Below are 126,269 nucleotides of genomic sequence, written 5' to 3'. Positions count from 1 at the left end.
AAACAGATAGGAAATATAGATAGCCCATCTTTCTTTCTTTCTTTCTTCCTTCCTAACATAGCCATGAATTTATGGGGACACAATTTGTTTCAGCAAAGGAAAACACAGATTAAAATTTCTCTAATCTCAGAAACAAACCATAAAATACAGAATGCTTTATAAAAAACTACTAAAAGGTATTATTAATAACCTTCACAGACTATTTAGGCTGTACAACAGCTGTACAAGACAACAGCTGTTGGTCTTTCAAAGGTACCAACTACCCTACTTTTAAAATGGTTAACTAACACAACTGTGTGGGTAGAACAATGGCTTTGACATCAGAAAAATTACAGCCACTAGAACAGCTGATACAGGACTAGCTTAATGCTCAACATATTGAAGAATTGACCTGTCCTTGGAATTCTCCTATTTTTGTCATTAAAAAGAAATCTAGAAAAGTGAGAATGTTAACAGATTTAAGAGCCATAAATGAGGTAATTCAGCCATAGGCTATTTACAGCCTGGAATTCCCTTGCCTTCTTTATAACCTAAGTGATGGTCTATTATAGTGATTGATTTAAAAGTCTGCTCTTTTACTATACCTTTATAAGAACAGGATTATGAAAAATTTGTCTTCACAATATCTACTCATAATAATGTTCAACTTGTTAAAAGGTATCACTGGAAATTTATTCCAAATTCTAAACAGTCTTATCTTTCTTATGTCAATATTTTTTTCACTATAGTCATTAGAAATAATTTGTAAACATTTCCTCAATATAAAATATATCATTATATGGATATCTTACTGGCTAATTCAAATGCAGATATGATAGAAAAAGTGTTTGGTGAAGTAAAGAAAATTTTGCCTTGCTATGGATTACATATTGCTCCTTAAAAAATTTAAGATGAGATTCTATAAATTATCTAGGCTGCAAGATATGTTTACAGAAAATCAACCAAAGAAAGTCCAAATCAGGAGAGATCATTTACAAACACTTAGTGATTTTCAAATTTTGCTGGGAGATATTAACTGGCTATATCTCACAACTGGTTTAACACTCAAGAGCTAAGTAATTTATTTCAAACCTACAAGGTGAAAAGGACTTGAATAGTTCAAGAAAATTATCAGCTAAGGCTGAGAGAGAATTGGATCTGGTAGAAAATAAATTAAAGGATGCAGATGTCGATCACATGGAAACAGAGCTTGATTAATTTTACTTACTTTACCTTCTACTACTCCTCCTACAGGAATTCTTATGCAGAGAGAAAATAACACCTTATAATGGATATTTTTACCATAAAAACAGAGTAAAAAAATTAAAGTCCAGTGTAGAAGTTTTCTGAATGGACTCTTAAAGGAATAATAAGACTTTGTCAATTCACAGGAATAGACCTAGAAGAAATTTTGATATCTTTTACCAATGCTGAAAATGCCTCTTTATGGACAGAAAATGAACACACTGGTAAGGAGCTTCCAGTAGTTTTGGGGGAGCAATTAATAAATATTCCAAAAGCAAGAGACTTCAGTTTATGAAAAGACTAATTGGATTCTTCCTCATATACTAAAAGGGACACCAATTTCTGGAGCCTCTACATCCTATACTGATGCTAAAAAATCAGGAAAGGTAGGATATAAGTCAAGAAAAATAATAAATTGGCTCAAAGCCCTATGACTCCATTCAAAAATCAGAGCTGTATGCCATTTTTATGGTATAATTAGATTTTCATGAATCTCTTAATATGATTACTGACTCTCAGTATGCAGAAAGTGTTGTTTTGTATATTGAAACCACTGAACTTATTCCAGATATTTCAGAATTAGCTTTGTTATTTATTCAACTACAACAAGTAACCAGAAATAGAAATCATCCTTTGTATATAACACATAGCAGAACCCATAATGGTCTACCAGCCCCTTTAGTACAGGTAATGATGAAATTGATGATCTATTAGTAGTACATATGATAAATGCCTCAGAATTCTGTAAGCAATACTATTTTCATTGTAAAGGTTTGAAGAAAGATTTTTTTCTATCTCTTGGCAAAAAGCCAAGAAAATGTCCTACTTGTCTTTTGTATAACCAAACTCCATTGTCTGCAGGAAGTAACCCAAAAGGTATATAAATAAATGAAATTTGGCAAATGGGTGTGTTTCATTTTGCAGAGTTTGGAAAATTAAAGTATATGCAACATACCATAGATACATATTCAGGATTTCAATGTGAAACTACTTTAAGTTTTGGAAAGGCTGATTCTGTAATAACACATATATTAGAAGTTATGGCTACTATGGAGATACATGTACAAATTAAGACTGAGAATGCTACAGCATATGTCACTAGTAAAATGATACAGACTTTTTTGCACATTACAAGGTATGGCATATTACAGGTAAACCACACAATCCTACAGGACAAGCAGTTATAGAAAAATCTCCTCTTTCAAAGATGTGCTTAATAAACAAAAAGGGTAATAAAGACTCCTAGAGATAGATTACACAATGCTTTATTAGATTAGATTGAAACAGGAGAGACATCCTAAAAAAGGAGAGGTGATAGTTCATCAAATTGCTTGGTCATTAGTTCAAACTAACTTATAAAGATTAGCAAATGCCTTTCATTTAATTAGACATGAAAAATTAAAAATAAAATAATATTTTTGAATAATAATTTACCAAAGGCACACTTGGCTTTCTGGCATGAAATGAAAAGTAGGTTTCCTTAAACCACATGTCTAATTCTATGTTAGAATGTTAGAGTATAGATTGCCACATAGCACACACCATCATCAACATCAGCTTTTTAGTTTTCTTAAATAAAAGGGCCATTTTGTTGTTTGGTATAAAAAACATAGTTAAGGTATTTAAAATGTTTTAAGTAAAGTCAAAGGTTTACTACAGTTCAAACTTGTTTTCTAAATTTGTAGAGTTGGAGTGATTTGCAGCTAATATAAAATATTTGAGCACGGTGGTGATAGCCCATACGTTTAATCCCAGGAGAGTCAGACAGATCTCTGTAAATTAGTTGTTTTCTAAATTCTAGAGGTACAGTGAATAAACTGATGGTGGGACAGGCCTTAAATCCCACCACCCAGGGACAAAACTCAGATACAGCTCCTAATTGTTATGTTTGCACACTAGAGAAATCACATATCATATCTACAGACTTTTTTTTTTAATAAAAATCCTCTACAGGGTTACTAAAAAGGCAGCTAATTTCCAATGAGGAGAGGAACAAAGAGCAGCTTTTTGGACTGCCAGCAAGCTCTTTTCTGTACATGCAATCCTGATCAATATTGAACCAGACAATACCCATATTATGGATATCATATTTGTTGGTAAATTGGCCACTGGGGACTCCTTATAAAACAAAAAGGAGTCCACCGACATTTGCCTGTTGGCTTCTATTGCAAATGCTTTTCATATACAGAGAATGAATATCTTCCTTTTGAGAAACAAATCTGGATATTTTCCAAGGCATGAAGAACTTTATACTCAGTCATTTCAAACCACACTGTGGTAAAAAGGGAATCCTTAGTATAAAGTATTGAATCTATTAAAAGGCAGAGTCCTTCACAGGCTTAGCTATGGAAGAAAAGATAGTATAGTGGAATAGGTACTTATTTGAAATCTTTGTGACTAGGATGTGGTAGCAAAGGGGTCTGTGCCTTCCTACACTGAAGAGATAGCTCACTTTCCTATAATCCCCATCCCTAAACCGTTCATACCTCCCTCAAAAGAGTTACCTATTGGACTGTGGGGACCAAACATTTCACTAATGCAAGGTTTACTGATGGTTCATCAACCACTGATGGAAAGAAAATTAATGGAAAGGAACAGCTTACAGACCAGGGGATGGAATGGCCAATACTGAGGAAGGAACCACAAAACCAGTGTAGCATGAGTGGCTATAAAACAAATAGCATAGCAAACAAAAAATCTCTATCCTCTCCAATTCATGGTGCATCTGTTCACCAAAATGTAAAATCACTAACTAGCAGATAAATGACAAAGATATGTGGCCATGGGAGGCGTGAATGGAAATGGCAAAACAAAACAAAACTTAGCAAAAACATCAAATTTTATTTAGCTCATATAGGCAAGACATACAAAACATCTAAAAATAATGAAATGGTGGACAAATTGGCATCATTTTTAATTAAGACTAGAATATTAAAACTTCTCAGGGAACAAATGCAGAATAAATCACCAAGAACGTTAGATTACACCTTTGAAAAACTTAAAAGTTTCCCCATAACACTAAAAAATAAGGGGAAATGGAGAACCAAATTAAACCAGGACAGCCCTATGTGAATAACTATTATAAGGAATCCATAGCCAGTTTGTGGTTCACAACTTTAATCTCAGTACTTGGGAGGCACACACCTTTAATGACAATACTTAGGAGGCAGAGGCAGGCACATAAGAATTACAATGAGTTAAATTTATAAGCCACTTGCAAAAGGCAGGCTGAAATTCAAAGTGAATGTCCTTCACGTTCTAAAAATAAATATACTTAGACCTTGAATTTATTTATAAAGAGAAAGGGGAAAAAAAAAGAAAAAAAAAACAAGAGAAAGGGGAATATAGGTACATTTATCCAAACATACTAAGATATATTTAGTTTCAAAATTTCAGAATAATTTTAATTGAAAGATAATTCTTGCCAAAATCATTTTGCCCCAGGAAAGTTATAACCTGCCAAGAAAAGAACCCTCACACCCCTAGAACTAAGATGGGACATTTGCTTTAATCTCTCTAGGATAATAAAAGCATTCAATTAAGGGATCCCAAGACCTGACAAGTGAAACATCTGAAAAGAAAAAAAAAGGGGGGGGGGACAAATTATCAAGAGAAAATGTCCCAAGAAAAAAGTAAACAGGCCAAGTGGTACCTCCCACCTCCAACTGACATCTCAGAAATCTTATCATATGAGACCGAAACAAACATTTTACAAAAATTTGAACTAAAAATACTTAATCATAAGATTGCCAAGTACAACCAAGCTGGACATTGTAGAAAGCTTGGAAGATCTTCATTGCTGTAAATAGTTTTACTGTGTTAGAGTTAGAACCTTTCCTTTTTTTAATTCAAAAAGGGTGAAATGTTATAGGATATTTGATCACACTGTGAACCTGAGATTGAGTTATTTGCTGGAAAAACCCGTTTGTAGTTGTGGTGTGATTCAGCCCTCCACACACCTTTAATCCAAGAGCTTTCCACTTATTATAAACAGGATTAAATATAAGCAAATTTCCACAGGTCAAGAGGTGGAGCAAGCAACTAGGAGACAGGAAATAACCAGAGAAAGTAAGAGGGAGTCAGGAAGATGGATAGAGATAGCACAGGAAGTAGCAGAGAGGGACATTCAGTTTGGCAGTCTTTTTGGTTTGAGATGGCATAGGAGAATGTGCTCCTTCTGGAATATCAGCTGAGAAGGAAGCAGCTGGGTGCTTTCTCTGCCTCTCTGAGCCAGCGGGTTTTCATCCCAGCATCTGATTCCTGAGTTTTATTGATAGAACAATAGAGACTTAGTTTAAAACAATACACAAGATTGAATGTTTTATACAGCTTTGCTTCCCTTCTCCTGTATATTGCTATATACACTGTGATTGGATATTTTAAACTACTAGACACTGACAGCTGTAATGAGAGAGAAAAAAGAAGGCAGGGAGCTTCAAGAGAGACACATAGTCAGTCTTCATTCATAACAGTACATGTCAGCTTGCACCAACATCTGGGCTGGACACTGACCAGCCCAAATGGCTATTTCTTGTTTGGCCTTCTTTCAGTTCTAGGGCCATCTCAAGACTCCCATTATCACAACAGGTCAACGAGGCTATCACCTCGTTGCCTACCTCTTTATGGTGTCTAGGTACTGGAGTTATATCCTTTCCTTCATCTGGTGTGTCCAATAAGTTTGGGGATCTTGTTACCTTGATAAGATTGTAATATGTCCATATGCCCTTACACTCCCAGATCACTCTCAGAAATGTATAGCCAGGCATTCTTTCTACAACCAGCAATGTTATTCATTGGGCTGTGCTTCTTCCATCATACTGGAAAAATGGTACCATAAATGTGTCTACCCAGGTATACAATCATCCTCAAAACTGAGTCAAAATCTGCTTGTGAAAGCAATCTCTGAAGGTAAAGTGCATTCTGAAAAACCACTGTTTTACATGATATGGAATAACTTAGAGAGGCTCAACTTGACCTGAACACTGTAGATGTAATTCTAAATGGTCTTATTAAATATGAAACACAGAGCCAAATAAAGAGTTAAAATCCCAGAGATCAACCAGTAGCTAAGTGCTAAGACCACCTTATTTTATCACTAATTTATGTCCTTCCTCCTGAGAGAGACCTCCTTCCTGTGTCCTGTCTTTTTATTGCCTTTCTGTTCTGCCTTGTCATTGATTCTAAACCCAACCATATTATTCCTAATATGCCAGTCTCATGAAGTTTATGGGAAGCCGTAAGAAACTAAGTCTACTCAGCTCAGATTTAGAGGGTACTAATAGGCCACAGACAACGTACACAGGTTGATGAACCAATAAATCTCTTGGAGTCACTTACAAGAGCATGTATGATTCAAGGGCAGCATTCACCATAAAGTTCCCTGCTGATTCTCAGGCAGCTGAACAAATGAACAGTCTCCTCGCCATCCCACCACATAGCAACTGTCTACCACCTATGTAACCTCTGAAGGGGGCTCTACCAACTTCATGAACCTTTCCTATCTCTCTATGAGGCAATGTCAATCGTGTCCATGCATCAAAGATATCAAACAAGTGACCACAGCTGCTCTGTTTTGGCAATGCAGTGGCCTTGTCATCCTGTAGGGAAATGCTAAAGAGCTTCACAACCTCACTCCAAACACCTGAGGTTAATTCTTTTTTTTTTTTTTTTTTTTTGTGATCCTAGGGAGAACTCCTCAGATTTATAATCATTTTTTTTCAACACAATACAATTTGTAATCATTTCATACATTGGTTTTTGATATTCCTTCTTACCGCTCAAATGATAACAGTAACTTGCCATTTAATTAGTGCACAATTGCGTGATTCACTATGGTAGTTCTGCTCAGTCAAGTTGTCAAATTTGCTTTTTATCACATAAAATGCTTTTATTTTGCTGCCAGTCCTGCTCCTACTACAGGGCACCTGGGGTTCTGCCCCCTTCAGGCCATATTAATCTTTCACTAGTTGCCCTGTTGAGATGACCTTGTAGTGCAGATAGCCTTGCATGCCTGGGCTCACATCCTTCAAACAGAATGGAGGGCAGTGTAGTGCATTCTGGAGAGAGACACATCAGCCACCACTACCACACTTGCAGATTTAAATCTGTTTTACAATAAAGCTTGCCATTTTGAAGAGTCTACACAATATGTGGAACCATTTTACCTAATGAAGGAGATTCATGTCCCTGTTGATCAAAAAAGATGAGAGGGGAACCTGGAGAGATAGCTCAACCTGGAAAGATGCTCAGAAGGTTAGAGCATCTGTTCTTGGTGACAACCCTGATTAGGTGGGTATTCACCTCAACCTCTGACACCCTAGAATCCCTCTACCCAAAGATCTGGAATGTTCTGGTGGAAGATCCACCTCAACTCCCCTCCCCTATCTCTTTCCCTAAATCCACACCTCCAAAGCCTGCCAAGCACAGCTTGTTCTGGTGGAAGATCTACCTCAACCCTCCTCCCCTGTCTCTTTCCCCAAACTTGCCCCTTCAAATCCTGCCAAACACAGCTGTAGCTAGAATTTTCCTGCCTGGCCCACAGTCAGGACAAATCTCTGTCACCTGCCAGTCCCACTGCCGCTCAGACCCAACCAAGTAAACAGAGACTTATATTGCTTATAAACTGTATGGCTGTGGCAGGCTTCTTGCTAACTGTTCTTATATCTTAAATTAATCCATTTCTATAAATCTACACCTTGCCACGTGGCTCGTGGCTTACCGGCATCTTCACATGCTGCTTGTCATGGCTGCAGCTGGCAGTGTCTCTCTGACTCAGCCTTCCACTTCCCAGAATTCTCCTCTCTCCTTGTCCCGCCTATACTTCCTGCCTGGCCACTGGCCAATCAGTGTTTTATTTATACAGAACGATATCCACAGCACACAGCTCCTCCCCAAAACTGCCCCTTCAAAGCCCACCAAACACAACTCCTCCCCCAGAGAAGCTAAGACCACTCCCACAGGGTATATAAGTTGAATCCCAGAAAACAGACACGTAGTTCTTCTGGTCTCTCCTCCCTTTCTCCTGTCTGAGGGGCCAGGGAACACCCAGGAACAATTTACCAATGAAATGGGTCTTTCACTAATTTGGGTTAATTTGGATTGCTGCATTGGCAGAGAGGCATTCAGGGTGCAATCAAACCCGGGTTCAATTCCCAAGACCCACATGGAAGCTCACAACTATTCATAACTCTAGTTTCAGCAAACCCATTACCCTCTTCTGAAATCAGAGTGCACCATGCATGCATGTGGTACACAGACATACATGCCAACAAAACACTCATATACATAAAGTAAATATATCTAAAAATATTTTTAGAGAGAGAGACAGACAGAGAGAGAGAGAGACAGAGACAGAGACAGAGAGACAGAGAGATGTAAAGGATGTGAGATGGTCCCCACCGTCAAAAAAATTCAAAGCAAAAAATGTAGCTAAAGCGGTACATGGGTCTCATTTATGAGCAATTAGAGAACACATGATTGTACTCAAGTGCATCCTATATTAACTCATCCTAGGAGGTTGTAGCAGTCATTGGATAAAGGGGTCAATAGGTAGAAAATCACAAAAAGGAAATGGGAGCCCTGATTTAACCACCCTTAAGAGTGTTGTTGAAGGCAAGATGATCAGAGAAGTATAAGGTTCAGGAATGAGATCTTGTATCAAAGAGGATCTTTCAATCTCAGTAATTTCCACATACAAGAAGATGATCCCTTCTTTCATCCCATTAAGTTTGGGTATGTGGCAGTATCCAAAAATATGGTAACTCGGCTAATGGTTTCTCTTTGCCCTTTTTTTTTTATTGAAAATAGATTCTTTTCTCATTCAATATATTTTGATATGTTTCCACCAGCATCTACTCTCAGTTTCTCCCATCTCCTGTGCCATCTGTATTCACTCCCTTTCTGTCTCTCCTGCTTCTAAGAGATACCATTCAAACATAACAAAATAAAATATATCATAAAACCAAAACCTCCACATTGAGGGTGGGTAAAGCAAACCAACATAAGAAAAAAAGTCCCAAGAGTAGGAACAAGAATCAGAGACCTATTCCTTCACAGACTCAGGGGTCCCATTAAAATACTAAACTAAAAGATGTATATGCAGAGAACCTGGTGAAGTCTCAAGCAGACCATGTGATTGCTGCTTCAGTTTCTGTGAGTTCTTACAAGCTTGGCTCAGTTGATTTAGAGTGCCTTCTTCTGGTGTCTTCCATCCCCTCTCTCACCCCACTTAATCTGCCTCCTCATCCATGGGGTTCTCTGAGCTCTGAGGGGAGGTGTTTGAAATGGAGACATCTCATTTAGATCTGAGTCTTCCAGTGTTTCTCTCTGTGTGTAATGTCTATCTGTTGAAGAATATTATTTTAAGATATGTTACATTTGTTTATGCTGTGGAACATTTGTTTAATGATGCAAAGATATGTTGCCTTCTTTTATGAGCATTTGTATTATTCTGTGAATCTGTGTTACTTTGCCTGCCTAAAATACCTGTTGGTCTAATAGAGACCTGAATGGCCAATAGTGAAGCAGGAGAAAGGATAGGTGGGGCTGGCAGGCAGAGAAGAATAAATAGAAGTAGAAATCTAGAAAGGAAGAAGGAGCCAGAGAATGTCCCAAGGGGCCAGCCAGACTGCCACACAGCCAGCCAGGGAGTCAAAATAAAAGTAAGAAAAGGAGCCAGGCGGTGGTGGCGCATGCCTTTAATCCCAGCAGTCGGGAGGCAGAGCCAGGCGGATCTCTGTGAGTCTGTGAGTTCGAGGCCAGCCTGGGCTACCAAGTGAGTTCCAGGAAAGGCACAAAGCTACACAGAGAAACCCTGTCTCGAAAAATCAAAAAAAAAAAAAAAAAAGTAAGAAAAGGAAACAGTCCAGAGACAAAAGGTAGATGGGATAATTGAAGTTAAGAAAATCTGGCAAGAAAGAAGCCAAGGTAAGGCCTGGCATTTATAGTTAAAAATAAACCTCCATGTGTGATTTATTTGGGAGCTGGGTTGTGGGCCCCTCTAAAGAGCAAAAACAACCAACAACATCTGACTGTAGGTCTCTATATTTATTCCCATGTGCTACAGAAGGAAGCTTCTCTGATGATGACTGAATAAGGCATGAATCTCTGAGATCTATGATTATAGTAGAATATCATTAAGAGTCATTTTATTGTTACCTTTTTTAAGTCCAGTATTGCTTGATTTTATCCTAAGTGTCTGGGCTCTCTAGATTCTGGTTCTTGGTTAGACAGTTAGGGTGAGGTATGAGTTCCATCTCACGGAGTGGGCTTAAGTCAAATCAAACATCAGTTGGTTATTCCCCCAAGGTTTATGCCATCATTGCCCTAGCATATTCTGAAGTCAAGATAGCTTTGTAGATCAAAGGTTTTGTGGTTGGGTTTGGTTTGTGTTTCCTTTTCTCTTTTGGTAGCTTGCAGAGTACTTTTCCCTGTAATTGGCACGGCACTAGAACACGGGAGTGAATGTTCTACATAGGCACCAGCTCTACCTCTCCATATTCAATGAGTTGTATGAGTGTTGTCTTCAGTAATATGGCCTTTGTGTCAGTTTGTGGAGAGAAACCTATTCTCTTGACAATAGCCTAAGTTGCTAGGGATTTCCATGGGACACTTGAGCCAACAGCTCAATTGTATGAAACTCAGTCTTGGCACTGGAACCTTCCTTTGCTAATAAGAGATGGCCAGTAGAGGTTGTGTCTCCTTTTATTTGAAAAATTCAGTAGGATATCCTTTCTATGTTACAGGAAGTTTCCACTGCACTAGGTTTCTATAACTCCACTCCAATGGCCTTCAGTTGTAGCTGTCTCTCTGCCCATTTCCTCCATCCATGTCATCTTCCCTCCCTCTTGTCAACTGATCCTCTCATTCTTGTTCTTCCACCCACCTTTGATGCAATCCATCCATTAAATCTGTTCTATTTTCTCCTCCCACGAAGATTCATGTACTCCCCCCAGTCCCTTCCTCTATACCTAACCTCTCTGGGTCTATGAACTGTACATTGATTATCATTTTTAATGGCTAATAACCAGATATAAGTGGATGCATACTGTCTTTATTGTTCTAGGTTTGGATTACATCACTCAGCATGATTTTTTTTTAGTTCCATCCACTTGCCTGCAAATTTCATCAGTCTACATTTTTAATGAGGTAATAATTCATTGTGTATATGTACCTCATTTCCTTTATCCAATCTTCGGTTGAGGGTTATCTAGGTTGTTTCCTACATAATATCTGGCTATTGTGAATAGAGCAGCAATGTACATAATTGAGCCAGTGTCCTTGTGACAGGATGAAATATCCTTTGGGTAGATAAGCAAGAGTAGTGTAGCAGGCTCTGGAGGTAGATCAACCCCTGTTTTTCTGAGGAACCACTGTACTAATGTCCACAGTGAATGTACACATTTGCACTCCCACCAGCAATGGTGAAGTATTTCTATTGTTCCACATCCTTGCTAGCATGAGCTGTCATTTGTATTATTGAGCTTAGCTATTCTGACAGATACAAGAGGAAATCTCAAAACAGTTCTGATTTGAATTTCCCTGATGGCTAACAATGCTGAAAATTTCTTTAGGACTTTCTCAGCCATTTGAATTTCTGCTTTTGAGACTTCTCTGTTTAGATATTTACTCCATTTTGTAAAATTGGGTTATTTGGTTTTTTTTTTTTTTTTTGGTTTTTCGAGACAGGGTTTCTCTGTGTAGCTTTGCGCCTTTCCTGGAACTCACTTGGTAGCCCAGGCTGGCCTTGAACTTAAGTACTTTGAATATTAGCCCTCTATCAGACAGGAGTGGGTAAAAATCTCTTCCCTTTCTGTAGGCTGCAACTGGTAGTTTCTTATTTGGTAAAGTTATATTGGTTTTCTAACACCCATGTGTACTCATGTGGAAGCCAAATAATAGGACCCATTTCCTCTTCTTGGTAAGGGTGGATGCATCTGCATTTTGAAACCAAGAATAGTGATATTATATTCAATTTTATTACTATTTGTCAATAAGATATTATATATCAGATATCAGTTGTGAATGTGAGAAGTTGCAAAGCCTTCCAATTTCAGAGTATATATTTGAATCTTGATGGAATTGGGCAAAGGGATTACAAACACTCAAATAAATTGGCATTATTGCTATGAACTTGAGAACAAATGCCCAAAGAAGATTTTAAAAACACATCCAGCTTTAAACACCTTTCCTCACCTTCATAACATGCCCAGCACTGTTCATGGGGAGGGATCATTTCAGAAAGTTCCCAGTGGTGACTTTTCTCTGTTATGTCACAGGTGCTGCAGCCTCACAAATCTGGTCACCCACACCCCACCCCACACACAATCTCTCTCCTCTGAAAAGGTTGCCAGCACTGGGGAAAGCTTGTTTACAAACCAGGAGTCCACTAGGATGTAAATCACAGTTCCCAGAGCCACACAAAGGCTTCAGAGAAACAAATTTCTGAAAAAACAACCATTCTTAGTCAGCCCTTTTAAGAAGGTAAGAGGAGTCATCAGAGCCTGGTACATTCAGTAGGGGCAGCTCCAAGCACCTCCTCCTGCCTCAAGGCTGTGCGAGGTATCCCACTAAATGTAGTGGGCTCCAAAAAGCCAGCTCATGCAGCAGGGATGGATCCTAATCCTACTGCCAAGTTTCCTTAAACAGATCAAGCTACACAACTGTCTCGCTTATGCAGAGGGCCTAGCAGTCCCGTTGAGGCACCACAGGTATTGGTTTAAAGTTCATGAGTTCCCACTAGTTTGGTTTGGTTATCTATGTAGGTTTCCCCATCATGATCTTGACACCTCTTGCTCATAGAATCCCTCTTCTCTCTTCAACTAGACTCCTGGAGCTCAGCCTGTTGTTTGGCTATGGATCTCTGAATCTGCTTTCATCAGTAACTGGAGAAAGGTTCTATGATGATAGTTAGGTATTCACCAATCTGACTACTGGGGTAAGCCAGTTCAGGTACCCTCTCCACTATTGTTAGTAGTCTATGGTGGGGTCATCTTTGTGGGTTCCTGGGAACTTCCATAGCACCTGGTTTCTCCCTATCCCTATGAAGTCTCCCTCTATCATGGTATCTCTTTCATATTCTCCCACTTCATCCTAGTTCCAGCTCAACCAAACATCCCATTCCCTTATGTTCTCATCCCCCATCCCCTACCCTCCATTTCACCCCCCCCCCTCCATTCCCAGTTTACTCATGAAGATCTCATCTATTTCCCCTTCCAAAGGCAATCCATGCTTCCCTCAATGGGTCCTCCTTTTTAGCTAGCTTCTCTGGAGCTGTGGGCTGAAGTCTGGTTATCCTTTGCTTTACAACTAGTATCCACTTATGAGTGAGTATGTACCATATTTGTCCTTCTGAATCTGGTTACCTCAAGGACACAGGATGATATTTTTTAGTTCCATTCATTTGCCTGCAAATTTCATGATGACATTGTTTTTTTTTTACTGCTGAGTAGTACTTCATTGTGTATATGTACCACATTTCCTTAATCCATTCTTCCATTGAGGAGCATGTAGGTTGTTTCCAGGTTCTCGCTATTAGGAATAATGCTGCTATAAACATAGTTGAGCATGTGTCCTTGTGGTATGACTGAGCATTCCCTGGGTATATGCTCAAGATTGGTATAACTGGGTCTTGAGGAAGATTGATTCTCAATTTTCTGAGAAACTTTCATACTGATTTCCAAAATGGCTATACAAGTTTGCACTCCCACCAACAATGGAGGAGTGTTTCCCTTGCTCCACATCCTCTCCAACATAAGCGGTTATCAGTGTTTTTGATCTTAGCCATTCTAACAGGTGTTAAGATGGTATCTCAGAGTTGTTTTGATTTGCGTTTCCCTGATGACTAAGGATGTTGAGAAATTCCTTAAATGTCTTTCAGCCATTTGAGATTCTTCTGTAGAGAATTCTCTGTTTAGCTCTATAGCCCATTTTTTAATTGTATTGTTTGCTATTTTGATGTCTAGTTTCTTGAATTCTTTATATATTTTGGAGATCAGCCCTCTGTCAGATGTGGGGTTGGTGAAGATCTTTTCCCATTCTGTAGGCTGTCATTTTGTCTTATCATATAATTTGCCTTACAGAAGCTTCTTAGTTTCAGGAGGTCTGATTTATTAATTGTTGCTCTCAGTGTCTGTGCTACTGGTGTTAAATTTAGGAAGCAGTCTCCTGTGTTAATGCATTCAAGACTACTTCCTACTTTCTCTTCTATCAGGTTCAGTGTAACTGGATTTATGTTGAAGTCTTTGATGCACTTGAACTTGAGTTTTGTGCATGGTGATAGATATGGATCTATTTGCAGCCTTCTACATGTTGACATCCAGTTATGCCAGCACCATTTGTTGAAAATGCTTTCTTTTTCCATTGTACGGTTTTGGCTTCTTTGTCAAAAATCAAGTGTTCATAGGTGTATGGGTTAATGTCAGGATCTTCAGTTTTATTCCATTGGTCCAAGTGTTTGTTTTTATGCCTGTTTTTATTACTGTTTTTATTACTATAGCTCCATAGCAGAGCTCGAGGTCAGGGATGGTGATGCCTCTGAGGTGGCTTTATTGTACAGAATTGTTTTAGCTATCCTGGGTTTTTTGTTTTTCCATATGAAGCTGAGTATTTTTCTTTCGAGATCTGTGAAGAATTGTGTTGGGATTTTGATGGGGATAACATTGAATCTGTAGGTTGCTTTTGGTAAGATTGCCATTTTTACTATGTTAATCCTACCTATCCATGAGCATGGGAGATTTTTTTTAATTTTCTGATATCTTCTTCAGATTCTCTTTTCAGAGACTTAAAGTTCTTTTCATATAGGTCTTTCACTTGCTTAGTTAGCATTACCCCATGGTATTCAATGTAATTTCTGGCTATTATAAATGGTAATTTTTCTCTGATTTCTTTCTCAGCCCATTTATCATTTATATATAGGAGATCTACTGATTTTTCTGAGTTAATTTTCTATCCTGTCATACTACTGAAGATGGTTATCAGCTGTAGGAATTCCCTGGTAGAATTTTTGGGTAACTTATGTATACTATCATATTGTCTGCAAATACCAAAAGTTTGACTTCCTCCTTTCTAATTTGTAGCCCCTTGATCTCTTTTTGTTTTCTTATTGCTCTAGCTGGGACTTTGAGTACTATATTGAATAGCATGGGAAGAGTGGACAGCTTTGTCTTGTTCCTGATTTTAGTGGAATCGCTTTGTGTTTTTCTCCATTTAATTTGATGTTGGCTGTTGACTTGCTGTAAATTGCCTTTATTATGTTTATGTATGTTCCTTTTATTATTGATCTCTCCAAGCCCTTTATCATGAAGGGTGTTGGATTTTGTGGAAGGCTTTTTCAGCATCTAATGAGATGATCATGTGGTTTTTTTTTTCAGTTTGTGTATATGGTGTATTACATTGACAGATTTTCATATGTTGAACCATCCTGGCATCTCTGGGATGAAGCCTACTTGATTATGGTGGATAAGTTTTTTTGATATGTTTTTAAATTTGGTTTGCCAGTATTTTATTGAGTATTTTTGCATCAATGTTCTTGATGGAGATTGGTCTGTAATTCTCCTTCTTTGTTGCATCTTTGTGTGATTTGGGTATCAGGATAATTGTAGCCTCTGTTTCTATTGTGTGGAACAATTTGAGGAGTATTAGTAGTAGCTCTTCGTTGAACATCTGGTAGAATTCTACACTGAAACCATCTGGTCCTGCGCTTTTTTTGGTTGGGAGATTTTAATGACTGATTCTATTTCCTTTGGGGTTATAGGTTGATTTAAATTTTTTTATCGGGTCTTGATTTAATTTTGGTTATGTGGTACCTATCAAGAAAATTGTCCATTTCTTTTAAATTTTCCAATTTTGTGGAGTACAGGTTTTTGAAGTATGACCTGATCATTCTCTGTATTTCTCATTGTCTGTTGTTATGTCTCCCTTTTCGTTTCTGATTTTGTTAATTTGGATGTTCTTTGTTTGCCTTTTAGTTAGTTTGGATAAGGTTTGTCTATCTTATTGATTTTCTCAAAGAACCAACTCTTTGTTTTATTGATTCTTTGTATTGTTCTCTTTGTTTCTATTTTACTGATTTCAGCTCTCAATTTGATTATTTCCAGGCATTTATTTATCCTGAGTGAGTTTGCTTCTTTTTGTTCTAGAGTTTTTAGATGTGCTGTTAATTCACTAGTGTGAGATTTTTCCAATTTCTTTATGTGGGCATTTAGTGCTATGAATTTTCCTCTTAGCACTGCTTTCATAATGTCCCATGAATTTGGGTATATTGTACATTCATTTTCATTGAATTCTAGGAAGTCTTTAATTTCTTTCTCTATTTGTTCCTTGACCGATTGGTAATTCAGTTAAGCATTATTCAGTTTCCATGTGAGTATAGGCTTCCTGTAAATTTTGTTGTTGTTGGAATCTAATTTTAAGCCATGATAATCCAATAAAATACAGGAGGTTATTCCATTTTTTTTTTTGTATTGTTAAGATTCACTTTGTGACCAAGTATGTGGTCAATTTTAGAGAGGGTTCCATGGGGAGCTGAGAAGAAGATATTTTTTTTTTGCTAGGGTGGAAAGTTCTGTAGATATTTATTAACTCCATTTGAGTCATAGCATCTGTTAGATTTCTTATTTCTCTGTTAATTTCTGTCTGCCAGACCTGTCCATTGGTGAGAGTAGGGTGTTATAGTCTTCCACTATTAATGTGTGGAGTTTGATGTATGATTTAAGATTTAGTAATGTTTCTTTTACATATGTGGGTGCCCTTGTATTTGTGGCATAAATGTTCAGAATTAAGACTTCGTCTTGGTGGATTCTTCCTGTGATGAATATGTAATATCCTTCCCAATCTCTTTTGACTGATTTCATTTTGAAGTCTATTTTGTTAGATATTAGGATAACTACACCAGGTTGCTTCTTAAGTCCATTTGATTGAAAAGTCTTTTCCCAGCCTTTTAATCTGGGGTAGTGTCTGTGTTTGAATTGAGTTATGTTTCTTGTATGCAGCAGAAGAATGGATCCTGTTTTCATATCCATTCTGTTAGCCTATATCTTTTTATAGGCAAATTGAGTCCATTGATTTTAAGAGATATTAATGACCAGTGATTGTTAATTCCTGTTATCTTTTGGTAGTAGTGTGTGTGTGTGTTTCCCTTCTTTGGAATTTGCTGATGTAGGGTTATCTATTGCCTGTGTTTTCAAGGGTGCATCTAACTTTCTTAGGTTGGAATTTTCTTTCCAGTGCTTTCTCTAGGGCTGGATTTGTGCATAGGTATTGTTTGAATGTGGTTTTGTCTAGGAATGTCTTGTTCACTCTTTGCCAGCTTTTAAAAACCACATTCCATGTAAATTCTGAGAACATTTTGCCTGGCACCTGGGAGTAAAAAACACAGTGCCTGTACGTGGGCATGACTTGGAAGGGCAGAGCAGAGCACACTAGAGCAGGGCTTAGGAAGGAGGAGGCTGGAGGAGATTGAGTAAGCGTGTGGAGGAACAGGAGGCTCTGTGAGCATCTCCAGTGTTATCCAAAGCTGAGGAGCTGGGGAGAGGCAGGGCAGAGAGATGGGGAGGGACTGGTAGAACTGGTCTGAACAAAACAAAGGACAAGGGCTCTGGTAGGACACAGAGAGGATTGTTCCTCAAGGAACGGAGTGGTAATTAGCGGACAGACTGCCAGTACTGTCAGCACCAGGCTGTGACCCAGGAGACAGGCCCAACTCAGACCCTTGCCATGCTTACCACCACTGTCTCCCTCATGGATACCAGCTGGGCAATGCCCCATCCCATGACTCTGCTACTGGCTTCTGTCACCTTCCTGATCCTGGCTTACTACATCAAAAGCCGACACCCCAAGAACTACCCTCCAGGGCCCTGGCGCCTGCCCTTTGTGGGCAACTTGTTCCAGTTTGACTTAGATGTTTCACAGCTGCATGTGGGCATTCAGCAGGTAAGAAGGGTCTCGGGTGTGTGGCTGTGTCATGACCCAATCCTGAGCTGCAGGAACAGGAATCCTGACCCTGGGGAAGAAGGACGTGTATGTAAACTGATGTTCCCCATCACCTAACCCAGCCAGTAAAGCTAGTTTTTAAGCTATAGTCTCCTTTAAGAAGCATGATTTTTTAATGCCAAAAAGTTCATTTTCTTATTTTTGTATGAAAGATATCCATTGTTATCTCATTATGGTCTGACAATATATTATGTATGATTTCAATGCATTTGAATATGTCAAGGTTACTGGATGAGGCAAGAGTTCATCTTGATAAATAAGCACTGCTGCTTTAAGAAATGTGTACTAAGGTGCCCCTCATCTTAGTTTGTTAAACACTCATCCAGGAAAAACAAAAAACAAAAAGGAATTCTCTTGACCATAATTTTCTATAGTATCAGTTCTCTCTTATTGATACTTGCTCAGTATTTATGTCTGCAGTAGCCATGTCATGACCAGAAGTAAGTAGTTCACAGTTCTCCTTCTCATTAATTACCTCTTACATTTGTTCCACCCAGTCTTCTGGAATTTTTCCTCAAGCTTAAATGAGGAGATATTAATATAGATGATCCATCCAATCTGAAATCACACTTACTTATGTGACATTTTGGCTGTGTATGGATCTCTGAACTAACTGCTATTCACTGCAGTAAGAAGCTTGCCTGACCAAAGTTGAGAACAATACAAATTTATGGGTAATAAACACAAATATTTCAAAGTCATTTTGACAGCATGACCTTCTAAAATAACAACTGTAGCTTCATGCCTATGGCCTATTACTCCAAGTCATGTGTTTTTGACCATGTTTACAATACCAGACATGACCTTTCCCTTGTGATACATGATCCAGATCCAATTAGAAAGTTCTTGGTTGCCCCCGTGACTATCATGCCATTACTGTACTCTAAATCAGCACTAAATCTCTGAACATGCTTTTCAAAGATATTGGAGCATTTCATAGGATATGTATAAAATTAGTCAATAAATTTCAAGGCAATGCAAAAATACCTATTACATACTCATTTACTTATTTTTCTCTTAATATTATGCCTCTTCCTTAATAAATGAGAGCAACAAACTCCAGGAAAACCAACTGGGTTTTGTGTTTTGTTTTTTCTTTTGCTCCCAAGATTTATTTGTTCATGTATATTATGTATGAGTACTTTGTCTGCATGTATGCTTTCAAGAGGAAGAGGGCATCAGATCCCATTGTACATTGCTGTAAGCCACCATGTGCTTGTTGAGAATTGAACTCAGGACCCCTCAAAGAGCAAAGCAGTTGGAGTATTTAACAGATAATCACCTCTAGGTTTTGCATATCAGATATTGTTTATGTGATCTAATTGCTAGATAAGCTCATATGCCTACTATCTGAGCTCTGCTCTTCCATTCCTTTCTTCCCATTGCCCCATATAAAATACATTCCCTAATATAGAAACAGCAATGATAATTTTAGTTTTCATTTTTGTATCATTGCTTTTTTATGACAATAATTTAAGTGTGCAAAGTAGTAACACTCTATAATTCACATGTTTAAAAATCAAGACACTTGAAACCTCACTAGTTTTTCCCCAAAGTAAAAACATAGTAAGAACAAGAATCTGGATTCAAGCAGGCTAGAGGTCTCTCCACTCAAATTGTTGAAGACCCATTGGATTAACTTTCCTACTAAAACTCCTTCAGGCTTCTGGCTGGAAACTAACCAAGTTCACTACTGTAGCAGACAGTGAGACACTTCACTCTAGAGGGTGCTCAGCAGCCCTGCTTCTCACCGCAATTTTCTTCCCTTTTTTTTAGGGGGGGGTGAGTCAGGGCTTCTCTGTGTAGCTTTGCGCCTTTCCTGGAACTCACTCTGTAGCCCAGACTGGCCTCAAACTCACAGAGATCAGCCTGCCTCTGCCTCCCTAGTGCTGGGATTAAAGGCGTGCACCACCACTGTCTGGCTCCCACCTCACCTTTCATGAGCAGCTACTTCTTCCAGGAGCCAGACCAGCACCTGGTTCTCTCAGGTGCTTGCCAACTTTCTCTTGTCTCGTAATTAATTGGTAGACACCATGATGATAAGAACCATGTTGATCTGCATTGCATTGTGAATTTCTTGAAGCTAAACTTACTAAACTTCTTAGCACTTGGCATTGATCTTTAGCTGGATGATGTTTACCATACAGGTGGAAAGATCTGAGTTCAGTCCTCAGAACCTACATAAAAAAGCCCAGTGTAATAACCTGGATTTGTAATTTCAAGAATAGGGAGGATCAAGACAAGTAAATCTCCAGGATGCATGAGCTAGCCAGCCTAGCTTTTTAAGACAAATGAGAGACCCTGACTCAAAAAAAAAAAACAAAAACAAACAACAAACAAACAAAAAGCTAAAGTGTATGGCCACTCAGAAAGATGCCTGGGATTGAACTCTGGCCTCCATATTGATGCACACAAAAGAACATACACAAAGATAAAAAGAAACTTGTTAAACTTTGAGGTGACAGAAACAATGAAATTCTTGTGCCTATTAGGAACACACACACACACACACACACACACACACACACACACACCCCTCAATGACCAACGTTTTAAGAACGCAGGCTAATAAACCTTCTTACCTACTCTTTTTATTTTGTTTTTTGTTTGTTTGTTTGTTTTTGTTTTTCAAGACAGGGTTTCTCTGTGTCCCTTTGTGCCTTTCCTGGAACTCAATCTGTAGCTCAGGCTGGCTTTAAACTCATAGAGATCTGCCTGGCTCTGCTTCTCGAGTGCTGAGATTAAAGGCATATGCCACCACGCCTGGCTTGTGCCACCTCCGCCTGGCTCTTACGTACTCTTTATGGGGATGATAATTGCTATAAATTTTCTTCATTTTCTTTCTGGGTGACTCTGTTTTGTTGTATCCTAAGTTTAAGAACCTTGATATAGTGAACTCTTTCTCAAGTTGCTGTTCATTGCTCAGTGTCTTGTCTCACTAATCCTTGGAATTAAATTTCTCTTTTACTTTAAACATTCCCTCTGCTAACCCTTGTTCTTTTACACTACATTTGGATACTTCACTCCTACTATTAATGTCCTGTGTTTATTTCTTTTCTTAATCATGATATCTCTTATTTTAATCCATCATTCTTCACTTTTCCAGCTTTAGTTCCACTTTAAGCCTATTTTAGCCTTCTGGACTACCTTATTTTAAAATAGTAACTTTGTTATTTAATGTATATAAATGCTTTCCCTGGATAAATACCTGTTCATTACATGCATGCCTGGTGCCCAAGAGGCCAGAGAGGGGGTTGGATCCCCTGGTATGGGAGTTACAGACAGTTTGGAGCAGCCATGTGGGTCCTGGGAATAGAAATCAGATCATCTATAAAAGCTACTTCACCACTCAGCCATCCCTCCAGCCATGACCTATCGTCATTTTATCCTCTTTTTAAACTATTTTTTATTGACTTAATGTTACACAGTAAAAAAACATGCCCTGACTTATGATATATTCTGAGACATAATACAGGTCATTTAGCTGCACATAGAACTGACACATTTGAGAATCATATGGCTAGAGATCCAAAGATCAATTGACCTGCTCATCTTTATATGGTAGGTAACAATATAAAACTTAGTGATATAATTCTGTTGAACTAGAAATATACATAGGCTAAGAGATGATAAAAATGCAAAAAGTCATTTACCTTTGTCTTTAGTCTCTGGTTCCTTCTCAAGTTCAAGGACAAAATCTGGGTAGTACACATTGCCAATGAGGAGTCCTTTAGCTTAAACCAGATTTTTAGTTGTTTCCAGAACTTCTTCATTGGACATTCACCAAATTGAGATGAGAAATGCACTTGATTTTTATACATCCATTGCTGATATCTCTTAAAACATATCTTTGATTATTGGCTCTGTGACCAAGACACGGCTGATTGACTGAGGTGAAATGAAGTTATTAAGGACTATGGATAAAGAACAAAGGGGAGACTGAGTCTGGGCTCAATCTTTAATGTGAGTACAAGGTTCTCAGATGAGACCAAATTGCATAATCTGAGTTAGCACTGTTCCCATGGGTTCAAGTCTCAAAGTGGTACGGTGACAGCACATGAAGTTGTGGTTGTGGTAGAAGACCAAAGATATGTGAAAAAATTCAACTCTTCTGTTTGATAACACTGTTGCAGTTAGACAATCCCAGCTACAGAAAAGACAGAGCTGATGTCTACATAGTTTTGACTCTTGAGCACACAGGTAGAAGGTAGAAGGACCTTTGATATTGATCACACACTGTCATTCAAACCAAACCATTTTTACATTGTGAATTTCATGACACTCTCATTCTTTCTGAAACTACCTCTTTGTCCTCATGACTGCTCCCCATACTCTAACTTACACTAAACTCTAAGGCTCAAAGGACATATCAATACTGATGTATTTGTCTTCAAATGTTATATAATGCCTGGCAACTTCTCCATGCCAAAGCTGGTGTTTGGCTAGATAACTTCACCTGCAACTTATTTTCCATTTCACAATGATAAAGAAAACCATAACTACAGCAGAGCATTTATAAAGAATGGAGTAAATCACAAAGCATAATTTGTGGTTTAAATAAAAATAGCTCACATCGGTTCATAGGGAGTGGCACTATTAGGAGGAATGGCCTTGTTGGAGTAGGTGTTTCTTTGTTGGAGGAAGTATGTCACTAGGGGATGGTCTTTGAAGTCTCAGAAGCTCAGACCACGTCTGGTGGCTAACATTCACTTCCTGCTGCCTATGGATCCAGATGTAGAACTCCCAGATACCTTTCCAGGACTATGTCTGCCTGCATGCCATCATGCTTCCTACCATGATGATTATGGACTAATCTTCTGAACAGTAAGCCAACCCCAATTAAACGTCTTCCTTTATAAAAGTTATTGTGGTCATGGTGTCTTATCACAGCAATAAAACCCTAAGTAAGACACATACTTAGCATTCATTCAATGATTATGACTGTCTGGGACCAGAAGGCTCTTATACTGGCTCACCATGCAGATTTATCCCTGAGCCTTTGAACACAAGCTCATTCATGTCTCAGAGATACCATGGGTGACTGAATCCTGGAACTAAACAAAGTGTTTTACACAGTGTTGGTCTCCTTCTTCTAAACAGAATCTTTTTACTGGGAAAAACTATTTTACTCTTGTAACTGGGGAGCTGAGATTTGAAAGAGAGTACTTTCTCCAAGAGCCCACAGTTGGTTAACTATAGAACCTACTTGTTTATATCTCTCCAGATCTTCAGAGACATTACCACTTTGAGCCTCCATCCTTTAATGTATTTTCTGTAGCTACTAATACAGTGATTTTCAACCTGTGGTTGCAATCTCTTCAGGGTCACATAGCAGACACCCTGCATATCATATATTTACATTTCAATCCACAACAGTAGCATAAGTACAGTTTTAAAGTAGCAATGAAATAATTTTATGGTTGCAGGGCTCACAAAAACTTGAGTTTAAAAGAACACATCATTTGAAAGGCTGAGAACCTCTGTACTAATAGTTAAACAGAGAGCATCCTCTTACGTATTCTGATATTATAAGTTTTGTTAAGACATTTGATGCTTTCTACAACAAACTTAAACATAGACAGTTCAAACTCTCTGAGTACTGATACCCTTATTTCTCTTCCTTTACTAGACACTAGGTTAGGGTGGTAGTTTGAAAGAAAGTGGCTCCAAAAGGGGGTGGCACTATTAGGAGATGTGGCCTTGTTGGAGTAGGTGTGGTCTTGTTGAAGGAAGTGGGTCATTATGGAGGCAGGCTTTGAGGTTTCATATATGCTCAAGCCATGACCAATGAGACCACTTCCTGTAGACTGCAAGTCAAGATGTTAGGACTCTCAGCTCTTCCAGAACTATGTCTGACTGTGCATTACCATATCACACAATGATAATAATGAACTAAATATTATTATTATCACCTCCAAAAGTATGAACCACCCCAGTTAAACGTTTTTCTTTACAAGAGTTGCCATGGTCATAGTGTTTCTTCACAGCAATAGAAACCCTAATTAAGACACAAGTTGGTACAGGGAAGTGAAGAATTGCTATGATAGGCATGACCATGCCTTTATTTGAAGGAATATGGACTTTGGGGCTGTGGATTAGAAAATCAGTTGAATGTTTTAAGTGCTGATTAATGGGCCATACCATTAGGAGCATGGAAGACAGTGGTGCTAAGAGTTATTTGAACTGTGGGGGCTGGCTCAAGAGGTTTTACAGGAGAACAATTTTAGTATGTGCCCTAGAGATCTTTCTTGAGATATTTTGGCGAAGAAAGTGGCTGCCTTTAGCTCTTGTCAGAAGACGCTATCTTAGGCTAAAGTGAAGACTTTTGGATTAATTCTGTTGGCAGAGGAAATCTCAAGACAGCTTAGTATAGACTGACACCTGGTTATTAGTGGTAACTCTAATGAAGATTTATAATGAAAAGGAACAAGCTGAGCAGTGTAAATTTCAAAATCTGCTATTTATGGAGAAAAAGAGCACCAGGAAGTAGAATGGAGTTAAATTCTGTGTTAAAGGAGGTAAACACATTGAGAAATGAAATAAATGATATGGTAACCTCAGGCCAAGATCCCACCCAATTAAGTTTCCAACTTGTGAAAGGGGATTAAAGAAAAGCTTAGAACTGGGTTTTGTGCTACATTCCTTCAATTACAGCACTCCAGAGGTAGAGGCTGTCAGACCTCTGAATTTGAGGCCATCCTTGTCTATAGATCAAGTTCCAGAACAACCAAGCTTAGGCAGTGAAGGGAAGCATTGAAAATAGAAAGCTGGTAACGATGTGATTGAATGAGGAGGGCATGTTATCGCCCCAGCAAGCAGCAGAATTGGGCAGCTTTGGCCATGTTGTTCTGGCTTTAGAGTCAAGAATAGGAGAAAGGGACTTTACTTCCACATGTAAGGAAAGCCACTGAGGCCAGGCATGTGTCAGGGGTGTCCCTCAATGGAGGCCTAGAGAGGCCATTTCATAAATCTGTTTATTTGAAATCTGGGTGGCCATTTCTTAAAGCAATTCATTTGAAATCTAAGTAGACTTGGAGGCCCCAAGCTATTGGAGACACCAGAGATGTGGGATATCTGCCAAGGGGAATTGGTGACAGGGAGTGGAACCAGCCCAAGACAAAAAAGAGTGTTGCAGTCAAAAAAGCTGAAAGGAGTTGGAGATCTGAAGAGTACTTTGGTATCAGACGTGAAGATGCAGAGTTTGGAATTTGCCCAGCAGGTTTTTCATCTGGCTTTGGTCCAATATTTCTTCACTATCCTCTCTTCCCTACATTTTGGAATGGTAGTGTATGTCCTATGTCATTATATGTTAAAAGCATGTGATCTGCTTTTTTATATTGATCTTACAGGGTATTAGTGTTAAGAGATTACATGAATCTCAGAAGAGACTTTAAATTTTAGACTTGTCAATAAGTTTCAGTCTATTATAGACTATGGGGACTTTTGAAGTTGGACTGAAAATATTTTTGCATTATGGTGTGGCTTTTAGCCTTTCGGGTTCAGGAAGTGGAAAGTGATGGTTTGAAAGAAAATGACCTCCAAAGGGAGTGGCACTATGAGAAGGTGTGGCTTTGTTAGAGTATGTGTGGTCTGGTTGGAAGAAGTATGTCACTGTGGAGGGAGGTTTTGAAGTCTCACACATGTTCAAGCCATGACCAATGAGACAGAGCATTTTCTGTTGCCTGTGAGTCAAAATGTAAGTACTCTCAGCTACTGCTCCATGTTTGTTTGCACACTACCATGTTGCACCATGGTGATAATGGACTAAACATCTGAAAGTGTAAGCCACGTCATTTAAATGTTTTTCCTTTATAAGGGTTGCTGTGGTCATGGTCTCTTCAGAGGTATAGAAACCCTAAAATAATTAGAGACCTTGCTTTCTTTAAAACACTTATATCTTCATGATTTAGTCAAGGGAAACACTGATTCTCACTCAATTCTTATTGGTGAATGCATGAATATAAGTTTAAGAAGAAACTTAAAATTGTAAAGTGAATAAGAATTTGATGGAGTGAATATGAGGAGGAAAGTGCTGTAACATTCTTCTTACACTAAGGTACCTTTTCCACACACAGGTGCATGAACTCCCTTCAGTGTTAGTTCTCATTATTACACGTACACATCTCATATCTAACAGATACTGAGTAAATAGCATTATCCTCTGGATAAACAGATATTTGATTTTCTAAGAAGTCCATGCAAGCTGTAAAAAACATCCACAGATGTTTCAGCCCTTGTCAAGTCACATGTGTGTTATTCTCTGCCTTCAGTGGACTTAGGAGGCATCAGGAGAGACATTGCACATTTTTTTTGACACTTACATGCTTATACCTTCCTTTAAGAGTACATGATAGATGCCCACTTAATTCATACTGATATATATATGATATTTAAAAAGTAAATTCCATTTTTATTAAATTTGAATTTAGTTCTGAGGTGGAGAAAACCTTTCCAGAAAATCTTCCATAGTCCAAGGTGCATCCCTCCATTCACATTAACATAGAGACCAGACCTCTCAACACAAGTTCCATTAGGCACACATATGTCTACTATCCCTTGACACTCTTAATTATGGTTATTGAAATGTTTTTCAGTTTGTGAAGAAGTATGGAAACCTAATTAGCCTGGATTTTGGTAACATCCCCTCGGTGGTCATAACTGGAATGCCCTTAATCAAAGAAGTTTTCTCTCAAATGGAACAAAACTTTTTGAAGCGCCCCATTACACCTCTCAGGGAACACATCTTTAATAACAATGGTAAGTTTGATTGGCAGTACTCTTTTTTTTTTAATTTTTATTTTGCAATACAATTCAGTTCTACATATCAGCCACAGATTCCCTTGTTCTCCCCCCTCCCGCCCCCTCACCTTCCCCCTAACCCGTCCCCCCATTCCCATCTCCTCCAGGGCAAAGCCTTCCCCACAGACTGAGATCAACCTGGTAGACTCAGTCCAGGTAGGTCCAGTCCCCTCCTCCCAGGCCGAGCCAAGGGACCCTGCATAGGCCCCAGGTTTCAAACAGTCGACTCATGCAATGAGCACAGGACCTGGTCCCACTGCCTGAATGCCTCCCAAACAGATCAGGCCAATCAACTGTCTCACCCACTCAGAGGGCGTGATCCAGTTGGTGACCCCTCAGCCATTGGTTCATATTTCATGTGTTTCTGTTCGTTTGGCTATTTGTCTCTGTGCTTTATCCAACCTTGGTCTCAACAATTCTCGCTCATATAAACCCTCCTCATTCTCGCTAATTGGACTCCCAGAGATCCACCCGGGGCCTAGTCATGGATCTCTGCATCCAGATCCCTCAGTAGTTGGATAAGGTTTCTAGCACGACAATTAGGGTGTTTGGGATTGGCAGTACTCTTGACTTTAGTAGGTTATTCAAAATGAAAAAAAAAAAATGAGTTTTAATTGAAAATGGGACAAGTATTAGTTAGGAAAGGTTCCAGGTAGAGCTGTATGGAAAGAGTGGAAAAAAATATATGAACAAGATGTATTTTCCCTGTATAAAATTTTTAAAAAAGGAAGAAGTACAGATAATAGTGCTTATAGTAAATTATAAGGGGTGTGTGTGTGTGTGTGTGTGTGTGTGTGTGTGTGTGTGTGTGATGTTAAAGATACCTCTTTGTCTGTAATTTTACAGCATTCTTATGAACAAAATACTTCACAAAATATTATCTTTAAATTAGCTACCTGCTCAGTTTCCTAGATCAAAGCAAATTGCAGTCTCTCCTTTTAAGAAAGACAGAAAACCACATATCCTGCTGACTATATCTAGATGCATGGATAAGAAGTAGTAGCAGCTTCTTCCACAGCAAGGCAGACTATGTCTTCACTTCCTTTTTCCCACTCAACTCTCTGCCCTAGGAAAATGGATGTGAGTCAGCTTTCTCCTTGGCTGCTCTTCTTTCTTATGGCTCCTTAAACTACATAATTAAAAGCATGCCACATAGGTTTCTCAAGCATTCCATACAGTGTGAGAATAGACTAGCATGAGTATACAATGTGGTCATTTAATAAACTTATGTTTGAAAGTTGAAAACAGACTTCAATTGTATAAACCTATACAAATTTTTGCCATTTCCTAATTATACCTTGAAACAATCAACCACTATATAGTACATCATTGACTATATTATCTGCTATGAGAAGCACAATCAGTGGCATACATGATTAATTGTGACCAGAATAGATAAAAAAAAATCATTTTTGTTGTGTGACACATACTTCATCTAATAAGAAAGTCTGAGTCATGCTACAATAATAAAGCATTTACCAAAGATATCCAAGTTGGCTTAGGATTCAGGAGAAGTTTTTGAAATAATGGTATTTATTTACTAGTATGAAAAAATATTCAGTAGGGATAGAATTTCTTTGAAGGAACTAAAGAGCAGGGATCTGAAAGAACTGCAAGGTATCGAGTGTGGCAAGTATAATATCTGAAGGACATGTTTAAGTGAACATTAAACTGTTGAGTCTGGCAAGAAAGAGTCCATTCTTGGTTTTCATCATAACAGCAAGAGAAATTCTTAAGTGGTTTTGGTTGGGAGGAAAAGACCAAATACGACACATTTTGAGACACACTTAGGATGCCAGGTAGAGAATAGAAGAACGATAGCAAGAATATTATCACTATAAGTTATACAAGGAGTCTGAACACTCAAGATGACAAAATGACAGTAGGTTAGACTGGGATGGTGCTGTTCAGGCTCATGGACTGAAGTCACTCAAGAGAGAAACCATCATGACATATGACTGAGAGGCCAGGAAAATGGGGTTCTCAGGAGACTGCAGGAGCTGTGAGTGATGCAAAGATGACAATGACAGAAGACAGGGTGATTAGTGATATTGACTTCCATTTGGGAGTTTCAGGAATCTAATAATGACTTCTGTCATACATGTGGTGAATGTAAGTGCTGTAACTGGCAATGTTTATAATCAGGAGTGTGATTCAGGAGTATGTGCCTTCTGGGACAAACTACGTTTTGACTATCAGAAGGGGTTATTTAAATTATAGGAGTTCATTAGATTTCCTGAAACAAAGTTTGGTGTGGAAGGGAGGTTTTAGACCTAGTCTTAAAACACTCCAATGTTTCAAGATTTAATAGAAAAAAGTAAAATAACAAAAATTATAGAAAATTTCTAGCAAAGTATTAGGAAGAAAATCTACAACTCAAGGATCCGGAATGGAAAGGAGAGTTTCAGGAAATAAATGACTGAATTGAAGAAATAATACATGAGATAGAGGCCAAGACCTGTGTTTAAAGTGTGGACCATTGTTCTGAAATATAAGACATGGACAGGAGAATGGCACTGTATGTACCTTGAGACAAAATTGATGCTGAGAACACCAGCATGTTTCTCTTTTCCTCCACCTCTCTGTGCATATGTATGTGTGATGTGAGGAATACTCATCCTTCTTAACTTCATGAGTCACTTTGTCATCTTTCAAAATCTGTGTTTGCTAGAACTTCTTCTATAATGCCTATGTTGCCTTGTTAGTAATGTGTCCCTTGTCCTATCTATGAGTGCATTCCTAGCACTCATTGTAACATAAGTAGACATAGTTCGACTAATCAATTTGGGGCTTTAGAACCAGGGAAACTTGAACAACACCTGGATGTCCACCTACTTGTTGTCTGTCAAAGATTACTTTTTTTTTTATTTATTGTAATTTAATTCTGCCTACGTGTGTCCCTGAAGGCCAGAAGAGGGCACCAGATCTCATTACAAGTGGTTGTGAGCCACTATGTGGTTGCTGGAAATTGAACTCAGGACCTCTGGAAGAGCAGTCAGTGATCTTAACCACTGAGCCATCTCTCCAGCCCTCAAAGATTACTTTAAATTTATTATCATACCTCAGTGTCTTACCAATTGAAATGGACATTTTGCTAGTTGGTGATAAACTTGTAGAGTTTCTATCAGTACAAAGTTGTATAATACATAAGAAATACTATACTATGTACTGTTTCAGGTCACCAAACATGTTAGTCACTCACATTGAGATTATCTATAGATAGCTATCAATTCACTTTATGGCCTCTGTACACATGTCTTAATAAAACAGTTTTTCTGGTAGTTTTCAGTCAGAATCACAATATTATAATGCTGAATCTCTTCTTTCCAGGGTTGGTCTTCTCCAGTGGCCAGATATGGAAGGAGCAAAGAAGGTTCGCACTAATGACATTCAAGAACTTTGGATTGGGGAAGAAGAGCTTAGAACAGCGCATACAGGAGGAGGCCCTCCACCTTGCAGATGTCATAGGAGAGGAGAAAGGTGAGCTTTTGTAGCTGCAGTTTTCCTGTGTCCACCCAGCTCCTGCAGCCACTCAGACCCAAGTAAAAACACAGAGACATATTACTTATAAACTGTATGGCTGTGGCAGACTTCTTGCTATCTAGTTCTTATATCTTAAACTAACCCATTTTTATAAATCTATACCTTGCCACGAGGCTCGTGGCTCACCAGTAACTTTACATCTTACTTCTCATGGTGGCAGCAGCTGGCAGAGTCTCCTCTCAGCCTTCTATTTCCCAGAATTCTCCTCTCTGCTTATCCCGCCTATACTACACTTCCTGCCTGGCTACTGGCCAATCAGCATTTTATGTATCAACCAAATCAGAGCAACATACATTCACAACATACAAAAAGACATCCCCAGTAAACCCTTTACAGAATAGTGTAGGAGGCTGCGGCCCTTTCATTCATTGAATAGATTGTTATTAATTGTCTAAATCCTAGTCTTTGGTCTTCACTGTGCTAGGCACTAAGGACTGAACAGTGAACATCTAGCCATGCCCTTGCCCCAGGAGTTTGACAACTAAGCAAACAAATGGGTCATTAAACAAATTGTTGAACTTAAAGCTTCATTCTGTATGTGACTTCACAGATATTAACAAAGACCTTGAATCGTGCCAGGCCCACTATAGAGGGCTGTAGCCAGAGCTTTACATATGATACTCTATTATTCATATTTTATGTCCCACAGTGTAGAACCTTTGTAAAAACATAAAGAAGATAAAGAAAGAAAGAAAGAAAGAAAGAAAGAAAGAAAGAAAGAAAGAAAGAAAGAAAGAAAGGAGGGAGGAAGGGATGGGGGAGGGAGAAAGGGAATAAGGAAGGAAGGAAGAAAGAAAGAAAGAAAGAAAGAAAGAAAGAAAGAAAGAAAGAAAGAAAGAAAGAAAAAGGAAACAAACCAGTATCTTTGAAAGACACATGACCTCTCCATACCTCCAGGACAGCCTTTTGACCCTAACTTCAAGATCACCAATGGAGTTTCCAATATCATTTGCTCTATCACCTTTGGGAAGCGCTTTGAGTATGATGATGGTCAGTTTCAGGAGCTGCTGAAGTTAATAAATGAGGTCATATGTTTGGAAGCATCAATGATGTGTGTGGTAAGGTCTCTACCTTTGCATATTTGGAAAGAATATTGGATTTGGACTGATTCAAAAACAGATAGACTTTTCTTTTTATTTGGGGGACTTTTTAAGCTGTTATATAATGTCTTAACAGTTAAATTCGATATAAACCAATTGATAATATAAGAACTTAGCATATACAAAACATTTCAAACATTTATATGAACTATTTTATTATTGACATTGATACATATACATGTATGTATTAATATTTTTCTTTTTTAAAAACAAATAGTAATGTTATGTACTATGATTGAGCAACTTACCCAAATCATCCTTTATTATTATTACTTCAGGACTCCTCTGGTAGTTTATCTTAATTATATTTGATTTTTGTGAATTTTGCAGCCCTGAATTTGATTTGAGTAATATTTAGTTACAATTGTTCTGGTTGATTAACTGTTCTTTATTAATTTATATTGCCTTTTTAAAAGTCATATTCAACTAGTTGCGCTTTGAAATCTACTTTCACAGATACCAGGATACTTAAAACTCTATGTTTTTAACTTTCTTTTGCTCAGTGGTTGTTTGTTTGTTTTTTCTTGTAACTCTCAGTCTATGGGTGCCCTTACCAACAAGGTCTATATCTTAGAAAGAGTACAATGTTAGTCTAGGTTTTTTTCATGCAGTCTTTTTTTTTTTTTTTTTTTGCTGTGTTGGAGGCATTGACATTTCAACTTGAATAATCCCCACTGCCTAAAATAATTCCTATAATTTTGACAGTTATTTCTCTGGTCGGTTGAATTAGTGTTTATTTTTTGTTTGCTTTTCTATCACTGTTGCCCAGTTGGCTTGTTAATTATGTTAATTAAAATAATTTCCTTCATAGTTCAGCCATTTTTTAGTCTTTCCTGTGTCCTCATGATTGACATTACTTTTGTTCCTCTTCTGTGTGTAATTCTTCTTTAATCACCTTCTCCATTGCTGGCTTAGTAGAGCTAAATTGCCTTAGTTTTACTTTCCTTGAAATATATTTATTTTTCCCTCGTTTAATTTTTTTTTATCCATATACACATCTCTATATTTATATATTAGATACAGACACAGGGAGATGGGGAGGGCGCCAGCTGTCCATGGGCCCCATCTCCACTTCCAATAACCCCCCCACTTCCAATAACCCCCCCACAATTACATGTGGCAGCTTTGAGAGGAAAAGGGTTTGGCCTGGTGTGGCTCCCATGAGACTTAGGAATGTTCCTTTGGGGAAAATAGGGTGGGATCCCAACAAGATGAGTAGGCAGAGCTTAGCCTGAGTCCCTACTCAGTGTCCTCCACCCCTCTGTAGCATGGGTCCTAGGGCAGTCATAGCCCTTCCATTCTAGGATGGTCTGCCAGAGCCAGGGCTAGCAGTGGTAGATAAAGGCAGAGCAGCAGAGATCAGCTCTGGAACCACCTCACCACTCAGGCCTCGGGGAGATGAGGCAGGAGATTTGAGTGAGAGGAGCCTGCCTGAAGCAGAAGACCCCAGCAAAGTGGAAGAAAGTGGCAAGGTCTACCCTTGGTCCAGCCTGGGCTTCCGGGGTCCAGGTTGAGCAAAGTTCATTTTCTAACAATCTGCAGAGAAGGAGCAGGTAGGAGCAGGACTAGGTCCTGGGGTACAGGGATGCCTGTTCTTGTTAAGGGGCCTCTGGTGCCCCTGGCTGGAAGCGGGCTGTCTCTTGGAAGATCAGTTCCTTCAGCCGCTCCTTAGGGAGATCATTCAGCTCCATGTCAAAGGTGAAGGGCTCCTCAGCCACTGGCTCATCTGTCAGGTCATAGTACTGTGCCAGGTACGGGTGACCCCAGTGCTTCCTCCACTGTAATGTGCTTGTTGGGGTTGAAGGTTAACATCCAGTCCAGCAGGTCTAGTGCTTTGGAGTCAGATTTGGAAAAAAGCTTGGCCCATGCCACCTTTGTTTTAGAGGGCAGAGACTGCAGGTAGTTTCAGGCCTTCATGTTGATGATACAATTAAGGTCCTCCTGGGCTGGGGAGCTCAAGATACCTAGAATGTGGTTGAGCTGGTCCAAGTAGTGCTTGTCGGGAAGATGGGCTGGTGGGAGAGCATCTCAGCCAGAGTGCAGCCCATAGACCAGATGTCGATGGATTTGGGGTAGCCCTTGGAGTTAAGCATGATCTCTAGGGCTTGGTACTAGCGTGTGGCCACATATTCTGTCAGAAAACCAGTGTGGTCATGCTCAGGGTCAGCAATACGGGCTAGGCCAAAGTCATACATCTTAAGGTCTCAGATGGTATTGATAAGCAGGTTGGAGGGCTTCAGATCCCAGTGGATTACATTGGCTGTGTGTATGTACTTGAGGCCAATATCATTTAAATTTTTAAGATTTATTTTTATTTTATGTGTATGGGAAGTTATTTACCTTATGCATGTGGGAGGTTGGCCTGTGTGTATGTTTGTACCCCATGTATGCAGTGCCTTGGAGGCCAGAAAAGAGCCTTGAATCCTCTAAAACTGGAGTTATAGGAGACTGTAATCCACAATTTTGGTACTGGGTATCAAAGCCAGGTCCTTTGAAGCAGTAGCAAGAGCTGGTAATTGCTGAGTCCTCTCTTTAGCCACTCATTATCAGTGATAAATGATATGTGTTTCTGGCTATAGCACACTAAGTGTATAGCATAAGTTTCTTGATTGTATCCCAGAATTCTTAGACATTGTAGTCGTGCTCATTATTTTTTTTTATTGATATTTGAACACAATGTTTCTCAACATTGTCCTCCATTCTCAATAGTCTTCTGTTTAATTTAGTCTGTTGGTAATGTTTTCCATTGTGTGTTTTTATTTGACTCCTCAAGCTGTTCATATCTTAACATTTTCATTTTCTTCTTCAAAATTTGTTTCTTTGATGCATGTGTCTTCCATGTTACTGATCTTTTCAACCATGTTACTGATTTTCTCATTGTTTCTGTTGTCTTTTTTCTTTGCCTTCCTGTCTTTCCTGTCAAGGTCCTGTATAGAATTCAATTGCCTATTTGCATGCTCTTTTAGGCCACTGATCATTTCTATAAGAAAACCTTTGAACTCTTCATGTATCACTTACTTTGTTTTTAATACCTTTGAGTTCATTTGTTCAGGGGGTAATGATTTTTAGTGGCATCCTCCCAGCTTGTATTTTCATATTTATTGTGTTTCTGTGCTAAGGGTATGTTCACTTGGACATCTCTTTCAGAATGTGTAGAGGTAACAGTTGTGGATGTTTTAGATTTAGCATACAGGGGCTACACAATGGCTCCAGAGAGAATGAATCTGAAGAATACTTTGTGGTCCTGTCAAAGTTCATTTTCTCTTTAAGACATTCTGTTTCCATGCATCCACCTCTCTATGATATACCCCAAAGTGGAGTTATTCTTACTTATCTTATTCCCACAAGCACTTTCTGCTCAAGTCCAGGATGCTCTCACTAAAACTGATGAATGGATTAGCATGACTTTTAGATAAGAAAAGGGGCATAAAGAATGAAATCGGTTACACTTACTATCTACACTATTTTATGTTCCTTGTTTAATTCTTAGTCATGGTAATTCCAAGCCCATCAGCTCCATTGCTTTCCTTCTGGTAAGCAGAGCCTAGGAAGTCAGATGAGTTCAGTGAGTATCCAGTCAAATTCTAGGTGTATGTATCAGGGGAAAATCTTAGAAGGGAAACAAAGAGATGGCAAAGAGTAATAGTCAAAACACTCTTGACATGGCAAATTACATTAGGCACTTTGATAATCACTGCAAAAGTACATGTCCCTTAATTTTCACCATGTCCCTCTACATATAGAATGATGCAGCATGATGTCTGAAACCTGGTACAAAAGTAAACATGAAAATATAGACAATAATCCACCAGACCTCTGTGTAATGCTTTACATTTCATACCGTTCAGTGTGCAGAGAGGCACTCTACTAGTAAACAGTCCATTATTAACATTACTTAATATTATTAGTAATATTAAATATTGACATACTTTAATGTTATTAATTATTTTAAATATTGACAAACTTTAATGTTATTAATAATACTAGTAATAAGTGTTGATCTCTGTTAATATAAATAATATTAATTTTATGAGTATTGTTATAATTATTATCAAACCTGAAGATAGCAGAAGTTATAACCACACAACTGCCTTATTTTAAGTATTACTGATTTTACACTATGCTATACAGTTTACCCCAATATATTGAAACTTTATTCACCATCCAATTTACTTCAGTAAAAATTGCCATCTTACCATATGAAAATTAAATCATGTTGGGGACACCAGCATTCACAGCTTCCTACACAATATTTATTAGTGTAATTTCTCTGAGGGAAAGTAAATCCTAAGAAAGTATTAGAAAGAGGTGACAAGATGTCTATAACTTTCACTATAATCAAGTAGCAAAGCTCCAAGGAAATGGCATTTGAACATTATTTTCATGAAGTGAGAAACAGAGATCATGCTAGTTTCAGAAATATTGTCTAATCACAATCAATACCATCTGCATAGACCTGAAAGAAAGTGACCTCGATGTGATCATAGCAGTGACCATGGCTGGACAGTGTTGAAACATGGATAGTGATGAAGATTTTGAGGGTTCCAGCTCTGTAATGCTTACTGGTTCAAAGCGATGTGTCCAACCAACTTAGAATGCAGTGGATGGCTTTTGAGGATTTAAGTCAAGGAGTGGAACAATGTGATCACTTTGGCAAATAATCTCTCCTGAAACTATTTGCAAAATGATCTGAGAAAGCATGAGCAATGGAATCAAAAAGTTTGTTAACTAATATGCCACCATTCACATAGGAGAGATGATGGTATAGACCAGGGAGCAAGAAGCTGGTGTAGATGTAACCAACCGTCTTATTAAATAAGAAACACAGAGCCGATTCAGAGAAGAAAGCCAAGAGGTCAGAACTAAGAGCCTTACCCTTCCTGCTTCAGCTATCCTGCTTCAGCCAAGAGAGCTCTCCGAAAAAGAGGCCTACTTCCTGTGTGTACGTCTTTAAATACTCTAGATGTTCTGCCTTCTCATTGGTTGTAAACTAAACACGTGACTGCCTTGTCATTGCCTGTATGTACCGCCCTCCAGGTCCTTAAAGGCGTGCGCCACCACCGCCACGCACTTGCTATGGCTCTATAACTCTGACCCCCAGGCAACTTTATTTATTAACATACAATTAAAATCACATTTCAGTACAAGTAAAATACCACCACATTTCCCCTTTTCTATTTTAATAAAAAGAAAAAAAAAGAAAAAGGTTATAACTAACAAAAGAAAAACTATATACAAAAGTACAATAACTATATACAATATATACAAATAATGAATGTCTAAACAATGTCTAGTCCATTTGTATTTGACAAATTCAGAGATGATAATCTCATTATCCTATTTTGTTAAGTCCAAAATGTATCTAATTCACTTTCTATCCTAATTAATCTTCAACTAACTAACCTTCAACTATAACTAACTAATCTTCAACTCCCTCAGAGACCCAAGAAGGAAATAATATTAGCTAACAAAAATAAAAACAGAAAGTGCATGCAAGCAACTTCCAAAAAATTTGTGAGTTGACAGAAACAGCCAACTGCCTGGACAGTCACCTGAGGTTTCTCCGCAATGCTGGGGCATCATCTTCAGCCTATATAGGCTTAGCATATCTGACAGACTCATTTGTGAAGTAGGATGTACACAAGGTCAACAGTTCAACCTCACATTGGGTGAGAGCAGTCCATGCACCAGAAACACCTGAATTCCACTAATGTCATGTCATGATTCAGGATTTTAAATTCTGGAAAATGTTGATGGTTTTTTAGTTCAGCTCTCCATTCTTCTTGGCTGTGTACATATGGCTTCATCTCAGCATCCCGTTCTTCTCCACATCTCTCTATCAAATGCCAGTCTACTATTGAGAGGCGTGAGCTTAGTTACTCTTCAAGAGTAACTGTTTCAGCTGCTGTTCCACAGCACATCAGAAGCCATCGGCCCACTGCCTGTTCAGCTGCCTTCGAAGAAAAGGGCACTGTACCTTTTCCGAGTTGCGAAGGCCACGTCAGGGATGGTGCCATATTGTCCTGGCCTCAGAAGATGCCTTTTGATAAAGCCATAACCACGCTTGTTTAGGCAAGAATCAGTAGTCCTTTGTTTCATGTCCTGTCTGTCCATTTTGTCATCAGTTGATTCGAGGATACTTTGTTGTCCAGTGGCTAACTTTTGCCACAATGAAAGCTAACTCCATACGCAGTTTCTTCAATGCCCATATTTTCTCTGAAGTAGATTGGTACTGCCAGGAGCCGACATGTCTCATAGTCATAACAAAAAAGAAAAATTTTCTAAGTTATTAAAACATTTTAAATGCCATATTCTGTAGATCTCTGAAGGGTTTGAAGATGACCTATCTAAAATATATCTGCTCAATTTTTAAAACATATCTAATATGACTACAAGTTCTATTGTAATGTCTAACTACTAACTATCATTTCTTTATATCCTAATGGTAATAATAACATTCAAGGATCAGAAAATTGCATTGTTAAATGAACGATATAAGTACAACTAGAAATATACATATAGCATTTTCTAACAATATCAATTTCAATATATATAATTTGTATACAATATAAAACAATCCAATCCAATGTAAAGTATTTAAAACTAGTAATTGTCTTTTTCTTCTTCTTTCTTTCTCTCTCTCTTTTTTAAATAAGAACCTTAAATCTAATCTGCTTAGTCTTTTTCCTAACCCTTGACAACAACTTGTAACCAACCCCCCTAAACAATGAAAATTATCCCAGACCCAAAACCCATTAAAAAGACCAAAAAACCACCCACCCCACACCCCCTCTTTGGGAATGTGGGCGTCGTATTCTTAAAATTGCTTCCTGCTGGGTATGGGCGAAGTTATCTTTATCCTGAAAGAAAAATTTTAGGTTAATTGTCAAATTCTAAGAAAGGTAACTATATCCTTCATTATCCATTCTGTGTATAATGCCAAAGTTCAGGGTTTATCTCAAGTCCTTATTCAAGTAGTCTTTGAGACTGGATCATCTCAGCTAGTCATCTCAAAATTGCTCTGAGCACCTTGTAGTTCAAAGCTGATCTGTAGATGATGTTTGTCAGCTTAGTGATGTTATTATTGTCCACGTGGAATTGTTGTTGTTGTGGGGCCCCAACTTCTTCCTGGAGACTTCAGTTGATGTTAGGCCTGGCCGTGAATTCCTGCAGAAAACTGATAAGAGACTCGAACACAAAGACATATATATGCAGCTAATTGAAGCCTTTTTTTTTTAGAATTAATCAGTACTCTATATGACCATTCATATCTTAGCGAAGTTTAAAATGTATATATATATATATATATATATATATATATATATATATATATATTTATATATATTAATCTTGTAAGTTTTGATATAAAATTTATACTTTAAGAAAAGTTTAAAGAATCAGAATAGAATCAAAGAGTTGAGATTAGTAATAGAATAGTCCCTTAATTAATTTGGCTTTTCTCCTGTCTCATAGCAGAAGATGGCTCTTTTATTCTGGCATGATACAGGGAGTTTGCATTTTCCTTTTAACAACATGCTTGAGTTTAAAGAAGGAGAGAGCCATTCTCCAACTCCAAAGTCAGCTTTAAATTTTAATTGGACTGGGACTATTAGAAGACCAATAGTGTTAAATCTTTAGAGAAAAGCAGAAACAAACATTTAGGAAGACATAAAATTTTTTAGATAATATATACCCTTACGCCATTTCACTCTGCTTCCTGGGATAGATGATTTGTCCCTTTTCTTCAGTTGTCTTATTTGTCCAGTGTTCTTCAGATTCCTTAACCTTCATTCTCCTAAAAGACAAAAACAAAAACCTTTCCCCAAGACTAATTTTGGGAATGTTCCTTTTTGGCAAGTTATTATCTGATTAAATGAAAAGACATGTGTTACTGGTATAAGTTAGTTTAAATTGGATGTTCATGTTGGTTGATGAGCTATCACCTCCTCTAATTAAGAGGTTTCTCTTGTTCAAATCGAACCTTTATCAATTTTGATGGTACCCACAACTTATCTTCTCCTGTAGAAACAAAAGCAAAACCTCGTCCCCAATGTAACACATACCCTGGTTTCCATTCTGAGGTCAGCACATCCTTAAAATATATAGGCTGATTTAATTCTATAGTTTTTTCTATTATCCAATGTCTCTCTGCAGCTGTTGTTCCTTTCTCATTGGCATTAAGAAAATTCAAAGTTAATAGAGCATTATGCAGTCTATTTCTGGGGGTTTTTGTTGCCCCTTTCTGTTTATTTAGCATATCCTTTAGAGTTCTGTTTGATCTTTCTATAACTGCTTGACCTGTAGGATTATGTGGTATGCCTGTAATATGCTTTATATTGTAATAAGCAAAAAACTGTTTCATTTTAACAGAGACATATGATGGAGCATTGTCAGTTTTGATTTGTGCAGGTATACCCATGATGGCCATAACTTCTAGCAAATGAGTGATTACAGAATCAGCTTTTTCAGAACTCAAAGCAGTTGCCCACTGAAATCCTGAATAAGTATCGATAGTGTGGTGTACATATTTCAGTTTTCCAAATTCTGCAAAGTGAAACACGTCCATCTGCCAGATTTCATTCCTTTGAGTACCCTTTGGGTTACATCCTGCTGGTAATGGCATTTGATTGTAGAAGGAACAAGTAGGACATTTCTTTACTATTTCTTTGGCTTGCTGCCAGGTTATGGAAAAATCCTTTTTTAAACCTTTACTATTGACATGATGTTTTTTATGACATTCTGAGGCCTCCAGCACATTTCCTATTAATAACTTATCAATCTCATCATTGCCTTGTGCTAGAGGGCCTGGCAGACCAGTATGGGATCGAATGTGAGTTATATATAAAGGATGACTCCTTTTCCTGATTGTATCTTGTAATTGAATAAATAATGAAGTTAATTCTGAAGCATCAGGGATAAATTCTGCAGTCTCAATATGTAATACTACTCTTTCAGCATACTGAGAGTCAGTTACTATGTTGAGAGGTTCTGAAAAATCCATTAATACCAACAGAATAGCATATAATTCTGATTTTTGAACTGAATTATAAGGACTTTGAACCACTTTACTTAAATTTTCTGATTTGTAACCTGCCTTTCCTTGTTTGTTGGCATCTGTATAAAGTGTACGAACTCCAGATATGGGCTTTACCCGTACAATTCGAGGCAAGATCCAATCAGCTCTCTTTATAAGATCAATTCTATCGCTTTTGGGATATTTGCTGTTAATTTCTCCCAAAAAATTACTGCAAGCTCTTTGCCAAGGTTCACTTTCTGTCCATAATTTTTCAACGTCCTCCTTAGTTAAAGGTACGACAATTTCTGCTGGGTCTATTCCTGCTAATTGACGAAGTCTCAATTTTCCTTTCCAAATCAAGTCAGAAATTTTTTCCACATAAGTTTTTAATTTTTTGTTTGGTTTATTTGGTAAAAATATCCATTCTAATATAATATCTTCCCTCTGCATTAATATTCCTGTAGGAGAATGCCTAGAAGGTAAAATAACCAAAATACAATCCAGCTTTGGATCAATACGATCGATATGCCCTTCATGTACTTTCTTTTCTACCAAGGCCAATTCTTTCTCAGCTTCAGGTGATAACTCTCTTGGACTATTTAGGTCCTTGTCACCTTCTAAGGTTTTGAACAAATTATGCAGTTCATCATTTTTTACCCCAACAATAGTTCGTAGATGAGAAATATTTCCAAATAATCTTTGAAAGTCATTAAGAGTCTGTAGTCTATCTCTCCTAATTTGCACCTTTTGGGGTCTAATTTTTTGTAGCTCTATTTTATATCCTAAATAATTAATAGAATCTCCTCTTTGTATCTTTTCAGGAGCAATTTGTAATCCCCAGCAAGGCAAAATTTTCTTTACGTCTTCAAACATTCTTTCTAAAGTATCTGCATTTGAGTCAGCTAGTAAAATATCATCCATATAATGATAAATTATAGATTTAGGAAATTTTTTACGTATCACTTCCAATGGCTGTTGTACAAAATATTGGCACAGAGTTGGGATATTCAACATTCCCTGTGGGAGGACCCTCCATTGAAATCTTTTAACCGGTTGAGAATTATTATAAGTAGGCACTGTGAAAGCAAATCTTTCTCTGTCTTTTTCTTGTAATGGTATTGAAAAGAAACAGTCTTTTAAATCAATAACTATGAGAGGCCATCCTTTTGGTAACAGAGTAGGCAGAGGAATTCCAGATTGTAGAGAGCCCATTGGCTGAATTACTTTGTTAATTGCTCTAAGGTCTGTTACCATTCTCCATTTACCAGATTTCTTTTTAATAACAAATACAGGAGAATTCCAAGGGCTGGTTGATTCCTCAATATGCTGAGCATTTAACTGTTCTTCTACCAGCTCTTCTAAAGCCTGGAGTTTCTCTGTTGTTAAAGGCCATTGCTGGACCCATACAGGCTTGTCTGTTAACCATTTTAAAGGTAGAGCTGTTGGTGTCTTTGGAAGATCATCAGTTGTTGTGCCCTGTTCTTGTATAATATGGATGGCTGGTGACCACTCAGAATAATGCCTTCTAATATTTCTCTCAGAAACATGTGCTAATTTATGATTTGTTTCTGAGATTGGAGGGATGTTAATCTGAGTATTCCATTGTTGCAACAAGTCTCGACCCCACAAGTTCATAGCTATGTTAGCTACATATGGTTTCAATTTTCCTCTCTGTCCTTCTGGACCTATACACTCGAGCCATCTTGCACTCTGTTTCACCTGAGATAATGTCCCAATTCCTAACAGTTGAACATTTACCTCCTGAAGAGGCCAAGTTGGATGCCAAAATTCTGGTGCAATTATGGTAATGTCCGCACCTGTGTCTACCAGACCAGACAACAAAACACCATTTATTTTTATCGATAATTTTGGTCTTTGTTCATTAATAAAAGTTTGCCAAAAAATTTTCTTTATATTTGCTCCTGAATTTTCTATTCTGTCTGTTTCATCATCCTGACCAGCATGACTTATTCCAATAGGTATTTGGTTATTTAATTGCTCTGGGTAGGGGTTTCCTCTACGACTGCAGGAAAGGTTTGAACTGGATTTGCTATTGAGGCCTGCATGAGGCCCCTCTGGGAGTTTCCCGAAGACTGAGGCAAAGGATTACCCTGTCTGTCCCTTGTTGATCTACATTCGTTGGTCCAGTGTTTTCCCTTACCAGAAGGAAGGGGCTTTCTGTTGCCATTGTTCCTTGAAGAAACATTGTTTCTAGGAATGACCTGTTTACAGTCCCTTTTCAAATGTCCTTGCTTTCCACATCCAAAACATCTAACATTCCTCAAACCTTTTGAAATTGCTTCTCCTACCCACGTATCATCATGCTCATGAGCTTCAACATTAACCGTATCTAATCCAATCTTCCAAAGGTGCAGATCTTGCCTTTAACGGCCTGATTATTGTTTTGCATGCTGCATTCGCATTCTCAAAGGCCAAAGATTCAATTATTATCTTACTAGCTTCTGAATCCGGGACCATTCTCTTTACTGCTGAAGCCAGTCTTTGTAAAAAATCTGTGAAAGATTCTTTTGGGCCTTGTACAACCTTTGTAAATGACTCAGTTTTTTTTCCTGGTTCCTCAACTCTGTCCCATGCATTCAAGGCTGCTGTTCGACATAAAATTAGGGTTTGGACATCATATAAACATTGTGTTTGTGCTGAAGCATATTGACCTTCTCCAATAAGCTGATCCTGGCAGACTTGTATTCCTTTATCCCTCCACTGCTTTTCTATGTTTTTAGCTTCGTCCTTGAACCAAGTTAGCCACTGAAGCCTTTGACTGGGTTCAAGAACAGCTTGTGCCAGCTCCCGCCAGTCCTGTGGTACAATCCTATTATATGTTGACCAAGAGTTTAACATTTGCTTTACATATGGGGAATGCATACCATAAGATACTATTGCCTCCTTAAACCTTCGTAAATCTATCATTTCAATTGGAGCCCAAATATTTTGTGTAGTCATTTGATCAGGCAACTGCTGTATGGTTACTGGACAAACTAAGGGTGACTGTGTGAAAACAGGCTTTCTTTCTGTAACCCTATGATCCAATCTTGAAGCAGCTTCACTGTTAGTTTCTTCTGTCTGAGTTTTTACAGGTTTAATAGGTTTTTCTAAAGCTGTCATCCTGGCACTTAAATTGACTATCTTTTTAAATAGTAAAATGAGGATAAACATAGTAATAAAATGCATAATTCGATCAACAGTAATCTTCTCATATAGCTGTTCCATTGTCAGACTGTCTAAAATTGCAAACAAATTTTCTTCCAATGTACACAGAAAACCCATTTTTTTTTTAATGTGGAAAAAAATTTTTTTCTTTTAAATAGTTTCCTTTAAAATATCTGATATGTTAAGTGACTTACCAAGTCCTTGTAGAACAGTACCAATCCGAGGGAATTTCAAACAGCCACCTAGTGTCCGAGGTGTGAGTCCAGAGAGAGAGAGAGAGAGAGAGAGAGAGAGAGAGAGAGAGAGAGAGAGAGAGAGAGAGAGCACGTGTTCCCGCTTGAGCCTAGTCAAGCCTTGGCTCTGGCTACCTTAAGCTCCAACCACGTGCGTTGGTTTTATAGGCAGGGTCCCTGTTAGGCAGGGCAGGCCTGAGTTGTTTGTAGCACTGGCTTTAAGCAAGTAGCTCAAGGTTAGTCCGGCCTGAGGCCAAGCCGACCTGGGCCCCGGGGTAGGGAGCCGGCCGCCCTGGCGGGAAACCAGACCTGCCGGCCGCCCTGGCGGGAACCCGGACCTGCCGCCAAGCCAAGTTAAGCGGTTTTAATGGATTCTTGTCACGTTGGGCGCCAAATGTAGATGTAACCAACCGTCTTATTAAATAAGAAACACAGAGCCGATTCAGAGAAGAAAGCCAAGAGGTCAGAACTAAGAGCCTTACCCTTCCTGCTTCAGCTATCCTGCTTCAGCCAAGAGAGCTCTCCGAAAAAGAGGCCTACTTCCTGTGTGTACGTCTTTAAATACTCTAGATGTTCTGCCTTCTCATTGGTTGTAAACTAAACACGTGACTGCCTTGTCATTGCCTGTATGTACCGCCCTCCAGGTCCTTAAAGGCGTGCGCCACCACCGCCACGCACTTGCTATGGCTCTATAACTCTGACCCCCAGGCAACTTTATTTATTAACATACAATTAAAATCACATTTCAGTACAAGTAAAATACCACCACAAGCTGAGCTAGTGATAAGCAGCCTGTTGCCTCATACAGTTTGCATGGCACAGTTGAAACTCCTGCATGTGCAGTGGTGAGAAGGAAATCAGAAACTAAGACAACCTCAAAGTTCCACTAAGAGAAGAGAGGGGAGGACAAGACTGTTTAGGAATGTGGAAATGTTACTTCATTGTGTCTCCAAGATTTTCTTATTTTTCTTTATAAGCTCTACAATGTTTTCCCATCCATAATGAAATATCTTCCTGGATCACATCAAACAGTTTTCAGAAAGTGGGAAAAGCTGAAATTGTTTGTTTCCCAAATGATGGACAGTCACCGGAAAGATTGGAATCCTGAAGAGCCAAGAGACTTCATTGACGCTTTCTTCACAGAAATGGCAAAGGTGAGGAAGATGCTGCCTGGGTCTTCTTAGGAAAAAAATATAATGATTTAGTAGTTTCCAATGGATTCTGCATTGCCATACATTTAAGAGTACAACATTGCACTGATTCCATACTAGATGAATTTCTATTCTTACTGGTCAGGTGAGTTTCTTTTTAGGATTATAGAAATCCCCTCACTACAATGCTCCAAGTTCTCAGAGGGCACTGATATTATTTGTTATGGCTCCTTTGTCCATCTTCAGTATCAAGCTTGTAGCATCTTTCCTCTCATCATCTGTTTCCATCTTTACATCTTCTCTCTCTGGTTCTTATCTTTAAGCCCCCTCTAATAAGGATAATTCAGGCTAATACTCCTCTCTCTAATTAATCACTTCTTTAAAGTCAATTTTAGCTTATCAAGTAACATGTATAGGTTATGAAAATAAGATCTGGCCATTTTTGTAGGTCAATGATTAACACACAGTACAACTATAAAGTATAAATATATTTTAGAAATACATTATAGCATTTCACCAGGAATATCATTAGAAGTAAAGGGTCCACTGCTGTTTGGCATGATATCCTGAAAATGGCAGGTACTGACACTGAATGCCCCTCCTTGTTCTTACTCTTAGATGAAGTAACTATACACAAAGAATAAGTAGCAATTGAATTTCAGAGTTCTAGTATTTGATGAGTTAGTCTGAGGCCAGTCACACTCCCCATCTCAGTTCCCACTGCAGGGCAGAGGCAGTTTAACTGAATGCTAGACTTTAACTTCAAGGCCTGGGTGGGGCTGTTGCCTTTCACTAAATCTATATCAAGACTCTCCAACAACACAAAAGACCAGAAAGTAGCCTGTTGCATGTAGGTGTTACCTCTGCATCTTTGTGACAATACTCTGCAGAAACAATTAAGATACTGAATATTTATGTTGATTCACAATTTCAGGAGTTTTTAATCCATTGTAAGAGGAGGAATGGCAGAGCATTTTAGCTCATGCTGGCAGAGGGGTATGCTGGAGCCTGCACATCATTATGTACTGGGAAGTAGAAACAAAGGCAGAGTCCAGGGCCTTGGTATAACTTTGACTATATTTCCGAGGATGGACTCTCCAAAGGGCTCTACCTCCTAATTCTCCTGAACCACCAAATTAGTCCCAGCAAGTAGGAACCAAGCATTAAAAACATGAGCTTGTAAGGGATGTTTCAGATTATTATCATAATGCTAATTATTATAAAATAATAAAATACTGTTTATTGCAGTCTTTAGAGATCCAACTCTAAGACTTCACCCAGGGTATACAAAAAAAAAAAAAAAAAGAAAAATCCATGATGTGAGTGAGAGCTAAACTTTTCTATCTGAGGGGTATTAGGAAAGAAACACACACGTCCTGATGATAACTTTTTTTTAATTCATCTTGAAAAATCTCTCTCTTTGAAAGTATCTGTTATCACACAGCTACATCTCTCTCCAGCAGAAAACTCTAGACGATATATAAGTTACATATTAAGGGTCACATTGCATTTCTTGAGAAAGAAAAAAGAAGCAGAACCATTCTGATAACACATGGGAAATCCTATGATTTCTCACTGACTTAGAATGTTATACTGACTATAACCATGGCAAGGTTTGGCTGTGAAGTAAGCTCCCTGGTGAGCAGGCAGGAGACACAAAGTACTTGAGTGCTCCACATTTTGAAGGACAGTGACCTTAAAAGTGTCCCAGGACCTAAACATAAACAGTTAGTTGGCAGAACCTTGAGTCTTGTATCATAAAGCTGAGATTTAGGAGTTCATGCAGAGAGTCAGTTGCTGAGAGAATGTGCGTAGGGAGTTATGTCTATAATGTTATCAGCCAGACTTTTGAAAGTGAAAAAATGGCACTGCAGTTACATTATGCCTGGCCCTGGTTCAACAACCAAAAACCTGGGAATCTATTCTTCTGTTATTCATTTGCAGGGACAACTAGTCTATTTTGAATTTGCTCTAAAATCTAAAATTAGCTAAATTTGTAAAAAGCTGTCTTCATAGCTGAGAATACTGTTATTTTCCTATGTCAGCCTGAGCTATGAAAAATATCCTAATATTATTTCTACTTATCAAAATTATAAAGCTGGAGAAGAAATTATCTTCCTGACCATTCACAGATATATGTATGCCCAGTAGATGGAATATATACAGCAGATAAACACACAGGTAGTGGAGGAAATATGCATAGCTGTTTTTTAGGGAAGAAATGTAGTGGCATATGAGAAAATTACCGACAGAAGCAGAACAGCACCCGTAGGCATGGGACCTGTGTGCTTTGCCTAATGAGGTTCTTCCATCAGAGAGTTATTCAACTGGTGGATTGACATTATATATATTAGTTGTCATCTACTGTAATATGCCATGGACCATGACAACTGTAATAATCTCAGTAGGCTTTCAGCTAGTCTGCAATATCACATCTGTCATAGAATCTTTGACTCACTGGATTCCAGTTTCCTCCTTGACCAAGTGTACAATGGTACATGCTTTTCTATCTTCTCTTTTATTTCATCTTCCTGGCATAGTATCTAGAGAAGCAATGTTTTATCCCTAGAGAAGAGGCAAAATATCCACCATATGGAATTCAGGTATGAGACCATCAACACTAGGAGAAATATTAACAAATTTATGCTTCCGGAGAAGGTTGGCAAAAATAATAATGCATTCAAAGAACTACTGATAGGACCCAAGATGTTTTTACAATGAAAGATTAGTGGGGAAATAACACAAACACTGAACATGGAGATTTCACTTTATTCTTTCTGTAGCAAACAAAAACGTATGTTAGGTATTTGCTATATTCCCATATCATTTCCTATGATTAAGATCTGTGTTGTTTGACTTGGGGTTCTATAGAGAAACAGAGCTGATAGAAGATTATATATATATAATATATATATATGTTTTGTAGAAAGCCATTGTTGGACTAGCTGGATAACAGCCTGCATGCCATTCTACTATATAAATAAACATATATATTATATATTTATATATAATATATGTGTATATTTTGTATTATATATCTAATTATTCTAATATATATATAATATGACTATATTTAACAGGAAGAATATATGTGTCTTTGACTTTTTTGACTGCTCTTAATACCCTTTTCCTCCTACTGGGCTGCCTTGTTCAGCCTTGACATGAGGGTTTGTACCTAGTCTTTTTGTAACTTGTTAGGCCATGTTTGGTTCATTGACCAGGGAGACAAGCTCTTTTCTGAATAGAAACCAAGAAGTGGATCTGGGAGAGAGAAGAATGGGAGGTATATCAGAGAAGTGGAGAGAAGGAAACTGCAGTCAGAATATAATGTGTGATAAGAGCATAAATAAATAAGCAAATCCTTTAACTAAAACAATACACACTATCTTTTCTAGCACCCAGACAAAACGACTACAAGTTTCAATGAAGAAAACCTTATCTGCAGCACTCTGGACCTCTTAGTTGCTGGAACAGAGACAACGTCTGTGACACTGCTCTGGGCTCTGCTCTACATGTCTATACACCAAGAAGTGCAAGGTGACCATATGCTGAATGCACCTGGACAAGGAAGAATGGTGCTTCTGAAAGTTGTTGCTTAGACGGGGCTAGAAGCTTGAATGATAGATTGGAAGACATAGAGCAGCTATGAGGCAAGGTGTTTTGATGTATTTGGAAAAGAGTGTGGCCTTCAGATGTACTGTCAGAATTGAGATAAGTCATTGGTGCAAATTTTATATTCTGTGCTTTGCAGCATCTTCAGTTCTAGGGAAATACAGAGAATTCAGCTGTCACTGTGATAGATTCCATCCGACAATGACACTGTAGCATCTAAATCTACTCAGTCCCTCCTTCCTTTGCAGCAGTGCCTTCCTGTTTGCCCTGGACACCATCCATATGCCTTTGTCAGATACCTGGCATTCTGTTGATGCCACTTCTGTCTGTCCAGACTATATCACATACACACACTGCATGGTGCCTCCCTACATTTCATTTTCTCCACTGGCATTGTCCTTATGCTTACCTCTAAGTATGGTATTGGGATTTCCCTCTACCAAGCATATACTATCCAAATATCTTGAGCTTTCAGAAAAATCTTCTCAGATATTATGCTTAAGATATTTTATATTCTGCTAAGAATTGACTGTCTGGCAAATTTCTTCCATGGTCTCCCTTGAGAAATGCCACAAGATGCCCTATCACTGGGATTTGCACATTGTTTATGACCCTCACAGAGACTTTCACCCCTTCAGAAATATTGGACCATCCCATCATTTTTATTCCTCCAGATTATAGAAGAATTGGCTTAGCAAGTGGGATTAAGAATTTTCATGCAACAGAACATTTTTTAAATCATGGTAAGAATATATGAGTGAAACATAAAGTCACTGTACCACATTAAAGTCAACTATTTTGCTCCAAGATGAAACTAAGAATAGTGATCACTATGTGTCCCAAATAGTAAAAATAAATTGGTCATTTCTTGGGCTCCATCCAATTTTTGAGACAGGGTCTTTCACTGAACTGGAACCCACCAAGTAGACTAGATGGTCTGGCCAGTAAGGCATAGAAATCTGCCTGTCTCTGCGTCTCAGCACACTAGAATGGGATGCATGCAACCATAACAGGATTTTTACATTAATTCTAGGGATCAAACTCAGGTCCTTAAGGTTGCATTACTATCAATTTACTGAATGAGCTTCCTTCACAACTAACCTCTTTTCTTTCTTGTTGCAAATTGTATATATTATTGTTTCTATATTTATTTATATGTATGCTACCCAAATTTCTACTACTGTGATAAAATACTATAACTAAAACTGACTTATATATAGGAGAGTTTATTTTGACTGACAGAATCTATAACTACACATGAAGGATGGCAGTGGGAAGCAGGAGCAGGAAGCTGAGAAATCACATCTAAACTGCAAACACAAAGCAAAATAAAACTGGAAGTAGGTCAAGGATAGAAACCCTAAAAGCCCATCCCTAGTGACATACTTCCTCCAGTAAGGCTCTATTTCCTAAAGATACCCTGGCTTCTCAAGCAGCCCCACCACCTAGGACTAAGTGTTTAAATTCTACAGCCTATAAAGTACATTTCTCATTTACTCCTCTTCATTTGGGCTTTGGTCCCTATAGCCTTATGGCTATGTTATGATGCAAAATTCATTTAGTCTAACATTAAAAGTCCCCATAGTCTTTAACAGTCTCAATACTGTTCAAAAGTCCAAAGCCTCTTCTAAGACTCAAGGTAATCTCTTAATTGTAACCCTCTATAAAACCAAAACACAGATTTGTATCATTCCAGAATACAGTGGCAGAGAATATACATTTCCATTCATGAAGGAAAGAATGGAGATACAGTGAGGAAATACTGAAAGCAAGAGTGAAACCCAACAGCTTAAATATAAAATTCTGTAAGTCCATGGCTAATATCTGGAAATTTAGTTTCATGGGACTAAGATGGCTCCTGATAGGAGAGCCAAAAGGGTGTTTGTCTGCAACATAAATCTCTCTCTATGACTGGTTACACTCCCTGTATGAAGGCTCCTTTGCTGGTGTATCATGAGTCTGGCATCTCAAACACCTTGTAGGTTCTACTGTATCCCAGCCTTCACATTCAAAATTTCATGCAATGGCCTTTCGTAGCCTTCTAATGACGACTCTACTGTTAGTTATTACCTTTCCTCAGTAGCTGTCTGAAATGCCATAAAAAGAATCATCAAGTTCTTCATTCTTGTATCTACCATAACTCCAAAGCATGATGGTGAACTGACAAGTACAGCTGCCAGGTTATGATGAACCTCTGGCTTTTTGGATCACATTTGCATTAGCTTTTGTTTTCCAGAAACAGGAGACTTGCCTCCTTGTGACTTTTCTTTTTGCAAATTGGAAGCTTATCTAACGTCTTACTTTCAGGGAAAGTTTCCAATTGTTTCACTGAACAGCAATAGGCCTCTCCCCTTAATGGCAGTAATTTCTTTAACAATGACAGCCTGTTGTTCACCAGAGGTTTTGGGGGGAGGCAATATTAAGTGTTTAGTACTCCTTTTCTTTCCAAGCCATTTATTTTTAATTTCATTCTGCACAATTTCCTCTTTTTAATCATAGCATAGACCCAAGAATAAAGAGTGATAACCATACCAAAGACTCAATTGAAATTTTTATGCCAAAAAATTACTCTAATTGGAAGAGCAATGAAAGAGATACCATGATAGAGGGAGACATCATGGAGATAAGGAGAAACTTGATTCTAGGGAAGTTCCCAGGAATCCTCAATGATGACCCTAGCTTAGACTACTAGCAACAATGGAAAGGGTGCCTGAACAGGGTTATACCCATAATCAGATTGGTGAATACCCTAATTGTCATCATAGAGCCTTTCTCCAGCAACTGATGGAAGCTGAGGCAGAGATCCACAGCCAAGCAACAGGCCAAGCTCCAGGAGTCCAGTGGAAGAGAGAGAAGAAGGATTCTTTGAGCATGATCATCCACATCATAATGAGGAAACCTACAGAGACAATCAAACCAAGCTAGTGAGAACTTAGGAAATTTAGACCAACACCTGTGGAGCCTCCATGGGACTGGACTAGGACCTCTGCATAGTGAGACAGTTGCATAGTTTGATCTTCTTAAAGGGTCCCCTGGAGTAGGATCAGAATCTATCTCTGGTGCATGAACAGGCTTTTGGGAGTCCACTACCTATGATGGGGCACCTTGCACAGCCATGAGGCAAGGGGAGTTGCTTTGACCTTCCTCTACTAAATGTTCCTTCCCATTGAAGGCTTTATCTTCTTGTAGGAGAGAAGTGGGATGGGTTGGGAGAAGGAAGTTGGAGGGGCAGGAAGAGTAAAGAAGGGGATTAGTATATAAAATGAATAAAAAAATTTCTTAATTAAAAAAAAAGAAATTACTCCATTACTTTTTATCATAGTCTCAGGCAAGTTCTTAGGGCAAGAACAGAATAGGCCATCAGATTCTTGGTCAATTTATCACATGAGTGATTTGCAACTCAGTTGCAAATCAAGATCTTACTTCCTTCTGAAACCTCATGATCCAGGCCTACACTACTGTCTTTCAGGCTCCTATTAGAATGACCCATTAATCTCTGCTTATAGCAGTGAATCACTTCTCTATTCCAATGTTGTGAAGTCTTCCACATTTCTTTAAAATAAATAATATAAAGCCTAACATGTTAAGTATCTTTATAGTAGTAACCCCATTTCTTTGTATCAATCTCTGTATTAGTTATTCTTTTATGACTAGATAAAATTCCATGACCAAAAGCAATTTCTTGAAGGAAGAGCTTGTTTTGGTTTGTAGTTCCAAGAAGAGACTCCATTAATGTGGGGAAGCCATGGTGCAGATGGCAAGAGAACACTGAAAATTCACATCTCAACTGCACACAGGAAGCAGAGAGAAAACTGAAAATGGGGCAAGGTTATGAACTTTCAAAGCTGATGCAAGTGACAAACTTCTTCCAGCAAGGCTATATCTCCTAAAGGTTCCATAACCTCCACAGACAGTGCCAAGGACTTGCACCAAGTGTTCAGATACCAGAACCTATGGGAAACATTTTATTATTCAAAATTCCACAACATGGTTCTTGGGTTGCAATTTAAAATGCATGTCCACCTGACTATTTAAGTTTTTAAAAAGTTTGAGTGCTTTTGAGGATCAAATTTGACTTCTGTAGCAGATGCTCCAGAATATCACTAGACTTACATGACAGATATTACACTCATTTTCTATTGCAATATTCACAGGAGTCAAGATGTAGGACCAATCAGAAAATTGATGGACCATGAATAGATAAAGCATCGCATACAGGAGCTAGAGAGCATATTCTGTCATGAAGAAAAGTTTTGATAACTACCCTAGCATAAATGAGCTTTCAGGACAAGATACTAAATTAAGTAAACAATTGCAAAATTACAGAAACTGTTCTATCCAATGCAAATGATTTATCTAGAATAATAAATTTCTTAGACACAAAAAGTTGAATGAGGGATGGGAACTTGAGTGCGTTTATAAACATTAGGTCTCAGTTTCAGATGAAAATTCCTTGACAATTATATCCACAATAATATGTTAATATTATACTATAGGCCTATATCACGAGGCTTCAGAAGTAAGTGAGGTTTTGATTTTCAACTGAGTTGTTGGCCGCTATTTGATACTTTGACCAAGAATCTGGTGGCCTTTGCTCTTGCTGTAAGAACTTGCCTGAGGCTATGATTAAAAGTAATAGAGTAATTTCTTTGGCACAAAAATTTCAATTGAGTCTTTGGTATGGACTTAATAGTTATTGGTTTATACACTTAAAAATTGCTATGAAGGTCCATAATTGGTGGAACACACAATTATAATACTTGAGAGTCTAAAGCAGGAGAAATAGAAGCTTGAGGTTGTCTGGCCATAAGGGAAGACCCTACCGCAAACACAAAACATGGCTATCATGATAATTTTTGTTATATGCATATGCCCATTTAAGTATTTGTGGACTATAGTACACTGATAGGCATTTATTTCTCTCACAGAAGAAATGTGAAACTACACCTGTAACGGGCTTATTATTCTAACTCCTTTAACTTGTCACAAAGTTAAACTGGGAGAGAGGATCAACATTTTCTAAAGTGGCTCCCATGAGGACAGCATTTGTATCCACAGGAAAGGAAGAGGGGAAAGAAGCAAGGAGCCATCTTTTCAGACCTTGTCCCAGGATAAAGTTTCATGTCTATTTTCATTTTCCTGGCCAGAACATAGTCACATGCTCACATTTACTACAAAGAAATCTAGGAAATTAAGATTTTAAGTTTTTAGCTTGGCATCAGTGGAATCTCTATTAATAAAAAAACGGGTAAACTACATGGAGGAGAGTGAGCAGTTTCAATTGCTTAAAACAAGGCGTGTTTATTCTTAATAGTTAGATGAGGAAACTGAGCCTGGAAGAATGAAAGTGACGTCAGCAGCAAATAATGTTCACGAAAAGCTTGCTCTTTGCCTTCTACTCTGAGACATCTCCTTAAGAAATCACAGCCAACAGATATTCTGTAGTTTGAAAGGTTGTGTCCTCCTTATAAACTTATTTCTTGAAATATAATTACCAAATGAGTGGCATTAGGAGATACAGGACAAGTCAGTGAGATGGTTCATTGGTAAAAGGACTTCTTGCCAACCTGACAACCTGAGTTCAATGCCAGCATCCAGAGGGCACAAGAAGAGAATTGACTCCTACAAGCTATCTTATAGACTCCACTCTTGGACTAATAGAAAACTAGAAGTTTTTAAATTTTTATTTTTAGAAGCAGGAACCATAATGGATCCCTTCCCCTTATGACACTAGAGAACAGTAAAGCTTTGCCAACTATGAGACAAGATTAAGCGATGAAATCTCCTGATGCCTTGATTGTAGGTTTCCCAGGCTGCCAAACTCAGAAAACTAAACTTTTGGATTTTTTTGTTTTGTTTTGTTTTTTCTCTCTCTTCTTTTATTCATTTTCAGATCCCTCTCTCATCCCTCCACCTGATCCCCCTACCCCCAATCCCACCCCTTATCACCTCCTCCAACAGAGTAAGTTTTCCCATGGGGGGACAGGTAAGACTGGTACATTCAGTTAAGGAAAGACCAAGCCCCTCTCCACATTTTCAGTGGTGAGCAAAGTGTCTGACCATTGACCATACATAATGGGATCCAGAAAGCAGACTCATGCACCAGGGATAGATCCTGATCACACTGCCATTTCCACAGCTCCAGAGAAGCTAGGAAACATGAAGGACCCTAAGAGAGATGTACGGATCACCTTGGGAAGGGAAAAGAGAGGAGATCCAGATGAGTAAACTGGGGATAACATGGGGGTGGGACAATAGAGAGTAGGGGATGGGGGATGAGAACATGAGGGAATGGGATGGTAGAGCTGAAGGAGGAATAAATTGGGAAAACAATGAAAGAGATATCTTGATAGAGGGAGACATTAAGGGGTAAAGGACAAACCTGGTGTTAGGGAAATTCCCAAGAATACACAAGGATTACCCCAGATTAGACTACCAAAGTATGTTTTTTATAAACCACTTGGTGAAGGGAACTTATTTGAGAAGCCCAATTTGGTAGTACTATGTGATTAGCCATGCTGATCACAGCTAATCAGTTCAGGGTAGGTAGAAAGCTGTGTTATTTTGTAAGAACAAGGAAAATTATAGTTGACAGTTTTTCAAAGCAGTCCTTTGAAGAGTTGAGGAACATGGTGTTCCTTTATAAAAAGAACACTGGATGAAATGTAAGAAGATAACTTCCTGGAGATAACTTTTCTGTCTTCAGAAAAGACACTAAACTTTCAAACTAACAGAGCCCGTGTTTTCTGGCAGAAAAAGTGCAGGCTGAGATTGACAGAGTGATTGGCCATGGGAGGCAGCCAGGCACAGCTGACCGAGAGTCCATGCCCTACACCAATGCTGTCATCCATGAGGTGCAGAGGATGGGCAACATCAACCCCTTGAATGTTCCCAGGGAAGTAACAGCAGATAGCACACTGGCTGGATTCCACCTGCCCAAGGTAACTTTGCACTCTCAGATTCCAATGCTCCAGTCCATCCTAGGCATTATCTGAGGAATCTAATCATAAAAAGTAACATGTATTTCTGCCCCAAGAAATCATTTAAATTGAGAGGGAAAGACAGTTTTCCCAGAAAAAAAAAAAAGAGCTTTCTTGCAATGTGTCTAAGTGATGTTTATGTGTATAAAGAGGAGTAGAGAAAGAAAAATACCTTGATGGAATCTGCTATGATATCAGCAAACAAAGTAAAAGTTGGCTTTATTAGCTGAAGGACATCCTAGCATCTTCTGACATTAATTTGGCCTCACAGGAGTCAGTAGTTCTTTGCCATATCTGTGCTCATAGGTGATTTCCAGGTCTTGCTTACTCTCCACAGTTGAGGTCTTTCTATCTCACAAAGAAAACCAGTCTAAAGTGAAACATTAATTATAAGGAAGGAAGAAGTAAACGAGGGTGTTTGTCAAGCAATTATGTGCTGAGGATGCTTATGATGTCAAAATGTCCTAACTCTCTTTTCATAACTACAGATCCCCACTTCATATATTAGGAAGTAGAGACTCAGAATTTACTTTACCTAAGAACTCTCCACTACAAATTACAGCTTCAGAAGAGTTGGGATCCAGAACTATTCTGGTTATGTATATGGCCAAGGACTTGCTACATTAGAAATCGAAAGATCTCTCTTATACTTTTCCTCATGGATCCCACTTGCATTCCCTCTGATCACAGAGGAAATGCACAACCCAGCTTAGGATCTACTCAGGATTCCTGCAGAGTGTACTCCTGATCAGTTCACACTCCTTCTGTTCAAGGCACAATCCTGTCCATTCTTTCTGTTCACTCTATACTGAACAAAAGCCAGACATTTCTTGGCACTGAGAAAATAAATTCCTGAGGCTTCAGTTCAGCATGGCAGCAAGGAGGTGACTCATGCAATCAGTCCTCATGATGATGGCCAGGAAAATAAAGAAAGCCTGGAGGAGGTTAATTCTCCACCTGATTTATTCCATCCAGTTCTTCAGCATGGACAAAGATGCTACATAGTCAGGGAAAGTCTACTGCCATTAGTTAATAATCTCTAGAAATGTCCTCACAGCTATTATCAGTGGTATTCTTTTGTAATCACCTCAACAATTATGAAATACAGGAGTCCAGAATCAGGGTTGAATACCAGAAGTAGCCTCTGTGGATAAGTAATACTTTGTATTAGATACTCAGGACATGTTGTTCTCCAAGAAAGTCTTCAGAGCTGGGACAAGAACAATCTACTTGGAAACACAGATATAATCCATTCATATAATCCCAGAGCCCAGACACAGGCCTTTGTATCACATCTTCAAAAAATGATTGACAATGTCAACTGCAACAGCAGCTCTAGACACTGATGATCTAACCGGATAATACCCAAGGGAGGCAGTGCCTTTGACCTCACAGGGACCTAGTTCAAGAAGTGTCCTCATCTCTGCCTACTGTGTGACTCTAAGAAAATTGTTAATCTCTCATAGCATTAATTTCTATAGCTGTACAATGCAATGGAAGCCCAGAACAGGTCGTGTGCAGTCCTCATAAGAAAAGAGGTCAAACATGCAGAGCTTCCCATTCCACATAGCAGTTATACATTTGATTGCTTACACAGCTGAAGATTTTCTGTCCTTAAAACATCCTGAAAAAGATAAGCATGTCTGTGCCAGTTTATAAATAATGAGAATACACAGGGGAAAACCCCTGGGTTCTTTCTATAGGTAGATAGGCTGGAGTGGGGGAACAGAGTATGGGAGGCAACAAAAGAAGTTCTAAAGAAAAAGATGCTAGTGCTGAGAATAAAAAGTGTTTGACTTCACTTAGACAATATTTGAGAAGGACGATTGCTCATGACAAAGGAAATACAGGGAATTGGAATGAATGGAATAAATTGTCATATTTGAAAAAATAAATACCAGCCCATGGCAGAACAGGCAATGAGGGAAACTCATCCTAGAGAATTTAATAATACTCTTAATACTAAGACTGATGGAAACACACTGCAGAGTAGTAATGAAAATGAGGAGAGGTGAGAGTATGGTGTTGTTAAGTTGCAATCACGGCATAGTTGGCATTGTCAACTGTGGAGGAGGAGATATGGATCAAAGAGAGAACTAAGGTGAAAAGTAGTAATTGACCTTACAAAATCAAAAAGAGATTGATAGAATAGATCAGTTCACTGATGGGTATTGGTGGAATTATTAAGGCAACTCCACATAGCTAAAATGAGGTTTATTTTGTGCGTAACTTACAAATAAAGGGATAGGTTACAGGGTCCAGGAAAGGTGCAGGGCAGTCCAGCGGTGTTCTCTGGAGAACTCTGCTTGATCTATCTCCAGCATCCAAGATCCCAGGAACCAAGAGAGACAGCACATCAGGATATCAGGTCTTAAGGGCTCCTCTCTCAGCCCCACCTAGTAGGCATGACAGTTACCAGAAGCCTCGATGGAGGTAATACTTCCAGGGCAAAGCTGGAACAGCTACCTACTACAGATGGGTAGGATGAGTCAGTGAGCCTTTAGATGCACTCTGGGAAGTCCAAGCACCATGCCAGGGAGCCTGATGGACTGGGCTTGCTTACTATGCTTCCTTGATGTGTTCCTAACCATGCTGAGGGACAGGGTTCACAGGCCTCCACACTGAGGTTTAAGAATAGAAAAGCAATGATGGAAGACTCATCATTTCTTTTGCAGACCTTCCATGGCCCTCACTGTAGGAAGGAGCTGGGTTGATGGTTGTTCACCCCATGTCCAACCATCTTCCCAGGGATGGTCACATGTTGCCTCTCTAGGCAGATGTTTGTCTCTTTCCACAGACCTGAATTTTATAATAAAGAGCAGACTAATAGCACTGTAATATCCTAAGGACACAACCCATTATTGATCTTTACTGAGGACAGGATTTTTCGAGGAGCTGAGGGTGTAAAGAGTAATGGGAGCTTGGGAACTCCCATCCCTTGTCTGGGTCTGTTCCATACGTCAAGCATTGACTCTTTGCTGTCTTCCTTAGGGGACCATGGTCCTGACCAATTTGACTGCTCTGCACAGGGACCCCAAAGAGTGGGCCACTCCAGACACCTTCAATCCAGAGCACTTTTTGGAGAATGGACAGTTTAAGAAGAGAGAATCTTTTCTGCCATTCTCAATGGGTGAGTGGTAATGGGGCTGAAAGAGGTCAGAATTCTAATTCATCCTTTCCCTCCTCTTCTCACTAGTATCCCCACTCTAACTTGATTATCTCCATATGGCCTCACTCAGTACATCCCCAACGTGATTGTTTTTGGAGCCCAATGTTCTCTGGACCTGGCACCGTTTCAGACCACTCCTACCTCACAAGTTCTCCTTGCCTCTGATGGAAATTGTGGTGCCATAAGGGCTTCATGTCTCATCACATTTAAAATGTTCTCATATCCACACAGCTGTAAAATAAAAGCAGGAACACACAGAAACTCACTGGTGTTTTGCTACTGAGGATTGTATTGCTCGCTCTTAATTAGAGGGTTTATTAGTACACAAATTATCTCAAACAATCACAAAATTGATGTAGTTGTTAGTAATCCAGTAGCAACAAGGCATTAATGTCTATTTAATGTGATAAGCAAACTCCAATTAAGAGGAGAGCTTCTTCTTATTCAAGACCATTTGCCCAAAGAATTGGCAGAGCAGATCAGGCTTAAGTTTTCAGTCCTAATTCAGTTCTTTCTCTATTACATATGCATGGCAACTGACCTTCTCAGTTATAGACCCTTCCACCTTAGGATTCCCTGAGTCCATGGCCTGTGTATTAGTTAGAATCTTGCTGTGTAACAACTATCCAAAACTGTATTATTTCCAAAGAGTATATTATCCTCAGAGGTTTCCAGGTAAGATCAGTGGCTTACCTAATCTTGATTAACTTGCCATACACATTGTTCTGGTCGTTCAAATGGTGTTGCTAAATATCCCAAGAGACAGAGCAGGAGCACACAACTGTGGTAAAATCCAGGCTGAAAACTGTCAGCCTATGACTCTGATGACCTATAAAAATCATTAAACCATTCCAGTTCGAGGAGAAGAAATTCCTACGGACTTTGGAATAGTTGTGAAGTCCCAGTGAGTATAACAAGAAACCAAGGCAAGAGAGCAGTTGGGTGTTTTGCTTTCAGCATTTCTTTATGGTAGAGGTGCATGAAATTCAGTTACCTGGAGATGCCCAATGAGGACAAGAAGAGGCAAACCTGCATAACCCCCTGGGTTGAAAAAGCAGCAGTCTGTATTTTCTATCAGCTCAGCTCAGGAGAGATCTTTCTTCTCACTTCAGTGACCCACATGCCAATCATCTCTGAAATGACCTCACAGACAGACCTTGATTTTCTAGTCATCTCTCAGTCAAGATGGTCACTGACTTGGTTACTGTTCTTTGTTGTGAAGACACTTCATGAGCAAGGCGACTCTTATAAAATAAAACATTTAATTGGTAGCTTGCTTACACTTTCAGAGGATTAGTCCATGATCCTTATGGCAAGAAGCAGACAGGCATGGCACTGGAGCAATATCTTGGAGTTTTACGTTTTGGTCTATAGGCAGAAAGACAGAGAAACAGACATTAACAGATAGAGAGAGATGCACAGTGAGAGTAACAGAGAGAGAGAGAGAGAGAGAGAGAGAGAGAGAGAGAGAGAGATTGAGCATAGTGTGGTTATTGAAATCTCAAACCTCCTTCTAGTGACATACCTCCTTCAACAAGGCAACACCTCCTAATTCTCAAAAGAATTTCACTGCCTTGTGAATAAGCATTCAAATTTATGACCCTATGGGGGACATTTTCAATCCAACCATTACAGTAATCAAGATTACTCATCTTATAGGCCAAGCTTTTAATCATATGCTCCACATTGAAAAACTAATTCACACACCTTGCACAGAGGGAGAGACTGATTCACATAACTACTGTCTTATTAGGGTTTCTATTGCTGTGAAGAGACACCATGATCAAACCAACTATTATAAGGCAAAACATTTAATTGTGGTTGATCACCTACATTTCAGGGGTTTAGTCCATTGTTGCTATGGTGGGAAGCAAGGCAGCATGCAGACAGACATGGTGATTGAGAAGGAGATGAGGGTTCTTACATCTTGACCTACAGCTAACCTGAAGTGGTCTGTGGAGCCACAGGTTTTCCTGTGTCCTGCCAGATCCTGAGGACCCCCAGCCATGTACAAAATAATCACTCAGAGGCTTATATTAATTACAAACTGTATTGCCTCTGTTAGGTTTCCTGCTAGCTAGCTAGCTCTTTCATCTTAGATTAAGCCATTCCTATTAATCTATATGTTGCCACATGGCCATGGCATTACCAGTCTGCTGGCATCCTGTTGCTCATTTTGTGTTGGGCACAGGTCTCTCTTGACTCTGTACTTCTCCCTGCATCTCTGCTTGAATTTCTTGCCTGGCTGTAAGTTTTCTGGCCACAGGCCAAAACAACTTTATTTTTTATCTAATGGGAGCCACACATATTCACAGCATATAGAAAGACATCCTACAGCAGGTCTGAGATACTGGGGATAGCTTGACATACATGAAACCTCTAAGTCCACCTCTACAGCAACACACTTTCTCCAGTAGGGCCATACTACCTACTACAACAAAACCACACTTCTCAGTAGTGCAATTCTCTATGAGCTTATGGAAGCCAATTGTATTCAAACTAACACAATTACCATATTAGGAAGGCTGTGGTTCATGGCAAGGAGTGGTTTAATCACAGTAACAGATGGGATTGCAGACAGGTCAGGTCATTAGCCCTGAATCCTAACTCTGCATATAATGGTGTATAGATTCTTACAGAAGAATCTTGGAAACTTAAAGAGTTGTTAGCCATGTTATAAATAACAGACAACAGGAAGAGCATGAGGAGAACAGAAATGAGTGAAACAACATGGTGAAAAACAGATGTTACATAACACAATGACATCATCATCATCATCATCATCATCATCATAACACATTTATGTTTACTATGCACCTTTTCAGGTCTGCTTTCATTTTATTTCCTCAACAAACTGTGTTAGGCAGGTAACAAAGTGGAAAGAGGCATACATCAGAAAATTCTGCAGTGTTTAATGTCTTTGAAGTCCAATGCAGCTACCTAAACATTAGCCTGCAGAGAAGGAAGCATATTATCTTTCCTGCTACCATGTCCTTGTTAGATGTACCAAGAAGACATTGGAAAATATGTCCAAATATTAATTTACTTTTGTCTAAATACTGTTCTAAGCATTTTGTTATAGTCTTTATAAATTTATTTTTCTTGATGTTTTTAAAACTTTGTTCAGTCAAAAATGTATTTTTTTTAAGAAAAAGCACTTAATGACAGAGGAGACATCTAACTTCATAAAACACTTACTTTGGGAAGTATGTAAATAACATGATTCCCAGAAGTCACATAAAATTTTGGAGCATGGTGTCATGTGCTTATAATCCTAGCAGTTGAATGCAGTGTCTCTTGAGACTCAGTTACCAGAACTACTTGGCAAGTTGCAAGGCAGTTAAAAACCTATTTAAAGTAGATGAGGGTCATAGCATTTGAGGATGAACACCCATGGTTGTCCTCTGGCATCCATATACATTTGCAAACAAGTGTACACATGATGAGCAGACATATGAATGAACACATCAACAGAAACATGGTTTAGGGACTGGAAATCTGCAGTACTGTTGGAATGCATGGTGAGGATGTTCACATGGTGAGGAAGAGAACAGTGGCATGCTAGGAATGTCCTAGATCATCAACAATCATCCATGTCAACACAGATATCCCATAGAGAGACTGAGGAGTTGACAGGTACAGAAATGGATGTAGACACGAATACATGTGTCTATACACATACTTAGATAAATACACCTTGTGTATATGTTTATGGTGTGAGATGTCCCAGAGCAATGGCTTCCAGATTTGTGAGAATGTCTCTTGCCAAGGTCTTATTTTCTACATATCATTGTTCAAAAAATAGAACCAGGATACCTGGAATGATGGCAATTTCTTGGGTTGGCAAAATGAAAACACAAATCTGAGATATATAGCTACACCAAAGATCAGGAAATAACAGCTTGTATTGGGTTCTAATGGCCAAATCAGGAAGATGTTAGACATAATCCACTGGATACATAGTTCAGGATCAGCTTGGCATTTACAGTATGAAGTTGGGGACACCTGTACCTTGATGTCCCAAAGTCAAGTGAAAAAGTGACTCATCTTCTGCTTTTGTCCTGCAGGAAAGAGAGCTTGCCTGGGAGAACAATTGGCCAGGTCTGAGCTGTTCATTTTCTTCACTGCTCTCATTCAAAAGTTTACCTTCAAGCCTCCAGTCAATGAGAAGCTGAGCCTGAAGTTCAGAATGGGCCTGACCATTTCCCCAGTCAGCTACCGCATCTGTGCTGTCCCTAGACTGTGATGCTGGAGAAGGAAAAAGAAAAGAGTACAGGGAAGAATGGTGTATGCCCTGAAGCTTTTGGTCCTTGCCCATATGAGAGGAGAACAATGTCAGAGAATAAAGGTGATTCAAGAAATATTGAAGGAATTGGACTAAAAATATGAATCAAATCACTGGACTGTTGACCCCTAATTTGGTGGTGGGCAAATCATTTATGAGCTCAAGGCATATCTTTTTATCTAACAGTTGCAAGGAGAATGATGATTCCTTCCATAATGAGAATGCACTGAAAATGAATTGCTGAATTAAAAATGCTAAGTGCATCATAATTCACATCTCAAGATGTATTCCTTCAGTTTGTCTCCTTCCTCCTTTCCTAGACATGCATTTGTTTCTGGCCAATTGAAATGTTGTTTAAAGTGGTGCAAAGAGAGAATAAGGATCAGAGCTCAGTTTCTGGCTACATCCTTAGGAAGAGGCCATGAAGACTCTTGCAATTTACAGATGTGTCTCTAACATGTAGCTCTATCTCCAAGTAGTCCTGGAAACCAGCAGAGCAGGAATATTTCCCTAGGCACAGGCAGGCAAAGCAAGTGGTGTCAGATCAGTTTCCTTTTATAAGTAGTAGTTTGACCATGACCTTGAATCTCAGGATAGGTAATACCTGATCACACATAAGCAAACCTGTAATTAGGCTTGGAAGGCATATGGTAATTGAAGGGCTCTAGTAGACACTATTATGGCAAACATGACTCATAAGACTAGAATATTAAAATTTTTCCAGGAATAATTTCAGAATAAATCAACAAGAATGTTGGATTACACATTTGAAAAACTTGAAAGTTTCCTCTAACACTAAAAAGTAAGGGGAAATGGAGAACCAAATTAAACCAGGACAGTCCCATATGAATAACTACTATAAGGAATCTGTAGTCAGGTTGTGGTTCATAACTTTAATATCAGTACTTGGGAGGCACACACTTTTAATGACAATACTTAGGAGGCAGAGGCAGGCATATAAGAATTACAATGAATGCCGGGCGGTGGTGGCGCACGCCTTTAATCCCAGCACTCGGGAGGCAGAGCCAGGCAGATCTCTGTGAGTTCGAGGCCAGCCTGGGCTACCAAGTGAGTTCCAGGAAAGGCGCAAAGCTACACAGAGAAACCCTGTCTTGAAAAACCAAAAAAAAAAAAAAGAAAAAAAAAAAGAATTACAATGATTTAAATTTATAAGCCACTTGCAAAAGGCAGGCTGAAATTCAAAGTGAATGTCCTTCATGTCTAAAAATAAATATACTTAAACCTTGAATTTACAAATAAAATGAAAGGGGAATATGGGTACATTTATCCACACATACTGAGATATATTTAGTTTCAAACTTTCAAAATAATTTTAATTGAAAGATAATTCTTTTATTTGTTTTGTGTTTGTTTGTTTGTTTGTTTGTTTGTTTGTTTGTTTTTCAAGACAGGGTTTCTCTGTGTTGCTTTGTGCCTTTCCTGGAACTCACTCTGTAGCCCAGGCTGGCCTCGAACTCACGGAGATCTGCCTGGGTCTGCCTCCCGAGTCCTGGTATTAAAGGCATGTGCCACTACCGCCCAGCAAAAGATAATTCTTGCCAAAATCATTTTGCCCCAGGAAATTTATAACCTGCCAAAAAAGGAACACTCATCCCCACAGATTTGGATGGGACATTTGCTTTTATCTTTCCAGCATAATAAAAGCATTCAACTAAGGGATCCAGAGACCACTTGACAAGAGACACATCTGAAAAGAAAAAAAGGCGTGGGGGTGGGGGGAAATTATCAAGAGAACATGTCCTAAGAAAAAAAGAATATTGGCCAAGTGGTACCTCCCACCTCCAACTGACCTCCCAGAAATCTTGTCATACGAGACTGACCAAAATTTGAAGTAAAAAAAAACTTAATCATAAGACTGCCAAGGACAACCAAGCAGGACTTTGTGGAAAGCTTGGAAGAAATAGCTTCATTGTTGTAAATAGTTTTACTGTGTTAGAGTTGAAAACTTTTATATACAGTGGGAAAATGTTTTAGGATATTTGATCACACTGTGAACCTGAGATTGAGTTATTTGCTGGAAAAACCTGTTTGTAGTTGTGGTATGGTTCAGCCCTCCACACACCTTTAATCCAAGAGCTTTCCACTTATTATAAACAGGATTAAATAAAAGCAAATTTCCACAGGTCAAGAAGTGGAGCAAGCAACTAGGAGACAGGAAATAACCAGAGAAAGTAAGAGGGAGTCAGGAAGATGGATAGAGATAGCACAGGAAGTAGCAAAGAGGGACATTCAGTTTGGCAGTCTTTTTGGTTTGAGATGGCATAGGAGAATGTGCTCCTTCTGGAATATCAGCTGAGAAGGAAGCAGCTGGGTGCTTTCTCTGCCTCTCTGAGCCAGCGGGTTTTCATCCCAGCATCTGATTCCTGAGTTTTATTGATAGAACAATAGAGACTTGGTTTAAAAACAATACACAAGATTGAATGTTTTATACAGCTTTGCTTCCCTTCTCCTGTATATTGCTATATACACTGTGATTGGATATTTTAAAGTACAAGACATTGACAGCTGTAATGAGAGAGAAAAAAGAAGGCAGGGAGCTGCAAGAGAGACACATAGTCAGTCTTCATTCATGACAGTACATGTCAGCTTGCACCAACATCTGGGCTGGACATTGACTAGCCCACATGGCTATTTCTTGTTTGGCCTTCTTTCAGTTCTAGGGCCATCACAAGTCAAAGAGGACTATCACCCTCTTTATGGTGTCCAGGTACTGGAGTTACATCCTTTCCTTAATCTGGTGTGTTCAATAAGTTTGGGGTTTTTGTTTCCTTGATAAGATTGTAATATGTCCATATGCCCTTACAGTCCCAGATCACTCTCAAAAATGAATAGCCTTGCATTCTTTCTACAACCAGCAATGTTATTCATCAGTCTGTGCTTCTTCCATCATACTAGAGAAATGGTACCATAAATGTGTCCACCCAGGTACACAATCATCCTCAAAACTGAGTCAAAATCTGCTTGTGAAAAGCAATCTCTCAAGGCAAAGTGCATTCTGACAAACTACTGTTTTACATGGCATGGAGTAACTTAGAGAGGCTCAACCTGATCTGAACACACAAAACAGTAATTTTTTTAACAAGACATAAAATACTGATATCTCACTCTTAGTCCTGAAGCCATGAGGTCTCAGGGGCAAATACAATGTTACCATAAAGAATTAGAAACTTCGGGAGTGGTTAACTGTGACACATAATGGAAATTTCTACCAATAAAGCATGTCTCTCTTTTTTCCTTAAAGTTCCCTGGAAATCCAATAAAAGGTAAGGCTCCTTCCCCTTGAAGAATTATACTTTGTTCACGAAATTTGTAAGGAAAATTTTTTATTTACTTTTGCTGATTTATTGTCTATTCCCTCTTCCTTTCTTCCTGGCATCTATACAAAAAGGCATATGATGATAAAGCAGGTTGTTTTCCAAGTGGAATCTCAGGATGTGAATCTTCTATCTTTCTCCTCTGAAGAACCATAGACACAGGTATGGTGCAGCAAAAATTATAAATAAATAAGGAGCTTTTACGTCTTAGAACAGAGACAGAGAAGGGCACATACAATGCCCTCAGTCTGAAAAAAAAATGTATCTGGTTGGATAGCTGGACTACAAGCACCATTGTGCAGTTCAGGATATGACAGAACTGAGGGGAGGTCTAGCCTGGTAACCTAAGTATCTAAGATTGCTTCCTCTGATAGGAAACATCTTAGTCACAACAGAAAACTCAAGAGCTCTACTTCTAGAGTCAACCCTTTGTCCTCTTGAGTTCACCTAATTCTGATTATCCAAATTTTTTGTGGAAAACCATGGGAAAAGTTGAGGAATGTTAGGAGAGAGCACCCAGGGATATCCGCATGGATTTTGTGATTTCATGAAGATGTTTAAATCTGTAATCTTCTATTTCCTTCCACTAAAGTAGAGGTGTGAGAGAAGAAATCTCACCATCTGATGGAATGAATAAGATTCAGAAGTGTGAAGTGTTGTACAGGACTCAATAACAAATGAAACAAAGGTGATTTATTCCTACTATGCCAGTCTCATAAGAAGCTATATCTGTGCAGCTCAGATTCAGAGGGTACCAATAGGCCACAGATAATGTACACAGGTTGATGAACCAATAAATTTCTTGGAGTCACTTATAAGCGCATGTATGATTCAAGGGCAGCTTTCACCAAAAAGTTCCCTGCTGATTCTCAGGCAGCTGAACAAATGAACAGTCTCTTCCCCATCCCACCACACAGCAACTGTCTACCACCTATGTAACCTCTGAAGGGGGCTCTACCAACTTCATGAACCTTTCCTATCTCTCTATGAGGCAATGTCAATCGTGTCCATGCATCAAAGATATCAAACAGGTGACCACAGCTGCTCTGTTTTGGCAATGCAGTGGCCTTGTCATCCTGGAGGGAAATGCTAAAGAGCTTCACAACCTCACTCCAAACACCTGGGGTTAATTCTTTTTTTTTTTTTTTTTTGTGATCCTAGGGAGAGCTCCTCAGATTTGTAATCATTTTATTACAATACAATACAATTTGTAATCATTTCATATATTGGTTCTTGATATACCTTCTTACCATTCAATTGATCATGGTAACTTATAATTTAATTAGTGCACAATTGTGTGATTCCCTATGGTAATTCTGCTCAGCCCAGTTGTCAAATTGGCTGTTTTTCAGGTGTAACCCACATAAAATGCTTTTATTTTGCTGCCAGTCCTGCTCCTACTACAGGGCACCTGGGGTTCTGCCCCCTTCAGGCCATATTAATCTTTCACTAGTTGCCCTGTTGAGATGACCTTGTAGTGCAGATAGCCTTGCATGCCTGGGCTCACATCCTTCAAACAGAATGGAGGACAGTGTAGTGCATTCTGGAGAGAGACACATCAGCCACCACTACCACACTTGCAGATTTAAGTCTGTTTTACAATAAAGCTTGCCATTCTGAAGAGTCTACACAGTACGTGGAACTATTTTACCTAATGAAGGAGATTCATGTCCCTGTTGATCAAAAAAGATGGGAGGAGAACCTGGAGAGATAGCTCAACCTGGAAAGATGCTCAGCTGGTTAGAGCATCTGTTCTTGGTGACAACCCTGTTTGGGTGGTTGCTCACCTCAATCCGTGGGACCCTGGTGTAGCTTAAGTTTTCCTGCCTGGCCCAAAGTCAGGATATATCTCTTTCACCTGCCAGTCCCACAGCCTCTCAGACCCGACCAAGTAAACACAGAGACTTATGTTGCTTTCAAACTGTATGGCCGTGGCAGGCTTCTTGCTAACTGTTCTTATAGCTTAAATTAATCCATTTCCTTTAATCTATACCTTGCCACATGGCTCGTGGCTTACCGGCATCTTCACAAGCTGTTTCTCATCATGGCGGCTGGCAGTGTCTCTCTGACTCAGCCTTCCACTTCCCAGCTTTATTCTCCTCCTTGCCCCGCCTATACTTCCTGCCTAGCCAACGGCCAATCAGTGTTTTATTGATTAATTAGCAACACATTTGCCATACATCCCACAGCACTTTGTGTTCGAGTCTCTTATCAGTTTTTTGCAGGAAATCACGGTCAGGCCTAACATCAACTGAAGTCTCCAGGAAGAAGATGGGGCCCCACAACAACAACAATTCCACGTGGACAATAATAACATTACTAAGCTGACAAACATCATCTACAGATCAGCTTTGAACTACAAAGTGCTCAGAGCAATTTTGAGAGCGCTAGCTGAGATGATCCAGTCTCAAAGACTACTTGAATAAGGATTTGAGATAAACCCTGAACTTTGGCATTATACACAGACTGGATAACGAAGGATATAGTTACCTTTCCTAGAATTTGACAATTAACCTAAAATTTTTCTTTCAGGATAAAGATAACTTCGCCCATACCCAGCAGGAAGCAATTTCAAGAATACGACGCCCACATTCCTAAAGAGGTGGTGTGGGGTGGTTGGTTTTTTTGGTCTTTTAGGTCTTTTAATGGGTTTTGGGTCTGGGATAATTTTCATTGATTAGGGGGGTTGGTTACAAGTTGTTGTAAAGGGTGAGGAAAAGGGCTAAGCAAAGGAGATTAGATTTAAGGTTCTTATTAAAAAAAAAAGAGAGAGAAAGAAAGAAAAATGTAAATACTTTACATTAGATTGGATTGTTTTATATTGTATACAAATTATATATATTGAAATTGATATTATTAGAAAATGCTATATGTATATTTCTAATTGTACCGTTCATTTAACAATGTAATGCAATTTTCTAATCCTTGAATGTTGTTATTACCAACTATTAGGACATAAAGAAATGAAAGTTAGTAGTTAGACATTATAATAGAACTTGTAGTTATATTAGGTATGTTTTCAAGATTGAGTAGATATATTTTAGATAGACAGGTTATCTTCAAACCCTTCAGAGATCTACAGAATATGGCATTTAAAATGTTTTAATAACTTAGAAAATTTTTCTTTTTTGTTATGACTATGAGGCATGTCGGCTCCTGACAGTACCAATCTACTTCAGAGAAAATATGGGCATTGAAAAAACTGTAATTGGAGTTAACTTTCATTGTAGCAAAAGTTAGCCACTGGACAACAAAGTATCCTCGAATCAACTGCTGACGAACAGGACAGACAAGACACGAAACAAAGGACTACTGATTCTTGTCAAAACAAGTGTGGTTATGGCTTTATCAAAAGGCATCTTCTGAGGCCAGGACAATATGGCACCATCCCTGAAGTGGCCTTCGTAATCCGGGAAAGGTACAGTGCCCTTTTCTTCGAAGGCAGCTGAACAGGCAGTGGGCCGATGGCTTCTGATGTGCAATGGGGAGGTAGCTGAAACAGTTATTCTTGAAGAGTAATTAAGCTCACACCTCTCAACAGAAGAATGGCATTTAATAGAGGGATGTGGAGAAGAACGGGATGATGAAATGAAGCCACATACACACATAGCCAAGAAGAATGGACAGCTGAATTAAAAAAACATCAACAATTTCCAGAATTTAAAATCCTGAATCATGACATGAAATTAGTGGAATTCAGGTATTTCTGGTATAGAGACTGCTCTCACCCAATGTGAGGTTGAACTGTTGACCTTGTGTACATTCTACTTCACAAATGAGTCTGTCAGATACACTAAGCCTATAGGCTGAAGATGATGCCCCAACACTGCGGAGAAACCTCAGATGATTGTCCAGGCAGCTGGCTGTTTCTGTCAACTCACAAGTTTTTGGAATTTGCTTGCATATACTTCCTGTTTTTATTTTTTTTGTTAGCTAATACTATTTCCTTCTTGGGTCTCTGAGGGAGTTGAAGATTAGTTAGTTATAGTTGACGATTAATTAGGATAGAAAGTGAATTAGATACAATAGAATAGATAATGGAATTATTTTCTCTGAATTTGTCAAATACAAATGAACTAGACATTGTTTAGGTATTTATTACTTGTATATATTGTATATAGTTATTGTACTTTTGTATATAGTTTTTCTTATGTTAGTTATAAGCTTTTTCTTTTTTCCTTTTTATTAAAATAGAAAAGGGGAAATATGGTGATATTTTATTTGTATTAAAATGTTATTTGTATGTTAATAAATAAAGTTGCCCGGGGGTCAGAGCTATTAGCAAGCCATAGGAAAGCAGGGCAGTGGTGGTGTATACTTGTAATCCCAGCACTTGGTATGCAGAGCTGGGTAAGTCTCTGTGTGTTCAGGGATACAGCCATTATTGGACACACATGCCTTTAATCTCAATACCAAGCAAGGAAAACCTGGAGGCCTATACAGACAGGCCATGACGAGGCGGTCATGTGGTTGGGTTTATAACCAATGAGAAGGCAGAACAGGAACACTATATAAAGACATTAACACAGGGGTAGTGAGTTCGGAGAGGTAGGACCACTGCAGGAGGAAGGGTAAGGTTTTAGCTCTTAGCTCTGACCTCTTGGCTTTCTTCTTTGCATTGGTTCTGTGTCTCTTATTTAATAAGAAGGTTGGTTGCATCTACACCCTGGCATCCCTATACCAAAAGATCTCCAATGTTCTGGTGGAAGATCCACCTCAACTCCCCTCCCCTATCTCTTTTCCTAAACTCACCCCTCCAAAGCCGGCCAAGCACAGCTTTTCTGGTGGAAGATCTACCTCAAGTACCCTCACTCATCTCTTTCTCCAAACTGCCCCTTGAAAGCCTGCCAAACACAGCTCCTTCCCAAACCTGAGCTTTCAAAGCCTACCAAACATAGCTCCTCTCCCAGAGAAGCTCAAGACCACTCCCACAGGATATATAAGCTGCATCCCAGAAAAGAGACACTTGGTTCTTCTGGTCTCTCCTAACTATCTCCTGTCTGAGGGGGCAAGGGTACACCCAGGAACGTTTTATCCGTTAAACTGGGCCTTTTCCTGATTTGGTTTCATTTGGATTACTGTGTCTGCAGAGAGACCTTTAGGGTGCAAAGACTTATCTAACCCAGGTTCAATTCCCAAGACCCACATGGAAGCTCACAACTGTTCATAACTCTAGTTTCAGCAGACCCATCACCCTCCTCTGAACTCAGAGGGCATCAGGAATACATATGGTACACAGACATACATGCCAACAAAACACTCATATACGTAAAAAAAAAAATCTAAAAATATTTTTAAAGACAGAGAGATGAAAAGGATGTGAGATGGTCTCCACAGTCAAAGAAATCCAAAGCAAAAAATGTGCCTAAATTGGTATGTGGTTCTCATTTAGGAGCAATTAGAAAACACATTTTCATACTGAACTGCATCCTATATTAACTCATCCTAGGAGGTTGTAACAGTCATTGGATAAAGGGGTCAATAGGTAGAAAATCACAAAAAGGAAATAAGAGCCCTGATTAAGCTTCCCTTAGAGTGTTGTTGATGACAGGATGATCAGAGAAGTGTAAGGTTCAAGAATGAGATCTTGTTCAAAGAGGATCTCTCAATCTCAGTAATTTCCATATACAAGTAGAAGATGATCCTTTCTTTCATCCCATTAAGTTTGGATATGTGGCAGTATCCAAAAATATGGTAACTCTGCTAATGGGTTCTCCCTGCCCTTTTTTTTATTGAAAATAGATTTTTTTCTCATTCAATATATTTTAATATCAGTTTCCACCAGCATCTACACTCAGTTTCTCCCATATCCTGTGCCATCTGTATTCACTCCCTTTCTGTCTCTCATGCTTCTAGGAGACACACCAATCAGACATACAAAATAAAATATATCATAAAACCCAAACTTCCACATTGAGGATGAGTAAAGCAAACAAAAATAAGAAAAACAGCCCCAAGTGTAGGAACAAGAATCAGAGACCAATTCCTTCACAGACTCAGGGGTCCCATTAAAATACTAAACTAAAAAATGTATATGCAGAGAACCTGGTGAAGACTCAAGCAGACCCTGTGATTGCTGCTTCAGTTTCTGTGAGTTTTTTCAAGCTTGGCTCAGTTGATTTAGAGTGCCTTCTTCTGGTGTTCCATCCCTTCTGTCTCCCCACTTGTTCTGCCTTATCATCCATGGGGTTCCCTGAGCTCTGAGGGGAGATGTTTGAAATGAAGACATGTCATTTAGATCTGAGTCTTCCAGTGTTTCTCTCTGTGTGTAATGCCTGTCTGTTGTAGAATATTATTTTAAGATATGTTACATTTGTTTAATGATGCAAAGATGTATTGCCTTTCTTTATGTGCATTTGTTTAACTCTGAATCTGTGTTACTTTGCCTATCTAAAACACCTGATAGTTTAATAAAGACCTGAATGGCCAATAGTGAGGAAGGAGAAAGAATAGGTGGGGCTGTCAGGCAGAGAGAATAAATAGAAGAAGAAATCTGAGATAGAAGAAGGAGCCAGAGAAGGACTCAAGGGGCCAGCCAGACTGCCACACAGTCAGCCAGGGAGTCAAAATAAAAGAAAGAAAAGGAAACAGTCCGGAGGTAAAAGGTAGATGGGATATATTAAGTTAAGAAAATCTGGCAAGATAGAAGCCAAGGTAAGGCCTGGCATTTATAATTAAAAATAAACCTCCATGTGTGATTTATTTGGGAGCTGGGTGGTGGACCCCCCTAAAGAGCAAAAACAACCAACAACATCTGACTGTAGGTCTCTATATTTGTTCCCATCTGCTACAGAAGGAAGCTTCTCTGATGATGGCTGAATAAGGAAATGAATCTCTGAGATCTATGATTATAGTAGAATATCATTAAGAGTCATTTTATTGTTATATTTTTTAAGTCCAGTATTGCTTGATTTTATCCTAAGTGTCTGGGCTCTCTAGACTCTGGCTCTTGGTTAGACAGCCAGGGTGAGGTATGAGTTCCATCTCACGGAGTGGCCTTAGGTCAAATTAAACATCAATTAGATATTCCCACAAGGTTTATGCCATCATTGCCCTAGCATATTCTGAAGTCAAGATTTCTTTGTAGATCAAAGGTTTTGTGGTTAGGTTTGGTTGGTGTTTCCTTTTCTCTTTTGGTAGCCTGCAGAGTACCTTTTCCTGTAATTGGCACTAGAACATGGGAGTGAATGTTCTATAAAGGCACAAGCTCTACCTCTCCATATTCAATGAGTTGTGTGAGTGTTATCTTCAGTAACATGGCCTTTGTGTCAGTTTGTGGAAAGAAACCTGTTCTCTTGACAATAGCCTGAGTTGCTTGGGGATTTCCATGGGACACTTGAGCCAACAGCTCAATTGTATGAAACTCAGTCCTGGCACTGGAACCTTCCTTTGCCAATAAGAGATGGCCAGTAGAGGTTATATCTCCTTTTATTTGAAAAATTCAGTAGGACTACTTTCCTATATTACAGGAAGTTTCCACTGCACTAGGTTTCAATGGCCTTCAGTTGTAGCTGTCTCTCTGCCCATTTCCTCCATCAATGTCATCTTCCCGCCCTCTTGTCAACTGATCCTCTCATTCTTGTCCTTCCACCCACCTTTGCTTTAATCCACCCATAAGATCTGTTCTATTTTCTCCTCCCACGGAGATTCTTGTACTCCCCCCAGTCCCTTCCTCTATACCTAACCTCTCTGGATCTATGAATTGTACCTTGATTATCATTTTTAATGGCTAATAACCAGATATAAGTGGATACATACTGTCTTTATCGTTCTAGGTTTGGATTACATCACTCAGCATGACTTTTTTTTAGTTCCATCCACTTGCCTGCAAATTTCATCAGTCTATATTTTCAATGAGGTAATAATTCATTGTATATATGTACCTCATTTCCTTTATCCAATCTTCAGTTGAGGGTTATCTAGGTTGTTTCCTACATAATATCTGGCTATTGTGAATAGAGCAGCAATGTACATAATTGAGCCAGTGTCCTTGTGACAGGATGAAATATCCTTTGGGTAGATAAGCAAGAGTAGTGTAGCAGGCTCTGGAGGTAGATCAACCCCTGTTTTTCTGAGAAACCACTGTACTAATGTCCACAGTGAATGTACACATTTGCACTCCCACCAGCAATGGTGAAGTATTTCTATTGTTCCACATCCTTGCCAGCGTGAGCTGTCATTTGTATTATTGAGCTTAGCTATTCTGACAGATACAAAAGGAAATCTCAAAATAGTTCTGATTTGAATTTCCCTGATGGCTAACAATGCTGAAAATTTCTTTAGGACTTTCTCAGGCGTTTGAATTTCTGCTTTTGAGACTTCTCTGTTTAGATATTTACTCCATTTTTAAAAATTGGGTTATTTGGTTTTTTTTAATCAAACTTTTTGAGTTATTTAAGTACTTTGGATATTAGCCCTCTTTCAGATGGGAGTAGGTAAAAAAAATCTCTTCCCTTTCTGTAGGCTGCAACTGGTAGTTTCTTATTTGGTAAAGTTATATTGGTTTTCTAACACCCATGTGTACTCATGTGGAAGCCAAATAATAGGAACCATTTCCTCTTCTTGGTAAGGGTGGATACATCTGGATTTTGAAACCAAGAATCATGATATTATATTCTATTTTATTATTATTTGTCAATAAGATATTATATATCAGTTATAAGTTGTGAATATGAGAAGCTGCAGAGCCTTCCAATTTCAGAGTATATATTTGGATCTTGATGGAATTGGGCAAAGGGATTACAAACATTCAAATAAATTGGCATTATTGCTATGAACTTGAGAACGAATGCCCAAACAAGATTTTAAAAACACATCCAGCTTTAAACACCTTTCCTCACCTTCATAACTGCACAACACTGTTCATGGGGAGGGATCATTTCAGAAAGTTCCCAGTGGTGACTTTTCTCTGTTATGTCACAGGTGCTGCAGCCTCACAAATCTGGTCACCCACACCCCACCCCACACACAATCTCTCTCCTCTGAAAAGGTTGCCAGCACTGGGGAAGGCTTGTTTACAAACCAGGTGTCCCCTGGGATGTAAATCTCAATTCCCAGAGCTACACAAAGGCTTCAGAGAAGCAAATTTCTGAAAAAACAACCACTCTTAGGCAGCCCCTTTAAACCACACTGTGGGGAGTGCTGGGAACACAATGCCTGGCACCTAGGGGTGGAGGAGAAGTAACTGCAGGTAGGAAGGACTTGGGAGAAAGGGCAAAGCAGAAAGCACCAGCATAAAGGTTAGGAGGTAGGAGCCTGGAAGAGATTGGGTAAAAGTGCAGAGAAGCAGAGAGCTCTGTGGAAGGCTCCAGCATTACTCAGTACTGATGAGCAGGATGTAGGCTCCCAGGCAGAAGAGAGAGATGGGGCGGGGCCAGTGGAGATGGTATGAACAATGAACAGGGCAGGGGCTATGTTAGGACTGAGAACGGGGGCGTGGTCTGCAAGGAACAGAGCGGAACTTAGCAGAGGCAGTCGGCACTAGGAGGGGACCCAGGGAACCAGCCCCAGCTGAAACCTTTACCATGCTTGTCACAGATGGCTCCCTGGTGGCCGCCATATGGGCAGTGCTCCATCCTAGGACTCTGCTGCTGGCTGCTGTCACTTTCCTTTTCCTGACCAACTACCTAAAAAACAGGCGCCCCAAGAACCACCCTCCAGGGCCCTGGCGCCTGCCCTTTGTGGGCAACTTGTTCCAGTTGGATTTGGAGCAGACACATCTGGTGATTCAGCAGGTAAGAAAGGGCAAGGGTGCCTGGCTGTGCCATGACCCAATCATGAGCTGCAGGAACAGGGATCCTGGCACTGGGGGCGGGAGGACACAGCTGTAGGCTGATGCTGGCCCTAGGCTAACTCTGCCAGTAGAGCTGGTTTCTAATCTGTGCCCTCATTTATGACACAAGATGTTTTGATGCCAAAAAGTTGATTTTCTTATCTGTATATGAAAGATCTCCATTGTTAACCCATTGTGGTTTGACAACATACTACCTATAATTTCATTTCTTCTAAGTATGTTAAGTAGGTGGATGACAGAATAGTTCACCTTGTTAAATAAACACTGCTGCTTTAAGAATGTGTAAGTAAGTGCCCCTTCACTTAATTTGTTAAACACTCATCCAGGAAAAAACAAACAAACAAACAAAAAACTCAAAAACCTGCTCTCTTGGTCAGAATTTTCTGTAATATCAGTTCTCTCTTATTGACACAAGTTTAGTCTTTGTGCATCCTTGCTGACTGTTCACCTAATGACTTTATCAAGTACACAAGTACTGGGAAAGATGCAGTCAAGTCTCCAGCTCCACTGGGAGTCTGTTTGTCTTCCTGCTCTCCTCCTTTTCCTCTCCAGTTCGCACGCACACGTGTGTGTGTGTGTGTGTGTGTGTGTGTGTGTGTGTGTGTGTGTGTGTGTATGTCCTACACATTTAAGATCAGCAGATGTTTTTGGTGCACTGACCACCCTCCTTTGCAATGTCCGTTTTTATCTGTAGCAATTTCCTTGCCTAGACAGAGTATGATTCACTTTTTTAAAGTAATTGTTCCTACGTTTTGGTTCCTTATTTATTATTTCTACTTCTTACCATTAGCTGGAGAGACTAGATCATTTTGTGTATTTATTGTTATATAAGGATGTTTACTCCTTATTTTTATTGCTTTCTGTTTGGATTTCTGTTACTTTACTCTTCCATTTTCTCCTCCCTGTGTGGGAGTTTCTTGGACATTTTCCCAGTAGACGCCTTTGTGTTCATCTTCTCTCTCTTTACACCTATTTCACCATCCTCTCAGCCACTGCTCTGTGTTATTCAACACTCATGTGCAGCTCATGGACTTTGCTAACACCATTTCCATGTGCAGTGAAGCTGCTACAAGGCTTCAAACATAGAGGAGCCTTCTTCCCTCTAGGACACACTGCTCAGGTGTTGTCCCCACACACTGAGACCCACATCACACACTGACCTGCTGCTCTTCAGTGTCCAGTGCTCATGGAACTCAAAGACAGAGAAGTCTGTTGTCTTTGCCCCTTACTCATCCTCCATTGCTGTCTTTTTTCTGACCTTTCGAGTTCACAGTTACCTTTCTGACCTCAAGCACTTTCTTTCTCCATTCCTTCAGAGGAAGCTGTGGAAGAAGGAAACTTCTTCCTTGTGCCTCTCCTCAGAATGCCTTTCCCTTCCATTCCCATACAGTCTTTCCGGATGGTAGGCCACTAGTTTGAAGATCTCCTACGCTTAACATTTTTAGATGTTTTCCCACTTCATTCTTTCCTTTCTGGTTTCCCCATAAGTGGTAAGTTATTTTTTCTCTGCTTTCAAGAGATTTTTGGTTTGTAGTTTCTATATTGAGTGTGGTGATTTTGCTTACTTAAGCTTGGTTTCTTCATGGCAGTCCTGTATTTTGTCAGACTAGGTAGTTTTAACCATTCTTCAAGATATTTCTCATCTACACTTTCTCTTTCCTGATTTTCGGGGAGAGATGGACATTGAGGCACAGTTATAGCATCTCTGGTGCTTGTCTGGTGCTGGATCTTGCTGTTTACCATCTGCTTTCTCTGCAATGCCCAAACTGGTTCTCACGTTGTTTCTTTGCCAAGATCTTCTGTACAGATCTCCATTTACACCACTGCAGCTTTCTGTCCTTGTATATTTCATTTCTTTGTTGAGACATGTCGATATTTGAAAAAAAATTATCACAGTTGATTTTAAAATCTTTCATAATTCTGAATTCCAAAGTGTGTCATCTCAGTAGACTTGAGATGTTCCAGTTTTAAGGTAATTTTACTTATATTTTTAAAATTATTTTATTTTTTATGTATATGAAAACTTTGCCTGTATGTATGTCTGTACATTGCATGCCTGCCTAGTGCCCACAGATGCCAGCAGAGGGTGTTAGATACCCTGGAATGGGAGTTACAGACAGTTGTGAGCGGTCATGTGAGAGCTGGGAATAGAACCCAGATTATCTTGAAGAGCAACCTTCCAACTAAACCATCTCTTCAGCCATGGCCTACCTTCCTTTTATCCTCTTTTAAAATTATTGGCTTAATGTTACACAGAAAAAAAAAAAAAAAAAAAAAAAACATGTCCTGTCTTCTGACATATCCTGAGACATCATCTGGGTCATTTAATCCACATGAAACAATTAGAGACCGATTTGACACATTTGAGAATCATAAGGCTAGAGATACAGAGTCAATTGACTTCCTGATCTTTACATAGTTGGTAACAACATAAAACTTATTGATATAATTCTGCTGAACTAGAATATATACATAAGCAAAGATTTGAAGTCATTCACCTCAGAACTTAGCCTCTGGAAACTTCTCAAGTTCAAGTATAAAATCTAAGTGGTACATGTTGTCGGTGAGGAGTCATTTAGATTAAACCAAATTTGAAGAAGTTTCCAGCACTTCTTCACTGAGTTTTCACCAAAATGAAATTAGAAATTTATTGAATAATCATACAACTATTACTGATAGTTCTTAAACTCAAATATATTCACTTATCGGTTCTGCATTTATGACCAAGACAGGGCACATTGACTGAGGTTAAATAAAATTATTAAGGTCTATGGATAAGTAACAAAGAGAAAACTGAGTCTAGGCTGTCTTCGATGTGGGTGCAAGATTCTCAGATGAGACCAAATCATGACTTATGATTTGACACTCTTCCCACAGTTTCAGGTCTCAAAGTGATAGGGCAACAATGCATGAAGATGGGTGGAAGACCAAGATACTTGAAGGAATTGAATCCTTCTCTTTGACACTACTGTTACAGTTAGACAAGACACAGGTAGACAAAAAGCAGAGCTTGGGTCTACATAGTTCTGACTCTTGAGCACACAGGTGAAAGTAATATTGATATTGATCACATAACGTCATTCAAACCAAACAATGTTATACATTATGCATTTTATGGGCACTCTCCTTCTCTCACAAACTACCTCCTTGGTCTCATGGCTGCTCTGCAGTCTATCTCCCACAGAACTCTAAGGTCCTATGGATTCTCAACATTAATATATTTGTCTTCAATCTGATATAATGCCTGACAACTTCTCTCCTCCAGGCAAAAGCTAGGTTTAGCTAGATTATGCTGCCTACAACTTATTTGCCTTTCCAGAATGGTGAACCTAACTACAGTAGAATGGTTATAAATAATTGGGTAAAGCACAAATTATACATTTTGTATGGCTGTCTGATTGGTAGGCTCTTGTCCTGGCTCTCACCAGGCATTTGTTTCTCCAAGCCTTTGAGCACAGAGCTCATTCATTTGTCAAAGGTGCAGTGGGTGGCTGGGTGCCTGGAACTAAACAGAGTGCTTCTCACAGTGCCATTCTCATTATAACCCACAGAACAATTTGAGGAAGTTTTTTTTTTTAACTCTTTCATAACTGAGGGTCTAAGTCTTGGAGAGTGCAGATGTCCCAGGATCCCATAGTCAGTTGACCATAGAGCCTACATGCTTTCATCACTCCAGATTTTCAGAGATGTCTCTACTTCTAGAAATCAAGCCTTTATTACATTTTCCATATCTACTAAATAAATAAACAGAGAATATTCTCTTCCCTACACTGATATTGTAATTTTGACTCAGGCTTCCATGATTTCTACAACAGACTTAGACAGTTTGAACTCTGAGGACTAATGCTTTTCATTTTCTACATTCACTAGATTCCAGGTTAGAGAGCTTGCTTTCTTTAAGACACTTCTAGGGAAACTTGATGCTCATTCAATTCTTATTGGTGAATGCATGAATGAAAGTATAAGAAGAAATTTAAAATTCTAAAGTGAATTGGAATTTGGTGAAGTGGAGATGAAGAAACAGTACCAAAACATTCCTGTTACATCAAGGTACTTTTTCCACCCAGATGGGCATGGACTTCTCTTAGTTTTAGTCTTATTGTATACACATATACATCTCATGTCTAGCAAATGCTGTGTAGACAGCATCATCCTATAGATAAGCAGACATTTGATTTTCTAAGAAGTCCTTGCAAGCTGTACAAAACATTCACAGAACTTCCTCAGCATTTGTAAGGTCACATGAGTTTTTTTCTCTGCCTTTATTGGACTTTAGAATGGTTGAGTGGAGACCTTGTTTATTTATTGACACTTATATACTTATACCATCTTTTAGGAGTACATGATAGATGCCCACCCAATTCATACTGACCTGTATCAATGATTATTATAAAATACATTCCATTTTAATTTGAATTTGAACTTAGTTCAGAGGACAAGAAAACTTTATCAGAAACACTTCCATAGACCAAGGTACATCCCTCCATTCATATTAACATAGAGACCTCTCAACACAAGTCCCATTAGACCCACACATGTCTGCCATCCGTTGACACACTGACACAGACACACTTAACTATGGCTGTTGAAATGTTTTTCAGTTTGTGAAGAAGTATGGAAACCTAATTAGCCTGGATTTTGGTAACATCACCTCAGTGGTCATAACTGGACTGCCCTTAATCAAAGAAGCTTTCACTCAAATGGAGCAAAACTTTTTGAAACGTCCCATTACACCACTCAGAGAACGTGTCTTTAAAAACAATGGTAAGTTTACTTGCAGCATTGTTGACTTTAGTGGGTTATTTAAAAAAAAAAAAAAACCTGAATTTTGATGGAAAATGGAACACATGTTAGGAGAGGTTCCAGGGAGAGGTGTAGGGTGAGAGTAGAAAAAGGGTATGATCAACAAGTACTACATATATGAAACTTTTAGAAAAGAAAAAAAATGCATATATTGTTTCTAGTACAGCATAAGGTGTGCATATGATTCGTTAAAAGCACCTGTATGTCTGTAATTTTACAACATTCTTATAAACAAAATCCTTCATGAAATGTTATCTTCAAAGTCATCTAGATGCAACATTTCCTAGAAGAAAGCAACTATCAAAGGATTTACAGTGTATCCCTGTAAGAGAGACTTGGAGAAAAGACATGTCCTGCAGAAGAACTCTAGATCCATGGACAGGAAGTAACAGCAGCTCCTACCACAGCCAGACACACCGAGCCTTCACTTCCCTTTTCCCACTCCAACACTCTGTCCTAAGAAAATGGATATGAGCAGCTTCCTCCTGGGACTGCTCTTCTTGATTATGGCTCCTTTAACTACATCATTAAATCCATGCCACACAGGAATCTCTAGCATTCCAGACAGTGTGAGAATAGACTAGCATGAATACACAAAGTGATCATTAGATCAACTTATCTGTCTGAAAGTTGAAAACAGATTCCAACTCTATTAACCTATAAAAACTTCATTTTTAGCCATTTCAAATTGCTCCTTGAAATAATCAGCCATTAATTGTACATCTTTGACTACCTTATCTATTGGGAGAAGCAGAATCATTGGCATAATTGATTAATACTGACCAGAATAGATAAAAATCATTCTCATTGTGTAACACATAATTCATCTAACAAAAAAGTCTGAATCAATTAGCTATTTTGATTAAAAACCTGTCATTCTGTAATAGCAAAGCATTTATCAAAGACATCCAAGTTGGCTTAGGAGTCAGGAAAAGTTTTTGAAATAATGGTATTCATTTAGTAGTTTGAAAAAATACACAATAGGGATAGAATATCCTTGAAGAGACAAGAAAGCAGGGATCTTGAAGAATTGGAAGATTTCCAGTGTGGCAAGTATAGTATCTGAAGGACATATTCAAGTGGACATAAAACTGTTAAGGTTGGCAAGAAAGAGCCCAGCTCTTGGTTTTCTATCAAAACATCAAGGGAAACTCTTAAGTGGTTTGGGTAGGAGAAAAATCAAATATTACACATTTTGAGGCACACTTAGGATGCCAGGTAGAGAACAGAAGAATGATGGCAAAGATATTATCACTGTACGTCATACAAGAAGGAGTGGGAACACTCAAGATGACAAAAATGACAGTAGGTTAGACTGGGATGGTGCTGTTCATGCTCTTGGACTGAAGTCATTCAAGAGAGAAGCCATCGTGACATTTGACTTTGATGCCAGGAAAATGGGGTTCTCAGGACACTGCAGGAGCTGTGAGTGATGCAAAGATGACAATGACAGAAGACAGGGTGATTAGTGTTGTTGACTTCCATTTGGGAGTTTCAGGAATCTAATAATGATAACTGTCATACATGTGGTGAGTGTAAGTTCTGCAACTGGCAATGTTTATAATCAGGAGCATGATTCAGGGATGTGTGCCTCTGGGACAAACTACAGTTTGACTATCAGAAGGGGTTATTTAAATTATAGGAGTTCATTAGATTTCCTGAAACAAAGTTTGGTATAGAAGAGAGGTTTTAGACCTAGTCTTAAAAAATTCCAATATTTCAAGATTTGATAGTTAAAATAAAACAATAAAAATTATAGGAAATTTCTGGCAAAGAATAAGTTAGTAATGTAACTAAAAGATCCAGAATGGAAAGGAGAGTTTCAGGAAATAAATGACTGAGTTGATGAAAGTATACATGAGATGGAAACCAGGACCTTTCTTTAAAGAGTTGAACATTGTTCTGAAATGTAATATCTGGACAGGAGTTTGGCATTATATGTGCACTGAGACATGCCAGATGCTAATCACAGCAGCATGTCCCTCCTCTGCTGCACCTCTGCATTTGTATGTGTATGTGTGCGTGAGGAATATTCATCCTTTTAACTTCTTGAGTCATTTTGTCATCTTTTTAAGTTTGTCTTTGCTAGAACCTCGTCTATAATGTCTTTGTTGCTTTGTTAGGAATGTGTGCCTTGTCCTGTCCATGAGTGCATTCCTGGTACTCATTCTGACATAAATGGACATATTTCTACTAATCAACTTGGGGCTTTAGAACCGAGGAAACTTGAACACCTGGCTGCTCACCTACTTGTTGTCTTTCAAAGATTACTTTAAATTTATTATCATACCTCAGTGTTTTACCAATTGAAATGGACATTTTGCTAATTGGTGACAAACCTGTAGAGGTTCTATCAGTAAAAAATGATATAATACATAAGAAGTACTTACTAAACTAGGTACTGTTGCAAGTCACCAGAACATGTTAGTCACTTGTATTGAGATTGTCTCTGAACAGCTATCAATTCACTTATTGGCCTTTCTTCTCCACTGTGCACATGTCTTAGTACTTTTCTAGTACTTTTAACCAGAATCACAATGCTATAATGCTGAATCTCTTCTTTCCAGGATTGATCATGTCCAATGGCCAGACATGGAAGGAGCAAAGAAGGTTCGCACTAATGACACTCAAGAACTTTGGATTGGGGAAGAAGAGCTTAGAGCAGCTCATACAGGAGGAGGCCCTCCACCTTGCCGATGCCATAGGAGAGGAGGAAGGTGAGCCCTTTACAGAGCAGTGCAGGAACAGATTCTTTGAACAGATTCTTTCATTCATTGAACAGATTCTTATTAATTGCCTAAATTCCAGTCTTTGGTCTATACTGTGCTAAGCACTGAGGACTGAACAGTGAACATCTAGCCATGCCTTTGCCCCAGGAGTTCTACAGTTAAGCAAACAAATGGGTCATTAAGCAAATTGTTGAACTTAAAGCTTGGTTCTCTGTGTGACTTCACAGATGTTGACAAAGTCCTTGAATCATGCCAGATCCCTTGTAGAGGGATGTAGCTAAAGCTTTTCATTTGATGCTCTATTGTGCATATTTTATGTCACAGAGTGTAGAATCTTTACGAAAAAGAAAGAAAGGAAGAGAGAGATGGAGAGGGGGAAGGAAGGAAGAAAGGAAGGAAAGAAGGAAGGAAGGAAAGTAGGAAGAAAGGTAGGAAGGAAATAGGAAAGAAGGAAGGAAGAAAGAGAAAGGAAGGAAGGAAGGAGGGAGGGAGGGAGGGAAGGAAGGAAGGAAGATCAAAGGAAGGAAATAAACCAATATCTTTGAAAGACACATGACCTCTCCCCACCTCAGGACAGCCTTTTGACCCTCACTTCAAGATCAACAATGCAGTGTCCAATATCATTTGCTCCATCACCTTCGGGGAGCGTTTTGGGTATAAGGACAGTCAGTTTCAGGAGCTACTGAGATTATTAGATGAGGCCACATGTTTGGAAGCATCAAGGATGTGCCTGGTAAGCTCTTTGTCTTTGCATATTTTGGAAAGAATATTGGATTGGGACTGATTAATAAGCAGATACATTTTTCTTTTCATTTGCGAGACTTCTTGAAGCTAATATATGTCTTAAAAGTTGAATTTGATACAAACCTATTGGTAATATAAGAACTTAGCATATACAAAACATTTCTAACAATTATATGAACTATTTTAATATTTACATTGGAACATATACATGTACATGGGAATTTCCTTTTTGTAAACAAATAACAATGTTATCATTGACTACGATTATCTCCTTCTATGTCTCTCTCTTGCTACCTCAGTATCACTTTCTGAGTATACTTTCTAGCTCATCAACTTTTTTAAGATTCCTCTTTATATGTAGTACAGTGTCTGAATGTGTTGTCATTTTCTCTGTGGCTATGTGTCTGAGTTGTCTCTAGTTTTAGGGTATAATATTTGTAGCTAGAGTTTTCCTGCCTTGCCCACAGTCAGGACAAATCTCTGTCACCTGCCAGTCCCACAGCTGCTCAGACCCAACCAAGTAAACACAGAGACTTATATTGCTTACAAACTGTATGGCCGTGGCAGGCTTCTTACTAACTGTTCTTACAGCTTAAATTAATCCATTTCCATTAATCTATACCTTGCCACATGTCTCGTGGCTTACCGGCATTTTCACATGCTGTTTGTCATCATGGCGGCTGGCAGTGTCTCTCTGACTCAGCCTTCCACTTCCCAGCTTTATTCTCCTCCTTGTCCCGCCTACACTTCCTGCCTAGCCAATGGCCAATCAGTGTTTTATTTATTGACTAATCAGCAACACATTTGCCATACAGAACATCCCACAGCAAATATTCATGAATATTCTGGTGCCAATGTTCAAGAGAACACATCCACTCATCTGGGTCTTCTTTTAGTGGAAATTTTTTAAAGTTATTTATTATATTTTTAATATTATAATACAATATTACCATCTCTTCCTCTCTTTCTTTCCTCCAAACACTTTTAAGTACCCCTCCTTGCTCTCTTTCAAATCTACAGCCTCAATTTTTCATTGACTATTGATTCTTATGTACATGTTCAAATATATATATATATATATATATATATATATATATATATATGTGTGTGTGTGTGTGTGTGTGTGTGTGTGTGTGATATATTATATATATGTTATATATTATATATATATATATATATATATATATATATATATATATCCCTAAATACATAATACAACCTGCTTAGTCTGTATAATGTTACTTTCATGTTGGATAACCAATTGATGGACTCTTCCTGGGGAAGACATTTTCTATCATTCTCAGCATTTCTTAGTTGCCTGTAGTTCTTTGTGTGGGGTTTGGGTCTTATAGGTATGCCTGTTCCTATTGTCCTTGTTCAGCTCAAAAATAATTTTTATTTCTTTTGTATCTGGTAAGAGCTCATCTGTGGTGTAGAATATGTTCCATTTTAGATAAGGTTCTATGTGTATGTTTCTGTTGGAAGGAATTTCTCTAGCTGTCTCTTAAGACAGTTTTATCTACAGTGTAATTTAATCCTTTCTCCCTTTGATTTTCAATGTGAAGGAGCTATCTAGAGATCAGAGCAGCTTACTGAAATCACCCTGTATTACCTCAGGATTCCTCTGGCATTTTATCTTCATTATTGTTGATTCTGTGAATTTGGTAGCCCTGAATTTGATTTGAGTCTTGTTTAGTTATAATTGTCCTGATTGTTCTCTTTATTAATTTATAGTGCCTTTTTGAAAGTTATTTTCGACTAGTTTGGACTTGAAATCTACTTTCTCAGATACCAGAGTAGTTAGAACTGTATGTTCTTTAATTTTCTTTTGCTTGATTATAGCTTATTTTCTCTCTAGTAACTCTCAGGCTGTGGGTGCACTTGCCTGTAAGATGTATTTCATAGAAACAATATGTTATTCTATGTTTCTTCATCTATGTCCCCCATGCCCTGTGTGTGTGTGTGTGTGTGTGTGTGTGTGTGTGTGTGTGTGTGTGTTAGAGCCATTTATATTAAAGGTTGTTGTTGAGAAATCCCCACTAACTCCTATAATTTTGACTGTTGTTTTTCTGGTTGCTTGAATTAGTGTTCATTGTTTGTTTTCTACTCTACTGCTCTTACAGATTGGCTTGTTAGTTGTGCTAATTATAACAAATTTCTTCAGAGCTCTCATTAGTTGGCCATTTTATGTAATTTATTCTTTCCTGTGCTCATGATTGACATTGCTTTTGTTCCTCTTCTGTATGAAATACTGCTTTCATCACCTACCCCTTGCTGGCATAGTGTGTTTTGGGTACACAAGGCTTCCAGAGAAAATGGATCTGAAGTACAGTTACTGGTCCTCCACAAGTTCCCTTTCCCTCTAAGACCTCCTGTTTCTATGCATCCACTTCTCTATGATGCACCCAAAAGTGGATTTATTCTACCTTATCCTATCCCCTCAAGCACTTTCTCCTCAAGTTCAGAGATGCCCTCACTAAAAACTGATGAACTGGTTAGTATGTCTTATAGGTAAGAAAAGGAGCTTAAAGAATTTGATCTGTTGCTCTTATTGTCTACAATATATCATGTTCCTTGTTTTAATAGTGGTAGTTCCAAGTCCAGCAGCTCCTTTGCTTTCCTCCTAGTCAGCAGAGCCTAGGAAGTCAGTAAAGTTCAGTGAGTGCCAAGCCAACTTCTAGTTTATGTACCAGGGGAAAATGTCAGAAGGAACAAAAAAGTAGTAGAGAGTGATAATAAATATTCTTGATATAACAAATTATATGAGGCACTTTGATAGACACTGCAAAAGTACATGTCCATTAATTGGCACAGTAGACCTCTACATATAAAATAATGCCACATGATGTGTGAAACCTGGTACTGCTGGGGATATCTTTCTGTATGCTATGAAATATGTTGCTTTGATTGATAAATAAAATGCTGATTGGCCAGTAGCCAGGCAGGAAGTATAGTGTAGGTGGAATAATCAGAGTGGAGAATTCTGGGAAGTGGAAGGCTGAGTCAGGAGACAATGCCAGCCACCACCATGAGAAGCAGCATATAAAGATACTGGTAAGCCACAAGCCATGTGGCAATGTATAGATTTATAGAAATGGGTTAATTTAAGATGTAAGAACTAGATAGCAAGAAGCTTGAGCCATTAGGCCAAACAGTTTAAATAATATAAGCATCTGTGTGTTTATTTGGGTCCCAGCGGCCAGCCACAGGAGCTGAATGGAAAACTTTAGCTACAAGGTACAAAGGTATGCAAGCAAATATAGACAGTAATCCACCAGACCTCTGTGAAATGCTTTGTGTGTCATACACACAGAGTGACACTCTACTGGTAAAGAGTATAATGCTAACATTACTTAATAATATTAATAATATTAAATATTGATATAATTTAATGTTATTAATAATATCAAATATGCAAATACTTTTATATTTTTAATAATATTGCTAATAGCAATAGGTATTGACATATTTTAGTATTATTAATAATATTAAAATTATTAATATTATTATTACAGTTATCAAATCCTGAGGTAGCAGAAGGAACAACCACACATTTGCCTCATTTTAAGTATTGTTAATTTTTCACTGTGCTATGCAATCTGTTTCCCACTAAATATTATTGAAACTTTGTAGATGTAACCAACCGTCTTATTAAATAAGAAACACAGAGCTGATTCAAAGAAGAAAGCCAAGAGGTCAGAACTAAGAGCCTTACCCTTCTTGCTTCAGCCAAGAGAGCTCTCCAAAAGGGAGCTACTTCCTGTGTGTTTGTCTTTATAGCCTTTTTGTTCTGTCTTCTCATTGATTGTAAACCCAAACACATGACTGCCCTCGTCACTGCCTGTCTGTAGAGACTTCCAGGTCTTCTATGGTTGGTATTGAGATTAAAGGCATGTGTCTCCAATGCTGGCTGTATCCTTGAACACACAGAGATCTACCTAGCTCTGTCTACCAAGTGCTGGGATTAAAGGCGTGCGCCACCACCGCCACGCTCTTGCTATGGCTCTAATAGCTCTGACCCCTGGGCAACTTTATTTATTAACTTACAATTAAAATCACATTTCAGTACAAGTAAAATACCACCACAAAACTTCATTCACCATCCATTTTACTTAAGTAAAGATTTCCATCTCAACCTATGAAAATTGAATTGTGTTAGGAACACCAACATACACAGCTACCCACACAATACATATTAGTGGTAATTTCTATGAGGGAAAATAAATCCTAACAAAGAATTAGAAAGAAGCCTATCTCTGTAATCAAGTAGGAGAGCTCTGAAGACGTGACTTTTGAGCATTACTGTCATGAAATGAAGGACAGGGATCATACTAGTTTCAGAGATACTTTCTAGTCACAATGAATACCAACTGCTTAGACCTGAAAAAGAAATTCACTCAATATGATCATAGATGCAACTCTGGCTGGACAGTGTAGAGAAACAAGGATAATGAAGAAGATTTGGAGGGTTGCTTCTCTGTAGGGCTTATAGGTACAAGAGACTATTCTGATTTTGAGTGTGGTGGATGGTTTTTAAGGATTGTCATTCAAGGAGTGAAGCCATGTAATAAAATTGGTAAATGTTTGTAACACAAATCTTAACAGGTCTTATTAATAAAAACAAACCTGGTACCATTTATTGGGGTGAATGCTGGAAGATCAGAGAACCAGAACCAGCCACAGCTAACCTCACCTTGTCAATTCCTCAGCTGATCTCCTTTCCTCAAACTGGAAGCCTCTGTATCCTCATCTGAATTGGTCTCAGCTGAACTGTTGCTCAAAAGCCTAAAAGCTTAACCAGGCTTAGTTCCTTGTCCTCACGCTTTAAATACCTTTCTGCTTCCTGCCATCACTTCCTGGGGTTAAAGGCTCTTGTTACCATGCCTAGCTGTTTCCAGTGTGGCTTTGAACTCACAGAGGTCCAGACCGATCTCTGCCTCTAGAATGCTAGGATTAAAGGCGTGTGTGCCACCATTTTCTAGCCTCTATATCTAGTGGCTGTTCTGTTCTCTGACCCCAGATAAGTTTATTAGGGTGCACAATATTTTGGGGAACACAATATCACCACAAATGTTCTTTCTATTTGAAAAATGATCTGAGAAGGCATGAATAGTGGAATCACAAAAATAACTGAATAGCATGCCAGAATTCAGATAGGCAAGGTGATGGTATAGGACCAGGGAGCAAGTGGCAGGGCTGAAAAGTGAAAAGTTGGCTGGTGCTTCATATGTTTTGTAGGACATAGCTGAAACACCTGTATATGCAAGTGGTGACAGGGAAACCAGAAACCAAGATGACCAAAAATTGAACTAAAAGTAACAGAGGGAAGGACAAGATTGTTTAGAAATGTAGAAAATTATTCCACTGTGTCTTCAAGACTTTCATATTTTTCTTTATAAGCTCTACAATGTCTTTCCATCCATAATGAAATATCTTCCTGGATCACATCAAACAGTTTTCAGAAACTGGGAAAAGCTGAAATTATTTGTTTCCCATATGATGGACAGTCACCGGAAAGATTGGAATCCTGAAGAGCCAAGAGACTTCATTGACGCTTTCCTTACAGAAATGGCAAAGGTGAGGAAGATATTGCCTGGGTCTTCTTAGAAAAAAAATGATGGTTTAGTAGTTTCTAGCTGACGTTGCATCATGTTGCGATATATTTAATGGGATAACTTTGCACTAATTCAGTGCTAGATGAATCTCTATGTTTGTTGGCGAGCTGAGCTTCTTCTGAGGATTATAGAGATCCTATCACCACAATGCTCCAAGTTCTCAGAGGGCACTGATATTCCTTGCCATGGCTCTTTCTTCCATCTTCAATATTAAGCTTGTAGAATCTTTCCTATCTCATCATCTGTTTCCATCTTTACATCCCCTCTTTCTAGTTCTTATGCCCAAGTCCCCTCTAATAAGAATTATTCAGGCTAATATTCTTCTCTCAAATTAATCACATCTGCAAAATCTATTTTAGCTTAGCGAGTACTATGCACAGGTTATAAAATGAAGATCTGGACATCTTTGTAGGTCAATGATTAACATGTTGTGAGAAGATAATTATGAATAGTATTTTAGAAACACATAGTAGCATTATTCCAGAAATATTATTAGAAGTGAAGGTTTCAGAGGCCAGAGTGCTAACCATTATACCATGGAACTAGCACAGTTTTAAAAATTCTACTACAGAACTCCTACAGATGATAAACAGCTACAGTGAAGTGGATGGACACATAATTAACTGAAAAAAAATCAGTAACCCTCACACATACAGATGATAAGTAGGCTGAGAAAGAAGTCAGGGAAAGAATACCTTTCACAACAGCTACAAATAATATAAAATATCTTAGGATAACTATAGCCAAGCAAGTGAAAAAAAAAACTGTATGACAAGAACTTCTGTCTTTGAAGAAGGAAATTGAGGAAGATATCAGAAGATGGAAAGATCTCCCATGCTCATAGATCAGTAGGGTTAACATAGGAAAAATGACCATCCTACCAAAAACAGTCTACAGATTCAATGCAATCCCCATCAAACTTCCAACACAATTCTTTACAGACATTGAGAGAACAATACTCAACTTCATATGGAAAAACAGAAAACCCAGGGTAGCTAAAACAATCCTCTACAATAAAAGAACTTCTGGAGGTATCACTATCCCTGATTTCAAGCTCTACTATAGAGTTATAGTAAGAGAAACCACATGTTTTTTTGTTTTTTGTTTTTTTTTTTTTTTGGTTTTTCGAGACAGGGTTTCTCTGTGTAGCTTTGCGCCTTTTCCTGGAACTCACTTGGTAGCCCAGGCTGGCCTCGAACTCACAGAGATCCGCCTGGCTCTGCCTCCCGAGTGCTGGGATTAAAGGCGTGCGCCACCACCGCCCGGCAAGAGAAACCACATGATTATTGACATAAAAAGAAAGGTTGATCAATGAAGTCAAATCAAAGACCCAGACACAAATCTGCACACCTGTGGACACCTCATTTTTTACAAAGAAGCCAGAATAATACAACAGAAAAAAGAAAGCATCTTCCATAAATGGTACATGTCCAACTGGATGTCAGCATGTAGAAGAATGCAAATAGATCAATATCTGTCACCCTGCACAAAACTCAAGTCCAATTGAGTCAAAGACTTCAACATAAAACTATATACACTGGACTTAATAGAAGAGAAAGTAGGGAATAACCTTGAGCACATTGGCACAGGAGACAACTTCCTGAACAAAATATGAATACTGCAGACACTAAGATCAACAATTAATAAATGGGAGCTCATGAAACTGAAAAGTTTGTGTAAGGCAAAGGATACCATCAATAGGACAAAATGCAACCTACAGAATGGGAAAAGATTTTACCAATTTCATCTGACAGAGGGCTAATTTCCAAAATATATAGAATTCAAGAAGTTAGATGTCAACAAACCAAATAATACAATTTTTAAAATAGGGTACAGATCTCAACAGAGGAATCACAAATTGGCAAGAAACATTTAAAGAAATGTTCAACATCCTTAGTCATCAGGGAAATGCTAATCAAAATGATTCCAGGATTCCATCTTGCAGCTGTCAAAATGGCCAAGATCAGAAACACAAGTGACAGCTCTTGTTGGGGAGGATGGGGAGCAAGCGGAACACTCCTCTATTGCTGGTGGAAGTGCAAACTTGCACAGCCATTTTGGAAATCAATATGGCAGTTTCTCAGAAATTTGCCAATCAGTCTACCTCAAGATCTGATCATGATTTGCTAGGCTCCTGACTACGAGTATAGCAGAATATCATTAAGAATCATTTCATGACTCTCAGGTATATACCCAAAAGGAAGACCAATCTTACCACAAGGACACTTGTTCAAATATGTTCATACTAGCTTTATTTGTAATAGCCAGAAAGTGCAAACAACAAGATGTCCCTCAACCAAAGAAGGGAGAAAGAAAATGTGGTACATTTACACAATGAAGTATTACTCAGCTGTTAAAAAAAATAACATCATGAAATTTGCAGGAAAGTGGATGGAACTAGAAAAAAAATCATTCTGAGTGAGGTAACCCAGACCCAGAAGACAAAGATGCTCTGTACTCACTCATAAGTGAATATAAGTAAAGGATAATCATGCTGCAGTCCATAAGCCTAGAGAGACTAGGGAAAGCATGAATCTCCCTGGGAAAAGAAAATAGAATATATGTCATGGGTAGACTCAGGGCAGGTGGGGATGAGAACAAGAGGGATAAGGTAGGGGGAGGATGAGGGCAGAGAGTATGAGAGAGACAAATGGAACTGGGAGCCATCTTAGGGATAAGCTAAAAACCTAGTGCAATGGAAACTCAACAGAATCTATGAGGGTGACCCTAGCTAAGACTCCTAGCAATGGAGAATAAGTATCCTGAATGGGCCATCTCCTGTAACCAGGCAAGATTTCCAGTGGATGGATTGAGACACCAACCCTTGACACAAAAACACCGACCAACGAATTGTCCTGCCTGTAAGATATGATGGAGTAAAGGTGGTACAGAAATTGTAGATGTGGCTAACCAGTGACAGGTCCCACTTGCGACCCATGCCAGGAGAGGGAGCCCATCCTTTATACTGCCTAGAGGGCCAGGAACCAGAGACTGGATAACCCAGAGACCTAGGATAGAATCAAACACGACCAGAAAAAAAAATCAATGAAATGATTCCTAATGATATTCTGCTATGCTTGCAGACAGAGGCCTAGCAAAATCATCATCAGAGAGGCTTCATCCAGCAATTGATGGAAGCAGATGCAGGGCCCACAGTCAAGCATTAGGTAGAGCTCAGGAATCCTAAAGAAGAGAGAGAAGAAGATTCCAGGGGACTCAAGAAAACCCACAGAATCAACTAATCTGGGCTTGTAGAACCTCAAAGACACTTAAAAACAGGTAGCCTGCATGGATCTGACCTAGGCCCTCTACATGCATGTTATGGTTTGTGTAGCTTGGTCTTCTTATGGGATTCCTAACAGTGGGAGTAGGTACTATATCTGACTCTTTTGCCTCCTTTTTGGATCCTTTTCCTCCTACTGGATTGACTTGTGCAGCTTTAATATGAGGGGAGGTGCCTAGCTTTATTACAACTTGATATACCATTTGTAGCCATTTGCATGTATGAGTTGCCTCTGAATCATTGTGACTTTACTCACAGAAGCAACTTAAGAGATTAAAAATTTATTTTGTTTCACAATTTCAGAGGCTATTGACTCATTATGACAGAGAAGAAGTGGCAGAGCAGCTTAGCTCATGGTAGCAGAGGGGTGTGCTGAAGCTTGCACATCATTGTGTACCAGGAAGAAGAAACAAAGACAGAGTCCAGGGTCTTGGTATAACATGGAATATGTCACCTCCTAATTCTCCTGAACCTCTACATTAGTCACAGTAACTAGGAACCAGCATTCAAAACGTGAGCCTGAAGGGGATTGTTTACATTCAGGTTATAACATTAATTGTATTGCTATAATCTCAGTAGGCCTCTGGGGAATCCACATCACAGAATCTTCATAGAATCTTTGACTTACTGGATTCCTGGTTTCTCCTCTAACAAAATCTAAAATGATACATGCCTTTCTACCCTCTTTCTTATTTCATCTTCCTGGCATAATATCAATAGAAGTAAAATTATATCCCTAGAGGAGAAAGCAAATTATTTACCATCTGGAGTTTAGGTGTGAGACCATCAACATTAAGAGCAACATTAGCAAATTGATGATTCCAGAGAAAGTTAGTAAAGATAATATTACATTCTAAAGGACAACAGGTAGGACCTGAGAGGGTTTGATAATAAAAGATTAATGCAGGAAAAGGACAACCAGCGAGCATGATGATTTCATTTTATTCTTTCTGTAGTGAACAAAAGTTGTGAGAATTCGCTGTATTCCTATTTCATGTCATATAATTTATCATGCTTAAGAAGTGTGTTGCATTATTCAGGATTTTTTAGAGGAACAAAACCGATAGAATATATAATAATATATATGTGTGTATATATATTCTTTCTCTTGTTGACAGGTATTGTTGAACTAGCTGTATCACAGCCTATAAGACATTCTAATATGTATGTATGTGTGTGTGATTATATACATACACACACACACATATATATATACATATATATTAGACTTATTAGAGTAACAAAGTCTGTGGTCCAGCTAGTCCAACAGTGGCTTTCTACCAACAGAAAGTGTAAGAATCCAGGAGTTCAGTTCACAAGGCTGGATGTCTCAGGTAATCTTCAGTGTATGCAAGAATCCTAAAGAAGTAGGCTCTAAGGCCAGTGAAAGCATTGACTTGCCAGTGAGTGTAAGGACAAGTAAGTGAAGAGTAAACACTATCTTCTTCCATGTCCCCTGTATAGGCTGCCACCAGAAGGTATGGCTGATTTAAGGTGGACCTTCCCACCCATCTCAAAATATCTAGTTAAATAGAGGTCTCCCCACTTTAAACGATTTAATTAAGAAAAATCCCTTACAGGTATAGCTAACCACTTGGGTTTCAGTTAATTCCAGATATAGTCAAGGTGACACCAAGAACAACCATCACAAGTGTTATTCTCTTGTTATAAAACTGAAGTGGAGAAATGTAAATTGAACACTCCAGGCCATGCCGTGACTTAGTAATGTAAATGATACATGAAAGCAAGTGCTCCTTTGTGTCCAATTATTTACCATTTTACTATAAGCTTCTTCAAAAGTATAATCATAAGAAAACAATTGTCTTTGCTTTTACCCACTCATGTGCTTTTGATCAACCTCACTTGAAGGAGAACAATACTACCCAAAGAGGTCAAAGGGAATGTCCTAAAAGATTCCTTCCATATTTGTTTCCCAGTTTCAAGATTCTGTTCTTGAGATAATCATAAATCCTCTAACTAAAAATAAAATAAAATAAAATAAAATAAAATAAAATAAAATAAAATAAAATAAAATAAATACACTGTCTTTTCTAGTACCCAGACAAAACTACAAGTTTTAATGAAGAAAACCTTATCTGCAGCACTCTGGACCTCTTCTTCACTGGAACCGAGACAACATCCACGACACTGCGCTGGGCTCTGCTCTACATGTCTGTAAACTCAGAAGTTCAAGGTCAGCATATGCTGAATGTGCCTGGACAGTGGTGCTTCTGGAAGTCGTTGCTTAGATGTGGCCAAAAGCTAAATAGATTAGAAGCTAGAATAGAATTCATGGAACAGCTGTGAGGAGAAGTGTCCTTAGAAAGGGTCTTTGTATATCCTTTCAGGATTCTGATAATTCACAGGTACAGACTTTATACTCTATGCTTTGAAGAACGTTTAATTCTAGGGAAATATAAAGAAATCAGTAATGAGGTTCATCAGGTACCAGCCCCTCAGACCACTTCAGGGTCCAGAAAAATGCTACAGCAAGTGAAGGAAACCTAAGAAACTGAGGGTGAATGGATCAAGTCACACACTCATTCTTCTTAGCATGTCTCTTTATTGTTCTGCCTGTCCATCTAATTTTCTTGTCCTAATTCTAAATCCTTCCTAGCTTCTTCTTTTTCTCTAGCCTAAAAAACTCTTCTTTCACAGGAGGCTTGAAGCAATAGAAAAAATTACAAGTTACTTGTCATTGGTCAAAAGCACATTCCTAGGACGAGTGAGCCTAGGATAAAAGGACAGAGCCATTTATCATGACAACACAAGGTTCCAAGGTTACAACAGTAAGACTGTGACTAGATGGGGGGTGCACAGTGCCCAATGACAACTTTGAAACACAGGTCTATTGTCAGCAGACTTGGCAAGTGAAGAATTGGCGTGATTTTCTTAGGGTGCTTTATATGCGTAACCATGGTTGGACACCTGCAACTCTGACCTTGTACATAGCTGTAAACTTTTAAACTTATGATGTATTTACAAAAAGTCTTTAGGATATTTTGAACTTGCTCTGAGGTACAGATGAGATAATTGTGTACAGTTAGTCTCAGCAAAAGAACAAAGCCGGCTTTTATGTGTCTACAATCCTTGTGGAGCAATAGATCTACTTATGAAGCATATTCCGGTATATTTTCTATATATCAATTTTATACACCTAAATGAGAAGTCATCTTTCTGACCATCCATGAATATGTGTGCCCAGTAGATGGAATATATACATGAGATAAACAAACAAGCATTGGGAGAACAGCCATAGCTATTCTTAGGGAAGAATAGAAATGGCATATGAGAGAAATTACAGACAGGAGCAACTGGTCATTAACAGTCAGTAACTCCATGGCCGTGCCAGGTGTCATTCCCCATCAGAGTCTGGTGGGTTGGCCTCCTGAACACTAGTTGTCACCTGCTGTATATTCCCATGGACTCTTGCTACCAGCAGCTTTCAATAAATCAGCTGTCAATGAAGTAGGTTACAGCAAAAAGTGGCACAGTCAAATGAATATTCATTCAGTCCCTCCTTTCTTTTCAACATTGACTTTCTATTTTGCCCTGAATAGCATCCAGATGCCTCAGATACCTGTCCTCCTGTGATGTTACCTCTTTCTGTCCAGGCTCCACCACACACACTCTGCATGTTGCCTCCATGCGTTACATTTTCTCCATTGGCATTGTCCTTATTCTTGCCTGTAAGAATTGTATCAGGCTTTTTCCCTAACAAGAATGTACCATCCCATTTATTTATTTATTTTTAGATTTCAGAAGAATCTTCTCAGATACTGCCTCCTAAGATGGTATAAATTCTGCTAAGCACTGACTACCCTGCAAATTACTGCCATGCTCTCCCCTGAGATATGACCCAGTGTGTCCCATTATGGGGTTTTACACATTGTTTATGCCTCCCCGGGGACTCTCATCCCTTCCCATCCCATTATTTTTATTCCTCCAGATTATAGAAGAGTTAGTTTATCAGGTGGGATACAAGAATATTTTCATGTCATAAAAGTTCCAAATTCTGTTAAGAGTTTGGGAATGAGGCATAAAGTCACTGTAGCACATTCAAGACAACTATTTTTGGCCAAAGATGAAGAGTAGTGATCACATTGTTTTCCAGGTAGTAAAGATAAATCGGTCATTCCTTGGGCTCTATACACTTTTTGATACAGTAACTTTCTCTGGCCTGGAACTCACCAAGAATGCAAGACAGTCTGACCAGTGAGTCACAGGAATCTGTCTGTCTATGTCTCCCCAGTAAACTGGGATTAGAAGTGCATGCCACCATGCCTGGACTTTTTACATGAATTCTGGGGATCAAATTCAGACCCTCATGTTTGCATGGCTATCAGTTACTGACTGAGCTTTCTTCATAACCAATCTTTATCTTTCTTGATGCAAAATGTATATATTATTGCTTCTATATGCATTTAGATGTATCTTACCTACCTATCCATTGTTGTGATAAAATACAGTAGTCAAAACTACCTTATATATGTGGGAGTTTAATTTTACTGACAGAGTCTATAACTATGCAGAAAGTATGGCAGTGGGTATCCTGAGCAAGAACTGAGACATCATATCTCAACTCCAAAAACGAAGCAAAGAGAAAACCCTCAAAACCATCCCCAGTAACATACTTCCTCCAGCAAGGCTCTGCCTCATAAAGGTTCCATGGCTTCCCCAATAGCACCACCACCTAGGACTAAGTAATATAAAACTAGAGTCTATACAGTACAATTAATCTTCTTCATTTGGGCCTTTGGTCCCTATAGGGTCATGGTTGTTAGGATGAAAAATGCATTTAGTCTAACTTTGAAAGTCCCCATAGTCTTTAACAGCCTCAATACTGTTCAAAAATCCAAAGTCTGTTCTAAGACTCAAGTCAATCTCTTAACTGTGACTCATTGTAAAACCCTAAAACATATTTATATATGTCTACCATATAGTGGCCAAGAATATATATATACTCCCATTCCAACAGTGAAGAATCAATGTATAGTGAGGAAATATTGAAACAAAGAAAGACTAAAACCCAACAGCTCAAATACCAAATCTTGTAAGTCCATGGCTGATGTCTGAAAATTTAGTTTCATGGGACTGAGAGAGCTCTACCCATTTAACTTTGTTGCCTACATCATAAATCTCTTTCTAGGGCTAGTTACACTCCCTGTATGCAGCCTCCTTTGTAGGTATCTTGTGGGTCTACCATCTCCAATGCTTTAGAAGCTCTACTGCAACCCAGCCTTCACTTTCAAATCTCCATGCAATAACCCTTAATGGCCTTCTAATGATGACTCTACTGTTAGATATTACCTTTCCTCAGTAGCTCTCTCTGAAACTCCAAAGAAAGAATCTTTATGCCCTCCTTCACTCTTGCATCTCCCATACCTCCAAATTATGAGGATGGCACTGACAAGTTCAGCTGCCAGTTTGTGATGGTCTCTTTGCCCTTTGGATCACATCTGCAGTAGCTTTTGTTTTGCAGAGGCAGGAGATTTGCTTCCTTAGACCTTCTCTTTCCACAAGTTGGAAGCTTAACTAGGTGGAGGTCTTAATGTCAGGAAATCCTTCCTATTTTTCAGTGAAGAGCAGTAGCCCTCTCCTTAATAAAGTAAATTATTTAACAATGACAGGATCTTGTCTACTATGGGCTTTGGGGAAAACATTAAGCTTCTTAGTGCTCTTTTTCTTTCCAAAGTATACATTTTTTAATTTCATTCCGAACAACTTGCTGTTTTTAGTCACAGAATTAAGAATAACCTGTAATAGCCATGCCACAGAGTCAATGTTATGCTTTCTTTAAATTTTCTATGCAAAAACATTAGCCCACTGTTTGTTGTTGTTGTTGTTGTTGTTGTTGTTGTTGTTTTAATTTAGTCTCAGGAAAGATCTTGGGACAAGGGCAGAAGGACAACCAGTGGCCTACAACTGAGTTGCTAATAAGACCTTACTTCCGTCTGAAAACTCATGAACTAGGCCGACAATACTGCCTTTCAGGCTGCTACTAGAATGGCCCATTAAGCTCTGTTTAGAGCAGTGAATCACTCTAACCCAGTATTTCAGTGTTTTTCATATTTCTCAAAAATAAATAAAATATAATGAAGCCTAACATGCTCAGGTTCTTCCCAGTAGCAACCCCATTTCTTTGTACCAATTTCTGTATTAGTTACTCTACTATAACTAGATCAAATTCCTTGACAAAAAGAAACTTATGGAAGGAAGAGTTTCTTTGCTTTATGGTTCCAAGAAGAGACTCCATAAATTTGGAGGAGGCATGTCAGCACATACACAGAGCCATCACATGCCAACTACACACAGGAAGCAGAAAGAAAGCTGGAAATGGGGCAAGGCTGCTAACTTTCAAATCTGATCCCGCCAGTGACATATTTCTTCTAGTAAGGCTATACCTCCTAAAGTTTCCATAACCTCAACAGGCATTGCCAACAACTTGCATCAAGTGTTCAGATAGATGAGCCTACAGGAAATATTTTTATTAAAGTTTCTACAACATGAACCTTAGGTTGCAATTTAAAATGCATGTCTACCTGAGTAAGTTTTAAAAACTTTGAAGCTATTGAGGATCAGATTTGACTTCTGTAGCAGAGGCTCCAGAGTATCACTAGACTTACATGACAGATACTGCACTCACATTCATTTTGTAATTTCCAGGAGTCAAGAGATAGGACCAAACAGAGAATTCATGGACCGTGAATAGATAAAGCATGGCATACATGAACTACAGAGGTAATTCAGTCATGAGGAAAAAAAGTTTTGATAACCATTGTAGCATAGATGAGCTTTCTGGACACAGTGCTAAGTTAAGTAACTAATTACAAAATTGTGCAAACTTTCCTATCCAATTCAAATGAGTTATCTAGAACAGTAAATTTCCTAAACACAAAAAAATTGAATGGAGGATGGTAACCTGAGTGTATTTAGTAAACATTAAATTTCAGTTTCAGAAGAAAATCTCTTGGCAGTTACATACACAATAATGTGAATATACTTAGTAATTATTGGTCTGTACATTTAAATATTGTGCTATGAATATCTGTGGTTGGTGGAACACACATTTAACAATAATACTTGAGAGTCTAAGGCAGGAGTAATACAAGTTTGAGGTTATTTTGTACAAGGAAAGACCCTACCTCAAAAACAAAGCATGGCTACTATGATAATTTTTTGTTCTATGTATATTCCTGTTTAAGTATTTATGGACTGTAGTGCACTGATAGACATTTATTTCTCTCACAGAAGAAACATCTAAACTAGACCCTGTAATGCTTTTATTATTCCAAATCCTTTCAACTTATTGCTGAGTTAAACTCGGAGTGAGGATCAACACTCTCTAAGGTGGCTCCCATGAGGACTGCCTTGGTATCCACAGGAAAGGGAGAGGGGAAGGAAGCAGAGAGCCATCTTTACAGAGCTTGTCCCAGGATAAAACTTCATGTCTATTTGTATTTTCACAGACAGAACTTAGTCACATGATCACATTTATTCCAAAAAGAATCTAGGAAATTAAGTTTTTAGCTGGACAACAGTGCTATCTCTATTAGTATAGAAAGTGGGAAATTATATGGGTACGGATAGCTGTTTAAATTATTTCTTATGTTATATAATTTCATGTAATTATCAAAACATTCTTAAACAAAGGCCTGTTTACTCTTAGTAGTCAGATGAGGAAACTGAGCCTTGAAAAATGTGAGCAGCTTTAGCAACAACCATGTTCCCTAAGAGTTTATAATGTACCTTCTACTCTGATACATTTCCTTAAGAAATCAGTCCACGCCGGGCGGTGGTGGCGCACGCCTTTAATCCCAGCACTCGGGAGGCAGAGCCAGGCGGATCTCTGTGAGTTCGAGGCCAGCCTGGGCTACCAAGTGAGTCCCAGGAAAGGCGCAAAGCTACACAGAGAAACCCTGTCTCGAAAAACCAAAAAAAAAAAAAAAAAAGAAATCAGTCCACAGACACTAGTGAGTGAAAGATTGTATCCTCCCTAGAAATTCATTTCTTTTTTTTTTTTTTTTTTTTGGTTTTTCGAGACAGGGTTTCTCTGTGTAGCTTTGCGCCTTTCCTGGGACTCACTTGGTAGCCCAGGCTGGCCTCGAACTCACAGAGATCCGCCTGGCTCTGCCTCCCGAGTGCTGGGATTAAAGGCGTGCGCCACCACCGCCCGGCCAAAATTCATTTCTTGATACTTAATTACAAGCAGAATGGTGTTAGGAGGTGTTTACCTTTGTGAAGCGCTATAGTGCCTTTAAAAGAGATATGGACAGGCCAGTTGAATTAATCAGCTGCAATTAAAAAGCTACTTCCTGCAATCCTGAACACCTGAGTTCAATCCTGGGCAGCTAGAGGGCACAAGAAGACAATTGACAAATACAAGTTGTTTTATGGACTCCACTCTTGCACTCCGAACATGTGCAAGAACACACAAATAGAAAAATAGAATAGTTTTTAAATTTTATTTTTAAAAACAGGAACCAAAGAGATTCCTCTCTCCTTATGACACTAGGACACTAGCAGAGCTTTGCCAACTATGAGACAGTAAGTTCATCCTTACAAATCTCCTTATTGTAGATTTTTGAGACTCTGAGACTCTGAAAACCAAGCTTTTATTTTTTATAGACCACTAGGTGAAAGGAACTAATTTGCAAAAGCATGAATGGTCCCTGTTATGAGCTTAGCCATGCTGATACCAGCTATTCAGTTCAGGGAAAGTGGAAAGCCATGGTTGTGTTGTAAGCACAGGAAAGTCAGAGTGAATAGTTTCCTAAAGCAGTCCTTTGAGAAGTTGAGGAATGTGGTATTTCTTTGTAAATAAAACATGGGGTGAAATGTAAAGAGGTAACATCATGGAGACAACTGTCTTCAGAAGAAAGCATGGAATTTTGAAACTAACAGAGCCCACCACCCCCGTCCCCCTGTTTTCTTCCAGAAAAAGTGCAGGCTGAGATTGACAGAGTGATTGGCCATGGGAGGCAGCCAAGCACAGCTGACCGAGAGTCCATGCCCTACACCAATGCTGTCATCCATGAAGTGCAGAGGATGGGCAACATCATCCCTTTGAATGTTCCCAGGGAAGTAACAGTAGATAGCACACTGGCTGGATTCCACTTGCCTAAGGTAACTTTGCACTCTCAGTTTCCAATGCTCCAGTCCATCCTTGGCATCATCTGAGGAATCTAAACATAAAAAGTAACATGTATTTCTGCCCCAAGAAATCATTTAAACTGGGAGGAAGATATTGTTCAAAAAAATTACTTTCCTGCAATGTGTCTAAGTGATATTTATGTGTATAGAGGGAAGTATAAAAAGGAAGATTCCTTGGTGAAATCTGCTTTGATTTCAGCAAATAAAGTAAAAATTGGCTTTATTAGCTGAAGGACATCCTAGTATCTTCTGATGTTACTGTGGCCTCATAGGAGTCAGTAATTCTTTGTCATATCTGTGCTCATAGGTGATTTCCAGGTCTTGCTTACTATCCATAGTTGAGATCTATCTCACGAAGAAAACCAGTCCAAAGTGAAACATTAATTATAAGAAAGGGAGAGATAAAAGGGGGTGTTTGTCAAGCAACCCTGTGCTGAGGATGCTTATGATGTCAAAATGTCTTAATTCCCTTTTCATAACAATTGATCCCCACTTTATGCATTAGAAAGTTGTAGTGATATACTGTGTACTCTAATAAACTTACCTGGAGATCTGAGGACAGAGCCAGCCACTAGATTAGACATAGAGGCCAGACAGTGGTGGTACACACTTTTAATCCTATCACTCAGGAGGCAAAGATCCGTCTGGATCTCTGTGAGTTCAAGGCCACACTGGAAACAGAGCCAGTCAGTGGTGGCACATACCTTTAATCCCAGCACTGGAAAGCACACATGGCTTTAATTGCAGGAAGTGACATGGCAGGGCAGAGAAAGGTATATAAGGCGTGAGGAAACAAGAACTAAAGCAGTTCAGTTGAGACCCTTTCCAGGTGAGGTTGGCTGTGACTCGCTCTGCTTTTCTGAACTTTCAGCTTTCACTCCAATATCTGGCTCTGGGTTTTTATTAAAAGACCATCTAAGATTCGAACAACAGAAAGTAGAGACTCTGGGAATTAAGTTTACCTAAGATCTCTCCACTACAACATACAGCTCCAGAAGAGTTGGGATCCAGACCTATTCTGGCTCTTTGTACTGACTGCTAGGGACTTGCTACATTAGACATTGAAGATCTCTCTTATACTTTTCTTCACTGATCCCTCTTACATTCCCTCTGATTACAGACAAAATGCACAACCCAGCTTAGGATCTCCTCAGGATTTCTGCAGAGAGCTTTCCTGACCACATCACACTCCTGTTTAAGGCACAATTCTTTCTGTTCACTAAATCAAAGTCAGACATTTCTTGGCAGTGACAAAATAAATGCCCTGGTTTCAGTTCAGCATGGCAGCAAGGAGGTGGTTTAGCAGATTGGTCCTCATGATGGTGGCTAGGAAAAGAAAGAAAGCCTGCAGGAGGCTAACTCCCCACCCCATTTATTCCATCCAATTCTTCAACGTGGGGGATAGTGCCACATAGTCAGAAAAAGTTTATTACCATTAGTTAATGATCTCTAAAAATGTCCTCATGGCTACTCTCAGTGGTGTTCTTTTCTAATTTCTTAAGACAGTTATCTACTAACAGAATCCAGAATCAAGATTAACTGCCAGAAGTGGCCTCTGTGGATCTGTAATACTTTGTCATAGATACTCAGAATATATTGTTATCCAGGAAAGTCTTCAGAGCTGGGACCAGAAGATTCTACCCTAGAAACACAGATACAACCATTCATTTAAACCCAGAGGCAGGCTTCATCATCACATGTTGTTGTAGGAAGGACCTGGTTGATGGTTTATCTTCCCATAAATGGTCAGGTGTGGTTTCCCTGGGCACAAGCTGCCCTCTTCCCAAAGACCTGCATTATGTCATAAAGTACAAACTAATAGCACTGTAATATCCTAAGGACACAATTCATCATTGATATGGACTAAGGACAGGATTTTTTGAGGAGCTGGGAGTGTGAAGAATAATGGGAGCTTGGGAAACTCTAGCCCTTGTATGAGTCTGTTCCAAATATCAAGCCTTGACTCTTTGCTGTCTTCTTTAGGGAACCATGGTCCTGACCAATTTAACTGCTCTACACAGGGACCCCAAAGAGTGGGCCACTCCAGACACCTTCAATCCAGAGCACTTTTTGGAGAATGGTCTGTTCAAGAAGAGAGAAGACTTTCTGCCATTCTCAATGGGTGAGTTATGTGGAAACAAGTCAGATTTCTGTTTCATCTGTTCCCGTCTTCTCCCTAGAGACCCCCACTCTAATTTGAATATCTCCACAAGACCCATCCAGTACAGCTGTAAAGTGTATTGTTTGCAGCCCTGTGTTCTCAGGACACAGCCTTGCTTCAGATCACTTCTGTCTCACAAACTCTTTCTTGCCTCTGGTTATAATTTTGGTTTCCTTTGTCCTGTTTTCCACTACAGACCCAAACCCTGCCTCCTCTTCACAAAGAAATCTAAATACATGCCATCTTTGCAAAGTTTTTTAGTGTCCAAATTATGTTTTAGTGATGGGCTCTCAAAGACTAGTATATCAGATTTGGAATGAGATGGGAAGGAGTCATGGGAAGGTGGCTACCTTCTCATTGCAATAAGAATATCAAACAAAAATTGGAACTGTCATGTACATAGCTGGATTGGGTTCTATCCTATAGAAGAACTCCTTGAACAAGTAAGTCTTTTGTTTTTTTATTATTTTAAACATGCTTTAAAATTCTAGTTAGATACATCTATGTAGTTCAAACTGATGGTCAGGGAAAGATGTAGTGATGACCCTCTCTTGTGTTTTCTACCCAGCCAATTATAACTGAATACTTGTAGTCTTACAATTGTTGAACTAGCAACAAAATGCCCTACTTATTACAGTTATTTGTTTCTGTGAATTGTACATGTATTTTCAAATAATTCTGCAGTTCCTTAGTTCCATAAATACGTACTGAGCATATATTCCTTGTCCAACACGCACCTGGGAGCAGGAAAGTAGTGGGAAAGAAGAGGAAGCAGAGCTGCTTCTTATAGCACGTGTTGTTCCGCTGCAGCCTTTAAAACTGGAATCAGTGAGCACTGCAGAGATAATGATACAAACCTAGCCAAATGTGTTACAGCTAGAGCTCGGAAGATTTTCTCACACTGAGGCTTGTGTTTCCTAACACTGTCTGCAGAAGGTGACTAAATGATACCCAGAAGCCACACTGTGGAATTCTGGGTTTCACTGATGGTGTCTGGTGGAACTGGTTCTGTTCTCTTTACCTTACCTTGTGCTTCTGGGTCAACTTTGTTGACCTTTCACAATTCACTTTAATAGGGAAGCTGACAAAATAAAGGACATCTGTCCTGTATTCCTGTTCACAAAAAAATTTAAAAGAACTGAATTACAGCTCAAAGTCTCATCTACATGTTTCATATATACTATTTATTTTTAGTTACTGAATCAGATACTGAAAGTCGGGAAATATGACTCTTTTATAAGTACTTTATGTGTTGTTTCCTAGGACTACAGTGAAAGGAATGTTGGTAGAGCCCCATGGCTTTCATAGGAAGTTGATCTTCTAGGTCAAGTAAAGGCTGCATATATGCATCTCTTCATATTGCAAAATCTTTTCCCCATGGGGGCTTCATGTATCATCTAGTTTAACATGTTCTCCTATCCATACCAGCTGTAAAACAAAAACAGCAACACACAGAATCTCACTGATAATTTGCTGCTAAGAATTATTTTATTCTCTCTTAATTAGAGGTTCATTAGCAGACAAATTATCTCAGACAATTATCGAGGTAATGTAGTTGTTGGTAATCCAATAGGAAAGGAACCTTAGTGTCTATTTAGTCAGATAAGCAAAATCCAGTTAAGAGGAGAGATTTTTCTAATGCAAAACCATGAGCACAAGAACTGGCAGAGCAGATCAGGTTTAAGTTTTCAGTCCTATTTTAGTTCTTTCTCTATTACATATGCATGGCAACAGACCTCACCAGTTATAGACCCTTCTGCTTTAGGAATCTATGAGTCCATGGCCTATGTATTAGTTAGAATCTTGCTGTATAACAAGTATCCAAAACTGTACTATTTACAAAGAGCATATTATCCTCAGAGGTTTCCAGGTCAGATCATTGGCTTAGCTAATCTTGGTTAACCTGACAAACATGTTATCTTAGGCTTCCAAATGGTGTGGCTTAAGATCCAAAGAAACATAGGAGGAGCACACGGGTCTGGTAAGATCCAAGCTGGGACTGTGACCCCATGACTTCTGGGGACCTATTAAAATCTACAAGAACAGTCCCAGTTACAGGGGAGGGAAAATCCTAGTCTTTTGAATAGCTGCGAAATCCCAGTAAAAATAAAAAGAAACCAAGGCAAGAAGGCAGTAAGATGTTCTGCTTTCAGCATTTCTTTCTGGTAGAGGTGCATGAAATTCAGTTACCTGGAGATGCCCAATGAGGACCAGAAGAGGCAAACCTGAAAAAAACTCCTGGGTTGACAAAGCAGCAGTCTGCATTTTCTACGACAGTCCTGTCTTTGGCATATAGCTGCCTTCCTTCATCATTTCTAGAACTTTCTAAAGACAACATTCCTGTAACTGTTATATTAGGCAGCTTCTCTTCTCTTGGAAAAGATAACCAGCTATATAATTATTATTTGTATGTTATCACAGAAGATAAAAAACTAATTTATAATTTCACATATTCTGCTGATTTATGTCTGCCCATGTTAAGGTCAACAAATTAATAGATAGCTTCCTATTCGTTAGTATAATTAATATTAATTAATATAATTATATAGATGTAAATTATATTAATGTAGTATTAAATAAGAGTATTTTTTTAATTTAGAAGTGGTGTCATGGAACATAAGGGCAGGGTTAATGAAGATCATTGGCTATAGCCTAGGTCAACCCTTTTATTTCACTCAATAGGTCATTTTTCTGGGTTTTGGTTGAAGGGAAAGGGTCCAAGCAGCCTTTAGCCCAGACTGTGTCTGTCAGCTTTCCCTCACTGAAACAATATCTGAGATGAACAACTTCTCAGGAGGAAGCTTGGTTTGGCTCATGGTTTCAGAGGTCTCAGTCTGTGGCCATGTGACCTGTGCCTGAGGTGACACAGAGCATTTGTTGAAAGTGTGTGGTGAAGAACATGGCTACCTCATAGGGACCAGGAATCAAGGAAAGGATGTCTCCAGATTAGAGATATCCCATCAGAAGCACAGCTCAAATGACCTACCTTAAGTACACAACTACTTAATATTCCACCACTTCCCAATAGTGCCACAGTTGGCAACCAAGCCTGTAGGTGAAGTCCTTGTCAACAATAAGAAGAAAGTAACCAACATATATTCAGGTTACATGATCTAGCTGAACACATCATTCAAGTTTCCCAGCTGAGTGACTGCCATCTCCAAGGAAGGACTAGATATGAGCACAGGCAGTACATCTTTGAAGAGATGTACTCTTTGGTGATACTATGAGAGACAAGTTAGTAAAGCCTACCTACAGGTTATGTACTCCCCTGGGTGGAGGGTGGTGACCGTAAAGGAGTAAGTTTTCCCTTCCCAAATTATTATTCCAATAATTCCAATCTTCCTCAGTCATTGAAATTCCCTATCTTAGTTTGCTATTTGTTGCTGTGATAAAAACCATGAGCAAAAGTAACTTGAAGAAGAAATAATTCATTTAGCTTGTACTTCCTGATCACATTCCATCACTGACAAAACCTAGGTAGGTCCTCAAGGCAAGAACCTGGAGACAGAAACTGAAGCACAAGCCATGGACAGGTTAGTCTTATTGGCTTTTCCCCATGGCTTACTCAGCCTGCTTTCTTATACAACCTAGGGCCATGTGCTCAAGGGTGGAACGTCCCATAGTGAACTGGGCCCTTAGTAGTGATAAATAAGGAATGAGAGAGGGTAGAAAATGAAAAAATGGAAGAAGTGAAGTGGGTGACTAGTGGCTTTCCAGTTCAAATACCTGAAAGCCTTGAGATAAGACAAACTTATGATGCAGCCTGTGCCTGAGTACTCAAAAGTCCCTGCAGAGTTGGAGAGATCTGGAATGTGATGGTCATGAGCAGACACAGCAACACAGTCACAGGGGTTCAGGAAGAGTCAGGCCTGCCAAGTGGCAAGTGCCAGCCTTCTGGATACTATAAGCCATGCTCAGGACAGGTCTCACTTCAATGCCCCACATGCCAGGCATCTCTGAAATGACCTCATCGACAGACCTTGATTTTCTGGGCATCTCTCAGTGAAGATGGTCACTGACTTGGTTACTGTTCTATTGTTGTGAAGACACAGGCCAACTCTAATAAAAGAAAGCACTTAATTGGGGGCTTGCTTATACTTTCAAAGGATTAGTCTATGATCATGATTGCACAAAGCAGACAGGCATGGCACTGGAGCAATATCTGAGAGCTTTACATGCTGATGCACAGGCAGAGAAGCACAGAGACAAAGAGACAGAGAGACAGAGACGGAGAGAGTGGTGGGGCTGGTATGGTTTTTGAAACCTCAAAGCCCACTTCCAGTGACACCTCCTCCAAAATGTCCACACCTCCAGATTCTTCTCAAAAGAGTTTCACTCCCTGGTGACTAAGCATTCAAAGATATGAGTTTATGGGGCACATTCTCAATCCAGCCACCACAGTAATCAAGATTACCTATCACACAGGCCAAGCTTTAAATCACATGCTCCATGCTAAACAACTAATTCACACCTGCCCACCCATGATAAGAGAGAGGGAAGAGGCTGTTTCATATAACTGCCAAAGGAGGAAAGCTTAGCCTCATGACAAGGAGTGGTTTAGTCACAGTCACACAGGGGGTTGCAGACAGGTCAGGTTATTAACCCTGAGTCCTAATGTTGCATGTTATGGTATGTGGATCCTTACAGGAGAATCTTGGGAATTCAATGGGTTCTTAGCCATGCTATTTATGGCAGGCAACAGGAGGAGCATGTGGAGAACATACATGAATGAAACATGATGGCAAAAACCACAGATGTTACATAAGACACTGACATCATCATCATAACACATTTATGTTTTCTGTGCACCTTTTTGGGTCTGCTTTTATTTTATTAATAATAGTTTTGTCTGAATGCTAGTCTAAGCATCTTTGTTATAGTCTTTATAGATTTCTTTTTCCTGACTTTTTCTTAAACTTTTTTTCATTCTAAAATGTATTTTTTTTTTGGAAGAAAGAAAGTACTTAGTGGTGGAGGAGACAGCTCACTTGGCAAAGTGCTTTCTTTGGAAGCAAAGAACATAATTTGATCTTCAGAACTCACATAAAAACTTGGAGCATGGTACCATGTGCTTATAACCCTAGCACTTGAAATGAAGGGTCTCTTGGGACTTATTATTGCCAGACCTACATGGCACATAGGACCTTATATAAATACAGGGGTGGGGGTGGCACTTGAGGATCAACACCCATGGCTGTCCACACACAATGAGCACACATATGAACAAACACATCCACACAAACATGGGCTTAAAGATGAATTAGAGACTGTGTGGAGTCCTGCAGTGCTGTTGGGATATGTGAGAAGGATGTTCACTGAGGAAGAGAACAGTGGAATGCTAGGGTTGTTCTGGATCATCAGAGATCAACCATGTGAACCCAGATATTCAATAGAGAGACTGACGTGTAGATTGTAGATAGACTAGATATAGACACAAGTATATATGTCGATACATGATACACACAAATCGATATAAGCAACATGTGCACATGTGTATGGCATGAGGTAACATAGAGCAATGGCTCCCAGAGTTGTGAGAATGCCTCCTGCCCAGGTCTTAACTTCTATGTATTATTCAATGCAAGGACCAGGATACCTGGGAAAATAGCAATTTCCTGGACTGGCAAAGTGAAAACACATGTCTATTGTATATTGTTATGCCAAAGGTCAGGACCCACCACCTTGAATGGGACTTTAAGGGCCAAATCAGGAAGATGTTAGAAATAATGAGCTGGACACAAAGTCCAGGATCAGCTCAGCATTTACAGCATGAAGTTGGGGACATGAGTCCCTTGATGAACCAAAGTCAGCTGAGAAAGTGACTCATCTTTGGCTTTTGTCCTACAGGAAAGAGAGCTTGCCTGGGAGAACAACTGGCCAGGTCTGAGCTGTTCATTTTCTTCACTGCTCTCATGCAAAAATTTACCTTCAAACCCCCAGTTAATGAGAAGCTGAGCCTGAAGTTCAGAATGGGCCTGACCCTTTCCCCAGTCAGTCACCGCATCTGTGCTGTCCCCAGACTGTGATGCTGGAGAAGGAACGAGAAAAGAAAAGAAAAGAGAAGAGAATAGCTTGCACTTCAAACCCACTGATGTCTACATACACAGGAGGAGACAGGATGAAGGCAACTGAGGAAAGATGGGAGGATTGGAGAGAGGAAATTGAATCAGAGTCCTAGACTGCTGGACCTCCAAGTTGATACTGGTCATAGGATTTAGGAGCTCATAAAAGTTGCTAAAATAATAATGACTATTTCCGTTTTTAAATTATATGTAAAATGACATGATGTATTAAAATGCTATTTAAGTCATAACTCAAATCACAAGGGTGTGCCTTCAAGTCTCTTCCTTTCTCCTGTTGTAGACATGGATTTTCTCCTGGACTTTTGAAAGGGTTCATTTGGAAATGGTACCAAAAGAACATAAGAGTTAGAACTGGGCTTCTGGGAGCAGTCACAGAAATAAGACTTGAAGGCTCTCTTGTTTGGAAGGCCTATAACTGCCTTATCTTGCTCTGCCTCTGAGTGGTCCTCCTGGAAGTCAGGTAGAAAGGGATGATTCTCTCATCTCACACAGACAAAGAAAACACCATTGAAACAGTTTCTGTGATTTATATATTATAGCTGGATCTTACACTCTGATTCAGGGCCAGGGAACATGTAGTTACCAATAAGCAAACCATAGAAGCAAGTTTGGGGAGAGAATGGTAAAGATTTTCTGTCTTCAGATACATGAGTCAATCTGGGGACCTTGGGGTTGTTGGAAGTTCTCTGTCTGTTGGTCTTTGATGCTGTTGATGCTGTGCAAAAACCATGGCTCTCATCTTAAAGGGAATAAGAAACAGTTTATTATGGATCCATTTTGAGGGACGATGGCCCAGGAACACAGGTTTAGGTTATCACAAAGTCCATGTTCCATCAAAGAAGCAGTTGCTTCAAGTTTATGCTTTTACAAACAAAAATGCCATGTATCAAGACACATCTAAAATACTCTAGAGGTGCATCAGAGAAGTGATTACAACAAGATAGGGGAGGTTTCTCTATAGGCCTTAGATGCGTCCTGATAACAGTCTCCCCTTTTAAGTTGATGGAAGACAGAGGATCTGAAAAGTCCATGAATTTCAAATATTTTTATCTATTCATCTCAGGATGTGAAGTCCCACACAGAATTTAGCAAGGAATGGCTGGATGTTCCTGGGGGTTAAAGCTGGTCCAAGATAAGGTAATTAGCCTTGGACCTATAACATTGCAACCTCTCTCAAAAATACTGAACTTCTAACCAGTCAATCAGTCTTTGCAGGTACAACTTATTTTTAGGAGTTTTTATTCACAGTGCAAATACTAGGAAGTTAAATGACAGGTCAAGGGGGTACCACCATCACATTGATGATGTCTATCTTGATATGGTATCCATGTGATGACATTATACCTCTCCCTTGGTATCATTTGTCTAGTCAGTTTGGGGCCTGGTTTTCCTGATAAGATTTCAGTATATCCATGTGTCCCTACAGTACCAATTCACCTCCAATGAATTAACATGGTGACATTCTTTCTACAAATAGCAAATCACTCATCAGTCTGTGCTGTTTTGGTAGTGACAGTCAGATGGTGCTGTTCATGCAAGTCCATAGTCATCCTCCAGCTTCAAAACAGAGTCAAAAGCTGCTTGTGAAATGAAGTCTTTCTAGGCAACAACAACAACAACAAAACCATTATTTTACAAGGTATGGAGTATGAGGTCAGAACATAACCTAATCACAACACACTAAATATAATTAATATAAAAATTTTAGGAGCATCAGCCTGATGCCAGAAAGTAATGGAACACAGGACCAAGTATCATGTAACTGAAATGAACCAGAACCTTTGGAAGACATTCACTGTGACTCCTAATGGAAATTTCTACCCATAAAACATCTCCTATGGGACTGGGCTAAGCCCTCTGCATGGGGAGACAGTTGTGGTAGTTTGATCTGCTTGGGGGCCCCCTGGCGGTAGGGTCAGAATCCATCCCTGGTGCATGAGTGAGTTTCTTGGAGCCCACTACCTATGATAGAACACTTCCTTCAGCCTTGAGGCAGGGGGAAGGGCTTGGACTTGCCTCTACTGGATGTACCTCCTCATGGGAGGCCTTGCCTTCTTGTGGCAGGGAATAGGAGGTAGGTTGAGAGGGGGAGGCTGGGGGGCAAGAGGAGGGAAGGGGGAGGATCTTCAGTGTGTAAAATGAATGAAAAAAAATTCTTAATAAAAAAAGGAAAAAAGTCTCTTTTTTCTAAGTTCATTGGATATTCTATAAAGAATAAGTCTTTTTCCCATTCAAGAATTATACAAATATTTTGTGAATGCAATATATAGCCATCATTCCTCACTTATATTTGCACAATATAGTTAGTACCTTTCGGCTCTTCTCTTCTGCCTGACCCCTAGTGTACAAAGTTGTCTCAAGAAGTAAATCTCCTCACCACCACCACCCTCCTAGAAAGTGACATAGACCAACCATGCTGCAGTGAGTATTTAAAATAAGGCAAGACTTTGAAGGTCTTAGAATAAAGAATGCAATGGGTCTTACTGGGTATGGATGGGTTGCTTGTATAAGGCAGAAGTCTAGGAAACCACAGGCTTGAGGCAAAGTAATGCTGTTTCAAAGAAGGCTTCCTGAGAGGAGAAGTTGAGTAGTTGGGGCAAGGTGCTCCAGAGGTCCTCTCCTAGTAGCCAGCCTTTGTCCCCTTGAGTTCATTCAAGCCTGAAGGGTCAACTTATGATCTGAGCACCAAAAGAGAAAGATGAGGAATCTTATCATGGCATGCTCAAAGAATCTCACATCTTTGTCACACAAAAACAGTGCAGTATCTTTTGGAAGTAGTACTGCAGTCATTACTCCCAGACTTTCACAGACTTCTTCCAACATGCAGCTTTAATTCTCTATGTGCCTCTAAATCCTGGCATTCTAGCGAGGCTACAAAGCACATGGAAGTCTCTCATCTGGTGAAAGGATCCATGCTTCTACTCTATACCTACCCTACTCTACACATGAATTGGAAGATAAAAAATTCCCTCCTGGCATTAAAGTAGTTAGGAGAGGCATAACCCACAAGGGAGCCAGCACCTTCCCAGACCCATTAAAAGCTGGCTGATCCCCCTGATACATGAGGGCTAATATTTACTCCAGAACATTTTTTGGATGGTAGGTCCCACACAGACAGGCTAAGATTAACCACACAAATTGCAAGAAGGTCCATCAAGGTTACAGGATATTACAGTCTTTGTCACTACTGAGGGAGGTCAAGAAACATGGAAGAATTCAGTTCTCCATCAATAAGAGGGGTTAGCCCAAAAGGCTTCTCCTTTCCATTGATCATGAGGGGAGGATGAATAAGGGAAAATCTTCAGAGGGTGCTCCGGAGTGGAAGACAATGTGTTACTGAACTTGTGGGCCACTACCTGTGCTCCAAGCCAAGCCTCACCATCCTACCTAAATAAGCCAATAAAAGAGCTAAGTTAAAGGTGGGAAACATAAAAAAGCTATTTATTAAATTTAGTCATATTGGGAAGAGGAACAAAGAGATCCAGAAACCCCCCTGAGTCATCCTCAGGGTCCTGTAGTGAGAGGAAAGTTTAACTAGACAGCCAAGTATATGTAAACACAAGCAGTCTCAGTCAAGGTGTAGTCCCAATCTTCATTTTTGCCAAGTCTATTATAGAAGGAGATATGGAAAATGTTCCAATATATGTTACTTTAGTCATACAGACAGGAAAAAAGACACCCCTAGACTGTATCAATTTGTCACAAGCTTTAAAAAGGAAATACATGCTGTTTTACTGCACTGGGGTCTGGCTTAATCTCAGACTAGAGGATAAACAGTGCCTTCTAATGGACTGGAGGATAAACAGTGCCCTCTAATGGAAAATATCAATTACAGTATTATCTTTCTGTAGCGTGGAAGGCACTCACTTATTAAGGTTTCAGACTGTGTTCCTCCACTTGCCAATAGGCTGACTGAGTTTAGAGTTTCAAAAGTTGGTCCTCAGCCCTACACTAGTCAGAGATTATCTCAAGTTAGACCTGGATAAAAGTAAATACTTCTATCATTTTGTTCCTCCTTGATTGTGAGTGCCAAATACCACATACTCTTGACCCTATAACATTTAGAAACCACAGAAGGTGATCTGTCAAAATCAATTGTTCTATCTCTAAAACACTCTAAAAAAACAGAAATGCTTTCTATCTCTTGTCAACCCCTGTTCCCAGTGCATAACGAGGCAGATGATACTATCCATCTAGACAAACTTTAATTGGTTATAGAAGAACAAATAAACAAGGAAAAACTGTAAGTGTAGCTAAAGAAAGCATGATATAAATTGTAATTTGTCTCTGGACTTGTAATATTCTAACCTCTCCATATTCACTGCCAACCTTATCAGATGATCAGCCTTGTAGACAGTTCAATAAAAGGTTTGGTTCACCTATGCTCTGTGACTAAGTCCAATAAACACATTGATTGGACAAGTTGGGCATTGGTAGAGCAGTACTTTGTTCTTTCATTGCTGTCCTATCTGAGGTGAATGGTCATTTGTCTATATCTTCCCAGAAAAAAATTAATGTAATATCTTTATTATATTGTGCTTAAATGAAAATGGATATACAGTTATCTTTATTGCATCCTGACTTTTATTCCTCTAGGTGTATGCCCAGGAGTAGAATAGCTAGATTATACCTAAGTTCTATTTTTAGTTTTTTAAGGCTCTTCTATATTTATGTCCGTGTAGGGTGGATTAATTATTTACATTCATTATCACCAACAATCATTAAAGTTTCTCTAACTGTGGTAAAAAGAAGATCATCTAAAGGGTCAAATGTGCACCTACCACTAGATTGGCTATTAAACTATTGAAATAATTGTCCCCAAGGGATTGGCATTTCCCCAGAAAAGTCATTCTGGGAGAAGGAGAGGGATGAAGAGGAACTTACATCCTGACAACTTGTCAGACTACTTCGTAGGAGACACTGGTCCCCAGACAACTATTCTTAATGATGGGGGGTATTAAGCCTTGGCCAGTCTTGCCTAGTTGTATTTCTTGTCTTCCACTGAAACCTCAACCTGATGATAGGAACCAAGATGGGTTTGGGCAATCAATAGACCTCTTTACTCTTCTTCCCAGCATGGCCACATTGAATGAATCTCCTTTTTCTGGGTGTCTGTTCAATTGTCCTATTGAGGACAGATGACCAAGTCTAGAGTCTTAAGGCTGCCAGATTCTGAGGCTGCAGTGCTAACAAACCCAGTAACAGTTCATTACCAACATAGGTTGCTTTTGTTTTAGAAATGGTAGACATTCTGACTTGGGTAACATGGCATCTCAGTGGAGTTGTCATTTGTATTTTCTGGGACTGAACAAGGTGAAAATCTTTTCATATGTTTATTAAGCATTTGTATTTCTTCTTTTGAGAAACATCTGTTTAGTTTATTTGTGAAATTTATTGGGTTGTTTGTTAGTTCTTTATATAGTCTGATCATTAACCACCTGTTAAGAGAATAGCAGAGAAAGTCCTTTTTTTCCCTATTCTATAGGCAGTACCATCACTGGTTACTTATCTCTTTTGTTGTACACTCCACCAGTATGTCTGGCAGTGATTAATATATTCAAAAGAAGCACTCATGCCTCTCTCTTTAGATTTCAAATTATTGAAACCATGGACCTCAAGACATTGGAATTAACTGAGGAATCTCCTACTAGAGAAGACAAATGTGAAGCCCTGGGGTTTGGCCAGGGAACAAATTTACCTTCCAGAAAAAGAGTTCATCACCTGGAGAAAGATTTACAACTTTTCAGTTGAACTTACTAAGAGACTTTAATCTGAGGCAATGATGGGTGGAACCACATCTTGGCTAGACGCTTAGCTAGCCATATCTCTTGCCTCATATTTAAATGTTAGCTTCATTTCAGGACCTCAATAATGAGTGTGGGATAGGAATTAGCTAGATCTCTCTGCCTCAGTTTTAATTATGACCAAATTAAATAAATCTCCTGTTTTCTGCCTTTTACATTTTTTCTGTTTGTTTGGATTTGTTTGTTTGTTCTGGTTTTGGTTTCTCAAGACATGGTTTCTCTGTGTGACATCCCTGACTGTCCTGGAACTGGATTTTTAGATCAGGCTGGCCTGGAACTAACAAGAGATCCATCTGCTTCTGTCTTCCAAGTGCTAGAATTAAAGGTGTGTCCCACCACACCCAGCTTGCTTTTTACTATTAATAGGTTTGTTTAACTGGCTTATCCAGGACATGTAGCCAACCCTAGCATGTTAGTGCACATGTCATCATTTGTCTGTAGCAGTGTGGATTTAAGTCTGGGTCCTCTATTCTATTCTATGGTCTATGTATATGTTTTGTGCCAATACAGCCAATACCATGCTTATTTGGTTACTATGGCTCAGTAGTATAATTGTACTATGGTACCTGCAGCAAGTGCTCTTCTGTTCAAGATTGCTTTGACTTACTGGAGCCTTTTGTGCTTCCATAGGATTTTATGATTTTTTCCCTATATCCATATAGGTATTATTGGCACTGTCAAGGAGAGCACACAGACTGATTTTGGTAATACAACAAATTTCAAAATACTGATTATTCTAGTCCATGAACATGAAGGGTCCTTCCATTGTCTAGCATCTTCTTTAATTTCTTTCTTCTTGGCTTTGCAGCATCTTCAATCCATTCCCTGCTGGGGTTATTCCTAGGGACAGGTCTGACTGTTTCTGATGTTACTGTGGTTGGAATTATTTCCCTAAAATCAGCACCAGCCTTCCTAGTTTAAGCAATTGCCTTTTGGGGACAAGCAACCCCTTAGTCTTTCTCCTTTCACAGGTTGGCTGCTTACTAGGTAGTATGTTGCTCTTGGACACCCTTGCCTTTGTTTCAGTACAGAGCAACAAACCTTTGTTTAAGAGTGCTAACCTTCTTAACTATGACAGCCTCTCTTTTAGCACATACCTTGACTTTACCGTTAAGCCTCCTAATGTTCTTTTGCTCTCCAAACTATGCTTTGTACTTATTTCTGGGCTACTTCATCCTTTTTATTGTAGACCTGGATAAGAGTAATCTTTAATAACCACAGAATCAACATCACGTGGTTTTGAAATTTCCTCTGTCATAGTAATGAATCCATTGCTTTTAAATTTAGCTTCATATAAGTTCTGATGACAAAAACAGATGGCAGCCAGACTCTTTGACAAAATATCATACAAATGACCTCTAACCCATGTAGTTGAAGACCTTGCTTCCCTTTGAAACCTCATGAGCTACACCCCCACTGTATATTATACTCAGTACTTCTGTCTTCTATGCTCCTACAAGAATAGCTTCTTAGGCTCTGATTACAATAATGAACCATTTTGCTAGTTGCAAGATCCATTATCTTCCACATTTCTCTAAAAAGAAATGTATGTTCTTCTTATCAAAAAATTAGTTTCAGTATCAATGTTAGTAAAGTTCCCTTGTTGTAACAGAACTTTGTGACCAAAGACAACTTAAGAATTAAAGAGTTTATTTTGGCTGTGTTTCCAAAGGGATACTCTGATATTGCAGAGAAGACATGACAGCAGGGACCAGAGCAAGAAACTGAGAAATCACAGTTCCATGAACATGAAGGAAGCAAAGGGAGCAAACTGAAATGAGCCAAGGCTATAAACACTCAAAGCCCATCCCCAGAGACGTTCTTCTCCCAGCAAGCCTCTACCTCCTAAAGGTTTCATAACTTTCCCAATCACCACCATCAACCAGAGATCAAGTGTTCAAATATGTAAGCCTATGAGGGATATTTCTCATTTAAACCACCACAGATACCAATAATGTCCAAGTATTCTCAGTCTGCCATCCTCTGACAATATATCTACTCTTCAAGTTTCTTCATATGCTAGATGACTGAGAGTATCCTTGGGGACTCCTGATCTTCACAGAGTCCAAGAATTAAGTAGTATGGGAGCCAAGAAAGCTGGGGAGTGGGCTCTGCCTTGCCCAACCATCCAGGTGTCTATATCATCTTACAACCCTCAATTCAGGTTGTCTCAGTGACTGTTACTGGTCAAGTTGGTGATGATAATTTCTGCTAAACAAATTTAGCCTTCAGCCTCTGGGTCCATCTGTGGAACTTAACATTCCCTGATCCCTCTGAATTGAAGGTTAGATGGACCCCAGCATAGTCAGAAGTTTTCTCATTTAGAAATTCGTCTACACCGCAGGAAGTCCTAACAAGCCCAGCTTGTCCAACCTTCCTCAGTTGGTCATATAAACAAGACTTCAAGAAAAGAAAGAAAAGGATATTTGTTTATTTAATGTAGACACATTGGGAGAAGGATCAAAGAAGTCCAGTTTCCCCATCTCCAAATCCACCTTTAGATTTCTAACATGAGGTTTGAATTAAATATGGGCCCAGAGATACACATAGCTAGGTAATGATGGGATCCCACTCATGATCATTGTCTTGGTTCCAGTCTCTATTCTAAGGTGGCTTGACAAGTTGTCAGTACCAAGTGAAATCCCTTTCTGGGAGACAAACCCTTTCTCTGTTTGGCATTTAGCTCCTAGTCTTTTCCTTCCTGGAGAAGGTTCAATTCCTTACAATGCAATGTCTCTGTAGCTTGATATAAAAGGAGGGGCCCAAATGTCTCCTGAATATCTTCATTCCTGCCAAGATGGTTACATTTCCCTACTCTTGGTTTTTCTCACTAAATCTTGTGGTGAAATAGGCCTCACCAACAAATATCACAAATAATACAAGCAAGAACACAGAGCACATTCAGTTAGTATTAGAGTTTCATGTACTAAACTCATAAGCCTTTAATTCTGATAATTTTTACATACTAGATAAAGTTTAGACACACAGCTCTATATATGTCTACAGAGATATGAAGCTACATAGATATTAAATGCACTGAACTAATTTTAAAACAAACATTTATTTTTTAATCATGTGTACTTATCTATGTATGGGTATGCACACATGAGTACAGGAAACTGCAGAAGCCAAGGCATCATATCTCTTGCAGCTGGAGGTACTCGTGGTTGTTAGCCACCTGATATGGGTGATCAGAACCAAAGTCTGGTCCTCTGTAAAAATAATCACTGATCTTAACCACTGAGTCACCTTCCATTCCTCAAATCACTTAAAAATACTTGCTTATAAATCATCATTTCAACCACTTGCAAAGAAAAGTCACTTTTTTTTCCAATGGAATCTCATTGGTCTAAAAATCACAGTTAAGGACAGGCTCCCTGCTCAGCAGTAGATGGCCAACACAAAAAGAGCTCAATGGTGTCTTTGTAGAACCCTTTGTCTTATAATGCTTTCTGTGTTTCTTGTGTTTTGCTTGTATATTATAGTTTCTGATTTTGTGTTTTTATGGAGTGTGTGTGTGTGTGTGTGTGTTTCTTGAGCTTTTTTGATTTTTTTTAAAATAATGGTTTGTTTTCTTTTATATCTGCCTGTTTGTTTTCTAAAGACTTAAAAAAAAAAGGTGCAGAGGCCGGGCGGTGGTGGCGCACGCCTTTAATCCCAGCACTCGGGAGGCAGAGCCAGGCGGATCTCTATGAGTTCAAGGCCAGCCTGGGCTACCAAGTGAGTTCCAGGAAAGGCGCAAAGCTACACAGAGAAACCCTGTCTCGAAAAAACAAAACAAAACAAACAAACAAACAAACAAAAAAATGTGCAGAGTCAGATGGATGGGGGTGGGAAAGGATTTGGGAGGAGACAGAGAGGGGAAACTGCCCCCAGAGTACATTGTATGAATTTTCAATATAAAAAGTGTGAATGTATTTAAAATTACTGAACTGTATCCTCTGAAGTGCTTAAGAAGGTTCATTTCATGCTTCATATATTTCATCAAGCACTTTAAAAAAGCAGTCATTTATAATACTTTAACATAAGCTAATACTTAAATAAACTTTGACTTTGTCAAATGTCTGAAAAAATTAATAGTACACATAAGAGTACTAAATAGTTTTTATTACTTTTAATATACTGAATGATGTATGTGTATGTGTGTGTTTGTGTGAACCTGTGTATGTGAATAATTTCTAAGACTTGGGTGTCAGGGATCCAATCCAGGTGGACAAGCTTGGAAGCAAGCACCAATACCACTGAGCCAACCTCCCAGCCTCTAAATTCTCTTTTAAAGATAACCTTTTTCCCCAGCTCTCAGTCCCCAGTCTGTGAACTCCCACTAGCTCAGGTCAGCTGTCTCTGTGGTTTTCCCCATCATGATCTTGATGTGAACCCCCTTTCTTATAGGATCCCCCTTCCTGTAGCTAGAGTTTTCCTGCCTGACCCACAGTCAGGACAAATCTCTGTCACCTGCCAGTCCCACAGCCGCTCAGACCCAACCAAGTAAACACAGAGACTTAGATTGCTTACAAACTGTATGGCCATGGCAGGCTTCTTGCTAACTGTTCTTATATCTTAAATTAATCCATTTCTATAAATCTATACCTTGCCACGTGGCTCGTGGCTTATCAGCATCTTCACATGCTGCTTGTCATGGCAGCAGCTGGCAGTGTCTCCCTCCTCCTTCCTGTTCTCTCAATTCTCCTCTCTGCTTGTCCCGCCTATACTTCCTGCCTGGCCAATCAGTGTCTTATTTATTGACCAATCAGAGCAACACATTTGACATACAGACCATCTCACAGCACCTTCCCTCTCTTCAATTGCTCTCCAGGAGCTCAGCCCAGTGCTTGACTGAGGATCACTGCATCTCCTTCCATCAGTTAGGTTCTATGATGACAATTAGGGTAGTCACTAATCTAATTACAGGAGAAGGCCAGTTCAGGCACTTTCTCCACAGGTGCTAGGAGTCTTAGTCGGGTTATCTTTGTGGGATCCTGGAAATTTCCCTAACACCAGGTTTCTCCCTTACCCATAATGGCTCTCTCAATCAAGACATCTCTTTCGTTGCTCTCCCTTTCCATCCCTCCCCCAACTCAGCCATCTTGATCCCTCATATTCCCCTCCTCCACCCCCTCCCTTCTACTCTCCTCCCAGTTTACCCAGTAGATCTTAACTATTTTCCCCTTCCTAGGGCTCTCCATGCCTGTCTCCCTTAGGGTCCTCCCTTTTACCTAGCTTCTTTGGGGTTGTGGATTGTATCCTGGTTATCCTTTGCTTTGCATCTATTATCCATTTATGAGTGAGTACATACTGTATTTGTCTTTCTGTGCGTGGGTTACCTCACTCAGGATGATTTTTACTAGTTCCAACCATTTGTCTGCAAATTTCATATTACTGTTTTTTACTGCTGAGTAATACTCCATTGTGTAAATGTACCTCATTTTCTTTATCCATTCTTCAGTTGAGGGGCATCTAGGTTGTTTCCAAGTTCTGACTATTATGAAAAATGCTGCTATGAACATAGTTGAACAAGTGTCCTTGTGGTATGATTGAATATATTTTGGGTATATGCCCAAAAGTGTTATTTCTGGGTCTTGAGATAGTTTGGTTACCAGTGTTCCGATAAACTGCCATACTGATTTCCAGAGTGGCTGTACAAGTTTGCACTCCCACTAGCAGTGGAGGAGTGTTCATCTTACTCCACATCTTCTCCAACATAAGCTGTCATCAGTGTTTTTGGTCTTAGCCTTTCCGACAAGTGTAACAGCTCAGTGTCTTTTTGATTTGGGTTTCCCTGATGCCTAAGGATCATGAGCAATTCCTTAAATGTCTTTCAGTCATTTGAGATTTTTCTGTTAAGTAATTTTTGTTTAGCTCTGTACCCCATTTTCTAATTAAATTATTTGTTATTTTGATGTCTAGTTTCTTGAGTTCTTTATATATTTTGGAGATCAGCCCTCTGTCAGATGTGGGGTTGGTGAAGACCTTTTCCCGTTCTGTAGGCTGCCATTTTGGGACTGAACTAGGCCCTCTGAATGTAGGTGACAGTTATGAGGCTTGAACTGTTTGTGGGGTCCCTAGCAGTGGGACCAGAATTTATCCCAGGTGCATGAACTGGCTTTTTAGAGCCCATTCCCTATGGTGGGATGCCTTGCTCAGCTTTGATGCAAGGGGGAGAGGCTAGGCCCTGCCTCAACTTGGTATGCCAGCCTCTGTTAACCACCCAAGGGAAGTCTTACCCCCTCTGAGGAGTGGATGGGCTTGGGATGGAGGGAGGTGGAGAGGAGGGAGAAGGGGAGAGAGGGGGAACTGGAGATGGTATATAAAATGGAAAAAAAAAACTTTAAGAAAAAAAGCAGTAGCATAAAAAGTAGTATAAAAATCCTAAAAAATAAACAGTATTTTGTTATACTCAACCTAACTACAGATAATTCTTTTCTTTTAAGATTTATTTCTCTACAAGCCTTATCAATTTCTTTCTATATTCCAGACAAATAGTGAATGGCATTTATAGACATAGCCATCGTGCATTTAGTAGAAACTTATCTAAAAAAATGAAAAGTAAACAAACTTTTTACATTTTGTTATGCTACATCTATCAGCATTATACAGATTATGTTATATGTATGTGTATATATATATATATATATATATATATATATATATATATATATAATCCTGCTGATATTCCAAGAACATTTTCTGTTGCAAATACAAATATTCTTTTTAATAATACAGTGAAACAGAGACACTAAAACCTAACACTGCCTTTTTGTGCTACTAGTTTTATCTTGATAATTTTATGATTTGTACACCAAGTTAGATGTTAAAATGTTGACTCATAACTTTATTTACAACAATGATATATTATCAATTAACAATTACCTTAATACAGGACAAAATACATGTCAATACAGACAAAATGTATGTCCACCTCATATAGAAAAAAGTCCCAGAATTCATATAAAGGGAGCGCTACACTCAGGCTGATTCTAAAATTAATCTCTCAAATTTACATATTAAGTTTGCCAAGCAGAAAGCGTTTTAGCAATTACATTCCTTCCATTTCTTTTGCCTGGATAGAATACTCTGACCTCCCAAAACACTGATTTAGAGAAGAAAAGGGTTTGTTTTGCCTTATACTTCCGGGGTATAGAGTTTGTCATAATGGTGAGGGCATTGCACAGGGAATGTGAGGCTCACCCACCAGGCAATGGAGAGGCAGCCAGACCGTATTTAGTATTCACACAGGAAGCTGAGAGAGAGAACAGCAAATGGAGTCAAGCTAATCTAACTCAAATCCACCTGGAGTGACTTCTCCTAGTAAGCATCCACCTCCTAAAAGACTCTAAAGTAACTTCTCCTAGTAAGCATCCACCTCCCAAAAGACTCTAAAGGATTCGTATGCAGACATGTAGAAACACAAACACACACACACACACACACACACACACACACACACACACACATTTTCAATCACCACAAATCTCAATTTTAACAATATTTTCAAAAGTAAATGCAGAAATGAAGTGGCTAGAGTGTTATTTGTTTTTTCAGGAACTCTGGGGGAGGATTGTTTTCACCCTAACTGTCGTAGAAACCAGCCTGAGCTTACAAACTCTAATCTGCTATAATTCAGGGGGTACAAAAATAGAAAAAAAAAAGCAGTATTTTCTATGATTACACAAATGTCAATAGCAATTTCCTCAAAGTGCTCGTGAATGGATGTTCCTATAAAGAATTTTCCTCAACATCTTCTGCAAGGCTGATTAACTGATTAGAACTGTAATGACTGTGCAGGGGTTGAAGTGCTGCAGGCCCAGAGTCAGATGAAGATTATCCTTATTAGTCACTAATAACTGACCTTTGTATATGACCAAATTGCAAACTTTGGGATATATTAATTGAGCAGAGGACTGACTTGCACCAACCAAAAGACTGAGATTATCATCAGAGGGTAACAGCCTCTGGGCCTCTATCACAGCTTTCTGAGAGGGTCCATCAATGTATTTGAAGGGTCCCATGGTTTATGACTTCCTTTGTCTATTACTATAACACTTCATGAAATTGTTACCACATTGGAACATGGAATTTAGGGTTAACTGAATCTGTGTTTCTAGACCAGTGTTCCTGGGCCATGGTTACTCACACTTATGTCTAGAATAAATTAAATCCTACTCTTTCAGGTGAAATTTGTGTTTTATGTCAACAGTTATGGTGCCCAAATGTGGAAACCTCCAAAAAAACCACTTTTCCTTGGGTGAGACAGGCACCAATATGGATCCCCTCTATCCAAACTGCCAGTATTATCTCTTCAGGTGGATTTTGGTGAATGCTTTCTGTGGCTCCAGTCTCCCTTGATTTTATCAACAGTCAAAGAAATGTAACTATTTTCAGACTCATACCTCAACTATCATCCTCTGACCTTGCCTCATCATACTTTATCTCCAAGGGGAGCAAACTTCCCTTTCAAAAGAGAAGATACTTACAGCTTAGTTTAAGATAAAACAAAAGAAGAGGACATCCTACTCTATGCTTAAAAACCCAAAGGCTGCTTCCCACTGGGAAGCTCTCTCTCACCTCCATTTGGCTGTCTTAGTCTCCCTTTGAAGAGCTTTCTTTCTCTTAACTCTCATGCTTAAGCTTTCATTAAAAGATTTTTTTTTTTTTAACTATACCACAAGTCAAAAATCCTGATTAGGCATGAGTTGGGTCCTGGAAAGTCTAGTGGAACTCTCCAGGTTGCTGTAGATGACAATGTACAGCTATGTCTCTGTCCCATCTAAGGTTTGTAGGTGCTCATGCCAGAATCCGTCTTGAAGCATTCTTGGTGATTTTGCCTGACCATCACTCAGTTTATCTTTCTTGCTAAGCATGATGTGCAAGTTACCTTGGGTTCCCACTTAGTGTTGAAAAGTACCACTGTTAGGATACCGGGCCACTCCTCCATTTACGTGACCACATATGCACAGTTTAGTAGCCAAGTGAGGGGCCTTATGTCCTACATAATCGGTGCGCTGCATGATCACGCAATCTGTGTATGTGTGGCGTATCCCATATACACATGTGCAGGGGAATCCATAAGAAGCAGGACACAGACCCCTCCCCTTCTTCTTCTTCCTTCTCCTTCTCCCTCCCGCCCTCCACCCACCTCTTTGTACCTGTCTTCCATAGGCCTGGTCACTCTCTTCTGTCTCTCCCCTCTCCTAATAAAACTCTTGATAGTTTTGTCATGCCTCATGACCTTTCTCGCACAGTAATAGTGCCCCTCGTTAAAACCAACAACCACTGGCAACAAAGATAGAAATCTAGACCCATCCAAACCCTATTCCTGAGTAGATGGAATAATATGTGACTTTTCTAGAGGTCATCTTCATAAAGGTTATGCTCCCAGATGTCCTGAGCCACTCTGGCCTAAAAGAGAGCATCTTGAGACAAGATGGGGGGCTGTGCTTTCTCAAATCACATTAGGGTGGTTATGTCTCCCCTAAACTACTCAAGGGACTTTC

The 126,269-nt window shown here is 39.1% G+C and overlaps 2 protein-coding genes and 1 pseudogene across 3 annotated transcripts; 2 read left to right on the top strand and 1 right to left on the bottom strand.

Moving 5' to 3' along the window:
* The first annotated feature begins 17,979 nt into the window (after positions 1-17,979).
* On the top strand, positions 17,980-63,347 carry LOC131904827 (cytochrome P450 2J3-like). The gene is made up of 9 exons (XM_059255840.1): positions 17,980-18,153; positions 26,808-26,970; positions 30,343-30,492; positions 31,453-31,613; positions 45,050-45,226; positions 48,619-48,760; positions 55,589-55,776; positions 58,807-58,945; positions 63,052-63,347. The coding sequence occupies exons 1-9, from the start codon at positions 17,980-17,982 to the stop codon at positions 63,228-63,230; spliced, it is 1,473 nt and encodes a 490-aa protein (XP_059111823.1). The 3' UTR covers positions 63,231-63,347.
* On the bottom strand, positions 33,145-33,946 carry LOC131904425 (mitogen-activated protein kinase 3-like; annotated as a pseudogene).
* Positions 63,348-76,128: 12,781 nt separating the features above from the next.
* LOC131905033 (cytochrome P450 2J4-like) lies at positions 76,129-111,134 on the top strand. Of its 2 annotated transcripts, XM_059255992.1 has the most exons (10): positions 76,129-76,338; positions 80,999-81,161; positions 83,768-83,917; positions 84,502-84,662; positions 90,074-90,250; positions 94,075-94,084; positions 95,634-95,765; positions 102,510-102,697; positions 104,708-104,846; positions 110,736-111,134. In XM_059255992.1, exons 1-10 carry the CDS (start codon positions 76,129-76,131, stop codon positions 110,912-110,914), a joined length of 1,509 nt encoding a protein of 502 aa, XP_059111975.1. In that variant the 3' UTR covers positions 110,915-111,134. The 2 variants fall into 2 exon arrangements, with proteins under 2 accessions (XP_059111975.1, XP_059111973.1); XM_059255990.1 differs by lacking the exon at positions 94,075-94,084 and having other exon boundaries at positions 95,627-95,765.
* Positions 111,135-126,269: the final 15,135 nt, after the last annotated feature.

Source organism: Peromyscus eremicus, chromosome 2, assembly GCF_949786415.1.
Source record: "Peromyscus eremicus chromosome 2, PerEre_H2_v1, whole genome shotgun sequence".
NCBI lineage: Eukaryota > Metazoa > Chordata > Mammalia > Rodentia > Cricetidae > Peromyscus > Peromyscus eremicus.
This window is presented reverse-complemented; position numbering and strand designations above follow the sequence as displayed.

Excerpts from the sequence above, each read along its gene's own strand:
- LOC131904827 (XM_059255840.1), top strand. The coding sequence starts at position 17,980 with ATGCCCCATCCCATGACTCTGCTACTGGCTTCTGTCACCTTCCTGATC. Across the intron at positions 31,614-45,049 it reads AAGCATCAATGATGTGTGTG|CTCTACAATGTTTTCCCATC; the intron begins GTAAGGTCTCTA and ends TTTCTTTATAAG. Across the intron at positions 58,946-63,051 it reads TTTTCTGCCATTCTCAATGG|GAAAGAGAGCTTGCCTGGGA; the intron begins GTGAGTGGTAAT and ends TTTGTCCTGCAG.
- LOC131905033 (XM_059255992.1), top strand. The coding sequence starts at position 76,129 with ATGCTTGTCACAGATGGCTCCCTGGTGGCCGCCATATGGGCAGTGCTC. Across the intron at positions 95,766-102,509 it reads TGTAAACTCAGAAGTTCAAG|AAAAAGTGCAGGCTGAGATT; the intron begins GTCAGCATATGC and ends GTTTTCTTCCAG. Across the intron at positions 102,698-104,707 it reads CTGGATTCCACTTGCCTAAG|GGAACCATGGTCCTGACCAA; the intron begins GTAACTTTGCAC and ends TGTCTTCTTTAG.